Source organism: Opisthocomus hoazin, chromosome 17, assembly GCF_030867145.1.
Source record: "Opisthocomus hoazin isolate bOpiHoa1 chromosome 17, bOpiHoa1.hap1, whole genome shotgun sequence".
In the NCBI taxonomy this organism is placed as follows: Eukaryota; Metazoa; Chordata; class Aves; order Opisthocomiformes; family Opisthocomidae; genus Opisthocomus; species Opisthocomus hoazin.
Genome location: NC_134430.1, coordinates 5,754,166 through 5,897,573, shown reverse-complemented (window position 1 = coordinate 5,897,573; position 143,408 = coordinate 5,754,166).

The following is a 143,408-nucleotide window of genomic DNA, read 5'->3' as shown; positions in this document are numbered from 1 at the left end:
TTTGGCACTGTCGTGGAAGCACTCGGGTAATCTGTGCTGTTAGCTGAGACGGGTGGCTCTGAGCTGCGGAAAATAACTTCTTAAACAGCTTGAGCTAGTTTTAGAAGAGGACATTTCACCACTGCCTGTTGAAAACAGGCACTGGTCTGTAATGTGGAAATTGGGAATTGTTATAGAACTTCATATCAGTCCAGCCTGTACTAGATTTTTTCAGCTGCAATTCTTCCTGAGACTCAAACTATTTACCTATCCAGACTGGCTCTTCTGCCTCAAAAACTTCATGCAAGGGCAAATCTAAACCTTTGTATCTAAAATTTCAATAAAGTAAGGGAAGAACAAGAATGTACTAATCCTTGACTACTAAATTTATGAACTTGCTAGTATTAACCTTTTGTTTTATTGCCTTTATGGCCATACTATAAAATATAGCCATCGTAAAAAATCTGCGTAGTTGAACTATGCTGCCTGGAACGGTTTGACTCCTGAAGATGAAGAGCCCTTCCTCCCACTGTGAGATAGCCCAAGGGAGCTGGGGGCGATGACAGTGGTTTCTGCGTGTTCAGACATGCCTACAGCCAATACAAACGAGGCAGGTGATGACAGCCTTATATGACTCGAACTTGCTGCTGCTTGTGGTCTGTGAGGGCTTGGCTGTGCCACACAGTTGGGGTGTGCTCTCTGTGCATCGGCTGTGTGTAGATATTGTGTGATCTGTGGTCTAAAGGCTGGGAGGGGTGAGACCTCATGGGGGAGGGAGGGACGAGGTTGTGGGTTCTGTGCTACATACAGAGAGGGCTCAGGTCTGCAAAAGCTCTGTGGATTAGTTGAGGGATCCCATTAGCTGGAGTGGTATGGAGATGAGTTCACAGAATGTTTGGGGTTGGAAGGGACCTCTGTGGGTCACCCAGCCCAACCCCCTGCCCAAGCAGAGTCACCCAGAGCAGGCTGCACAGCACCGTGGCCAGGCGGGGCTGGAATATCTCCAGAGAAGGAGACTCCACAGCCTCGCTGGGCAGCCTGGGCCAGGGCTCTGTCACCCTCAGAGTGAAGAAGTTTTCTCATGTTCAGCTGGAACTTCCTCTGCTTCAGTCTGTGCCCGTTGCCCCTTGTCCTGTCGCTGGGCACCACTGGAAAGAGTCTGGCCCCGTCCTCCTGACCCCCACCCTGCAGATATTTAGAGGCATTTCTAAGGTCCCCTCTCAGCCTTCTCTTCTCCAGGCTGAACAAGCCCAGCTCCCTCAGCCTCTCCTCCTGGAGAGATGCTCCAGTCCCCTCCTCATCCTCGTAGCCCTCTGCTGGACTCTCTCCAGTAGCTCCTCATCTTTCTTGAACTGGGGAGCCCAGCACTGGACACAGTACTGCAGATAGGGCCTCATGAGGGTAGAGTAGAGGGGGAGGAGAACCTCCCTCAGCCTGCTGGCCACACTCTTCTTAAATGCATCCCAGGAGACCATTGGCCTTCTTGGCACCCAGGGCATGCTGCTGGCTCATGGTTAACCTGTCATCCAGTTAAATGTAAATGCAAGTGTCCTGGAGTTCCTCACCCTGGTGAATGGTGAATTCTGGTTTCAGGTCTCTGGTGTGTCTTGCTGTTTACAGCGAGCACTGTGATAGTGCTAAACAGCCCTGTTGCAGACAAGGCTGTCCTTGTTCCTGGAGCTGTATCTCTTAATCTGTGCAAAGCACTCCTTGAACTCATGACACCAAAACTGGCAAAATCTCAGCTTGCATAAACCAAATTCTGCTGCTTTCTGTCCCAGGCAGCTAAGCAGTGCCCTCCAGAGCTCCTGATCCTGAGACGAAATCATGGATGCTGTGTGCAACTGGGAGAAGCCCAGCGGTGATGGCAGCCTGGTTAGGAGTTTGTCTGTACACTACCATCAGTTGGCAGTGAAGCTCTGGTAACTGCCGTGGGATGCTTGAACTGAATCAGAAGCCCACTTGAGTGAAGTTGGATTTTCTTTTAAGCTAAAGAGCTGAGAGAGTTCTTTAACTGAGCCTTTTAGTATGAAAACAACCAGAAAGATGCCCTCAGTTTGTCATGCCATTTAAGAGTGTGAAGGCAGTCCCTAACTGCGAATGCCTCAGCAGTCCTGACCAAAGGAATGGCCCAGCCCAGGTTTCACACCTGTGTAAGTACCCAGCTGCACCAGCAGCTGATGGTTCAGGCAGTAAGGATGCTCCACAAATTTGCTTGTTAGAACCACTTACTGTCATATTTCTCAGCCTTTTTTTAAATGGGACGAGCTTCAGCACTAAGTGTGGTACTGTGTGTTTCTGGGCACTGTCCCTGCTAATAGCTCGATGGGGCTAATAATGGCCGCGGAGCCAGTCGCTCGTGCGAGGTGGCAGCAGCAAGTCTGAAATCATTGCAGATCGGCTCAATTTCTGTGTGTTTTGCCATATCCTTAATGCTGTTGTACATTGATGAGCTCGTTATGGAAGATGAGCTGTTGCAATACCCATCATCACAGTGTATGGTTAAGTGGGAAATAGGGTGCTTTTTTTTTGACAGCTTTTGGACATGATGGGGAATTCGTACCTTCACCGGATGTGATAAATTTGCAAGGGAAATTAAGGCAACATGGGTTTTGCGTTATTTCTTGGAGATGACAGGAGCGCTTTGCAAGTATATTCAACAACTCCAGTCATGTTGATTAGCACTGACGGCAGTGTATCTAATGGCCTCATCAGAATTGCTTGTAAACCGATTGTCCTACTGGAGTAGTTATCTAGGAGCTTAAACAGCTATGATAGCATCTATTCTGCAAGCACCTGGCCGCGTGTGAGTAAATATAGCAGCACTAAATGCTGGAGGTACTGTAAGCGGCAGGCTGCAAAATTCTGCTGGGATCCCTAAAATTTGAGCTGAGCATCTTGAGGGTAATGTCACTTAACGTGAGCCAAAGCCCACTGTTGTCAAAGGAGGGGGGGAAACATCCCCATTGACACTAATGGATTGTTTAGTTCTGGTTCATTTTGGAGAGAGGGTTGATGTTATACGTACAGGCTTGGGACATCATTGTTTTGGCTATCAGCTAGCCACAGAGACCTGATAATCCTCAGTTTGTGCTTTCAAAGCATAAACTCTCACAAAGCAAAGCTCTGGATGAGCTTTATCCAGGGAGAAGAGTGTTGCTGTTGGGGTTTTGGAGACAGGCTGCGATTTTTTTGTTGCCTTGCTGCCTCTATCACAGTTCAAGGCTGACTGGGAAGATAAGTTAGTTCCTGCGGTGACACAGTATCATCCAGTCCTTTGGATTTAAACAGGGCACCCAGATGGAAAGAGCAAAATTCAGTTTCATTATCCACAGCAAACCCTGGGAGCTTTAGAATGAGGCAAGAGGAATGTTTATTTCAATAACAAAACCCTAGGGTGTTCATCAGAAACTCAGCACACAAGGTTCATCCCTTAGAGACAGGGTATAGAGGACATAATTGGATGTGATTTAGCATCCCTGGTAGCAAAAAGCGTCTGGATACTTCTAAAACGGAAGGCCTCGCTGGTTCACACCTTGTCGGCAGCAGTACCCTGCAGAAGGCCCCTCCTCGTGCTGCAGAGCCCCTCACCTCCTCCCTCCACCTGCACCACGGCTCAGCCATGTGGGTGTGCCCTCCCCGGAGCTCTGTGCAGTTCAGAGTGCTTTGCACAACCAAATCATCTCGTAGAGGGAGTCTGCAAGCTTCAAATCATGTGTGTATTCTAATATGCTAATCTCCTCCCTCTTCCTCCAGCCTGAACTGCCTCATTTTTCCAAAGGGAATTGACTTTCTCTTGGAGTCTTTGAGGAATGTTTTCCATTTCTCTGGTAAGATCCTCCACACACATTAAACCATTTCTATTCATCAGAAACTCACCAGCTTGAAACTGATGCTGCATTTATCTCTTCTTTGAAGCCCCCACAGAGCTTGCGAAACCAGGCCTGGCTGGCTCTGTTCCCGTGTGCCTGTGTTCTCATTAAAGTAGTGGTATGAGTTAGGAAGAGGTCCCTGGACTCTTAGTCCATTTATCTCCTCCTGCTACTTCCCGAGCCATCAATATCTGTCTGGTGGATGGGCAAAACCCAGCATTGGCTGCTGTCTGGAGACCATCTTGCTGCAGCAAAGGAGCTGTGTTCCATTGCTCCCTGTCCATCATCAGCTAATGAGCGTCCTGTCTGGTTCCAGTAACTTCACATAGTGTCCTGGGTGGCTGAAATGGTGGAGCTGGTGGAGGAGCCCCAGGTTCCCTGTGTGCCTTTGCTCTCTCTGCTGATGGGCCGGGGGCAGATTCCTCCCTTCCCTCTGCTTCGGCTTCTCCCACCTGCGAGAGCAGAGGAATGGCAGGGTGTTGAGATGAGCACAGATGACCCAGAGATGAGCACAGATGACCCAGAGATGAGCACAGATGACCCAGAGATGAGCACAGATGACCCAGAGATGAGCAGTGTAGGCAAGAACTGGCTCTTCCACCAAGCTCTGTATTGGCGTATCCAAACTCACAGCGATTCCTTTGCGCTGGCTTGGGACTCTACAGTTGCTGGCCTCTTTAGACTTGGGAAAGCGTATCTAACAGGAAGCGAGTTTTTTAAAAGCTGTAGAGCCCTTCATAAGCAATTATGGAGGATGCTGGTTTCCTAATTGATATCAATACTTTGACAATTTGGGGTGGAAGGGAAGCTAGGAGTAATGAACTTTTCTATGATATGACCCTTGCCTTCTCTTAATGCTATTTTCATGCAATGTTAGCCATCGGTGTTGACTCGTACAGGAGAAGACAAAGACGGTCATGTGCAATTCTTGTATATGCAATATCGTGCTATGCCCATTTATTTTAAAACCTGCTGTAATAAGCTGTTCCCCATGAATCCAGAAGGCTTCTAGACTTGGACTTGCAAACCAGAGGAGTAATAAGATCAAAACAAGGGTCTGAAATAATTTCTGAGGGTATCAGACCTATGGACTGTTTGAGAAAGAACACTCTTGCCCAGCTGCAAGGTTGGACAAGTGAGCCCTTAATGCAGCAGCAGGGTTTTATATATACAGATAAACAGATGACAAGGAAGATGAGGAAGCACAGCCCACAGCAGTAGCTTCCTTAGCATTTAAAGCTCAATGGTGTTTGATTACTTCACACCTGCCTGCTCCTCCAAGGCTGAAAGCAGAAAAAATTATCTCCCTGATATGCAAATCCAGCAAATCTAGATGTAGTTGAGGAGAGTAAGAAATAAATCTGGAAATTCGAGTCACCAATGTCAAACCATTTCTTGACAGAGATTTGACTGATTTCCCTCGCTCCTCTCCAGCTCGCTCAGAAGAGGCTGCATGAGAGAGAATAAGGGCTTCTCATTCTTTTTGCACCATCATCTTGGAAAGAATACCTATGGCTTCTGTGGCCTGGGCTATACTGGAGTAGTCAGGCCTCTTCCAAGAAATCTGCTAAGCTTCTAACACCAAATGTTTCGAGATGAATGCCCCTTGACATTGCCATTTCCATTAGGAAAGCTCCCCAGATCCAGAGAGCTCTGCTTCAGAGTAGAAGCACCTTCTGCAGAGCCTAATAGCTCACCTTGCATTGGGTTGGGTTCAGATACCACTGAACTTGGGCCGTTCTGGTATAAGCGTTACTCACTGGCCTTTATTTTTTAAGGAGTTTCATATTCTGTGAGTGAATAGCAGAAATAAAGCTTATTCAGAAGGAGGAGTGCGGGAGGGAGAAACTTTACATGAAACTGCAGCAGTGTTGAAAAGCAAGAACTGTCTCATCCTGATGTGGCTGCACTTGCTGAAGGGCATCTCCTTGGGTTTGTGTCCTCTGCCTAAGGAGAAGCTTCTGCCCGTGGAGGAAACAGATATCAAAACAATGCTGGGAAAAAACAAAATTATCTTATTGATTTTAATTGAAGACTAAGGGTTTTAAAGTTAAGCAAGTAGGTAGCTGGCCTTTGCAGTACAGGTTTCATCCAGTTTAGAGAAATAGCAGGCACTGCTGCTCTCTGGAAATACCCATTTTGTCTGGGAGGAGCTGGTTCTTTGATGCTCCTGACCCAGGACTAACAGCCTGAGGCACCAGGTAGGGACTGTGGTTGTGCTGAAACTGATTTGGCTGAGCCCTGAGATCTGGAGGTTTTTGGGAGACAGTGGTGGAATGTATGCCACCATTAAAAATCAATAATCAGGATCTTGTCATCACCTGCTGTGGAAGTGGGATTTCTTTTTTACCCATTGAACTACCAAACCCTTTAATAGCTTTTTCAAAGTATGGGCTGGTCTTTCTAAAGCTGTATATTGTCATCCAAGTTCAGCACAGTCCTAACTTTCCTTGTATCAAAGGAGAAAGCCAGCCCAAAATGTATTAAATTGGATGGAAATCAAGAATGGCTATGAACGTCTCATAATAGCATCCAAAACACTCCGCAGCTTTCCTAGTCTTTGAAGCAGTGCGCTGTGCTGATACTGGCATTTCTCATTCCAGCTGGATTAACGAGATCGTGGAGCAGCCAAGGACTTCCTGCGAGTCAGGGGAGCAAGGCAGGTGCGTCTTCCCAAAGAAGTCAGGCCAGATGGAATGGGTGTCAGGCCAACACTTCCCGTGAAGAAAAAGTACTTGTTGTGCCAAGGACCATTGGTGCCAGATACGTGGAAGGAGTGGGACGAAAAGAGCTGTACAACTGCGTGTTGACAGAGGAACCGTTAGTGTCCGTGTTGCAAGGGCTGTGGCACACGATGAACGGCGAATGCCTCCACCTAAGGCTGGCCGGGGCAATGAGCTCTGTGCTTGTTCTGAGCACAGGGAGAGGTGCTCGTTCCACCACGATCTGCTGTTCCTGGCCCAGAATGGTGCTTGGGTGACTGGGGCCTGCCGGAGCTGGGTGATTGATCTCCGAGACCGCCCGGCTTGAGGCTGCTGCCAGACATTGAGCTGCAGCTACTGGATTCCTGTGGCCTGCACCTGCCTGGCCAATGGCTCCTGGGTGGAAGATGCGTCTTGTTGGGAGAGCAGATGGCAGAGGCAGGAGCTCAAGGCAAAGTACAACATGATAAAACCAGCATAAAGACAAGTTGAGAGGATGTTGTGCTTCCAGGGGCAAGTCTTCCAACGCTGCAGAGTTAACAGACTGAGACTTTCGCTGTGCAGGCAGGATGCCGGAAAAAGCCGCCAGCCGTCGGAACAGCGGCATCCTCGCCATCCCAGTGAGGCAGCAGGACCGAATCTTCCTCCTGCAGACCCCAGCAAATGGTAAGCTTACCTCAAACTCAGATTTTTGGAGGAAACAAGAGTATCGGTGAAATCAGACTAAATATTACTGTCAATGCTTGAAAGGGTAAGGGGAAGGTTTTTGGAAATGTCAATATTTTGTTTTGATTTTCATCACATCATCTTGATTAATTCTTCTCACCAAACTCAAAGTAAGGCAATAAAGGCTTTAGGGAGAAAAAAGTTGTATCTCGGTGGGTCTGCAGACTTTTGGTTTGCTTTTTTTTGGTTCTCTAGTTGTTTTCCATTTCAGCTATCTTAGTTCAAATGTATAAATCCTTGCAGAGTTGACTCATACCAGTAGGCTTCAGTGAAACTGTACTGCAAGGAAGGAATCGGGGGTGTGGGGGGGAAATGTTTTATCGTCCTGGCACTGACTTTGCTGAAGAGAGAAGCGTTGTGTCCCAGGCTTTGGCAGCAGTGTTGGCTCGTGCTGACCTGGAGTGTGCACAGGTACAGCCTGTGCTGCATCTGTAAAATGAGATGTAATAATTGCATTTGCAGACGTCATTTGTGAACAGGCACGTGCTTCCAAACAGCTGGAGTCGTAGAAGAGCGTGCCGTGTGAGCCCGTCCTCCCCAGCTACGCTGCTGCTGGGTGTGCTGCCTGGCTGCCTTCCCCTCTCCGTGCCCGTGCTCAGGCTGTACCACGGGCTCCAGCGCTGTGTCCGCAGTGAGACCCGGGATGGCATGGGGGGACTCGAATGTGCCTGCAGTGATGGAGATGCACGTGGGCTTTGTTGGTCCCACAAGTTGTGTAGAGCAACCGGAGGGGCTCTGTGGCGACTCCCCCTCCGCTGTACCTCTGTCTCCTGCATAGCGAGGGAAGCTGAGATTTCTCAGCTGTGTAGCAAACCTGGACTGGGGCATGGGGCTCCAGGGTCCCCATCTTCCCCGTGGTTGAGGCTTGGTGGTACCACAGCTAGGGATGGACATTGATAGCCTCTCAGTTTTGGCCAGCCGCTTGCAAAGAGCAGGATCGCTATCCCATCCCGGTACCCGAGGATTTGGGGGCCTGGGCACACAAGCATGTGCTGCCAGTGCCCTGTGACAGATGACCTGGCTTCGGCCTCTCCCTGTGAAGGTATCTGCTGGAGTCACAGGGGGTCACCAGCGTGATAAAAGAAACATACCTGGTCTAAGATTCCTCCTCAAATTTCAGATTGCTCTTGGTATTTTTATTGTGTACATAATTTCACTAGTTCTCAAACAATAGCAAAACATAATTACAGTTCATTAAGCATGGGAAATATTCTGTCTTTTGGAAAAAAAGACCACTGGTGGTGTTACTTGAAATCAAAATGTTTCCTTTTTGTGCCGTGCTGAAAGTGTGGATACTTTAGTATTTCTTATTTTAATACAATTTATTTTTGGAAATACACATTTACATTAAGAAATGTTAAAATTATGTACTTATAGAATGCTCATGTGTTCTCTGTAAGCCAATATAAACATGGTGATTGTAGCGGATTAAGTCTTAAAGAAGTATAGATTTAAGGTTTTTTTCTCTCTTCAAAGCAAGAGTATCTTGGAAATCCTTAGAACTATTTTGGGATGGGAAACCCATTTTCCGATCAGCAATACTTTCATCTGACTCTGATAAAAGCAGTACTCCTTAATAGTAAGGCAGAATGGCTAGTATTCATTAACCAGACTTCAAAACCTCATCTCTCTAGTAGATAAATGATGTATATATTTTTAAGAGTGTTAATACACTGGCTTGACTTAGCATGTTTTCCCCTTTTTCAGCCTCTGTAAAAGATAACATCCAGATGAGCATCTGGTAATTAGCCCCAAAGGGCCACATGCACAATTTTATTTCAAAGAGGGACTTTCATGCTGGAAAAAGATATTGATTTAAAAAAGAGACCTCCTGCTTCAAAATGAAGCCTCTGAGCGTGATCTGTGCATGTTTCTTCTTGCATACAGACTTCCCTTCCCCAGTTCTGCCCATCTGGGGACTGTTTGGCAAACAAAAAAAAAAAATTCAGTACAGGCTAGAATGCCCTGAATAATTTATTGTCTACAGGAAGGCAGAGAAAAAGAAGTTATTTGTTTGAACACTGAGTCTGGATCTGATAATCAAACTCATTTCTACCTGTTCCCAGTCTGATGTTCTTCTCTGTTGCATTTATGAAAGAGCGCAAATTATGCAGATCAAAAGAGCTGAGCTAACATGGAAGTAGGGAGCGGCAGGAGATTCAAAGAGCTGAACGGTATGGCATACCAAAGAGGAAAAAGGTAGAGCTGCTTAAAGGTAGAACCGCTGTCGGAGCCAGCAAGTGAGAGACTAGCTAATTGAAAATGTGTATTATGTTCGGAAACTATCTTAATTGATATGTAACTTGTGATAGCCAGTGCTAGGCAATTGTGTGGGTGTGGGGAGGAAATCCTCCAAATGCTCCTTGCGAGGTTATTGTATTAATAAGCTTCCACGTTTATTGCCTCTGTTATTTTAAGTTAATTACATGGGCGCCTAAATGTATCTCTTTTAAATCTCAATTAATGTCCTTTACAATCAATTCAAATTTAATTAATATAATGGGCTAATTAAATGTAAAGAGAATACTCACTTTGCACAAAGTGCTCCCGGTCCTTTCTCTGCAGCAGAGTGGTTGGAAAGTAAAGCTGACTCTGGTAAGACTACACCTGCCAGCTTTGGAGTTTGCCAGCTTTTCCCATTATTTAAGATGGTTCAGGAAGCCAACACGTGTAATGCGACTGAGCTGTCGACAGGCTCAAGCACGCTGCCAGGGCTCAGTCTCCAGCAGAGCGAGCCGGGGCTATAGAAGCCCATGGTGACAAATGCAAAGGCAGGGGTGGGCATATCTGTGCATATAGAGCCAGACTCATGGGAAAGGTGAAAGCAGAACCTTTGCTTACAGGTGTAGAGTCCCTTGCCCTTGCTGAAACCCCATCAGATTGGATTTGGTGCGTACAGGCAGGGTATGGCTGTACCCCGTGCCCACTGTACCCGCTGAGCCGGAGGCGAGAGCTCAGAGGGCTGCTCCGGTCCTGGGGGAACCAGCGCAACGCCCGGCTTGTTGAGACCGGAGGTGCTTCTCTCTGTGTGGTCTGGCGGAATGTAGGGTTGTAACCGTCGGGTAAGACTGACAGGCACTGCTCACGGGCTGTCGTGCAAAGCTTGACTGTTCAGTGCAGAGGACATCACTGCTGCTCCCGCTAAGGGCAGGGACTGCTCTAGGTCATGGGGCAGCGGCTTGCATTCTGAAGGCAGGAACTGCTTGGTGGAGCCCTCCGCAGTGACTCGGAGGGGCTGGTTCAGTGATGCAGAGCTGAAATCTTGGGAGCTTCAAATGTCTAAAGCGAGTTTCTCCAACGTAGGCAGCTGGATAGGTGGCTTTCTGGAAGCCACACAATGTGCAAGTGAGAACTAGGTTAGTAAAGAGTAAAAACTTCTCAGAGTACAGTTTGTACTGAAATTCAATGGGATTTCAGGGTTGCCACTTCACACTCAACTGGCTAAATACCACACAAATGCTGTGTAAAATCTCTACTCACCTGCACTTCAAGCTCTGTGATGCTGCAGGTCACTTGCTTCTATCGACCCTGGAGGAATGCTGTGCTTAGGTCTGTGGCTTGGATCTTCACTGGAGAAAGTCCCTTGTTCATCCTCCTTGACCCTTGGGAGGAGGCACTTCCCACCCCTCTGTGCTTACTAGGCCCCAGTTATCTCGTGCAATTAATACAAGAATAATCCATGTTTTGAAATTCCTTTCCTGGATTAGCCACTGGCTGGACTACTTAGCTCACATATGTACAGGGTCTCTCCAAGGACAGTATTTATTATGATAACTGTAACATGCAGATAAGAGGAGCATATGACACTGGAAATACAGAATAAATTTACATTTTCAACACTGAAGAAAGCCACATGCAGATAGCATCCATGCTCTGAGGAAAAGTAGCCTGTAAAAGGAAGGCACTCTGTAATGAAGGCTGGGGTCTCAAGCAGCAGCCTGCTAAATACGCCTGTGGGTTAGTTGACCTCAGGAACTGAGGCACTGTGTTCAAATTCGGGGTCTGGAAGCCCCACTCAACCCCAGACTTCCCCTTACTCCAGAGGAGCCGTGTCTCAACTGGTGGCAGGGGAAGACATAAAGCAGAGGGCAAATCTTCACAGAAAAAAAGGTGTTTCTTCGATTTTTGCCCTTGATTAATTCATCCCTCTTCCTTGTTTGCCGATGATCTGCAAACAAGGTTGTGAAATTCATAGTGCATTGGATTATCTGGCTTTCTTCTCTCAAGAGTTACCGGGCTGGGCCTCGGGCTGACTGCGGATAGCGGGGCTGAAGGTGGGGTTTGCAGTCGCGAGGGTCGGGGCCGCTTTAAATGAAGACTGAGTTAACGGCCACTGCGGCTTTTTCTTAAGTTGACAAAAGATTTGGTTTTGGTAAAGCTTTGGCTGCTTGAACTAAACTTGCTTTGAGGTATTTGCTTTCCTTTCCGTGAATTGTTTGGATATTTGTGGTGAAAAAGCATGAAGGAGCCAAAAAGAAAACTGTTTTTAAAAGCGAGTGAACACTTGTGAAACTTCTCCCTCTACGTATATTTGATTCTAATCATATCCAGCATTGCCTGGATAAGCAAGGAGTGGCTTGTCCTCTTGCTCAGCTAGACTTAGGATCTTTTTGGTTGTCTTTTTATGTTGAAAGGATGGGGTTTTGTAAATAAGACCGTACTTTCACTGACTTTTTAATCTTCAATATCTGGAAGTGTTGAGACGGGAAAACACTGCAGTAGTGTGGCCGTGCTAGTCTCTCTGCACTCTGGGCTGTGCTCTGCTCTATTTTTTTTTTGGAAGATGAAAGAGTGACTTCTCGCATAATGGTATCACTCCAGGAGCTGAAGCTTTCAAACCTCAGCAGCCGCATGTGAGCACTTCAAATGCCGAAGCGTTTGTGCTCCAGCTGCCAGAGCCGGCGGGAGGAACAGCCCAGCGCCAGCAATTTGGTGACCCCGGCCCTCACCACGCAGCCTGGCTCGGTTGGAGCCCCTCGCAGAAGCCCAGAAGACTTTAAAAGAAACAAGACTTCACCCATAGAGAATTGCCTTTCACTTGAAACAGAGGAAAGGAAAGCTCCTCTTCAGGAAGGGACAGAAACAGGGCAGGCAAGAAGTCTTCTCCGGCAGCCTTGTTGTCAAAGGAAAATTAAAGGAGGAGTCAGAGACAATGACTAAAGAATTAATTTTTTTTTTTGTCCTGTGAATTTAGATGAAGGAGAAGTGACAGTTTTATATTCCTTCAAGAGAAGTTTATTAAATAAAAGAAAGAGCAGAAACAAAGAGAGGAAGGGGAAGGAGGAGGGAGAGAGGGAGAAAATGAAAACTGCTTGGAGCTGTAGTACAGCCAAAGGCAAGAATTCTTCATTAAGAACTTCATTTAAAATCAGGTGCATCGAAGTAATTTTGCCACCCTCCTAAAAGTTCATTTTCTTTTTGTAGAGCACTTTTCTGAATGCATAAATCTTTAATAATCTCATTTTCCTGTGGCCGTATATGTATACAGTTGGCTCTTGGTCTAAAGAGAGTATGTTAAAGCAGTCTCACTCAAAGACCTCTTGTTCTGAGGCCTGGAAGTAAAGAAGTTTTCAGTAAAGCTGTAATGAAACCTTTATCAATTGGTGCCCTTGACTGCAGGCGAGTTTGGATTTTTCTTTGAGACTTTTTTCCCTTGAAGTGGGGAGCTTTCATTTGGAACCAAGGAGTCTGCTGAACCAGCTGAGGAGATGCTGTCACTGTGAGGTGTGCTTCCCGCTGAATCTGGAGGCACTGGCAGTGTAAAGGCAATAACTTTCTACCCAGACCACTTTTCAGTGGAAAATGTGTTTTCTCTGAAAAAAGAAAACCAGATTTCTTCTGAAAAGAGTTTTTATTTTCCGGGTTCCTTTTTTAAAAAAAGGTACTGAGTGCCTTTAAATGTGAGACCTTTTCCTAAATTATAAATTTTCAAAAATTCAGGTGAAAGAACTTTTATCCTATTAAAAAAAAAAAAAAGAAAATCAGAGAAAAGTGATTTCTCCCTGCAAACACAATTGTACCAAACACCAAAGGCAAACCAATTTTCAGGCAGAAGACTGATTGAAATTTTAGTGAAAAACTCATGTCTCTGATCAGGACCCTTCTGGTCTGAGAAGGGTTTGGTTAGGGTGGAAGCTTTGCAGCCTGGTTCATCTCCAGTCAAGGTGCAGAAGTCTCTTGGGCTCTGGAGTCTGTGCGTGGCTGTGCCGGGCTGGGAGCAGAGGGGTCCCTGTGCTGAAGGACCCTCCGTACCCCGGCAGTGTCCCTGGGCTGCGGCTGCTGGCACAGTCCCCTTTGTACCCACAGATCTTCTGCTCTTGAGGGGGAGGGGGGCCTTCCTCTCTGTGTTTCACCCCAAATTCCGTGTGAGAGATGTAAGGACCTCTTGCACTCTGGCACATCTGCCTCTTGCTGCCTTTGCCGTGGGCCGTACCCTTTGTGTCTGTCAGAGCCCAGAGCGTCTCCAAGGCAGAGCGCTCTTTAAAGGCTGCGGTCTGCGGACGTGTGGCTTGGCTCTCTTGGCTTTGGAGAGTTTGCCCTGACTTACAGGGACTTGCTTTGGTGGGCAGAGCGAGATGCCCCAAAGGCTTTGGCAGAGGTTCTTCCCAGCTCTCCTGGACAGCAGGAAGGGAGCAGCAGGCTCTGGTGTGTGCAGAGGCCAGCACCCCGGCACGTCGTCGCTCAGGGAGCAGGGGGAGAGGATGGGCTGTTAGCATGGTTTAAAACCTTTGGGTTCATCTCCTCTCCCTAGTACGTACCTTCCTCCTTCTGCAATGGTGTATTTTTGCATCATCTGCTCTTTGTGGAGCTTTTCTTGACATCCCACTGAACACAGAGGCATCTAAGGAATTAAAAAAAAAAAAATCTTCTATTTTATTGGAGGGAAAGGCAAACAAAGAAATGAAAAACGGCCCACTAGCTCTGAGAGAAATACAGCGCAGGTCAATAACGGAAAGCACTTTCATAGACCACAGCTGGATAGTGTTACTGGGTCTGATTTTTTTTTTTTAAACTCTATCTTTGTTATGTGTGCAAAGCTCATGAAAAGAGTCACTTGGATTGCAGCATTCCTGAGCTTTATGCCAACAGACTGACAAATCTGTGAGGCGTAATGGCAGCACCAGTTGTTGTGGCTACTCATAAAATAAAAGCTCTCGCCCAAAACTCAGGAGGATTTTTTTAAAATTTTGTTCTTAGCAGCTTTCTAGCTCGCTTTTCCTCCCTGCTACTTAATGTGCCTCCCAGCAACAAAACCCAGAGAGAACTGAAAAACCACTGGCAAGGTGGCCTATAATTAACCGGCTGAGTTTGTGTATCTGGAACAAAAGAGCTAATTATGTAGCAGTCAGTTATTTGAAGGAAAAAAAATCACTGCATTGAATTGCTCCACAATGATCCTGCCCTGGATGGGTGGGAAGGGCTGTGGCCTGGGATGCAGAGACTCGTGTGTTGGGGATACACTGTGGAAGTATTTGGAAGCGTTGAAGCTGTCTGTTGAGGAAGCCAGCAGCTACAGAAAGGAGCATGCTGGAACCTGCACCGAGTCTGGAGGAATTGAGGTTCCAGCTTAAGAATCTGGGAATGAAGTGCTTGGGTTTTGTTTCGCTCTGCTGCCTTGTTTCTCTTTCCGTGGCTCACAGCCATGCTGTTCTCCATGAATTAGCCAGCATGTGCCTGTGCCAAGCCACTGGAGAAGTCAACAGCAAGCGTCGGCAGGGTGAGGACGGCGCAAGATCTGACGCGCAGCCAGATGCAATGGCATCTGCTGTAGGGGAATGCCTGGAACAGCCCATTCAGATGGACGAGTTGGACCACGATGACCTCCAGCTACCTTCTGGGCATCACTGGGTGCCCTGAGGTGCCCTGGGCGTGAGTTTTCATGTCAGCCTAGAGGCCAAAGTCAGCTGGGACTTAATGGTTGTGGAAAGTGTACTGGGATGCTGGGAGGAGGGCAAAGCCCAGCCTGCGCAGTCCTGCTTTGCTCCCCTCCCAGACCAGAGGCCCAGCTTTACTTTGCTTGGCAGTGCATGTGAAGGCCTGTAAACACTCTGCCCTGTTTCCATGTAATAGATGCTTCGAACGGTGTCTGTCTTTGCTATTTAAAGCAATGTCACTACTCGCCAGGGCTGTAGTATGCAGGAAAGGCCCATTGCTACCTAGAAATAAAGTTAGACAACTCCATGCTGTATTTTCTGACCTTTTGAGGAGAACTCTATGGTCAGCATTGCCCTTTCCTAAGATCAGGTGCTAAACAAAGGTCAGCTAAGAGCAGGACGACTCGTGTAAGGTAGTCACGCTCGGGTTTCGGAAAGCGTCTGGGATCCCAGAGGCTGTTTGCTGCAATGTGTGGAAATCCATGAGTGAGAAACTGAAGAGGGACGTGGCTGGAGGAGAGGCATTTGGTGCTTGCTGTTCCCATCAGTCCTGGTGTCAGTTGGAACTGGGGCTGGGGCGTTAGGTAGGAACGGTTCCTGGGGACCTGGGAGAAGGTTGCTTTCCCGTAGGCTTGATGTCACGTCCCTGAGCCTCGTGCACACGCGTGCGATCCCTCTGGGCACTGGGAAAGCGGGGGAGGGGGTGTCTGTGACCCATGGGGTGTCCTCCCCCACAGCCGGGTCCCAGGAACCTCCCCCGGTCCTTTCTGCGTCACGCCTTGACGCCCTTCTGAGTGACGCATGTCTTTAAAAATATACAGGCTTGTTTACAAGATTACTTCTCGCATTTTCATGTCCACTTTTCATTGCGGGAGGGGAGAAGGGAGTTGTAATGCACATTTGGAACATCATGTTTTGAGAAAGTGTGTTAGTTTTCTTAAACTATTTATTTAAAACAATCTTTTTCTCCATAAAAAATGGAGAAGGTTTTTCTAACACTTTAAAATGAAGCATTTTGAGTTCATCTTGTTCTCAAAATTCCTTCCTTTTTCCCCCTTTTTAATAATTCTTTAAAAATGAGAAAACAAAGTATTTTCTTCGGCCAATGCTGCCTTTACTTTTGCTACAGCTCTGAGGTGGGGTGGGGAGAGGCGATTAGTCCAAAATGATCTTTTAATTCATAAAGGCTTGAATGTGTGTTACCGTGCGCTGACTTAACAGCTGTAAGCGATGGCAAATCTAATGCATTCCTGGTAAATTGTTCCAATGCTTGCTTACTCGTGCTGGAAAAAAAAGAAAAGTTTTTTTCTATCTTGATTTTTACCTTTTACTTCTTTCCTGAAGGCTGCAGCCTACCATTCTGCGAAGTGTATTGGATTCTGAATAGATTTACTAAGTATAAAACCAGGCTCTGGGAGAATGTACTATAATATTCTCCAGCTTGGGAATTGGAAGATTTGTATTCAATAAAACATACCTGCTGCTTGTGTGTGACACACAGCGAGACGTGGGCCGGGGCTGACAAGGCGAGATAAGCAGCCGCTGCCATGTTCACGCGCACTCGGGGGCTGCGGGTGGTCAGGGCAGAATATTTTAAGAAATTGCCCGGTCCCGACAAGAAGCGTTGGCAGAGCAGCTCGGCGCATTGCGGTTTCTTAAACTAATGCAATTACATCTCTGGCAAGCACCAGGCTCTTCCACCAGCTCTGCTTTTGGCCCCGGGTGCTGTCCAAGCTGGTTGTTTCTTGTGGCGATTCTTCTCTGCCTTTTGGGCTTGCCCTAATCAGATCTGCTCGCAATGAAAGAGCGAGCCGCGGGGTGGGAAGGGGTGAATCGGCATCGCTTGAAGGACGGCTGAGAGACGGGTGGCATAAATATAAAAGAGAGATAAGTCTCCCTGTCAGCTCCTGTTGAAACCTTCCTGGGAGATAAAAACATCTTGGAGGGAGTGGAAAAAAAAAATGAGGTACTGCTTGCTCCTGGCTTCACTGCCCTGCCAGCCATCCTGCAAAAACGTGAGCTTCGTGTCACGGGGAGCTGCAGTTAATTTATGCAGGTTCCTCCTTAATGAGGCTGAGGGGTGACCGGCCTCTTTGGAAGATGATAGGTAGCTTTTGTGAAATGAATACTCTCTCCGAGGGCTTCTTAGTGCTTCCCGGCAGTCTGACGGTAGCGTTCTGATCCTGGCAGCGGAAGGTTTCCGCTCCCTGTGCGTCCGAGATGCTCGGACTGCAGCCCAGCGCCCGGGTATCTCTCGCCCTCTCACCCCCTCCAGGCCACGTGCTCGCCGCGTCCTGGGCTCGTCCTTTCTCCTTCCGCATCTTGGAACAGCTCTGCAAAGCAGCCTCCCTCACACCTCCAGAGAAATAATGGTCTTCAGAGTGAATTAGTAAAAAAAAACAACCCATCACCACAAAAAGAAAGAAAACAACACCCTTTTTTATGAAACCCAGAATGTTTATTTCGGTGTAAAAGGAAGTACGCTGTTTCAATTTTGACTCTTTTGGAACATTTTAGGTGGTGTTAGGTCTGTTTCTAAAAGACAACATGTTTTCTTGCAATAAGGTTGAAGCAGCATATTTTAACTGATCAGAAATTCATCTGCTACCAGAGGTTTTCCTGCCTGGATTTTTCCTGATGTTCGATCCCATATGTGAATAATCATGATTCCCCTGAAACTTCCATAATTTTCTACTTCCCAAAAATAATTATTCTGGTTTTGTTCCTATTTAACGTGCTTTTAGTAAGAGACCTATTTTGCAATGTTTGCTTTCTCTAGCAGTTCATACAGAGATACAGCGTGAAAAATGTAGATGTGCTAATGTTTCCCTTCCAATTACTCCCCTACAGACCTGAAAGCATTCCCTGAAATTCTCTCTTTGTGGAAGACAGTCCTTCTGGCACTGGTATGAATTTGCAAAAAAAACCTGATTTGTCCACACAGGCCAAATTCTGCTGTTGCAAGAGTGAATGAGAGATGAAGACATAAATAGCTGCAGGAATTTAAAAACGAGTTTGAGCCCTACAGAATCAAGTTTTTCTATTTGATTGACTGATTAATGAGCTGTTACCACCAGCCTGGGCATGTGATGCCATTGCCAGCCTGTCCAGTAACTGCTGGGCTCTAATCAATGTGAAAGGAAATGTTTATACAACTCTGCGAAGCTGAAATGCCAAGATGAACATGCTACAGGGCTGTTTGAGCTACCTCTGCTTGTACCTCTTGTTCACAGGTGCCCGCGGCACCATCGCAGGGAGGCTTTCCAGCCTGTTCCCAGGGCTGGAGGTCTTGCAGAGTATTGTAGAGTGGGTCCCTGGGGTCGAGTTTTTCTCTTATAGGTACTGGTAGGACACCAGCTGTAACCCTGCTGGGTCAGATCCTGAGCTGGGGGAAGGCAGGGGAGGGTTGGTTTAAAAAACAAGAAGAGGCTGCTGTCGTCGCCTGCTGCCTCGGCAGCTGGGATTTGAAGCCTGCTGAGGCTGGTTCGAGGGAGCTTCATCTCACCCCCAGTCCAGGCCTGTGATCTTTGGACCAGGCGGCTTCAATGCAGTTAGAGAGCTGCCCTGCTGAGACCTTCCCACTCCTGACTTGAGTGGCTTGTTTTCTTTATGAAAAGCCACAATCCAAATGCGTTCCAAAGGGTGTCTAGTGCTGTGCAAACACCAAAAGACCCTGCCTACCCCAGAGAGAGCGCTTGCGAAGTAGGGGTTCCGGCAGACAGAAACGCAGCGGCTCGGGTAAGTCTCACGGCAGGTTTGCAGTGGGGGAGAGTCAGACCCGTGCCCTGGTGCCACTGCCCAGGACCAGACATGGTATTTAGTAAGAAGCAGCTTGCAGACAAGAGTGTTCCAGATCTGTCCAGTTATCCAACATGCAAAAGATTTCTTGATATGATATGAGCAAGGATACCTTAGCCAGAAATCCCACGTACTGTTATCTTGGTAAGAACCAGCTTGCACGTGGAAAATTCAGACTTGGAGCTTTTTCAGCAGCTGAACTTCTGAAGAAGCCAGTTGGCTGCTCAGTACTGAGCAACTGCACATATTTATCAGCTGAAAACCATACGCTGCTGGATTAATGATTAAACCTTGCTGATTTATCCTTCCCAATGCGAACGGGCAGGCGACAGCTCCGTCTCCACACGTAGTTCTGCTGACTGTCCAAACTGGCCTTCAGGCTTCGAACCGAATCAACTCCAAAACAGCGTGGCCTTTGAGAACCTACAGCGGTGCAGAGTTATGCTGGCTGCAGTTGTGTGAGAGTGTTCCAGTGCCTCCCACTTTTGATATGCGAAGAAGCTGGTAGTGTTGGAAGTAAACATATGCTTCATTTAAAGAAGTAACCAAGTGCTTTTATGTTTAATTCCTGACCAAGTTTATGTAAAATTAATTGCATCACATGTTCTGTGTATCTTTTAATTGCAAAAGCAATTAACTTTAAAATGTTCTGCTTTGTAGTTCTCCTAATGGATGGCATAGTTTTAGTTGGCTTTACAAAATCCATCTTTTGTTGAAACTGGGCAGGCAGCCATACTCAGTTATCTTCTGGAAGTGAGTTCCCTTCAGCTGAGCCAGTTGCAAGCAGCTGATGCATTGAAGTTATTTCACAGGCATGGTTTTTTGGGTGTGCATCTGTAAAGAGACTGTACAGCCCGTCAGGAGGAACTGCTGGCTTCCTCGGGAGGAGCGTGGCTGGCTGTTTGAGGTTGCTGATATTTGAAGCTGGGAAGGCTCATTCCTATGGGCTGAACTTCCATCATTGCTGTTGTGATTGCCATGATCGCAACATCCAGAGCCGTCTCCAGCTTTCTGAGGCCAAGGATGGTCCGTGGGGATGGTAGCTGGGATGAAGAGTGGCTGGGGAGACCCTGGCGTGCAGGACGCGCTCCTGCCTGGGAGACTGGGAGCTGCTGGTCATGCTGGGATGCCACTCCTCCAGCAGGAAAGCTGCAAACCCAGACCCTTCCTTTGGCATTAGCAGAGCTGTGGCTCCTAGGGGCCATGGCACAAGGAAAACGGAAAGGAGAGCCGTGATTGCTTTTCCTGCCCTGGCTCGCTGCCTTTGCCAACAGCCTATACCCAGAGCCAGCCTGGCCAGCCCCTGGGCCTCGTAAAGGACACTTGTGCCCCTCTAGACCATGGGCAGCAAAGGGCAGAGTCCTACAGCCACATCCTGCCCTGTTCCAGGGCTGGAAAGACAGCTGGCCAAAAGACCCTGCAGCAGAGATTTGCCAGCACTCAGTCTTCCTCTGGCTAGGAGAGACCACGGGGAGAAGCAGCGTACTTGGAAGAGCCATCAGGGCACGCTGTCAGACAGCTGACGTGGCGTCATGATTATCTGCCGTGAGCTGAGCTGGTTTGATTTTGTAGCTATGAGGAAAAACATTAACAATCAACATAAAACTGAAGGTTTTGCTTTTAAAAAAAACTTCTGAAACATTTTGCAATTTGCGCTGCCGTTGTCTTCAAATAGAGCTTATTATTTTTATTGTTAGTTGAAGATTTTCACACTGTTTTCTTCTGTCATATATGTCAGGGGTTTGACTTTTGTTTTTATAATTAATACCAGCAATAGAAAATTGAAGTTCTGCAGCTCAGTCGTAGCTTGGCAAATGTGTCACTGCTGCAGAAATTTGTTTTGTTTCCTGAGTTTCTATCCCTTCGCCAAAGTTTGGGGATATTTTGGCATTTGAGATAGTGTGTTTGTTGGGGAAGGTTATTTAAGGAAAAGAAAGGAAAGAAGAAAGGGGAAAAACCCAATCTCATTGTATTATTACTGAGGCAGGTAAAACCAAAAGGAGTAAAACTCCCCAGAATATGCCATAGTGTGTATACTTTAACAAAAAAAAAATGTTAAAAATAATTTTATTTAAAAAAACCCATATTTCAACCTTACTGTAGTTGTCCATCCACATAAGATCCTGTTTATCTTCTGAGGGAGGCAGCTCTGGTCCCTCCTTTCTCCTGGGCTGCACACAGGGCACCTGTGGGATCTGCCCCCTCCTCCTTGGCACCTCTGTTCGGGCGCCCGCAGGAACCAGGCTGCCCTTAAGACCGACGTCCCCTGCCCGCTCTGATGGGTGGGGACTGATGGCTGCACTCACACATGCCTGCACACACAGAATCATCACACGAGCCTTGTTTGATTAGAAAGCCAAGATAAAAATAACAGGTGTATGAATAAACATATCTTTCCGCCTGTTTTCTGATTACACCCCAGCAAACCAGCACAGACACCCCTGCTCTCAGCTTGAGCCTGGTTGTCTCGCACTCCTCCTAATACAGGAATAACCACAGTGCTTTTAGAGAAGCCAGTCCTGACAGATACTGCAAGTTCAAAATCAATCAGGACTCCAGCACAGAAGATGAATCTGTCTTCCCAAAAAAGAAGACCCATCCAATTCGGAACTGTGGCCGTCGTTTCCGAAGGGTGCAGGTGCAGGCGGCAGCCAGCTCCATTCCCACGTGGGAGCCTAAGGCAGGGCAGAAGCCCGTTCCTGCTCCAGGGGAGCTTGGCTGCACCCCTGGGAGTCCCCAGCCTTGGCTGGACTCCCCAGCCCAGCTTCCAGCCCTGGCAAAGGGGAGGCCAAGCTGTTCCTTTCAGCAGGGGACTGCGGCCGAGAAGCTCCCTTGGGCTCTCTGCAGAGCCATGGCACAGGCAGCAGATGGTTACCTCAGTGTCACCCCTCTGTTGTTCCCATCCTCGTGGCTAATGACCTGGAAATGTTCGGTCCTTGGCTTTCCCTGGGGACAGACTGCACTCTTGAAAATGTCAATAGAAAATGCTGTGAATCTTTCTTCCCTCAAAATGGACAGGATACAGAAATGTGAGTCCTCAAAGAAGCGTTGCAATTGCATCATCTTGGTAGAGCTCCCTGGACATATCTCTTAGGCACAAATGGCCTCAAGTTGCATCAGGGGAGGTTTAGATTGGACATTACGAAAAACTTCTTCGCTGAAAGAGTGGTCAGACACTGGAACAGGCTGCCCAGGTAGGTGGTGGAGTCCCCATCCCTGGAGGGGTTCAAAAAACATGTAGATATGGCACTTTGGGACATGGCTTAGTAGGCATGGAGGTGTTGGGTTGATGGTTGGACTTGATGTCTTTTCTAACCTTAATGATTCTGTGATTCTATGAAAGATCCCAGCCCTGCTTTGCCCAAGACTCTTGACTTTGAGAGCCGCTGCCTCTGATAATTGCCTGTGCAGAAATACCGGGGCAGTTGCCAGCACCGGGCCTTGCTGAGACCCCGGGCCCCTTGGCTGCGCGCTGTGGATGCCGCAGAGGAGCAGGCGGCACGCGTGGCTTGCTGCCAGGCTGTCCCTGTGTCAGCTCCGCTCACCCACGCGTGGCTGCCCAGGCTGAGGTTTCTCCCCCCTTCTTGCTCCAGCCATTTAGTTGGTTCTGCCGAAACGGTTTGGTGTAGCTGACATTGCTGTCGGTGTGAGCGGTCGGTGAATGACTCTGCCCTGGCTTCATGGCTAGACAAATGCAGAGACCACGGGCCCTTTCATGTCCATCCACATACCCCCACAAGGATCCTTCTCCCCTATTTTCTCTTTACTTCTTTTTTTGGGATATAAATTTATTCCAGGAGAACATTTCTGCTCAGCTCCACTTCATTCATGTCTCCCACCAGCATATTACTCAGCCTCAGCTGGGCAATTCATTTGTTTTTATTAATTAAGTATTTTTGTAATGTGGCATGAGCCCTTTTTAATCTGTGCCCGACCGCTGAGCTGAAGTAAAGTGCTTCATGGAAGAACAGATCACCTGTTAGTGAGGGCTAATCCATGGGTCATTAGTTTGGGCTGAATAAATAGACATTAAAGTACAAGCCGAACCCTACCCCCCTGCATACTAACCTCCTCCGTTGGCCGTGCTCTGCTCTCTCAGCCCAGATTTACTCAGTACTGAGCAGGTGTCTACAAATGTCGATGGCTGCTCGGTTCTCAAGCCAGCTCTGGGAGCTGCTGGGACCGCAGGCTGGCAAAAGCCAGAGGCAATGGCTGGGAGCCAGCCCTGCCATTTATTTAATAAAACAAATGGAAAGGAATGGAAGAAGATGGCAGAAATAGTTGGCTTGGGTATCTGAGTTCGCCAGCCAGCAAATGGACTTTGCTAATAAAATCCGGTTCGTATAGCTCATTAGGACTCCTGGTGTTAGCTCCATCTGTTAACCCATGGGTTCTGCAGGTTTATCTCGCATATCCTGGCTGGAGAGGGGTAACAGTGAGAACTAAGCAGAGAAGAACTGGACAGAATTACTAGTAGTTTGAATCTGTAAGTTTTAAAACGAGATAAAGAAATCTCATTTACAACACCCATTCAAAAGCATTGTTAAGCTGTGGGACTGGGTAGGACACAACATTTAAGGAATCTCAACACTTCCCAAAGGAGGACTGATGGCCCAAGGAGGCCTCAGCTGTATTCCCGGTCTGCAACTGCCCTTCTGCACCCCGTGGCTTGGTCACTGCACCTCCCTTCACGTGTCCGTCTGTGCTGGAAACCTTGGGAGGCAAGAAGTGTCTCTCTCCATGAGTTTGTAGGGCACCCAGTATGATGGGATTTAGTTTGGTTCCTGGGTGCTGCAGGAGCATGGACAAAAAGAAATAAATCACTTTAAAAAGCATTTGGTGGGATAACATGTATCTGCAGTTCCGAAAAACACAAATAAATGCCATAGGCTTGTAGATCAAGGTGCCTAAAGGAAAGCTGGAAAAGCCTTGTCCCAGGAGCTCACTCTGAGTCACCATCATGGGTATTGATCCCCTTCTGACCCTGCTGCTAATGCCTCTCTCCAGAAGACTTTCCCCAGGGACCTTGGAAGAGATGTCTCACGGGTCTGGCTCCTGCTTGCAGTCCCTGTGGAGTTCATCTATGGCTTTGGTTGTGCTTTGGTCCAGCGTGGCCCCTTCCTCAGTGCTGGCTGTCGCTCTCGTAGTAGCTGAGACTGCCCTGAAAACAAAGATTTCTCTCTGCTGCCCACACTCTTTTTGAAGACCGAATGTCAGTGGTGTCTCAGACCCAGCTGAGACTGTGGCTGTCCCGTAGCGGGTGCCGCGCTGTGGGTGGGAACAGTCCTCATCCTGAGGAGCAGTCATCTCGACAGGGCAGGTCACGAAAGCAGGTTAGAGCAGTCCCTGGTATTTTCAACTTCAGCAAACAACCAGAGATCAAAATATCTTGGTGAGCTGGAAAAGTACAAATATTTCCCTGTCTGCAGTTTGGCATTTTGAAAGAAACTTGATTTTCTGTTTTTAGTTTCCAATGTGGAAAGCAGACAGATTTGGTGAAAAATTCCTTTTCATGAAGAGAAAATTAAATTTTGAAAGGTGTTTTGTTGGAACATTTTCAGCCTCAGTGAAAGGCAGGAATTGTCAGTCAGCTCATCCTGTAGGGGACGAGACATAGACAGGGAAGGACCAGGAGAGGAGTAAACAGTGAGAAGAAGGGATGTACAAAGGACTTGTTAGAGAATTGATGGCTGAGAAGAGCATGACAAAAACTCAAGCCTCCTGGTGTTTTACTTTGTCCCATTGCCTATGAAATTAAGAGCCAGTAAATTTAAAACTCATAAAAAAGCTGTTTGTCATGTCTGTGTGGAGCTGGCCCGGGTGATTTGTCACCACCTGGAGTCAGGCTTTGCAGCTGGCTTGGTAAAGGGCTGGGTAACTTCACGACTGGCATTGACGTAACGTGTAGGTTATCAGAACGCTGCCGCGGGTTGCTAAGAGCTGTGACGTGGCCAGGAGAAAGGCTCCATCTGTCCACGTCGTGCTCCTGCGCTCCGCTCCGAGCAGCTCCGGGGCCTCAGGTGGGGCGAGGCTCGGCTCTGGTCCAGCGCAGCCGTCGGGAGGTGAGCTGGTCGCGGCGGGAGGTCACCAGTGTTCCGGCTCCTTCGGACAGGAGCGCAGCAGAAGCTTTGATTATCTTATAGAAGGGTTGTCTGGACGCGCCGTGGCAGCAGAGGTGTGACACCAGCCGGGATGTATTGCCAGCCTGATGCAGTGTGGTGCAGTCTCTCTTTTTTTCTCTAATAGGAATTGATTTGGATTCCCGGGTAGCTCAGCCAATTGCAGGAGGGCTGAGGGTAGAGCTGGCTGAGGGCTCTCCATCAAAACATGTTACATTTGAGAAGGTGTTAGCAAGAAAAAAATACCTGATTTTATTTTTGTTCAGGTTGCTCAACATTTACTGAAAGGATGAGATCTACTTTTTATGTAACCCTCAGCTAAAACAAGCCCAGCCTGGCAAACAAACAGCCTCTGCAACAGTCAAGTGTCCTGAAAACAAACAGTCCTATTTCACAAAAAAGAAAACAGTCAGGGTTTTTTTCTTTAGGTTGATGCTATTAAAAAAAAAAAATATTATCATGTCGTCTCTTCCAATTTCAAAAGTCTTTTAAAAAGCCCGGCTTTAATCTCTGTACAGTTCTCCTTTCATGGAAGCCACCATCTAGGCAACTCTGAACTTTGCCTTTGAAGACTCAGAAGATGCCGGCGCTGTCACCCCGCGGCGGGGAGCCGGGGACAGCAGTGGGCTCCAGCGCGTTCCCCAGCGGCCCGGCGACTAAAGCTGGGTAGAGTTTCTTGAAGTTGAAGAGATTTTTTTTTTTTCCCTTAAGTCTTTTTCTAACAGGTTGAGGCACTGTTTTCGTTTGTTGTAGGTAAAATGCAAGGACATTTGTAAACAGAACAGAGAGTTCTTTGAACTTAGAGAAAGTAAACAGTTTTCCCTGTGAAAAGTCACACTAAACCGTTTATACTCTGCCACATTTTCTTTCTCACTGCAACTTGGTGGAACAGCAACGGAGACCTCTTGCTCTCCCTGAATCTACATTTTGGTCGTTGAATCAGTTTTGTAGCTGTTCACTGCAAAAATTCGAAAACAGGACTGTACTGGAGAGATCTGTTGCTCGTGTACGAGGGCCTCTGTACCAGTGTGTGCGAGGACACAGAGTGGAGATGCTGCAAATACGGATTTATTTTCCAGACTGTTGCTGGAGATCTCCAGGACTGCAGAGGAAGCTGGTGGCATCCTGAGCCAGGCACTAGAAATTATATCAAGGAGTTGGGAATGGGCAGAGCTGGTTTCCCGAGGAAATCAGTCGAATTGCACTGTAATCACCTTTAGTGTTCAACTAATTGATAATCAGATTGAATTAGCCAGCTGATCCCGATAGGCTGCTTTGCCTATGTTTCTCCCGTAACATAAAGCCCAAATTTTCTGTTTTGGAGGACACCTTTGTGGGGTGTCCAGTTTAGCATAGATTTGTCTACCCATAGTGTTCAAACATAGCTCTCAACGGCAAAGAAAGTTCACATCCGTCCTCTTGACTGTCACCTGGCTTGTCTGAATTATCTTTATGGGCTTGGTTTGGTCTGGGGATTTGGGTTGTTTTTTTTTTTCTGTAGGGTGCATGTCCTGGTTTGTATATTAAGAATTGTTTTGGCAACATTTTTCTTACTTCCAAGTTGTTAAAACAGTTTGCTTTCTTTAAAGAGTTGTGGGGAGGAAACTTGACAGCTAGCTATTTTGTCATAAATGTCACTAATTAACTAATTTCCCTCTCCTGTTTTACACTCTTTGCTTATTTTAAAAATCAAGTATTTGTGGGTCTGAGGCTGGTTTCAATTAAGCTGGTGCAAAATCAGGAGTTGCCTCCATTAATGCCAGCGGTAATATAAAGTTTGAGATTGAAACCCGAACCTACATGGCATTTATAATACTATCAGTGGGGCGCTGTTCAGCTTTGTTTCTCCTCTGTGTTGAACTGAAAGCCATGAAGACGACTTGCCTTAAATAATTTGTAAAGGCATTTTTAAGAGAATGCAGAAGAAAAAGCAAGCAGCCTTACTGAGTCCCTTTATTTGAAATTCAAGAATGTCAGCAGCCAACGAACCTTGCTTTATAACTTAAAGATAGAAGTGCTAAGAAGAGAATTACTTTGAATATTTTAAGTACAGCTGACCAGCTTCTTATTTATATATACAAGCTATTTTTTTTATGGCCCTGGCAATATGAGGGTGTTTTAAAGGAAAAGTAAATTTTTTTGATATTCACTGTGAGGCTTTCTTGAGCCCCTGGAGTGGCACACAGTTGTATTTTCAGTTTCAGGCAGTCAAAATTCACAAGCCAGGCCTTGCCCAAAAAATTAACAAGAGACTAAAAATCATGGGTTTTGTAAACAAATATTTAGATTTCTTCATTTTTGCGTGGAGTCATGAGGATGCTTCCAAGTCAGCTTTCCAGTTTCTTTTCCTTGCAATCTAAAGATCCAGAAACCTAGTTATGGTTTATTTATTTCTCTGTGAAAATAGAAGATTTCAGATTGTGTGGCTTCCAGAAATGGAACATAAATATCCGCCATTAGCTACGGGTTTCATGGTAAGAGACGTATTAGTTTGACATTATAGCTACATAAGCATAAATGATTTTCACACTTCCTACCTTGTTAATCATGTTCTCTTTCAAGGTAGGCTGTCTCCATAAAAACACACTTTGCAAGTCTCCGTCTTCTCCCAGAGAAGCAAAACGAGCAGCCCCAAGCTTGAGCTTTTAAGAGGCCGCTCCAAATTACCGTACTCAGCAATGTTTTGTAAAAGCGGATGATGAGTTGGTGGAGAGATGGGGCGAGACAGACAATCGATGCCTCCTCTGCTCAAACATGGTTACGCGTTCCATCTCCGCTTAAAGCAAATGTCATTCGGAATGCTCTGGCTGGTGCAGCAGCGGCTGAGGTAGACGTGTCCAGGGCAGTGTGGCAGAGACCAGGCTGCCCAGCCAGGTAACGAGGAGGCCATTTCGCCGACTGCTGCCACCAGTGAGCCTGAGGAACAGGTACCACACAGGAAGCAGAGCTGCAAAAGGGGCCACAGTTGGTCATGCACAGAGAGAGTTTTTCTGAAAGGGGACCCTGCCTCCAAGATGGATCCGGTGCTGAGATGTTCCAGCTGAAGGGAACTGCGTCTGTTGTCTCGTTTCCCTTCTCTGAACAAGGGAAAACCCTGAGCAGACTGCAGAGAAGCTGTGCTGGACATGGAGGAGTTTTCAGAGCTGTTCACACTTCGTGGTTTCTCCCTAGTCTTTGTGTCTTTTACAAGAAAAGTCGTCCAGATATGAAAGGCTTTTTCAGATCTGGTGGTCTGACCTAGAGAAGAGTGAGCAGGAGATTCAAGTTGTGGCTGACTCAGTTTGGAATCAGGCGCCAGTTTAGCAGTTGAAAGACCCCATTCATCACATGGTTCAGGTCCGGAGCAGTCACGCAGCCCTGGAGAAGGCGCTTGGGTCCACAGCTGTTGAAAAATATGAACGATGAGAGCTGAAGGGGTTTTCCCGGGATGTGCTAAAGGCTGCTCCCAGCCAGCATGGATGCGGATGCTCATTCAGGTTGGGGACGAGCAGGCAGCTGGAGTTGGTGCTTATTACACCGCTCTTTACACATAGCTGGTTGTAAAACTGCAGCATCTAGTCTGATGACGAAGTCTGCTCTGGCAGCGCTTCTTCTTGCTCAGTGCTTGGAGATTGATGAAATTAAACTTAATTGAAAAAAAAACAAACCCATGTCTGGTATCATGTAAAAATATATCAAACTCATGTACAGACTGGAGGCAGATGCACTAAAAGGAACAGACACTGGAGGCTGGAGGCAGAGGAGGTGAAAGTTCCGCAAAAAGTGGTATATAGAAAGTGGATTGTTTCCCACACACACACCCCGACTCCCAACGAGATTAAAAAGAGAACAGGATGCGAATTGAAGTAGGAGACTGACTGTACTGAGAACATTGTGATGGTGGGGGCAGGTGGAGAGCACACCAAAGAGCAGCAAACACAGTGAGTGTGAGTACAACCACAGCCTGTGCTGGGAAGGACGGGTAGGACACTGCCCATGGGGACATGACCAACCAGAATCTCCTGAAGAGAGGTCTGGTCAAATAGGAGAGATGGCATTTCACTGGGTTTGTAAAGACTGAATAAAATGTGAGGAATAAGGAGAAAAGGAGGGGTAGTAATATATGGGCATGTGTTCAGGAATGGTTTTTTTCAACATCTAGTTCTTGTGATTGCAGAGAAGAGCTTGGTAATATGACCCAAAATGCTGAAGACAGTGCATATTCTTGTCTTGTGGTTTGGGAATTCAGAGCTTTGAAAGACTCAATTTAACAAATTACTGGAGGACTGAAGGAACTTTTTTTCCCACAGAAGAGGGCACTTGAAACTATGTCATAAGCTGAACACTGCTTTGGGGGATAGTTTGCTGTTACGCTACTTTTGAATATGATATTCTTTTGCAGGTAATTTTGGACTTCTAGAGATTACAGTCCCAGTAACACAATAGGAAATGAATGGTTTATTCATTATACAGGTCTGTGTAATTCTAGACCCGGGGATACAGTCTCCCTGGAATACATTACAGCTCTTCACAGCGCAGGGAGAGAGCTGTAGGCTTGCTGATATCCCTATTGCATCCGCTCTGTGAGACCCCGCTCTTTGTGGCAGCTGATTCAAATATAATGAATCTCAGGAGATTCCGATCGAACTTTGGCAAGGGTAATATGTAGGATTACTCTGAAGGCTTCCTTGGAAATTCATTCTTTGACAGAAAATAAGGATCAAGGTCAAATCTGGAATGAAAGTGTCTGCCTTCCACTCTAGGTGGAACATTTGATGTTGGGCGTGCATGACGTTGCAATAAGTGTGCCTCATGTTCCTTTTCGTTAAAGACCAGTATTCCTAGTTGGATCTCCTGGGGTGCACGGATGCCCCAGGATGATACCTCTGGCCAGGAAGCTCAACCTCTAGAAAGAAATGAATGTGTAAATCGCGGCAGGTCCAAACTAAAAGATTTAGTGTGACAAAGCTTTTGGGTCTTGTGATGTCTGTATCCATGTACCAAGTCTCAGGACACTACTGTCTGAGTTTTCTCTGGGTTGCGGATGGGGCCTGAAATTCTTCCAAGAGCTGATGATATTTCAGGATACTACTTAAGATAATTCAGCACATTCTGTTAGACAGGAGCCAGAAGTGGAAAGGAAAAAGTGCTTGTAGTGTTAAGTCATATCCAAGCCAAAGGCTGACGGAGGAGGACTTTGCATCATACAAGCATATCATAAATATACAGTAGGCAAATATTCCCTGGCTGTAGGGACTCTGGCTGCTCTCAACATGTTCATCCAGTGATTGTCCATGATTTTCATTTTTGCATCTTTGAGATAAGATGTAGTTCACATGCTTTAAATGCTCTATTTCCAGTATCATCACTCCCACTTGACAGAATTATTGACCTAGGTTAATATTATAGCTTCTGAGACAAAGAGCAAAGCAATGAAATTATAGCAAATTATGAATGTTGGATGAATCATGAAAATTCATCCCTGCCCTAATAAAACATGAGGGGGAAACACAATTAAGTTTAATAACTGTAGCATGTGAGAATCAAAGTTATGAAGGACTATTTATCATGGAGAACCCAACAGTAAATAGAAAGTGAAATAATATCCATGCTTCGTAAGAATGGGGTACTTTATCTGTTTGTTATTAAATCACCCATCCTCAACCTTGTTTGTTGCTTACCCATGATTTTTATGGATGATGACCCATAACCTGCCATTCAAGATGCTGCCAAATTATTTCAACCCTTGCGAATACAGGGAGTTATATTTGAAATCACTGGGTTAAATCCCTCACTGAAGACATCATCCCTGAAACCTTACTCTGTGTTTACTTTCTCATTATATACTTGGATAGCTTCATGCTTAACAGGTAATTTGAATGCTGGATTTGATCCGGAACATCCATACTGCAAGCTTAACCAAGAGTGCTCACAGCAGTGAGGATTTGGGTACAGAATCTCAATTATCCTTTTCAGCATCCAAGACTTTGGAAGGATTCCACACAGCATGTTGCATCTGCAGATGATGACCACTGGGATTCCTCTGATGAGATGGAGGTGCCTCTGCTGCTCACTGGTCCCCTCCTTATAGTCAGTGGAGAATATAGGCACCTTGTAATGCAAGTCACCCGGAGGGATGAGTTGAGCCTTCCACAGAACTGTGTGTGTCTACTGCTTAATGGAGAAGAAGGTGTCGCTTGCTGGGGTATGGGTGTTGACCTCGTAGATGTCTACTGTTAAATGGTGTTAATCCCATCTTTTGTGCTTTTTGCTTCAGGCCCTTTGGGCAATAGTTGTGTGAATATTTGATTAGAGCAACCTTCCCCATGGTATTCAGTGGTTGTGTTGGTGCCTTTGACAAATGGTGTGAGTTACTTCATGTGGATTTGAATTATGCAAGAAACTCTATCCATGTCCTGCTGATAAGTGGTTAGAAAGGTCCAGATGTGACTGAAAGCTACTTTACAGTCCTTTGGTACTGAGGTCCTTTCTGCTGAACTCAGGACTCCAGCAGTGATCAAACAGCAACAGTTTGAAGGATTGGGCACTTCAGCACAGACTGCTGGCTTTGCCTGTGCCGTAGCTCCAGTAAATTCAATCGGGAAGTCTCAAATTTTGTTATCCTTGCAGATCAGGACTTGTTACAGCTGCAGAAGAGCTGAGGGGCTGCAGATATTATCAAGGATTTCCCAACAGCCTAAATTAGGGCTGGAACCAGGGAAAAAATTCTCCTTGTGGGATGAATGAAAAGAGCCTGGATGTGGAAGTGAACCGCTTCTGCACAGTGCTGAGCTGCCATCCTGTGCCAGAGCCATGGAGCAGCTCCCCATGTTGTGAGATTCACACGGATAACCTTAATAATAAGCCAAGCAGAGAAGACTGCGTAGCACAGTAACTGGGTTCTCTCTCAAACAGCCATCCTCAGTGATTTTAAACTTTGGATGAAACTGTGAGATCTGTCAGTAGTCCTCTGAATCTGAATTTTCCTCTCCATTTGGTACCTGCAGCTCCCTTTAGTAAAGAAAAAGCAGTTAAAAACATCCAGAGCCGTGACTTGAGAAGTCGTGTTCCCTCAACAGGGGCTGCTATTGATCTGATCAGAGTAGCCAGCCACGACCTCTTTGGAGAGAAGCCTCTGGCTGCAGCGAGCTGTGTTGCAGTTAAACTTCCAACTGTGCATGAATGGTGAGTGGGATCTGCCCCACTTCTTTCATGCTCTCTTTTTACAGCTGTAGCTATTTCCAGAAGTTGCATGGACACACGATGGCAAAAGCCCAACCGTGCTGAAGTCAGGGATGTCGCAGAAGTCAGGATTTCATCAGTGCTGCTTGGTTCAGCTGAACTCCTGGAGAGTCCCTGGAATAATTCAGGCTATTTCGGAAACCTGTGCCTTTACACACTCCCTGTAAACCCTGTGCATGTCAGGTAAAGAAAAAAATCCCGTCTCTCTCTGCTGTGTCAGTGCCATGTTCCTTGTAAATTGACCAGTTGGTGTTCGTGCTCCATTTGCTGGGGACTCCGTGCCCACCTGCCACTGTCCCAGGCCACCAGCCACGCTGGTACCAGGCAACTCTGTGCCGTGCTCGTCCATGCCAGGTTGTCCTTCTTGCTGTGCCCAGACATTGTGCCGCCGCTCCTGCACCAACACAGAGCAAAGAGAGATGCAAACCAGTCCTGCCCTAAGGCAGAGAGAAGCAGTGGCATGCCAGAGGAAGACAGAGGCTCTTTGAAACCAGGGGATGCTCTGTATTCACATTATTCCATATGCTTTCAGATCACCACAGATGCCTTTGTACCAGGGTAGCAATTTAAAACAGCCCTAAGTGGTATTGCAGCATGACAGGTCCCAGCAACCACTGAATATGGAGGAGCAAATGTTCCTTCATCCTTGAGCAGAGGATGGAATCTGCCCCTGAATAAAGTTTGCCTTGAACTCTGCTTCCCCTGTTTGATACTTCATCTGGGGTTTTGGTTGTTGGGTTGTTTGACTTGTTTTTCCCCCTTCACGCGCTAAATGTTTAATGAGTGCTGTAAGCATTCAGGCATCATGAAGTTTCACAAGTTCTCATGTTCAATGCATTTAAAACCCAAACTAAATGAAAAAAAAAAAATTACTGCCAGAAGGCAAATCCATTTTACTCCGTCATAAATGGCCAGCGTGACATGCAAAACAAAGGGACTTGATGAGTGGAGCAGTTGAGAAAATAACAGCAGGGAGATGTTATCTGTGGGAGTCACAGATGGAAGAAATAATTTACTTGTATTCTGATTAACAACAACACGAACAAAAGCTGCACACGCAGTTTTTGTTGCGCCTGCCCTCGCATCCCTTAATACAGTAACTCCTGATAGTATCTCAGTGCTTAGTCAGCAGTTCCTGGAAATTACGCCTTGGCCCCCTCAACAGCGAGGACTTCAGACCTGACTGTAACCAAGAGTGGAAGAGCCGCAAACCTTTACATCTTCCAGCTTCTGGATGGTGGCAGATTTATCTGAGTGAAGTTACCTGCTGTATACGTGGGTAAAATGTGTAGATGGCTGAATGTCCCTGCTGAACAAGAAAGTCCTAGCATAGATTTGGCTTGCACAAGCCTGTCTGTCTCCCAGTAGAAAATATCTCCCGAAAAAGATCAAGGATTCGATATAACACAGTGTGTTGGGAGCAGCCAGAGCACTCGCTCTTGCACTGATTTTTTCTGGGGCTGATCGTCTTGTCAGGGTCAGAAGTGATAAAGCTGTGTGGGCAGACCTTTGTTTTATTTATTTTAATTCTCCCTTGCTGTCTCATAGAGAGCAGTAGCTCTGCTCCACGTGTTTTCGCAGCTATCTCCAGGACTGAAGTGGCCTCTTGTCCTTCCAGGATTATACACTGACCTTCATTTCTCCCTGCGCCGGGTCTCGCCTGTGTATGGCTTCACCTCTTCCTGCCTGGGGACTGCTTTTCTCCTGGAAAGACCCCAATGTCCTTGGTTTACACAAGTCTTTGAGTGGCTTTGCAGCATCACATGATGGAAAAAGCCATCTGGGGACAGAGGAAACCCTCCTCTCAAACAACTGATCGCAATGGCCTGAACACCATAGTGAATATTATCCTTTACTCCGAGCAGGTTTTATTGCTTGCTGGTCATGTTCACGTGGACTCAAACTGATTGCCAAACATGCAGCTGTCATGATTGGGGTAAATATCCTACATCACTTTTTCTCAGCAAATGGAGCTTTGTCCTCAGGCTGGAGATCTCTGCTCTTTGAGATACTTTTGTGTAGCTCTGCATCCCTCATTTGATGGATATCTCTGGATATTACTTCTGCTTGCCTTTGTAGCAATTTCTTTCATGCTTCTTTGCAAATAAAGACCGTATATTTATATCCTAATAGCCTTGCTTGACTTGGGAGACTATTAAGAAGTGACATCCTCTTTCATTTTTGATCTCTTGCTCCTGTCAGAGAAGAAACAAGTGAGCTGGGAGGAAGTCCTTGAGCTTCATGGTGCTAGTCAGCAGTAATGATTTCTCCAAGTTATCTGCGATAGCTGTGCATCTCTTAGGAGGACAGGTTAAGAGCGTGTCTGACATGACAGTGAAATGAGTTGTGCACTGCTGCAAAGACTTGCTTTGCACAAATTCAAACATTTTACACCTGAGCCAGTTCCGCATGCCCAAGATCAGCAGTAACGATTATCTTTTTCCACTAATTTTTGACTTTTGATGAGGTTTCTATCTCCTCATTCCCTGTGATGAATCAACGACCCATTGTCTCCTTCCTTTCTTATGTCCATGCATTGGGGACGTTGATGAGCAGCGAAGCATAGACATTCAGGAAGGAGGGGACAGAATACCTCTGCTGATAGCAACGGGGGCTAAAAGCTGGCAGAGGATCCTTCTCTGCCATTGTTAATATTGTTGCAAGCTAATTCCCCTGCCGACAGTCTGCTGGCTGTCAGAAGGATTGAAAACTTTGGATCCTAAATTTGCCGTGTCAAACATTCCGTGGAATATACAGAGATCTGAAGGATTTGTGTAGCTGGGCGAGCTGGCTCGCGGACCTTCAGCTACTGGGGTCTGCTGGGAGATGCGTGATGTGACCCCTGCACGTTCCCTCTTTTGGCAGCTGTGTCTGACGTCCGGAAAACAGCGGGGCTGCTTGTTTCATAGATTTGTTTCAAGCCATATTGTACAAAGCCCTCTAAGTTCAAACCTCTTTCCACTAAATCTGACAATGTTTTCACCCTCCCTTTTGTCTATGATTGCGCTCAGTGGAGCTTTCTCTCTCCTTTTTTGCATTCATACAGTTTGGAACCAGAGACATATAGGAAAGGACTCAGGGAAAACTATTCAAACAGCAATATTTCAGAAATTCCAGATATCCAAAATTGTTTGTAAAGCCATTACCCAGAACATCACAGCTAACTGTCCATTTTGACACAGACTGTCCTATTGTGTGTTGGATTTTCAGTATCAGTCCCTTTACTGCTTACTAAAAGGAAAATAATACAAAGATCAATGAATGAAATACAAAGTATAACAGCCATGAAAGAACTTAAAGATAGATAATAAAACAGAAACGTATGAAATACCTTAAATGTACACTGTATCCAAGCAATGCTTGTAGTTATGCCAGGTTCCGTGGGATCACCTCTCTTCGATCGCAATGAAGAGACTAATAATTTGTTGTTTCTAGTGGTAAGCCTGCTCAGTACAATTTTTATTGAATATGCACTTACCTGGGTTGAGAGGGGACTGTCAGAACTGCGGTGCTTTGAGAAAGTTCTTTGCAAACTTAGGACAAATAAATAAAGACTTGCACAGAAGCAGCAGAGCTCTGACGGCGGAGAAGAATAACCAAGGCACGCGGGATTGTCTCCCAGATAACACAGTCTCCTCCAGAGCAGAATCTATAAAATGACACTGACAGCTTCGGCGTCAGAGTTTTGATCACAGAAATCGCTCCTCTCCCAGCTCTGGTGCTTCTCCAAGGGAAGCAGAAAGCCAGGAGCAATTGCGGAGAAGCAGGCAACCTTTCCAAACACGTTGCTACCTTACAAGGTCCTGAAGGAAGAGTACATCCCGGCCGTCAAACTGAATCAAGGGCAGAATCAAGAAAAATCAGCCTACTGGCTCTGTTCCCTTAAAACCCACGTTGGTTTTATTGTCCCTTGGGGTTCAGATGAACATAAAATGTTCCTCTTCACACCTTGTTAAGGTTCTAGCTGTTGTTCCAAACTTCAGGATGCCTGTACCTTTGCCCAAGTCCCACTTCCACAGATAAATAACCACCAAGCTGTGGTGAGCCCTTCCACATCATCTGCTTCCATGTGCTGAGAATCATGACCCTGACTACAGCCGGCTTTGGTTAACCTGCGCACGGTTACTGGGCAGGCAACGTGAGGCTCAGCATGAGCTGATCGTCCTCTGTTCCGTCAGGTTCTCAGGGCGATGCAGAAATTTTGCTGAATTTTGGGATGCAGCAGCCTTACAACACACCTTACCAAAGCAAGTAAATCCAAATTTTACATGAGTATGTCTGTATTAACTTTAGTCAGGACCAAGGGACTGTAGATTTATTGTAGGCAGTGCGTTCCTCAGGGCAAAGTGGAGGTGACTGCAGTGCGCAATGACAAGAATGAAGATGGTGAACCTCAGACACTGTTCACAGAGGTAATTTTAAACAAATTTTTCACAAGGGATAGGGTAGAAAGATCCTCAGGCACCTTTTTACTTTGTGTAATCTCAGGAGACAAGGCACAACCCTCTTCTGAGTACATTGCATTAAACCATGGACCAGTGCCTACAAAGCCGCATTGGGATTTCTTTTATGTCTTTTTTCCTCCCTTTCTCAAATTAGAGTTATCTAGAGAAGCTGTAACCTTAAGCAAAACTTAAGCATTTAAGTGCTTCATCAGACAGAAGGATGGTGTCCCAGAGGATGCCACAAGGAGAGAATCGTATTAAAGCAAATACTCTGTCCCTACAAGAGTGCTTGCTCTGTAGTAAATTCCTCTCCTAAGCACACTACAGCGAGCTCGTGGTTGTTTCCTAATTATACAGCAGAAACTTTCCCTACCACATCTTCCAAAATACGCTCTTATCTTTTGTTTGTGATACACTCGCAGCTTTTTAATCAAATGCTTGTCATTGTCTTTCCTTTTTTTTTTTTTTTTTTAGTCTTTAGGATGCATTTAGGTTCCCTCCAACTTCTCTTATAGCTCCAGGAACTGGAAATTTAATTTCTTGGACATGTTAACGCCTGAGTATAATCACAGGACTCTGAAAGCTGATGCTTTAAAGGCTGTCACCAGCTATTACAAAGCTGGGAAAACCGGGTTGGGTTTTTGTTGTTGATTACCCACAGCTTCCCTGCTTGTTAGTCCTGCCATCTCTTCCTAGACGACTCCTTAAAACCGGCTGGTTGGGAGGCACATCGCTTACGGCGCCTTGACCCATCCAAAGGCAGGCAGTGTGAAGGCTGTGGGTCCCCCACCGGGAATGTGTTCCAGCAGGCTCAGCCTCGGGGAGGGCGTCAGAATGGTTCCCACCTCCTAGAATTTGGCTAGAGGAAGTCATGGGAAATATTATTTAGGGCTTTATTTTTACCCTTGTTTGGATCAAGGCTGAGCCAAATTCTAGAAGCAATGTGAAAATTAGGCAGTCTTTGTTCTAGTCCATGCATTCAGTATAATGGCAACTTTTTCTGTTAACTCTTAAAATCTCTCCTAACGTTTCAGAACAGCTTATATATTTTTCAATCATTTTTCCAATTTTTCGTTATTGTTTTGTCCCTTCTATAAAGAAAGATGAAAATTAAAACACATAAAAACTTCAATTTCTGCAGTATGGATCTATTGGTGGATAAAATCCTGCTACAAATCATTAATTCAAGATGCAATTTGAGATGCTGTTGTGAAGATGCCACGGTGGCATTGAAGCACAGACGATTCATGGGATTTTCAGTCTAATGCAGATAACTAGGTACCAGCTATCCAGCCGGCCGGCCTGCTCTGGGTGTATCACAGGGCAGCTGAAGACTCTGACTTTCCAGAAGGGTATCTATTTGTGAAGGGTAGATGAGACAAAATCCTGCTCAAAGGAATCTCCCAGGGCCCTTTGTCCCTCCAGCTAAATTCCCTCGTCTTCTTCCCCATCTGTAACCTGAACAGAAAGCTGCTGTTAGCACCTGGTTGCCCTTTTTGTGAGAATGCTTTGAAATCTCTGGCAGGATTGTTCTAAGGATGAGCTTGTGTAGAAATTTATCCTCTGGGTGGTATGGCTTAATAAAAACCAGAAAACTTGTGTTTAACTTGTTTTTTTTTTTCCCCTTACACACACATTTTTCTCGATACCAGTGCTGTGCTGAAGTTCTTCAGTCTCTGTCTTCATCTCCCTGAACCTTTTCCCAGTATCATTTCTTTTCCTGGTCTGATCTGTATATGGAGGCTCTACAGGGAGAGGTAATGGCTCTTTTGAGACAGAAAAGAGGAATTTTATAATGATGGGTGCTGTGATTGGCAGGGTGTGTTTCAGTGTTTTGCAATACTAACTATAATCTCTTATTTGATTTCATCCTCCTCCTTCACAAAACAGAAAATCATAGAAACCACTTAGCTTTAACTGCAGAAGAACAGCCAGACATCTCTCCAATCAAGAAACACACGCAAGACCTGCGCCGGATGGCTTTCTTAACAGGAGGCTACACGAGATTTTAAAATGTGGGCTTTGTTGTGTTAATTATGCTGTTTGTCTGAAATGGTGCATAAAAATGTACTTCTGTAAGTGCGTGTGTGTATATCTCGCCATGATGGTCGTATTTAGAGAAAATGAATTAAGGAGAAAACACTCGAAAGACCTGTGCTGCTACACAAACACGATAATGAATGTTGTCAGCCGTAGCTGTAGATGAATCCCACTCTGCAGATCTCACAGTCGCTAATTTGCAAAGGGCCAGAGCAAACCTTCCGGACAGGGCGGTTGCACGTCCGGGCGCCGGTTCAGGGTCCGCTGGCTGGGCCTGGCTTGGACGGGGCCGTCTGCGGGTCCCAACGCCCGTCTCCAGGCAGGCAGAGCTGGAAGCGGGGGCTTTGCAGGGCGATACTGGCAGCTGCTTTCGGAGCAAAGGCAGCGGGCTGGGGGAGCCCTCTTGGATGTAAAACTGGTGGCACAGCTGGCAGCAGCAGCTTCTGCCCGCTGCTGCAGCGGGGCAGGTTTCACCCAAGTATAATGCGTTATTTTACCCACATTGTCTGAACATGAGTGGTCCTGGATAAAACCATGAATCCTGGAGTGCTAAGGCCTGTGTGAATGCATTGCCTGCAGGAGCTTGGACTTTGGTTAGCAAAGGGGAGGCAAGGCTGGATCGCGCAGTGGGGCAGTGGCGGGGCTGGCTTTTGGACTTGTCTTCCTTTGCCCTCGGTGCCTCCTTCGCTGGGGGTGACATCGCCACTCTTACCTGGCACATTAAACCTCTCTGAAAGAGCCCCAAGCTAACGAGCAACAGCTTAGGGGGATGTGAGCTTCTGTAGCTGAAATTCGTTCTGGCTGAAGTCGGTGCTGTTCTGGATTTCTCTCTAAAACCTGTAAACTAAACTCTCTGCTCTTGCCAGCTCAGTGCCTCACCAGCATCACAGGAAGACCTTCGCTTCGTGACGCAGGCACCGACAGAAGTGCACAGAATTCATTTTTGAACAATTCAGTTCAATATAACACAGTTGCAGTAATTGTTACAAAATTCAGTTACAATGCAAGCAGGATTTCAGTGGCTGGGTCTCATGTGAGCGACGGGATAAAAGTCACGCGGTGAGGATGAGAGTGGGAGAACTTAAAGAACATCACTACTGATAAAATAAGGAATTGGTTTGCATTTCCACCTTCCATTCTCTAAAAAAAAAATACTCCAATTGAACAGACACACTCCCCTGAATCTTGCAACAATGTAGGAAAGAAGCAAATATAAGGAGTTTAATATCATGGCTCTGTTCCCTGCTATGAGCGTTGTTTGTGCTGCAGTTATTGGAAGACCAGGCTTTCTCTGTCTGTAGTCAGAGAAAAATACTTTCTTCAGCAGCTGACTTCGACTATTTGAGTAAATCATATGTGGATCTGATATTGCTAGCCAAGATTTGTAGACTTCTGTGGTTTTGGGCAATTACATAGAAGTAAAAAAAAACAAAACTGCTTTTCTGGTGATTCTTATTCGATTGAACCACCAACCGTTTGAGGTCCATCCATCACAGCAGCATGCTCCATTCAGATAATCAGGCAATGCAAGAAGAAACCATTTGAGCTATAAATCTGAAAATGTGGGCTAGGTAATATGATCTGCAGGTAAATTAAAGTTGCTTTGAATAGCTGAGCTGTACATAATAATAAATGGTGGATAAGAACAGGTGAACAATAAGAAATATGCAGCCAAAGCTCTGTCTGGAAACTGTAGTGGAAGGAGCTTTCTCCCTCGCTCCTGAGATAAGCAGCAGATTAAAGCAGGGCAACTTCAGCTGTTGCCAATAATCAGGTGGGTGCTGTGGCTGGAGCAGAGGATGGAAGTGCCCCCACCCAGGGGCTTTGACTTGGAAAAGAGGAGGTGGGCCCTTACTAGGGCTTTGTTCTGGAGTGAGGTTTTGAAAAACTGTGTGCTGTGGTACCCCTCTTTTAAGGAAGCTGGGAGAAGCTGGGAGTTTTAAGTGGGCTGTGTGACCTGCTGATATACTACAGAGAAAGGAGCTAAAACCTGCTTCCAGAGACCTAAGGTAAGGGCAGAGCTGCTGGCCCATCACTCTGGGCTTGGGTGATTTGTCCTTTGGCTTCATGTTTTGAGAAAGCTTCTAGATGCTTTGTGGAGCTGGGACAAAGTCCCTTGTGGGGCTGAAGTTCTCTTAGGAAGGGCAGTTGCTCTAACAGCAGAAGAACCTTGGTTAGAGGTGTCAGGAGGGGACAATTGCTGTAGAACTACTTCAAGCTGCAATTGCTGAAGAGTTGAAAATAGCTGCAGCAGATGGTGCGGGTGCGGATATAAATACTGAGTCTGGCAGGCGGTTTCAGAGCTAAAACACGTTCTGGTCACCCAGCTAAAAATGGTCTTGTGGGAATAAGATGGCTGCAGGAAGCATCAGCTCCTTGGGGAACAGCAAAAGGAGCCCTGCAGCCATGCAGGGGTGCTTGGGTGGATGCGGTTGTGTGGGCTGCTTGTCCCTTCATGATCTTCCCTCAGAATATGATTTCTGCTTAGCTTGTCTGGGGGCGAAAAAGGTGTATATGGTGGAGAGCCAAGGTGCAGAAGTCCCCAGCTCTCGTGGGGTTTTGAAATTTAGGGCCATCTGCCCTCAGAGCAGCCCTGGCATTTCTCACAATAGCTGTACAGCTCTTTTGGGGTTCTAGGGGTACAAATGTGGTGGAGACTCCTGTTTTACTGGTGATGTGAAGTGCAAAGCTGTCCCCCTGAAATAATCCTGTAAATGCTGAACTCCTGGGGATCCTTGCATCAGAGGAGCCCTGCTGCCAGCCGGGGCTAAGCCTGAAGCGAACATAGACAAAATGCATCAGCACAAAGCCCTGTTCTCTGAGTATGTTTTACCTTGTTTTTGTTTGGGGGTATTAGCACATAGGAAGCCTTTTTTTTTTTTTTTTTTTTACAGATCAGCTGATGCATGGTAACTTGTTAAGCTACAATAACTCTGTTTCATATCTGAGTCTTTGTATTACTTGAATGTTTTTTTGAGACCTACAGCAGGTCATGGGGAAGCAATAATAGCATTCACACGGTGCAGTGCACACTCTGCAAGTGTGAAGTTCAGATTCGGCAGCTGTAACCCTAATCTTGTAATAAAAGGCACCTGGACATCAAGCAGTCCTCTGGCTTCAAATTGCAGTGCTGCAATAAAGATGCCAATTTAGCCCAGTGAAACAGTTTTGCTTATCACAATGCTTATAGTATTCCCTGCAGCTACTTACAGAAAACAGTAAGTCAATGGGTAACATTATTGTGTGCAGATAACTGGCAATTCAACAAAAGAGGTCCCCTCTATGGAGAACTTGAACACTTTTGTGGGATTTGGGGTCTTTTTATCCTATGGAATTGTCCCTGAGAACAGCATCTGTCACCATCCTCTATGTAGGAGGAAGAACACAATAGCCTGACATGTACAATGCAGTGCCACCGGCTCCATTTCCCTACTTCTTTTGGGATAAGGTAGAGGTAAGACCGTTATTTCTACCTGCTGGTTTCCTAGCTAGAGGGAAGAGTATCAGATGTAGCAGTAATTTCAGGTGTAGTGTCTGTGGTAGGCTTAAATTCCTCTGGTTATCCATTGGATTTGTACTCCATTTCTCTGGACAATGCTGATGGGCAAGTCTAATGTCAGACAGCAAGTCCAGATTCCCTGGAAGAGGATTGCGCTCGTAGGGGAACTGCTTTCAGAATTTCTGGGTTGGGGTAAAATGATGGAGCGTCTCAGTTGCTGCGCAAATGCAAAGTATTCTGGAGGTGAACTGCTGTGACAACTAACTAATGGTCTGCGTGAAGACACAGCAGAGCTTCCAGCTCAGAGGCTGAAAATGAGGAGGAAGAAACTTTCCTGCCAGTAAGAGAATGGGTAGCAAGGAAAAGGTCTGGCCTAGGGGGGCTTTAAGTGCTGCTTTGGGATGAGCTGCCAGTCCAGCCCAGCCTGTGCACACCCAGCACGCGGCAGAGGCAAGCCTGCCCTGCTGCCCGGGCGCGGTGCTCAGCATCCTCCCTGCCGAGTTTCAGCTCTGCCTCCCCAGCTCGGTCCGAGAGGATGCCTCTTCCAGACACCTCCACGCGATGCTGCTGAATGGGTCAGAGTGCACGCTGACACAACGACTTTTTCTCCTAAAGGTTAGAAAACAGGGCCTGAAATCTGGCATTATTGTCCTTCTGTGGTCCAGTTGGAAAGGTCACTGGAAAGCAACCAGTTCCTTTGCTAGGTCAGGACTGATCCTGTACAGTAGCTTTGAAAAGGTGGCACTCCTCCTGATCCCTGCTCCCACCCCTGTGTGCTGCTGGATTCTCCACCATCCTTACGGCTCTTCAGACAGCCTGTGGAGCTCAGGAGTGCGAGGCTGCATGGCTCTCACACCAGTCCTCTCTCTGGTATCAGGCAGTTTAGGGGTTTCTAAGACCTAATTGCCAAGGCTACATTTAATTTGGTCATTGCAAATGATAAAATTAACCATAAAAACATTTTCAAAGAAAGAGAAACTTGTCCTTGCTTGATTTCCCGCGGAGACTTTGGCAGTGTCTGCCCTGTCCCTGCTGCGGAGACCGGCCGGGTCAGCCCTGCGCCTCTGCTCAGCACCGGGTTGCCCTGCAGCTTGCTGGGACGTGTTGGTGCCTTGAAGGGCCTGCCTTGAAGTGTGGTGTTTGAAGACAAACGTGTGGCAGAGAAAGCCTAAAATTTAATTTGCCTAGAACCAGCTAGCTGTTGAGAAGGATTCAGAGAAGGAAGATGGTGGGCAAGTGGCAGGGCCTGGGGAGGGAGAAGTGAAGCTTTCTCCAGCTCGGGCTCTGAGGAGGTAGGGATTCTCGTAGCATGGGAACTTTCTCGTGAGAGGTGTCTTGGGGCCGCCTGCACCGCCTCAGCAGCTTGCTTTCCCTTGCGGCAGCAAACTGGGAATCTTGCTGTCTGGGCTCTCCAGCTGCTGCTGAACCGCCCCTGGGAGAGCAAAGGGAGGGATACTGATCCTACTGGGAAACCCCCTCCATAAGCAAAGGCTAAGGCATTGCAGACTTTTCAGTTATTTTACATCCTTGTGACGCTGTGCAGGTTGCAATTCGATGAAGGTAGTGCTAAGACCCTGCTTGGAAGGAGTTGCATGCTGAGTTTGATGGGCTCTCCCAGACTGGCAGTGGAAAGGAGAGGTAAAAGTCACACAGAGCAGTGGCATCCCCAGTTCAGGCCATCCTGACTCTGTGCAAACTGGGCAGGCTGGGGAGCACGGAGGTGTGTTTTCATTGCAGAATCAAAGCTGTGAGAGCCTGGTTAGGTGGGGAATAGCCGCTCTTCCAGCAACCCATGCCTTTTTCATTAAAGCAAAGGTAATAAGGAAAATTAGCAGCCTGAAGTGGCTTTTCGTTGTTGGGTGGTTTTTTATTAATTGAGGATTTCTTAAGAAATCAAGTGTCAGAAAGCCTTTAAGGAGATTGAGTTTCAAGTGCCACTTCAGATGGCGAAGTGATGGGTAAGCAGTTGATGTGGCTCTCTTCTCAATACACAAGAAACCTTATTCGTGGTAACAGGATTTGTGGAGATAGATTCTCAGAGTGTACCCACTGGTGTTCCAGCTGTGTGGACACTGGTGTGACACTTTGAACACAGGTGAATTTGTAAAGCCTGTGACTGGGTATGGCTTAAGTCTATCTTTCTTTGGAAGTCATGAAGGGCACCAGAGGTGGCTGTGGGTTCCTCTTCACCCCATACCGTTCAGCTATCATCAACTGACAAGTTATAGGCAATAGGATTTAATTTTTATCTCTCCAGATGGGTGTTAACTGCCACGTATGTAGTGGGGAGGAGGACATGGAGCAGTCCGCTTGTCCCGTTTGTGTGCGCCTTTGCAGAGGCTGCCTGGAACGCTGCTTGCTGGTGCTCCAGATCTGCCCCCAGAGAACAAGACTGATTGTTGGGCTCAGCCTATTTCGTTAAAGCAGGGATTCCAGTAATTTCAGCATCTTGAAATTCAGCCTCAAGGATGTCTTACTGGCAGCTGGGTTGGATCCTCAGATGACAAGGGAGCGAGTATGGTCTAAGTACCTTGAACTATGTAGAGGCAGGCAGGCCAATTACCATTTTCTGTGGAAGGAATACTTTTCCTGTCTTGAGTCTCAGCACCCATTTTTCAAAGAGTAGGGCTAAAATTCAATGAACTCGGTGGCTAGCTCTGGATTCTTTTCTAGTGCTGATCACGCCCTTCCCTAATGGCTGTATTCTGGGCATGGTGGGTGACTGCAGGCGGTGCGCTTCCAGCTTTAAATGCAAGGTTCCCCAGCTTTCTTGTACTCCACTGATGAATGTGTTAAACTTCCTTGGAGAAGAGAAGTCTCCATCAACAACTGTCCTCTTTTGGAGAACTGTAAGGACAAACTGACTCTGTAGAGCTGCTGCAGGGCCGGCTGTCTTGTGCAGTTCATGCTTTGCCTCTCTGGCTGCCATCTGAACTGCAGTGATAAGGGGAGGGTGTCATGACTGCAGGGATTTTTCTGTACTGAATCATCAATCCCTTCGGTGGCCATCATCATGCTGCATGACTGCTCCATTTAAGCTGCACTCGCTTGTCTAGCATTTGTCCCTCTGGACCTAGCATTTTACACTTGTCTGCATTAAATTGCATTTACTGGCTGAGTCACCTAAAAGATGCAAATCCTCTGGAATCCGGGTGTATTGTGCTTGCTTTCAGAGAGAGGAGTCGGAGAGTGTGATATAAACATATTCTTTTTTTCTCAGCTTTTATGAATCTCTTCTGATCTAAGCTATGAAAAAACATCCAAAGCTGTCTTTTTTTTCTTTTTTTTTTTTTACATTTACGTGAATGTGAACAAACCCACAGTGTCTTCTGGGGCATAGATCCCACTCAGGACCCCAGCGATAAATCCTGTCTGGGCTCCAGTCTTTGCTAGGGATTTTCTTTTGCTGCTATCACAGTACCCAAGAGGGAAACCTGTTGCACTAGTCTGTAAATATTCATTGTAAGCAATTCTTTAGCCTCAGGAGGCTGTAATCTAACTAAATGTGGAAGGATTAGAACTTGATTTGCAGGTGGAAATCTGGGACTAAGCAAGCCAGCAGCTTGCCTGGGGTTTTGTGGCAGCTTTGCAGGATTGTTAGTTTAATACTCGGGTAGCTCTGGATTGCTGGCATGGGTTGCAAAATAGCTTGAAGATCCCGTAGTTCACCTGGAGACTGATTTGTGTCATCCATCAGTTCCCAGTCGCTGGGCTGTGTCCATGTGTTGGGCTAGTTCTAACTCCAGAGGCAGAAGCAAAGTTGGGAACCAGGGATTCGGAGTGGCTCCACTGCTGCCTTCAAATGGTTGCGAGCCTTACAGTGTAAGGATTTTGGGTTACTGATGTTGGATTACATGGTTGCCACACACTCTAATGCCTGAACCCTAGCCTGTCTGAGGACAAGGGAGAACTCTGAAGAGGCACTGCTGGTGAGAAACAGCTGTAGCATCTCTCCTTACAGTAGGGTATTTAGGAGAAGAAATAAAGGGCTCCTCTGGTGAAAGCAGTTCAGTATAGACTCGGTTTTGTAGGAGCTGTCATGTAGCTGTTTGAGGAAGGAAGCCATCAGCCCGCTATTTCCTAGTGTGGCATAAGGATACTCAAGGATTTCTGGTGTCTGCTTTGTGACCCGTGCCACTGAGAATATTTAGAAAAGATCTGAAAGGGTGGGGAAGAAGACAGTGACAAATATTCATTCATTATACAGTGTTTTTTATGCACAAAGCTGAGGGTAAACCATAAAGAACAGCAGGAGGGCTTTGCGAGAATGAATGGCAGGACAGATAAATGGAAGTGGAACTCAGTAAGTGTGGAGTTGATGCATTTGTAGAAAAAGAATCCCAAGTTTGCATATAATGATGGGTTCTGAGCTGACTGCTACCCTTCCCAAGTGAGATTTGGGGATTGATGTATGTAACATCAACTTGGTGTCCAGGAGTATTTAAAAAAGGCTATCAAATGTTAGACATTAGAAAATTAATAGAGACAGTACATCTTTATGTCACTGTCTAAATCTAGGGTTTGCTCACACCTTGATCTTTGCAGTTCTTCTTCCCACATCTGTAGATGGGAATATTAGGAAGAGAAGGACAAGAAGGGGTGATTATGATCTGTCTTGGTTTAGTTCCATAGGAACCATCTAGGCTTGGATTCAGCTTGGAAAGAGGGTTTTGGGAATAAGGGTGTTCTACAGAGGTCTGTGGGTGGAGGTCTGCAGAGCCAAATATGGCCTTGAGGTGTTGGACAGCAGCAAGAAGCTATCATTGCAGGGGGGTTGGACTAAATGGCCTTGAAAGGCTCCTTCCATCCCAAACTCTTCCATGATTCTAAGAACTAGCCCAAGAACTGGGAGCTGCCAAATGAAGTTAGTAGGAGCCAAGTTCAGAACAGACAAGAAGCAAGAGCTGTGGAGGCGCTTGTCAAAAAGGCATTGTGTGTGCAGCGACGTCCAGGCTGGAGGAGAACTGGGCGAGCATTTGGAGGGTGATCCATTTAGGATCCCCTTAGCCCAAGGTTTATGCCTTGGTCCTTCGGGAAGGACTGCAGTATGGATGATGTGTGAATGTGGTTTTAGCAGGGCTGGGATCTGCCCTAACGCCGGGCACCCTGTGCACCGTTGTTTCTCTTCGTGCTGTAGGGACCATTGGTGCATGGCTACGTTAGCAAGTCTGTTAAATAACATTTTCCAGAACCAACTCCCCCCGCCTCCGGCTGCAGAGATGTTCTTTCTGTCTCATGAGGATTGCATAAAGCAGCTCTGCACTCTGACAATAATTCGCAATTCTTAATCACTCCTAGTAATTACAACTTTCTCTGTTTTATGCCTCCTCAACTCTAGCTGAGGACAGGAGCTGTTTCATATTTAAATAGTATTATAGCTGGATCGCTCTCCTGGGGAGCTGTTGGTCTTGAAGGCTGAGGTTTAATTCTCTGCACCACTAATTAGATCAGGAAAACAACTAGGAAGATGTAAGCAGAAAGTTTGTAGGGGCGTGTTAACAAACACCTCTCCTCTTGCTTTAAGAGCAGCGTAGTGGGCCTCCTGTGATTCAGAAGCATTCATTGCTTACGGAGATAAAGAGGAGGAAGAGAAAGAATTGGGTTTTTCTCATTAGATGTTGCTTTTACAGTAACTCAGCAAGAGAAGGAAGTGGAAAGTGGGAGTCCAAAGATTACACTTGATTTAAAAGCAGAGAAGTTCCTTGGCTGGGAGAGACCTGACAGAGCTGGCAGGGGAGGAGGTCGTGACTGCAGTTTTGTCAAGCTTTTACTTTGAAATTGCTCTCGGTGATAACAGGAGATTTCAGCTTGCCCCACGTAGACTGATTAAATGTCATGACAGTTTGTTTAAATGTGTTTAGGCACCGGGATTGACGGCTCCTTGGAGCAGTCAAGCAGAAAACCCCCACGGGATGTGTAACTCTGCTAGTTGTAAGCGGTGTACAGGACCTAGCTTGAGAGGTAACTATGACACAGCCGTTCAGTTGTAGAGACCAAATGTACTCAAATTCAATGCTTTATAGTAATGAAGCAGCCAAAAAATCCATGAAGGCAACGCTGTTGATGTGGGTTTCCTTTTTGAAGTGGAGAAAGCTTGTTAACAGGGAATGAGGAGGAGGGGCAGAGGGTAAAAGGCTCGCGGGAGGCTTGGAGGCCGTTTAAAGACATTGTGTGAGCAGTTCAGAGTAAATGTTTTACTGCCTATCAAAACCGTAGCTAAAATACTCTGAAGAGAACAGCAGTGTGGTTAAACAGTGGAGAAATAGATGTGTTTACAAGGGGAGGGAAAGCCATGCCACTTAAAGAAACTGAAGGCTCTTAAAGAACTTAACCGTTGTTGGATAATATCAAAGGGTTAAAAGCTTGGAAAGAGATAGAAAATTATTCACGAGGTAGTTAAAATGCAGACTGAGAAGAATTATAGAAGATGTCCCAAGGCTAAATGATTGGAGAGAAAATATCAAATATTTACGGAGTTGCTTTTTTCCCCTCCCTTATTTGTATCACTTTTACATGTGAGGATTTATTAAACGGAGCAAGCCCCATCAGTAAGGGGAAAAAGGATTATTTTAGTGGAAGACAGGTGATGATAATGGTATAAAACTTCTTGTAACCTGGGAAGAAGCAAAACTTGGTGAGAAGCAGGCTGTGGAGGCTTTTTACAGTACCTGGGAGTAGTGTGATCTGATTTAATCTGCCTGCTGTGCTCCTCGTGATGGTGCTTTCTGTGTATAGTCGTTAGCCTCTTCATCTTGCGAAGTTCCTTCAAACCTGCCAGAAAGCCTTTGCTCGCTGAGGTGTGACTGTCTCTGTTCCCTGCCGCCTTACTGGCGGTTGCTTCATTTGCGCGAAGATAATTAGAAATAACACGTCACTGTTTGTCTACTGGAATTCTTGCTTTATGCCCATTTGATACCTGAATTCCAGCCTGCTTTAAGCCATTGTGGAGAAGCTGAAGTGAGCTGATGTGTCTGGTGCTGGGCTTGCCATGGGTCAGAGGGAGCAGAGCAGAGAGGAGAGCTGATGGCCGTTAGCTCGTGTCTCACAGGAGAGCAAGCATCTGAACTTTCTTCAGGAAACTGTAGCCAAAACCACTTGTGATCCCTGTTACAACTCCTCTCCCACAGTTTGCCCAGACTCTTGTCTCGTCTTGGGAGATGTTACAGCAGGAATGGCTTTTTTTCAGTACGTCCAAGCTACAATCTGAGAACATGAATCAGAAGCTGGTTTGGTTTTACACTGTTCAGTTCGATGTGGTCCTGAGGTGCAGATGCTGGGTGTGTGTTCTCAAACTGGCTCCCTGGAAAGACCCGTTCCTGTGCCATGGAGACAAAGTCTCCAGCCCCAAGGAGCAGAGCTGCAGTCTCTAGCACTTGTTTCAAAGCTGTTTCTATTCTAAACCACTGAATATGGAAAATAACCTGCTTCTCCATGACAATCGGGGAAAACAGACTTCCCGCTGAGGCTGTCTTAATGGCTTTCCTTGTTCTGATGGTGCTACAGTGGAGACCTCCAGCTCTGGTCCTCTGAATATCCACCCTTTGGTTTCTGTTCCCAGAAAGCACAGAAAGCAGCCGGGTTGCATTCCAGCCTGCATGGCCACAGGCATCTCTAGAGGGAAGTTTATCTGGCCTTTGCCATCTCAAGATCTCTCCTTCTCTGGAGCTCCGTATTCCTCACAATCAGCTGCCTTGAATGTGAGCTAGTTCAGACTTGCACACAAAGGTTCGCATTCATCTGCCCTAGCTTGGACATCTGAAAGCTACTTAAATCTGCTCTCAGTCAACATAAACGAAACCCAATTCAGCCAGATGAAATTCAAAGAAATTCTTTTTACGGGGGATTTACCAAGCTCTTCTCTTTCAAGAGAAAAGAAGAACTTCAGGCTTAGAACTTCAGGCTTAGTAACTTTCAGTTACTAAGGGACTGCACGTTGCTGTAGAGAAGCCTGACTGCAGATGTAGTTTTGCATGAGTCAGTAGCAGAGTTTGTATTTTTCTGAAAAAATATTTTGTACGTTATGACCTTTACTCTCAATGGAAGGCAAAATATAGATCACCTCTTTAATGCAGAGCAATTTGAAACATTTGTCTTTTCAAACTGGGACAAATAGTAAATTGGGGTTTGGGACACTTAGGGATCCATTTGCTGTGCGTCACAGCAGGGCAAAACCTGCTGGAGGCTCCGAAATACCGACCTGCATTGAAAAGTTGAATGTCAGCCTTAATTTTTACCACTCTGCGCACAGAAGGCACTTTTAACCCCCTGTACTTCGAACTTGCAAGGCAAGCAGATTGCATATCTCTTTATTTCATTTGGTAATTTGTAAAGATTATTTCTGCCCTCTCTTTTTTTTTTTTTTTTTACTTTTTCCTCTCAAGGGTGTAAAGTTTTATTCTGTGCTGCAAACGGGTTTCAGGCCAGGATGAAAAGAGGACAATTTTGATAGAAGTGCACAAGCCAGAAAACAAAGGAGAAATTTAAAGCATTAAACAGTGAAAGCAAAGAGGGCAATTTTATTAAATAAACTCCTAGATGAGTTATGTAAAAGCTCTGAGAACGCTGTTAATTATGGGTGGAAAAAGGCCACAGTTTTTATCCTTAAAAATGTCTGTTTAATGTAGTGGACACCTTTATAGGAAACCCTCTTTTCCTGTAAGCTTTCACTGCAAGAAACGGTGTTCCCGTCAGGGCGGTGGTCCCATAATATCTGCAGTTATTCCTGTCTAGCGAAGGGGACTGTTCAGGATCACAGAATCCCAGCATGGTCGGGGTTGGCAGGGCCATCTGTGGGTCCCCCAGCCCAACCCCCTGCCCAAGCAGGGTCACCCAGAGCAGGCTGCACAGCACCGCGTCCAGGCGGGGCTGGAATATCTCCAGAGAAGGAGACTCCACAGCCTCCCTGGGCAGCCTGGACCAGGGCTCTGTCACCCTCAGAGGGAAGAAGTTCTTCCTCATCCGGTTTTTGTTTTATTTTACTGTTCTGTTTCCACAGCAGGGGAAAATGTGCTGATAAAGTGGATGGCCAAGGTTGCAGGTGTCAGCCTAGAGTCTGAATTTGGGTGGCTTTTCTTCCACCCAGTCCCCTGTGCGGTGTTTGGCCGAGGCAGCTGGTCTGTTTTGGCCGCAGTCCCCATTCTTTGGGTGCCCCATGTTCCCAAGGCGTCCATGGACTCGAGGAAGCCTGAATTCCTGTGCAGGCACCTGGTGCTTTCGGAGGATTCAGCTTTCCTTGCATTGGAAGCTGTACCTGTATTCCTGGTCTGCCCAGTCTAATTTCACATGGAAATAAAACGAGCTTGTCTTTTGTCCGCAACTTGAGTCGTCCTTGACTGTCCTTGAGTGAGCCTGTTGGGCCCTTCTGAGAAAGGGATTATATTCCTCACATGAAGCATATTATGCTGCTTCATGTTTTCTGTGCTCTCTTTACAAACGACAGCCTGGAGTTTTGAACCTTATTATTAACTATAAAACCCAATGATTAAATGCAGCGAGGTTTATTATTATTTAATCAGGACACTTGCTCCATGCTGTCAGTGAGAGGAGACGTTGCAGGAACCAATACAGAGCTAGAGCGAAGCTCAACAGTGACAATTCTCCTCTTCCTGCTTGTAACTTTACTTTTCCAGTAAGTTGCAGATCTTACATCTTCTATGAGAGAATGATGGTGGGAAAAGGATACAAACAGTTTAGCAACTTGTTTCAGTTATCCGTCTGCTGAAGAAGTTTCTTCTCCATGGCAGGATTGATAACGATGCCTGGACTCTTGATTCTCTCTGCGAAGGTATTAATCTCATTCTCCAGTCCTCCTTGCTAGGGATGAAATCAAGGGTGGAGCTCAAGAGTTCGATGGTGGTAAATAAGCTCCTAAGCTCCAGTCTCCTTACCAAGTAGGTATCCAGTTACAGTTGTCTAAGAATAAAAATGGTCCCGTGCTGCCTTGGTCCTTTTCCTGACAGCCATGTCTGCGTTACAGAAGAGAATAATTTGCATTCAGTTCTCTGCCACTCTTCTTGACTAAGATAAAAACTGGGCCGAAATAATGTCCTCTGAGCCATTTTAATCTTGGAGAGGCAAGGAGCCCGGAGTGGGATCAATGCAGTCACTGCCAGGCTGCACCAGGCAGTGGGAGCTGCAGCTCCCAGTCCAGACCTCCAGCAATTACTGGGTCCTCCTCTTACACAGAGCACTGTCAAAGGCATTTGTCATCTATCTCCGTGTAGGAGAGCGGTGAGTCCATGCCTCTAACTCAGCACAGGATCAGTTCTGGATATTAAAGCAATGGCATTGCCCCAAATAGGTATGAATATTTTTTTTAATAAGTAGTGATTTAATTTCCAACTTGGCCTTTACTAGCACAAGGAGCGACCCTTCATCACAGTGTTCTGAGTAATGGGGTTGCTCTTGTTGGATATGACTCAGTTGGGAGAAGCACCTTTATCTTTTGACCCTACTGAAATAATCATGGGGAGAAAATGAATGGTTCCCCTGTACGTTGAAGCCCACCTGTTCTTTGCTAAATTGGAGGACCTGTAACCCTTGAATCTTTGTTAAAAGGCATAGTCATTTACAAGTGCTAGAAGTGAGTCCTGATGCCAAAGATAGCTTTGTAGAAGCGATGGTGATGTATGGAGGTCAAGTCCAAAGCTAACAACAGAGAGGAGGAGGCTGCAGGGTCAGGGGGCTTTGGCTGGTGCACAAGGGGACCAGTTTATTATTAATGCTGCTCCTGCTGTTTTCTGTGAAAGGGCTGAGGACCTTCAGCCGCGTTGATCTTGAACAGTTGGTGTTTCTCAACTACCCTGGTCTCAAGGGATCAAACTTCCCAGCTCTCCTCTCTAGGTAGGTTAGAGGGGGTGGCTGGAGCTACAAAACACTTACTGGTAGTGAGTTTTTGCCCTGCCCAGTCTGGCTCCTTGGCTTTAGCAGTGACACGTTGTGTCTCTCTCTCTCCCACCCAACCTTTCAGCTGTCCTTCTTTCCTCTGGCAGCAAGATCCCAAAAAGCTCTATCGCAATAGACAGCTGAGAAGAGGGACCCTACATATTCTCCAGGTAAGAAAAGGGTGTATGTAAGCTCACTCCCACACCTGAAGCTCTGCATGGATTCCCCCTATATTCCCACTACCGGGACAAATCAGAATTGTCGTTCACACTTCAACACCGATAGCCAACCAACCCCAAGAAAATGCCTGTAACGAACCAGCCTTTTCGCTGTGCCCCCCATACGTTCACCTTCCTGACCCTGCGGAGACCTGCAGGCGGCTGGGTTTTCTGAGGAGGGTCTTGCTCCCCCTTCCCTGCTGCGGCTGCTTTCTGAACTCTCACATTAGAAAGACTATTAGATTTTGTCACTGTTTTATGAAAATGTCAGAGACTTGAACACTTACAGTGAGACTTTGCGCTGTTATTGCTGAAGTGTTTAAAATGTTCTGAGGTGCTTTTAGGTGCCAAAAAAAATGAGTTGACAAAATAATAAATCCAGATCTAGATTACACTTCTAATGAATGTAAGAGATCTGTCTGAAATTCCCTTTTCCTCTCCCTTCACCCCTGTGATGTCTATATGTCCTTGCTGCTTTGTTCCTTACTAAAACTTTAATTTAGAAGATCTGAATCTCTTCTCGTGGCAAACAAGGAGAGTTAATTTTTGGAGCTTTCTACAACTTGTCCTTTAAGTGAGCTATGGTGCAAAAGTCCAATAAAAACTTAGAAGTTTTAATTTATAGTAAAGCTCCTGCACACCACTCTGGGAACGTAAAGCAGTCCTGACATGATCATTAATTACCTGCGTAGTTACTGTAAAATAGCCTTATCCTAAGAGAGAGCGCTAGAGCCAAAGTCCTTTTTACTTGTTGGGGTGGGGAGCTGTGTAGACCAGCTTTAAGCTGGAATACATTTCTCCCAACCCAGTCTCTAATCTCCTCATGGCTTTAACATCTGGACTCCTTTGCTTAAATATTTCACGCTTGAGAATATGTGATATGATGCAGAGCGGTCACATCCGAGTTATAACAAAAGAAACCCGTGTAAAGCACTGGAGTGTCGTTAGGAACTTGGGAACGGGCGATCGCTGCCGTGCAGCTCCACAGGCGCTTCACTGACTGCCATTGAAGGGCTCGGAACTAAATCTTCGAAATTCAGGAGAACATAGAGCTTTTTTTATTTTTATTTTACAGTCTGATTAATGACTCTAGGAACACATTTTTAAGCTTGATCTCCAGAAGGAAGAATATTAGAAATATTGATTTATTGTGGCTTGAATTGGACTGCTGAGCTGCTCGAGCCAATCTTGCTGTCAGCGTGGTCACTCGGTCCATGAGGCTTAGCGCTTCTCCTGTGAGTTGTTTCCCTGGAGCACTTTGGGAAAAATATCAGTTCTTTGCAATGTTTGAGGATTTTAAAAACAACATAAGGAAAATCCCATTCGCACATATGGGAACTGTCAGTCGCAGTGTGCCTGTGAAATCCAGCTGCAGGCACAAGGACACCAGCTCTGATTTCTGGGGAGAGAAAAAAAAAAAAATCTTCCTTTGCTTGCAAGAAAGACAGAAAAAGCTGTCTAGGGCCTAAATCACTGTCACTTGTTAAATCTGCTCAGGGCTGTGTCCTCAGCTGGTGCCACTTAGTCCTGTGCACCCAGATTAAGTTGCAGTAATTCAAGAGGAGGATCTTTAATCAAGCAGAAAATCATGATCATAAAATCCTGTTCCTATATGTACCAGTTTTATCCTAGGCTCATCTGCACATGTGGTGGTCTCCTAGAAAGTCTGAGTCCCTAAAATAATAAAAAACCACCTTCCATTAGCTCTTTTAATGAGCTTTAAACAATGTTGTAAGAATTTCTTCACTGATCAGCATCTTTTCTTCTCAGAAGTAGATTAAGTTGGGGACCTCAGGAAGGTGCTTGGTCCCTCTCCGGCCCTACCAGCTCTGTTGGGAGCCCAGACCATGAAAATCTGCTGCCTCTACAGCAGGTTTTGTGCCCTCCTGTCCCTTGTCTTCAGAAAATTTTCCAGCATCTGAGCTGATTTTCTTCCTGCAGTCTGAACACATGCCTAGTATTTCTACCCTGGGCATCGGAAACAGTTATTACCTTGTTCATATTAATACCTCTAAGTTGGTGCTTTTGTAATGTCGGAAAAACTCCCAGTGTTTTCTCAGATGAGGAGAGCAGAAGCAGCTTCTGGTTAAGCCCCAGCTCAGGACCCGGGTGTGGAAATTAGCAGCAGTTCAGGACCAAAACACCTCTAGTTCTTGGTGGGAGGTGAAAGGCAATGGTCTCTTCCAGGCGTGAGTCTCTGTAGCTGCTCCTTTCTCTTCTCAGGAGCACTTTGGTGGTAATTAATCAAATATGTTGTTCCTCTCTGCCTCCGAGCAGTGTCTTTCCTCCACACACTTCCTCTTTCCTTCAGTCCTTCATCATATTCAGCCTGGAGTGAACACCTCACAGAATACATCATCGGAGCCTGCTAGGGTACTGGGGCGAAGTCCTTCCCTCCGTACCAGAATAAATCCCGTAAAACCAGTGGAGGTGAACTGGGGAGCTAACCAGCAACAGCCTTGGGTGCCCTACTGTGTGGGGACCTGGAAGTCCCACCATGGCAGGGGATGATGCCGGAGCCAGCTCCGACGTCTGGTGAAGCCAGGAAGGAGGAAGACTGGAGACTCCAAGTTTGGGAGGTCTCGTGCTCTTCTTGCCCAGTTGCACCATCGCTGGGGATCTCCCTGTCTGCATTAGGCGGGTGGAGGAACGCCCTGCAGATGAACAGGGATGGGACACCATGGCTGGCTGATCGGATCGGTGTCCTGCTGCTGAAATCGGTCATCCTTACCCTTGCTTAAAAGCCTGGCTGAGCTATGGGCCACCAGCACAGGGCCTCAAGTGTTTCTCCTACCGTAAATAAAAGTAGCACCCGTAGCCCAGGAAGCTTTTTAGAGGATAAAATAAAGAATGGCTAAAGCAATTACAGCAAAACGCAAATTAAAGTATTAGCGCTTGAAGGGCTCTGTATTTTTTTTCTCCCTCTTCCCTTTGAATTATTTTTCATTTCATTCTTAATTTCCTTACATCAGATTACGGCCCGGTCATCTGCCAGCGAGTGGCAATCGCGCCTGGGCACCTGGCCTTGCTGCTGCCGCGTGGCGGAGGGGAGGGGGAGAGCTGTATTTCACCCGCTTATCAGCGCCTGCTTTCATTTTCCCAGCACATCGCTGTTAATCTGGACGTAGGCAGGGGATTGCAAAAATATAAAACAAAATTAAAGCCTAAAAAGCTAGCCACGTGTGATAATGAATGAGATACTGCTGACCCGTAGGCTTTCTCTCTCTTCTGGATAATTACGGAGGAATAACTGTATAAATCTTAGCTGGATTTCCTGCTCCCTTTTCTCTTGGAAATGGATGGCTCTGTTGTGTTGCTGTTCCCCAGGCTGGAAGACTGTTTTAATTTAAATGCAACTTTACGATGCTTTGCTGCTGTAGCAAATAGAATAAGAAAAAAAAAAACAAAACAAAACAAAAAAACCACACCAAAAAACTGCTCCACACAACAAAGAAAGAGAAGAGAGCGAAGCTTTTCATTAACTTGGTCGTTCATCATGCTAGCTGGTAACTGCTCTTCTTGTGTCGGAAATGCAATTTGTTACCCTGCCTAAATGCACTTCCCAGCAAGCTCTTGGCAACAGGATTCTGTGATTCTGTAACGGGTCTGGCATTCCCCTCTTCCTTGGCTTTCTCCGCGCAGGGGAGAGCTCCCCAGGTTGTCTTTTTCCGTTGGTTGACAGTTTTGGGGGCAGCAAGTTGGCCGACGCTGTCACGTTGTGGCTGAGGGCATCCCCATACAGGGGTGACTTCGGTGCTCTTGTGTTCTTCACCCCAGTTTGAGAGGGTGCAGCCAGCTCCCACCAGCCGAGCGGGCAGGGACAGGGCTTGCACTGAGGCTGGTGCAAGCAGGGCGTTTCTCCGTGGTGGGGTTAAAAGAAATGGAATTTGCTAATTGTCTTTGATCTTTTAATACCAATTTTAAGCCAGTTAGGATCCAGCACTTGCCTTGTGCTGGTGCCTATCACCCAATGTTTCGTCACTGTGTTTTTATAAAAACATATGTAAGTATTTATAAATATATGTAGTATATTTTAATACATTATATATACTTTCATCCTCTGTTTTAGCCCAGCTTTGTGAGTGATTGCAGCCACTCCTGCCCTCAAGCTATCTCCCATAAACCTGTTAAAGAAAAACCTCTGGAATTCTTGCAGTCTTCCTTATTAAGGCTAAAAATTACTGCTACTGGTCTGCAGCCCTTTCCCTCCCCTCGGCACCCTCCGTGCTTCCCGGAGAGACCTTTTCACCTGGCCCCGGGAGGGGAAGGCAAACACGGCAGTCGGGTGCAGGCTGCACCTGGGGGTGAAGCAGCACCTCTCCGTGCAGCGCCCGCGGGGTGCTGCCGCAGGCAGGGCTGAGCCACTGACTCCTCATCAGCGACTTCGGGGCCGCTTGACTGCAAACGGCTGGATTTCAGCGAGGCTCAGGACAGCCAGCCCAACGCGCGACTGAGAAGGCTTTGGCAGCTGGGAAACGCAGAAGTGAATTGCAGCTGGGATGCTGGGGCGAGAGAGAGTAACCCCACATTCCCAGGGAACGTGGGGTTTTGGCGAGCATGGAATGAGGTTTGTTTGCGGGCTGGGTGCAGACCAGAGCCTGCTCAGATGGCAAGGACGGCGAAGGGTGATGCTTTCAGCTGTATCTACCTGAGGCTTTTCTCTTCGCAGCAGGGTTTGCCTGCGTGACGCTGTTCAGATGCAGCTGCCTGCAGGCGTTGGCACCCAAGGCCGTCCAGCTCAAGGCAAGCCGTTACATATGGCCCGAGTTACCTGCTTCGGGATCAGGTTCGATTGCGATAAATCCCAGTGTAGGCACTCTTCAGAGCGGTCTAATTCAGTGTATCTTCAGATTCAGCATCAATTAAACTAAATCAAATTAGTGCTGTTCTAATTCTGAATAAGAAAGTGCCTATGCGCGGCCTTAATGCAGTTTGAGTAACCACTTTAAATTCACACCTTTAATTCATTTAAATTTTTAAGGTGCTTAAAAGCTTGTCTGCTCCTCGTTTGTGAATGCTTGCCTTGTCTGGGATGCTTTGCCTGATGGAAAAAAGATTGGATACAGGTTGGATAAAGGTTGCCTGTTTTTTCTGGTGCTGTCGAGTTTTATTTTAAATTGCTTTAGGGTATTTTCTTGATTTTTGGAGTTTAAAGTTTCTCATTAAAGCAAAATGAAGTGTTAGCATTTCTGGTCTAAGCAACTGCAGAGGAAAACTTTGTCTATGTACATATACATATGAATGTGCTGTGAGATCTGTAGAAGCAGAAGATCGCAGGTTTGTTGAAGTGTTGGATTCCCAGCTTATTTCTTGATGGTGAGGAGCATAACCATGTTTTTTGAACACACAGAGGCCCCTAAACAGTGCTTTTTTACCTCTCTTGTAAAGATGAAACTTCTGATATTTCCATGCATGAAAAGGGCTAAGAAAGTCTTTTTTTTAAAACTCTTCCCAGGCTTTTGTTTTCTGCAGAACTTCCCATCTAATCAACATGGCCAGATTCTGCTTAATTAACAACGCTGAACCGAGAAGCCGGGACCATCCCGGGCTGGGTGGTAATGCTTTGTAGATGACTGAGGGGAACTTCTGCTGCTGGGAGGCATTACAGCTCCCACTCCTAAGCACAACAGCGGCTGTAATTTCTCGTTTCCTAACAATATTCTGCCTGCAGCTGAAGTTCTGGCTGTGGAGCATCCAAACCCTGTTCATTGTGTTTAGAAGATAACTGTTTGCCAGCAGGTGGAATGGAAGTCTGTGGGTTTGAATAAGGAAGAACTACTTAGATAATCCATTAGCAAGCTGCTGGTCTGCAGTTTCTTGATAATAAGATAAACAGCAAGCATGGAACACCTTTCCCACAGTAACTGCAAATGCTCCCATGTGTTCTTCCCTCTTAAGCTGTGTTTGCTTGTTGCTGATGGAGAAGAACATCCTGTTAGTAAGGAAGACCTTCAGAAGCCATGGAGGGCAGGAATACCTGGGGCTGAGGACCTAAAGGAGCTGCACCTGGGCTCCTGTTTTGGAGGGAGAAAAAAGAAAAGGTAGAAATTGCCGAGTCCAGGCGTAGGAACCCTTTGCTGGCTTGCTGCTAAAGCTCTCAGGCAAGAAAACTCTTCTGTATTTTCTGATCCAGCAATCTGGTTAGATGCAAAGCCTTCTCCAGAGCTGAAAGCCTTTCCTCTTCTTTCTGTTCTTACAGGCAAATCTGTCAGATCCAGTCAATTGTTTCTTTTCTTCCACTATTCTTTTTCTGGAGGTGTTAGTCTATTTAATAACTAAATTGTCTTATTTACTATAGAATTGTCTTATTTACTGCAGACACAAGGACACTTCCTCTAAAGCCAAATGCTACACGTGAAGGGAAGGAAGACCAAAGTCTGGCTAGTGAAAAAACTCTTGCTTTACCTCTCCTTAAAGCCTTCTATTTCTTTTTAGCCCCCTGACTCGCTGCCTCCTCCCCCAAAACACAGTGCTGCTTCTGGAGGGAGTCTCTTGGCCAGGCCCATAATCTCTCCTTCAAGCAACCAGCTTGAACTGAGCAAAGGAGCGTCTCTAGAAAACAGTTCTTCTTCTTCCTTGACCTAGACTCCAAGTGCCTGCAACAAAGTTGAACAGACTCCTGAAGGCAGTGAAATATTCCTTTTCCAGCTTTCTCTCACCCATCTTCTGTCCCTGGTGTGGGTCAGTGTTGCCACCTTGCTCAGTTTGGATCCGGTTCTGCTTTTGTTTGAAGCCGTGCCTACAGCTGTAGAGCTGTGGATGCCCTGTGAGGGTACAGCCTGCTACCTCCTCCAGGACAAGGGACTTCCTAACCTGCCGTGGCCTGAGGAGGAGTAGAGGCTGTAGAGGCTCCACAGTAAACCAGACACCCCCCCACTTCTGGGGGTCCCACAGGCTAGCTGGTGCACACAGCCAGAGACCTTGCATGTGGTGTCAGATAAAATTGCCCTTGAGTTTAGAGAGCTGGAGAAAAATACAGATTTTTACTAAAAGTCATAAGCTTTTGTATGCTACTATCTGACTGTTTCCTCATGGTTATTCAGCAATTTAGGAGATTCTGTGATTTTGTGGGGCCACCCAGCTCTAGGGCAGCCTTTACTTCCCAGTCCATGGCATCTCAGCAGTGCCTCCAGTTCTGGTAGCTTCACCCGTAGGAGATGTTTCCCAACTGCTCTGTCAAATTGCCCTTTTTCTCTCCCCTCTCCACCTGACTGTAATTTAGTTTTAAAATGGATACTAACTCCTGATTTCTTTGATTTTGGGGATATTGTGGCTTCATATCATTCTGGCAGTGGGATTCTTCCTGCCCAAGATCGTCCTTCGTGTCAGCAGTGGTCTGCTAGGGCAGAGTCGTTAAAAAGTTAATGCTGCATTTTCTGTGATCTGTAGCTTGATTTAGGCAAAGGTTTTAGCAGGATCCCTGCCAGGCTGTGACTGACATGCTGCTCCAGAGAAGCTGGAGTGATGCATGGGTTTCCTCAGAGCAGAGTGCCATCAGCTTGTCCCATCCTTGGCTGCGCATCTGAAATGGCACGAAGCTGCCAGGGAACAGATTTTCCTTGTCCTCTCCAGCAACAAGTGGAGCCACAAAAAGCTCGTGGAGTTTGGAGCTGGGAAGAAGTGTCTGAGACAAATGGCAGTTTCCAAGCATTATGAGCCTGGCATCGCTTTGTTAGAGGAGTTACCAGGAAGGGCAGAGCCTGAGCTATAAGTTGTGACCAAAGATGCGACCTGGGGTGGACCAGCATCGGCTTTAGAAGGATAATTCAGAAAGGTGTGGGGAGAAATCCACCTGCTGCCAGATTTTCTGTGGAAGATTTTCCATCTCTCCCTACCAGATTGATCATAATCAGAGCCTGGTGATGAGGAAGGCAGATGAGACCTAAAAGAAATAATTATTTCAAAAAATCTGGGAAGCACTGCCCTTTGAGAATCTGTCATACAACTGAAAGCTACGTGATGCCACAGAACAAGGTCCTTGAATTTCTGCTTCCCTGAGACAAACATACAAAGGCTGGAGCAGATTTTGCCCCTGCTGCGTAGAGGGAAAGAAGGTTTCTCTGTTTCGTCTCTCAGCCATCCGTGAGCCTCCTTAGGTTAGATACAATCCAATCCTCACTTTAAAGGCAGCTTTGGAAAACTTTCCCACAGATGCTAACAGCTAAGATTGCTTCAAATCCACTATGTCCCACTTCATTTCACATAATTAGGAACTGTGACTTCCTTGACCTGACTCTTTGTGTCTTGAAATGAGATTTTTCAAAGCAGCAACCCACCAAGGAGAAATTGAAAGCAAACTGATTATCCATGTGGGATGGCTCTGACCCCCTGGTATTAAAGGATTGACCAGTTTCTTGCTAAATTCACTTAATCTTCCTTTTTCCCCCCTCTCACTTTTTTTAAATAAAAGGTCTTATGCTTAAGGAGAAATACAAATCTACTTCTGTATTCAGCACCCACCTTGCCTTTGCCTATTGTAATCGCTTTTGCATCCTGTGATCCTGAACCGGGTCTGAACCAAGAGGAAAGGGCAGAGCTGGGTATCAACTGCAGGTGCAAAAATGTTGGCCTGGAGTCAGACCGAAGAGTCTCCCACACACTGCAGCGAAAACAGCAGCAAAGTTATGGCGAGGAGAAAATTGCACAGAGTTCTCAACTGGGGGGAATCCGGTCTGTGTGCAAACCCATCCTTTCTGGCAACTACAGAGAACTGCAGCAGCCTGAGCTTCTCGGTGGCAATGGAGCAAAACCTTGTGGCTCAGGTACAGACGCATGACGTAAGAAACACGTGGCAACCTTAGGCAAATTGATTTTTCTGCTCTGCCTTCATGCCAGCAGTGTGAGCCTTGGACATTTGACCCTTTTCTCATGCTCCGCCACGGCTTCACTACCTGTATCTCCAGCCTTGGCGAGGCAGTGACCTCCCCGGGGGTACTGGGGGAGATGAGCCTGGGTTCGGGCACCACAGCTGAAGATGTGCCTTTTGGGAGCACTTTTAGGAGAAATGGGGAGCACCCTCGGGGGACGGGCTCTGGCTCAGTGCTGGGAGTGGGGAACCCTGGTCCTCCATGTTCTCCGAGCCCCAGCTCTCCGAGCCCTCAAATTGGGAGCCAGTGTGTATATGGGGACTTGGACACCTTCCTGAAATCTGCTTTCTACATTTATTTCATGCAGGCACAGAAAAGAAATGTATCAAGCAAATTACCTAAAATTAGCAGCAGCAGCAGTTTAAGTTGCATATAAAATTAATCTGATTGGATTTTAGAGAGGCTTATAATAAACAAGGCTGGGGCTGTTTACAAACGTCACTGCAATATGATTATATTTTTCAGCATGAGTTAAGAGCTGCAAGAGTGGCTGGTCCAGTGGCAGCTTTATTATATTCAGCTAGTCCTAATGAATAGGGAGCAGATTGTAAAATATTGTATATTTTTATTGTTATTCATGCAGGTGAGAGTTTTGCAGCAAGGAGGTCACTGGCTTTATTGCTCTAGGTTCTCGGGGAAGAGAAAAGTGCTTTGCCGAGATTCAGAAATGAGCTGCTGTCAAGGAAAAGGAGGAGAGAGAGGTCTGGTCCAGCCTGAGAGTTGTAGTTTCATAGCAGAGGAGGTGCCAGGGGGATGAATTTGACCTTCAGGTCACCTTGGACCAATTTCGTACCCTGGAGAACTGCATGGGCCTCCCAGCTGAACTGTGCTGGTGATGTTGGCCTTGCCCCCACCGCGCAGAGCGCACAGCAGCTCGTTAGGCACGGTGTAAAGCTCTGGGCTGTGAGCTTGAGCCCCTCAGCTGCCCATACAAACACTGATATTTCCACCAGGTCTGTCAGCTGGGACAAGACCAGTTCTTCCCAGTGGGGACATGGCCCTGGGGCGAACCGCACCAGTTTGGCCCTTCAGATTGCAACCGCGATTGGAGGTGGGGAGGATTTGGTCACAAGCTGTTGGTGACTACACCACGATGGGCAGGATGAGACTGGGGACAAATTCTGTGCTGTGGTACTCCCCATCTGGGAAGGCGTATATGGGGGTGTGTGTGCACGTTGGAGGGAGTCTCTGCAGGTGAATTTCCAGGAGAGAAATTGCGCCAGGAGAGAGAAATTTCAGTGTTGGCTGTTCTTTGCTAGCTGTGCAGAGTCTGGAGAGATGTTTATTCCAGTTTGACCTGTAATGAGAGAGCCTGGGGAGGGTAAAGCCATGAGCAAGCAAATGTTCAGGTATTTCTTACAACCTTCTGACAGTTACTGAAAGAGTAGCAAAGACAAATACACAGGGATTACAGGTAAAATGCAAGCTGCAAATATACACAGACATTAAATTGTGCTTGTCTAAGTTTTATTTTTGTTTTAATGAGTGTTAATAATGAAGTGGTAGAAGATCACAAAGGTTTTCTTCCTCAGGTGTTAAAATAGGAAGCAATTAAGGCTGTTAAAAGTTGCCATGGAGGCAGAATAAAGATGGTTTGGGGAGATGAGTTGTTTTTTCAGTCTGATATCTGGGACTGCTTCTTCCTTACTCTCGTTTGCCAGAGCTGGGACGGTTTTATATCCATTGCAACAGAACAGTGAGCAACCTGCATCTGTACGTGCAGAGCTTTGTGCTGTTCCTTGAGGCTGGGGGCACTGGTGAGGGACGTGCCGGCAGGATGGGTGTCCAGGTGACGAGTGGGACCGGAGCGGTTGCAGCTCCAGCTGGAGTGGGGTCGGAGGAGATGTCCCTCTCTGTGTGCCACCCACCCAGCGCGGTGTAGGGACAGCTCAGGCTCATGCCCACCTTGTCCCCTGCTCCGGGGATGAGGTTCACACGTGGCTCCCTGTGTACTCATCCACAGGCAGAGTAGATAAGCACAGAACTGCAACCTGGCTTTTTTCTGTTTTTTTCTTTCTTAATTTTTTTCCTCTTTCCAAACTGTTTTCAAGGCATCAGATTCAGTTGGGTGGAGTTTGTATTAATTAAAAAAGAAGCCAAGGAGCTTTTGAAGGGATAGGTCTAGGTCTTGGAGCTGGCTCAGGGGAAATGGAGTGAAGGGCTTTGAGTTACGTTTAACTCGAAGATCCAGTTTCTTGCTGCGCCGTACCTTCCCTGCCAAACTGGGATTTGAGCAAACTGGCTTCGATACTGGCTGGAAGGTTTTTGTGGGTGGCTCTCTCTGTTACCAGACATTTTGGCTTTGCAGTCAGAATCAAGGGGCAAACCAAGGCCAAGCCTTAGACCTGCGATCGATTGCTTGTCTGGCTGATGCCGGGCGAGTTTCCCAGCCCGAGCTCTCTGCTGTTCCCGGGGTTGTGTCTCTGTGCGAGCCTAAGCTGATCTGATGATGGGTGCTGTTGTCCCACCCTGCCGACACGTTGCCTTCTGGCACGAGCTTTCCATCCAAAGCAGTTTCAGCTTCCGAATTATCAGGAAACTGGCCTGAGAAAGCGGTGGATGGTGTCTGGTGGCTTGGTGGGGCTGGGAGGGCAGCCCCGACAGCCGCCTCCGGCCATGGTGGAGGGAGCAAGGCAACGTGCTTGGGTAGCAGGCTCCCACCCATCCAGCGCTTCGGATGAGATTTGTCAACAAGCTGGACTTCAGAGCTTGAACTACTCATCCTAGGCTGGACAGGCCTCTCTGGAGGGCCATTGCTCTTGCATTAGGACAAGTGTTAACAACAGGTCAGAAGAATTGCGCTCTAGCCATCCGTATTTCTCTCCATTAACTATGGGGAGAAGCACATTAACGAGCTCAGTCTTAAAAATTAAACATGAAGATGCCCCAAACCAGGCGAGGTGAATACCTGTCCAGGAGGATCCAGCATTTGTGGCTTTGCTGCTGAAAAACGGCTCTGCTTTTCATAGCTGTCACAGAAATCCCTTCCTTAGCTTACTAAATCCACCGTCTTCAGATGTATTTTGTAGTGTGCAGTTTTGCTCAGAGGCTGTGATAAGTGGGTTCCTCGGTGGAAGCCGTGTGGGATCAATTTTAGCATCCCAATGAAATCCTGAGGTCCATTCGCTTTTTCTTCTCTCAAGCTTTGCAGGGCAGGCTGGGCTGCTGTCTCCTACGCTGCAGAGAGATTTATGTCAGCAGTGACGTGAGCAAGCGGGCCAGAATGACTACAATTACTAAAAATTGGCCCAAATCGCCAGTGTCACTAGAAAAGACTTCTTAAAGGCCCTGGTTTTCAGAGGGCCAGCATATGAAATTGTCTTAGCACCAAAGCCCACCTGATTGATGCTCTGAGAAGCTCCGTGCGCTGTTTACCTGCGGCGTCAATCCACCGCTGTTGTTGGTTGTTACTAATGTGCTACGGAATTACCCGGGGCATGGACCCAAGCACCCATCCAGGTACTCCCGGTTCTCTGGTCACCTTCGTTGCTCCCTGCCGGTGCTGATCTCCCTCGGAAAATGCCCAAGCCGGGTTCAGGAGGCAGCAGAGGCTGTTCCCAAGGCAGCAGGGGTGATGGGGTGGTGGAAGACTGTGTGGCAGCGGCTGTGCTGCGCGAGCTCAGGGCAGAGAGGGAGAGAGGTCTCTGGCCTGTGTTATTTGCTACTACAGAGTAGTAGGCTAAAACACTGCTATTCTGCTTGCTGGAGGAGAGACCGAGAGGAGGAGGGCGTTAGAATGTGCATTGCAATATTCACCCCAGCATGCCAGAGCAGAGAGGAGCAAGAGAATCTGTTTTTTCCTTTTCCTAAAACCTCTCAGCTGTTTAATACAGTTGGTTCCTGTAATCTCCAAGCTTCAGCACGGAGCGAGGAGTTTCACTCTTCCCAGGGCTGCGCAGCGGTTCGGCCGCTGTTCCTTGCCGCCTGCGCTGAGGTCCGTGACGGCAGGAGCGGGTTTCGAGCTGTGCCGTTTGGTTCCCGCAGCTCCGACCGCAGACGTTTTCCTCGCCTCAGGTTGCGCCTTCCCTCTGCAATGAGCGATGTTTGGGTGGGCTTTCGGTTTGGTTTCCTTTTCCCCTCCTATTTGTACTGAATCTCCCGGTTGCGGTTGCTGCGCTGCTGTCTGAAGATGGCACTGCAGCATCTCGCAAGCTGGAGCCCCTGGCTCGGCATCTCCCACCGGCTCCTTCCAGCCCTGGTGACTCCGGGGACCGGCAGCCGAACTGACAGCAGCGGAGAGAGATGCAGGAGCTCGGGAGCGACCAAGGGGTGCTCGTACGTGAGCTGTGCAAAATTTGCCAGTGCTTCAGCGAGGAAGGGAGGAGATCATGGATAAAGCGGGAGAATTGTGAATATTTCAGCTGAGGTGCTGCTTCATCCTCCTCCTGACCCCTCGATGCTTTGCCACGGGTGCGATGCTGAAGCGCCTGACTCACGTACGAGGCCAAGTTCATCACGGGTGCAAACTGGCTCCGTTCCTCTGGCTTCGTTGCTGCTCGTGTCTGCTGGCTGAGGCTCCAGCTCCGAGCTTGCTTAAAATAAAGAAGGGATGTGTTGGTGAGAGGGGGAAAGAAAGGATATTGCTGTTAACTGAGATGATTTCAGATAAAATTAAAACACTGCAGACGCTTCTGTGGCTTGTAGCCACTGATGGTCGGTTTTGCGGATTCTGCATCGGGCGGGCGGAGGGGCATTGCTTTTCAGCTGGGGAAAAGGAGTCAGAGAAAATGCAGGCAAATATTAAACAGTATTAAAAAATAATAAAATGTATGTACATAGTGGGTGTTTAGCCAAAATCTGAGGACTGGGGAGTGGGGCTTATGCTGTAGAGCTCCTCTGCAGTTGTGCAGGGGGTGTTAGCAAGGGGAGGGCAGTGTCACAGGAGCGGCTTGCAGGATCCTGGATAAATCTGTGGCGAAATGGAAAAAGACAAGGCAAGCTGCTGCTGTTCTTTGCACACACAGCTCTGAAATACCTTCATCTCCTCCCACCTGGTCTGGTACAAATAGCTGCTCCGCAGCCTCCCGCGAGGCCGGTTCTCCAGGCAGCAGGAGGGAATGGGAGCCTGCTCGCTGGCTTCTCGCCATGCTTAAGAAACATGGGCACGTTGCTCTCCTGCTCGCGCTAGTCCACTGGCTCCCTGTTAGCTTCGGTTAGAAATCAGGCCGGGTGGACTTGCCGCAGTCTGTTCCAAGGACCTCCTGCCTCCTCCATCCCTCTCTGCATCCCTTTTTATCACCTGGCGTGTCTCGGGCTGGGAGAGCCGGTCTGCAGTGCGGTGCCAGGGGAGCAGCCCGCCACTTCCCACCCTGGCTTGGCGGAGCTCGTGCATGGAGCAGGAGTTGCCAGGGGAAAGCAGTCGGGGGGTCCTTGGGGTTCCCAGGGCTGCGTCGAAGCAGGTGGAGGGGACGTGGGAAAGGCAAGCCTGGAGGCTGGAATCCAGGCCCCAGCACTTCTGCTAGAAAGAGTTGGGTAAGCAGCAATCTGAGAAAGGCTGAAATCCACCGCAGAGGTGGGTGAATTTGACAAAGGAGGCATTGAGTTCATGTTTATTCCTTCTGCTTTTTTGCTTGTTTCCTTTTTTTATTTTTTTTTGCCTGCTGAAAGCTTTTGAATGTAGGCAGCTCACAGGGACTTCAGAGCTCCTTTGTTTCTCCAGACCTGTGGAAACCTTTCTCTGACACGTCAGGCTTTGCTGGGAACAGCGGGCTGCCTGCAGCAAACCCAGCAGCAGTGCTGGAGCGGGCGGCATCAGAGCATGCAGGCGTCTCTGCAGCCCTGGTGTGCCTCTCGCAAAGGAGCTGGATGCAGGCAAGCAAAAGGGTCTTCCCCGTGGCTGCCCACAGAATATAATGTCCAGCTGCTTCAGAGGTCCCAGAGAAGATCAGTCTGCTGCTGAATGTGATCCATCTCATCCCAGCATAAGCCAGAAACTGGGTGCAGGATCTGACTGATCAGGGTCTTGTCACTGTAGTTTTAGCGGATGTTAACAGGGGTCTTTGGTACAGAGGCCTTCCTATAACTTAAGGTAATTAGCTGGAGATAATTGTGGTCACAGCACTGCCCTGTCCCAAGGAGATGCTGAGTCCAGGGGAGAGCAATTCCCTGGAAGGATGGGGAGCAAGCAGGGAACCTGGGGTACATCCAGAGTCAACGAAACAAGGTCCTGCCTTTGGTTGAGCTGAGAGCCATGGGAGGTTCAAAACGAACTTCTGAAACTTTTATCACTGGAAGCACGTTGAAGCATTTCCAACAACTTGGCAAAGGTTTTGCGATGGAGAGAGTCGGGCGAGTCCCTGCCCCCAGCTCCCCGCAGTCTCCCATTACTCATGTGAAGAGCCTTGGTCGAGTCCCAGACTTTGTCTTAATGCATAGAGACCTGTGTGCCATGCTTGCCACGGGCCTTTCGAATGCCAGATGGGTGAGCCCCAGCTCTCGTGTCTCCCGTTGAACCCGGTGCGAGCTGCTGTTACTGGTAATCCTCCCCTTGCCATCTCCTTTCATCACTGCCTGAGACCTTTCCCATCAGTTACCCTGTGCAGCACTGAAACAGCAGGTAATCTATATGTACAGTAAATTGACTTTAGCTTTTGCCTTGAGCAGCTAAAAACGAAACAAGAAGAGAAAAGGGGGCAAACACTGATTAAAAACAAGTTATAACCTCTGTTGCAAAAGGGACAGCCTGTCATCAGAGCATCTTCTGCCGTGCTCTGCTTCTCCACTGCAGAGTAAACAATTTTGTCCTCACTTTTGAATCGAAACATCTGAACTATGTGGCCTCAGCTCTGAAAAAATTGCAGGTTCATTCTGGGGAGGAACGGGCAATTTTCCTCTGAGAGAAAATTGTTAAATGTCAGTCATCCTCATGTGGCATCTGCAGAAGCAACACGGTGTCTGAAGGTCTGAAAGTGTGTTTCGGCAGGGTGATGGGCTGCGATGGCAACGCTTAATTCAGAAGCCAGCGTGGCCCCTGGGGGAGAGGAGCTGGCTGGCCGATGTGGTAGGAGCAAGAGGACAGAGGAGTTCAAAGGGGTTTTTGCTCGCTGGGCGCAAGGGGCCGGAGCTCAGAGGTGGGGGTGTCAGCGGGGACGTCTCTGCTCAGTGGGCTGGAGTAATGGGACATCTTGTGGGTCTGTCCCAGCCTGACATCTCCCACCATTCGTATAGATGCTCTTAACTCTTCTCCAACTCCGCTTCGAGGTGAGGCAAATTTTATTTAGCAGGTAGCGGATCCCTTTACCCAAAGGAGCTGTGGGACAGAGTGTTTCCCCTCTCACATCTCTCCATCCGGCCTTCCCCGTCGGGCTGCCCATCCCCAGCGGGGCCAGCCAGCCTGTTCATTTCAGTGGAGATGCACTTGCAGTCAGACCTGCTCACTCTGAAGTGATTAGGAAGAATCATCCTGGATTTGTTTGTTTTATTCACTGTAGACCTCTGTATTTCTCTTTCTAGCCATTGATTTGAACTCCAGACGTTACGTCGTGGTGAAATCCAAATTCTTATCCAGGCTCCATCGTTCTTCTGTTTAGCCATGTCATAGCCATCCTTCTTGCAGGTTGCTAGGAATTTAGCCGTGAAGTCTTTCAGAGAGATGTCAGCCCTGGGGGGGGCGGGGGAAGTGTGGCCTCAAGTGACCGAGTTAGAGCCACAAGGAGATTTTACATTGACAAGGGGCCAAAGTCTAAATTTTACATCCTGCAAAGCACAGCTCAGCTCATTCCAAACCCTATTTAGCAGGCGCCTCCATCCCATCACAGCTGTTTGTCACCAAGAGAAAATGGGTTAGTATTTCGCTTTAGACAGAGAAGGTTAGAAATTCACCTTCAAGAAATCATTGAAGGCTTTAAATCTGAAGCCGAGAAATTGCTTCCTACTTGTGCTAAGCGAGCACCTAAATCCTGGAGGCAAGGTTTGCCAAGAACCTCAGCTAGGACAGGTCTGTGCGCCCGAGTCAGACATCCATGCTCTCCTATCAGGCAGCATAGGGAAATTGTGGCACTTGAGTCCCTAGGGCTCTAGTGTTAGGGATTCATTCGGCCTGGAAGAAAAAGGATTTGAACCTGGGTCCCACAATAGACTTAAACCAAGAAAACCGTCTTTTACTGCGAGTTCTGATTTGTTTGACGTGTGGGTACCTCCGGGGGGATTCCCAGTTGTCGCCATAAACTCAGAGAAATCAGAGAGTGTGGGTAAAGGAGGGAGGGAAGGGAATTTTTTTCTTGTTTTGCACAGTTAGGGAAACAAAGACCTCTGAAGCTTTCTTTAATGTTTTTGAGTCGGAGATCTGCGCTGGGTTTGGGGTTCTTTTTTTGAGTATACAAGCAGATGTGTTCACTTGCCCTGTAGCTTCAGGTTCAGACATGTGCTGATGGAAATGTATTTTTCAATACAAGATGACACATTATTAAGTCAGATTTAGGTATCTTGTTCTGGGATATGCTATATGCTCTTGCTGTGGGAGGTCTCATGCAAAGAAGAGGTTTTCAACCTGGACCACGACTGGTCCTGGGGGAAGGGCCAGGACGGGGCTCTTAGGGAGCCTGGATCCTCCGATGGTCGATCAAAGTCCTCCCCAGACCGCAGGAAATGCTCAGCTTGGAGCTTTCACTGAAGTGGGCATGTTCCCGCAAAAGGGGCCCGGTTTTGACAAATAGTCTCTTTCCAGCAATCATCTATTATTTTCAAAAAATTAATTAAGAAAGTATCTAATAAATGATGTCGCAGTCTCCTGAGCCATCTCGGAGCAGTGGTGGTTTGATTGCTCCCAGCCTGGAGGAGCTCTCCTTTGCCTCCTGTGTAGTGGCCGAGGCTTTCCCTGCTCGTTCCCATTTATCTTTGCCGCAGACAGGGAGGAATCATCAGTCAGTGCACAGCGCTCAGCAGTGATTGATACCAACAGGCCATTGATTGTGTTTAACAGACAGGAATTTCTGTCGCTGGCTTCCCTCCCCTTAGGTTCTCAAGTCATTTCTGCATTTTGCTCAGTCTCTAGCCCCTGTCTCCTGACCGTTAATGCCACATTCGCTCTCTCTGATCATCATCTTCTCCAGAAAGCAGGCAACATCGCTAGCTGACTGGAAAATGTATCGCCAGCTCAAGTGGGGGGGGGGGGGAAGGGAGGGACGGAAGGGTGGACCATGAGACTGTGCCCTGGCGTCTGTGGAGTCAGGAGACCTCTTCATCTGTCATGTCCACAGAAACCATAGCGTATCGCTATAGGTGGTGTTTGGTTGTACCTCTGTCTTCTGTCCTCTCTCTCCCCATCTGTCTCTATTCATAATAGCCAAGGCATGGGCATATAGGCATCATATTTTCCCACTTCTCTGATGTGATCTGCTAGAACAGAAATGTTCTAGCTGAGAAAGTTCCTGAAAAGCTCAGCACAAACATCAGAGGCAGCAGCTTGATACAGCAGCCGAAATAAAATTGCATTTTCTGGGAAGAAACATACTTCTGCAAAAGAGAGAGTGCTTGAGTTGGTGCATCCGGGAATAAGATTAGATTGTTGTCAGGAGACCTGACGTGTTTTGTTGATCACCATGAAAGCTAAGGCAGCCGAGAAAGAGTCAACAGAGGAGCAGCCTGCAACTGAAGAGCTCGGTGCACCTTATGTGTAACCACTACCAGTATGGAGATGTTCCTCCTGCTTTTCTCTGCATGGAGGGATGTCCACCTCGGAAGAAGTGGCTTGAGGGAGGGGAAGAACAGATGGACTTTATGAACAGCTTATGCCATGTTGCAGAACGCTGAGTTCCAGTGGGAGTTTCAAGTCCGAAGGAGCTGAAGTACCGTGACACGGGGCATTTGCTCTGAATGCTCAGTTCAAACCCAGAGCAGCAGAAGTCATGCAGGAGATAAAGGACTCAATTCAGAGGACTCACATGAGGAGGGTGTTTTAGCTAGACTTGAGAGAGCTGGCTTGAAAAGGATCCTCCTTTAGCCGAAGAGAATCTGAGAAACCTCACAGTACTTTTTTAGGAAATCCAATAAGAGATGCAAAAGCTGCTTCTTGCAAGGTTTGCTGATTTTGCTGTGAATATTTCACAGAGCTGCGAGAGGGTGAAACTCGCCTCTTAAATCTAATTTTTAAGGTTGAAAGCCTCTTCTCTCCTTACCACTCTTTATGAATGTGAGGGTTAAATGAGCAGTGATCCATCTTTAGTTTGGCTTTCGCCAGCTTGTAATAGACCAGTGATTTTCTGCCTTCTGGGGAAGGATGGGGTTTTTTTTCGCTTGGAGTTTAACATACAGTGGAGATTTTAGAGAAGGGGAGGGGTGATGTCAGTAGCTTTGCAAAACTGTGTTGTTGGGATGATGAGACTTCTTCCTACATCCCAGCTCGAGATCAGCTGAGACCCTGAAGATCAGTCAACATTTATTCTAGCTGGTGTCCCTCAAAAAAACCACCTCCATGAAAGGCCTGACAGCATTCCCTGGCAAACACGGCTTATGCCTGATATCTCATCTATAAACACACAAGATCAAGTAATTTTTCGTGATAAAATTAATAGATTTTCCTAACTTCCCTGGCTGCAAAGGGAAGGTCTAGCAGGTGATCCCCAGGTCATTGGCAGAGCCCTGCCTGGCTGGGTGGGCAGCTGGAGAAATAGTTCTGAGGAGTATGAATGTCCCCATTCACCCTAAGGATGAGTTAATGCTGAAATGTGGTCACCTGGAGAGCAAGGGCACTGCCACCCTCACCCTGCCGCAGGAGGGTGAGGAGAGGGCTCCAGGACAGGGTGTTCTTCTCCAGGATCAGAGAATAATCCACCCCCTCAGAGCATCGTGCTGTTTACTAGCTGTCTTAGGTTTAAATACTCTGAATAAAAATCTCAAAGGTGAATTTAGTTTTTGAGAGGATGTGACCAATGCAATCTGGAAACAAAGAAGCAACCAGCTCTGCGATGGCTCCATATGAAATGTAAAAAAGCTATTAAATATCTTCTTCAAACACGGCAGAATAGGCCAGTGAGAACGATGTGTCTCCTGACAGCTCAGATAGGAAATGGTTCCTGAGGTCAGTGAGCTGTGAAAGACTCATGTTTCCTCCCATTTAATTGCTCTGTAAAAATATGAAGCGAATAGTGCACTTTCCAAAGGTCACCCAAAAAATAGTAAAATCAACAAAATCCTTCCAGCTGGGATTCCTCCCCCACCTCCTCAGGAAAGAGGTAGACGGACGTGTCAAGGGCAGAGTCCTGCACCCTCTCCCAGGCCAGAGGAGCTGCCCTGTTGCTGATTTAAATGGCTTGAGGCTCTGGGTGTGACCCAGAGGCAGGCTCTGGAGCTGCCCGTGGGGTGTTTGGCTCTGCGTGTGAGTGACGTACCCCCAGAAGTCATCCGAAGGCTGAGAAATGACAAGGGGCATTACTGTGAAATGCGGCATCCGCTCACCTCCTGGGCAGCCTTGGGGAAGGACCGCGCAGGACTGGCTGCAAGGGCGTTGCAAGGAGTTCATCTTATCAGAGGTGGGCTGTGGACACACGGATGCGGTGACAGGGAAGGGGACAGGCAGTGCCTAGGGGGTTTTGCTCTAACCAGAGGTGAGCAGTCAAGCCATGATCTGAGCATGTGCCAAAAGCCGCCCCACAACTGAGCTGGGAATGAGCACAGGGGGACAGCGGGCAGATGAGCTCCTCCCCTGGGTGCTGTTGGCTGCACCTTCCCCAGAAGCAGCGTATTTTGGGAAGGGGACTGACTAAGCCCTCCCCAGGGCTCTGACGGCGTGTCTGGTCTCCAGCTGGCCACACATTCTGCTGTGTAAGCCGTGCCTTCCTGCACACAACGGTGCTCTTACCCAATTTCTCTTAATCTGCTGCTTACCTCAGATTTGCTGCAAGATGAACTCTCAGGCACCTCTGTTGTGCTCTTATTTCCCACTCTGGCTGATTTACAGGCGCAGGCGTATTTTTTTTTTTTTTGCTTAATGGGAATTTGGTCACCTGCTCTACTCGCTACAAATGATAGACCTTATCCCTGATCAATCATGGACTTGTAAAGGAGGAGTAGAAGGGGAGATGGAAGTGCAGGTTTGCCCTGGGTGGTCTCAGAGGACAAGAAGCCAAGGAGTAGAGCTCAGGTACTGAAAGTCTTAGTTTAGCCAAATCTCTGCTGTATTGCTTTTCCTGCTCCTTTCTGTTTGTTATTTCACTGCATCGTTGTGCCATGGAGTCAGAACCATCTGAAGTCTCCTCTGCTGTTCATATGTGCCTGATGTTGCAACAGGAATGCAGGGAAAATCCATGAGCTGTCACTTCTCAGGCATGAAGAGGAAAGGAAATTACCATTATCTGGACTTGTACCAGGAATAATGTTACAGAGTCCATGTAAAAAATCCAGGCAGGAGGTCAGGTGGATTCAGGAGGTATTTGAAAAGTCAGTGGACTGAATGTTTCCTAGGATGGGTTGCTAAATAAAATCATACATAACTTAAGGGACGCAGCCATGTAGAAGATATCCCCAGTCGAAGCACTGAGAATCATTTTCTCTCTTACAAGATTGATTTCATTCATCTGTTTCTTAGTCAATTAACACAAAACTCCACTATTAATATTAACCAATACAAGCCTTGAAGGTCCTGTACTTAGTAAAGAGATGATCAGAAGAAAATGATACTGTTAATCATCTTTCAAAGGGCACCAGATGCTCGCAAACTCAGCAACTGAGAGCATATACTTGTGTTTTGGTTTTTAAATTATTGCATCCAATTTTAGAACAATTTGTAGTGTAATTAGAACTGGTTAATTAAAGCGCGACTTGCTTTCAACATCAAACTGCACTTGTACTCTGGATCTGGAGGCCGGGTGCTGGCTGGGTGGGCTGGTGCCCAGCGGCTGGCTTGCAGGGGCAGTCGGCGTCCTCGGGAGCCAGGACCAAACGGAGTGCCCCGCAAAGCCCCCGCTCAAACCTGCTGCGCTGTGGAAAGAGCCAGTCACATTTTTTTGATGGCTTCTAAATATTCCATGTAATTTCTGTGGAAAAAGTGCTCAGGTCCTCTGAGGTTTTTCCCTCTTCACACAGCAAGTACACACACGCATAAAAGCTTTCCTCGCCTTATTTGTAATGGCGGCACTGTTCTCTGTTCTAGCAATAACCCTGATGGGCGAAGGTTCAGACCTTCACTGGTAATTCGAGAAGGATCTGCTGTAATGTTCCTTTTTATGTGATTTTAATGTGAATGAGGTTTTATTTTCGGTGCTTGTTTACTTACTGCAATAACACATGTCTGTTCTGCGGCTCCATGTGAATGTTGTCGGTCTGGTGTGGCTAACGACCCAATTCAAGCCCTCGTGGCTAATTTGGGCTGCATGGTAAAGACATACCAGAGTCATACAGCTGGTCTGGCTAGATCCTTGATTCACAGCCGCTTCCCCTCAAAATGTGGTTAAATGGGATAACCAGTGTCAAGGATAAAGCAAACTCTGGGACTGCAGCAACTTGATGTAATGTCTCTAATTGGAAAGCTTGTCAGGTGTCTCATTAGGCATGCAAGCATTGAGGTTAGCAGCAATGCAATTCTATTAATCCACATCTTTATACAAGCAGCAAAGTGTGGCAACTTTTTTTGGTTATTTATCAAAGAATTTATTTCTCTCTGGGAAGCCTTTCTTATGCTCTTACTGAAAACTGACATGCCTAGTCCAAAACGAGCTCTGGCTTGACTGTGAGCTTAGTGCTGCACTTTCACCGTTGACAACAGACTATAACAATATTCCAGCATCAGTGTTTCCTTAAATTTGAGTCTTCACTTCTCACCACCTCCCCTTCCCTCACCAAATAAAATCTGTAACTTTAGTAACCAGTTGCTCACAGGAGAGAGTGAATATTGAGGATGTTTTTCCGCTCATCGTTTGCTTAGCAATTAGGAGTGATGAATAAAGTCAGCAAAGTCACATCTTGTCTCCATGCATCTCCCTTGACTCTGTAAACTGCTTGAATCAGTCGTCTGTTAGCAAATTGTTGGGACATTTACCAGTGTAGCAGATGTAGCTGGGACGTAGCGGGAAGAGTCATCAGCAGGTGCATCCCATCTTCTCATTCCTGAATGTTCAACTTCATAATGTGCGAGGACGCTCGGGCTCCGGCGCAGGTGTGCGCTCTCTGCATGCCCTCGGAATACGTCGCAAAGTGGCTGGGACATTTCTGGATGCAGGTTCCAGCCCAGCTAACCCTTGCTAACCCATGTGAACTACATCTGACTTACAGGGACCCATACGGGCACATGCCCAAAAGAGAAATAGAGTCAGTACCATTTGTGTTTTGAGGATCTCCTGTTGGTAACTGTGCGCCTGGGCTCCCTGTACAATGCATACGGGAAATCAGGTATTGGAGAAACCCCACAGACAGAAGGAATGCCAACTTTTGCATCTGTGGGGAAGATCTCAGGATGTTTGGGTGTTGTTTTGGTTTTGTGGTTGTGCACATACCCAACGCCATCAATTTGACATCTGGAAAACCTTACTGATGGAGGTTAAACCGCTGTGATAATTTAGGCAAGACTGGGGAAGAGTTTAGAGAATTTAAGATGTGATTTAGCATCTTGTGTGGCAAGGATTCACTTCGACTGACAGGAGATACCAGCAGTGTGAATATCTACAGTTAAGCTAGCCACCATGGCGTCCCGGGACCCCTTTACAGACAGTGGAAAGAAATGGGCACATAGAGAAGGGACTGACCTCATCGTTTTCAGACATAGATGCTTGAACGAGGTGATGAGTGGCCTCAGTTCCACTGTCTGCATTTACTCTGGGATGTACCTACGCAGAGAGGAACAGCAATGGTTAGATCAGATAGAACTACTGAAATTTCTGTAAATTCTGCCCAGCTACAGGAAACAGTTCACCATGTGGTCATTCATCAAATGAAGGTTTAGGCATTTAATTGAGGGACACCTCCAGGGATCAGGTCAGCCTGCCAATCCCCTGATCTCAGTCACCCTCTGGAAATACCTGTCTGTATCCGTTGGCGACAAAGGGAACGGCAGGCAACTGCACTCCAAGCGGAATCTCAAATAGATTCCAGGGAGTAAATCCAGACACCTGTGTTTTTGTCTCACTATCTAGCCAGGAATGTTTTGCTTCTCCATCATTTTGTCCACCTTGTGGCTTGGATACATGATATACACATAGACTGGATATAAGGAAGACATTTTTTAAAATGAGGGTGGTGGAACATGGACATAGGTTGCCCAGAGAGGTAGTGGAGATTCCATTCCTGGAAATATTCAAAGCCAGGTTGGACTGGGCTCTGAGCAACCTGGTTGAAAATGTCCCTGCTCACTGCAGGGGGATTGGGCTAAATGGCCTTTAAAGGTCCCTTCCAACCCAAAGCATTCTATGATTCTATGATCAAGAACACCTACTAGGTGCTCTCACGTTGACAGTGACATTCCTTAGACTGTAAAGGGAGAGGGAAATTGATCTTCTCGAGCTTCAGCTGTTAGTTATCTAATCTAACCTCCCCATCTGAGCTTCGCTGTCTGGCAGTAGCGTGATGCGGGTGGCCCTCGGGTCAGAGATCGGTGTCTGATGGAGGCAGGACCAGGTGCCCTCTGGAAGCATCCCTCTGCCTGTGCTGACAAAGGAGAGCCAGGTTTGCCCACGGAGAGCAGATGTCTGACTTCCGAGCAAGCACTCCGAGTACAGTAAAGCCGCCCTCTACCTCTTAGATTGCTGATGATCTTTTTGTTGTACGTTGGTGTCTTGCCTGGCACAGCAGGATTTTAGTACATGAGTAGAACTCCTGTATCTTAACATAATATAAATGATAGCAATAACGTGATAATTACACTAAACTCCAGAAATGGTATGTAACGCAGCGGGTGTGCAGATCCTGGCTGTATCCCTGGTGTTCATTAGTCATGCAATTAAACCTTCCCCCCCCCCCCTCTTTTTTCTTTGAGATTGCACAAGGTTAATTTTAAATTAGCCAACAAGATGATCGAAAATGAGTATACAAGTTAGTCCCGAAGCAAAACGTCCAGCTGTTTCCTTCAGCCCGTGCTGTAAATGAGCCCACTTGTTCTCAGAGAAATGCCACCAGTACAACCTTAACTCATCAAGTTGCAAATGTCAGTGCTGTAACAACTTGAATTTAACATGGGGAGATGTTGAACAGCAGGTTACTGCAAGTTCAGCTCAAAAAGAAACCCTTCATTGCTATTAACAATTTTACTGTTCCGTGAAAAAAGAACGGGATCAAATAGTCATTATCTGAATTGGGCAGCAAATGCAAGACTAGAGACTAGGCAGTTTTTAGTAGGTCAGCTATCTATTTAAAGTAATTTGAATTATCTAAGGATAATTGAAATCCAGTGTTCATCCATTACTTTCACTTTTGGGTCTTAAATTATTATATCCATAGCTCTGCCTCACATTTATTTGGTGACCTGTGAGACCTCCAGCTTTCCTGTCTGTAATAGGTCACAGTATTATTTTCCATCAGATTACAACATATGTAGTCACAGGTTCTTCAAACGCAATTGGCTTGGCTGTGTGACAGCTGGAAGGAAAGCTACTGCCTCAGTCTTCTCTGGAGCTATTTATATTCAGCTCTGCAACTTCACACTCATTCTTCTATTGGTGTTGCTCTGCTTACCAAGAAAAAAAAAGCAGTCCTCTTTTGTACGGGAGTATTGTTTTTTTCTTTTCCAACGTGAGAAACCAACACCAGTGGCTTTCTGAAAAAATGCGCAGTGTTGCAATGTATGTGTTATTAGTCCCTTGGAAACAAGGTAGGCAAGATCTTACACTGTCCACAAGTTTTACCAGAAGGTTGTTTTTTTTCTAATGAGAGATCTGAAAGCAGTTAGCATTTGGTTTAGCCCACAACAGGCAATTTATGCAATAAACTGCATTCAACTTTTATTGGCATCTGTTAAAAGTGAGCGATTGAGGAAGAAAAGGAAAATCAGGTCATACCAGAATGAACCGCAGCTGTACAGTCGACACTTTTCCCTGCAAAGCTAGCCGTGATGTAGGCTGCGGAGCATTTTACTTTGGTCCCATGAACAGCGTTCACAAACACCTGCATCAGTGGCCTAGAGCAGGGGTTTCTCTTTGCATTACTCAGTTAATCTTTTTTTGGGGGGGCGGGGGTGTAGATTGTACATTCAAGGTGTAGCTTTGGGACTGGTGTATCTTTAGAGAGTCTTAAGTGCGTGCTAAGGTGGAAGATCTCTGATGCCACTGCAGCTAGATTTTTGGGACTGCAGCCAGGAGCTGCAGGTTGAGAGTACACAGATGCCTAAGCTGAGCTGCTGCGTGCACGTGGCTCAGCTCCTCTTAGTCGTGATGAGAGTAGAGCTGTGTTAGCTCAGTGCCATGAACCGGACTAAGAAGTGTTGGGGACATAGAATCAGAAAGGTTGGAAAAGACCTCTAAGATCATCAAGTCCAACTGTCAACCCAGCACCTCCACGTCTGCTAAATCATGTCCTGAAGTGCCATATCTACATGGTTTTTGAACACGTCCAGGGATGGGGACTCCACCACTTCCCTGGGCAGTCTGGTCCACTCTTTCAGTAAAGAAATTTTTCCCAATATCCAATCTAAACCTCCCCTGATGCAACTAGAGGCTGTTTCCTCTCATCCTATCGCTGGTTACTTGGCAGAAGAGACCAACACCCCCCTCACTCCACCCTCCTTTCAGGTAGTTGTAGAGAGCGAGAAGGTCTCCCCTCAGCCTCCTCTCCTCCAGCCTGAACAGCCCCAGCTCCCTCAGGTGCTGCCCATCAGACTTGTTCTCCAGACCCCTCCCCAGCCTCGCTGCCCTTCTCTGGACACGCTCCAGCCCCTCCATGTCCTTCTTGGAGTGAGGGGCCCAGAACTGAGCACAGCACTCGAGGTGTGGCCTCACCAGTGCCCAGCACAGGGGAGTGGGTCCTCAGGCCTTGAGTTTGGTAGTCTACACACCACTTCCTTTGATAGCATCCTTTCCATCACTGTGCAGGAGAGCACCAGGAGATGGATGATTTTAGTGAGAACTGCCGCGCAGAGGTGGACAGGAGACTGCCCACAGTGCTGGCTGGTTAAGGCTGACCTCAGGGTCAGCCATGTGTATTCATGGAGAAAAACCTTACAGGCTCGTAGCAGAGCTAACTAAACGTTCAACTCCATCAGATGAGCGCTGCTGCTGCTGGAAGCATTGCTGCTGATCTGAGCTGTGTTTTTTACCAGCTGGAGACTCTCGGGGTGAGGTGCAGTGGGCCCCAGCTGATGGAGCCCACCTCCAGGGAGGGACAGATGATGAAAACGTCGGTTGCTCCCTTGCCACGCAGGGCTGTTAGTGACGTTGATGGTCTGTGATGTGTGGTGACGCTGGCGTGAAGACCCTTGGAGCGAGTATGCGCCTTAGATTCCATTTGTCTCACACAGCTCGTGGAGAGGGAGGGGAAACAGTTTTAAAAATGAATCGAGAGATTTATTTCTCTTTTCTTCATTTCATTGCAAGTGCTTGTGCTATCAAGGGAATCTGTCATGTGGGTCATCCCTCTCCTTGTCAGCCCCGCCGCAGCGTAACTGGGGAGGGGGAGAAGCAAGTGCGTCTGTATCAGCTGAACTATCGCTGTCTGAGGGTTTGTCTTACGGGTTGTAGCTCTCTTCTGGGTTTTTCTGGTTTTGTTTTGTTTTTTTCCTGGAAGGGAAAATAGATAAAATATTTTATCTGAATTTATGCTGATGGAGATACTATTTTTTGGGCAAGATATATCACTGACTCCTGTAATTCCACAGAGGCCTGGCACAGCAGCAAGTCACGAAACAAGCAAGTCAATACAATATGATTTTGTTAGCTACTGAACTTTAGAAGGCTGTGGTATTCAGAAAGCTGGAGAACAGTCAGTTCCTCACAAGTTTCTCTTGAGATGATTGGTAATATCTGATCATTTTGTCTACAGCACCAGGGGTGTTTCCTCAGCAGCCTGAGGAGATACGAACCATTATTACTTTTTCTTGCTTTAGGGATAAAAGACATGGAGATTACATATATCTATAGTCGGTGTTTGGCCTAAGCTTGAGCCCATCCTCAGCTCAAAATATGTCTGGCAACCACAGGACATGGATGGAGGGACGCCTGCGCTCAGACAGGAGCTATCACTAGATGTCTGTCTCTCTGGTGTGGGCAGAAGTCTGTGAGCTGGGTGTCCAGATCCCCCTTAGAGTCAGAGAATAGGAATGGGATAAAACTAAGGAAAGAAACCATGGTGAGAAAGCACTTTTTATGGAAAATTTGAGATCTCCTAGACCTTCGTCTTCTCTCTTCGTAAGGTCTTTCTCCCTTAGTAAATTCATCTTGTGTTTAGAGCTCAAGACATTTTACAGAGGAGGAATTATTTCCGTGTTGTTGAAGGGGTAAATTGGGCCACAAAGGAGTAGTAACTGTCCTGAGGTGACAGTACTGGTCAGTGTCAGCCTGGAGACTGGCACTTCTGTCTTTCTCCTTGGGACTTAGATCTCACAGAGCACTTGGGCCACTTCTTGTCTTGCAAGGATTTGTCAGATTGCACCAACATTCTGATCTCTGGCTCCTTTCTCAAATGCTGACCCTATGGGCTCAGTCTTGCCTCTTGAGCGGAGACCTTGTTGATCTATACAACTGCTTGAAAGGAGGTTGTAGCGAGGTGCATGTCAGTCTCTTCTCACAATTAGCAAGTGATAGGACAAGAGGAAACAGCTACAAGTTGCACCAGGGGAGGTTTAGATTGGATATTAGGAAAAATTTCTTCATCAAAAGGGTAGTCAAGCATTGGAACAGGCTTCCCAGGGAAGCTGTTGAGGCATTATCCCTGGGGGTGTTGAAAAGACGTGTAGATGTGGCGCTTAGGGACATGGTTTAGTGGTGGACTTGGCAGTGTTAGGTTTACGGTTGGACTCAATGATCTTAAAGGTCTTTTCCAACCTAAATTCTTCTATGGTTCTATGCCTGATGCTGTTGGGGCAAAGGGAGAACGTCCAGCCTTGATGAGGAAAATGCCTGGCATTTGGCTGAATTGGGCTGTTGGTTGCAGGATCAGGAATGAACCCAGACAGGGACACACTAGGGTTAACTCTGTTGCTCACTGGAGTTAGCAAAGACTTCTCACCCGTGCTTTCTTAACTGACTTTAATGTAATCCATGTCAAGAGGTTTGGCCAAGATTGTCTGAGCTTCATCATTTCTGAACACTTACCAGGTCCTTCAGGAGCACTTTGTGCAGGAGTAAAATTCGGGGGTCATTAAGTTTCCCATTAGATCTCAAGGAGACAGGCTATCACTGGGGCAAATGAGACATAGCACACGGTTTCTGATTTTTTTTTTTTTTTTTTTTTAAATCTAAGATTTATTAAGGACTCCAAAACTCCAGACAAAGTTTCTTTTCCTGCTGTTGCACAAGAAATCAAAAGGTTAATCCTTGAGGGGTTTCAGGCTGTTGTGTTGATTGCTCCAGCTTTTGTGAATCCTTTTGTTTATGGAAAAATTGCAAAATCATGCAGAAGTGGTCAGTGTTGCAAAATGTCTGTATCTCTCTCTACTCTCTCATGTACTTTATCCATCTTCCATGGTTTTTCTCTGCCTGACCTTCTGCATTTTCTATTTTTGTACAAAACAGAAGTGAAAAACAGAGTAAAAAAGGTTTGAAGTTAAGTGTTGTAACTCCTGAGTGATTCTCTGTATGGGATTTGGACACCTCTCCCTGCCCTCTGGCTTGCAGGCTATGTGACACTATTGATACGCCAGTATCATGGGATCACCGTGGTGACCTGCGAAGTGGAGATGCAAACCGCACGAGCTACAGGTCTCATAAGCTGGGCAGGCAAAGCTCGAGTCAAACTTTTCGCTTCACTGTGACAAACCAAAATGAAGCACATCATAATAGACTTTCATTCCAGAATAAAGGGAAAAGCTAGTTTGATTTGGGGGATTTTTTGCTATTGATCTGGGGTGATAAAAAGAAGAGGATATTGTGGGGTTTCATGTCACTATGGTGATAACATCCGCATTTCACTACCAGCTTATCTACAGAGATACTTCTTCAGCATGGGCTTGGCTGAAGTATTTCTGTATTTTTTTCTGTACTTTATCGTGGAGCTCACTGTGCCCAGGTCTCATCCAGTGAGTCCTGACCAGCTTTTGAAAGGCAGATTACCTCCAGAACTCGAGCAATCTGTTGAATTTAGAAGGCAATTATTTTGATATGTAAATGAAACGATGGGAGGAAAAAGGTATCAGTTTTGAAATGCAATCAAGGCCAAAGATAAAAAAGGTTTCTCATCTACTTTCCAATAATTGTTTTCTAAATTATGCCCTTGGCACAGGACTTGTGGCTGTTTCCTTAGCTAACTGCAAGACAAGCCACATGTACCATCACCCCCAGGCTGGGAGGAAGGTCATGTAATTCGCTTCTGCAATGGCAAAAAAATGGTGGTAAAATCTCTATTGAGTGCACTTAATGGCTCGGCAGATTATTAATGAGATATGGAGCTTTTCAAATCTAATTCCCTCGGTTTAAATCCAAGCCCTGTCAGCAGCTGGAGAAAGACCTAAGGAAAATTAGTTTATGTTCTCAGCCCAGCTCCTGGAAGATGAAAAGCTGCACAACCGTTGGCACTAATTAGTGCTTGTGTTGGCCCTCTACTCCAAAATACCAGAGCCAAAACGGGCCAGGGAGAAGTGAGCTGAAGCTGTGGTGGGTGGGATCTGTGTCTCCAGGAGGGAATGGAGGACCAACCACACTCTGCACCACGCTCCCAACCTGCTCCTCAGAGAGTCCCATCTTGGAGAGCCCATCTGGAGCTCTGTAGGTCGGTCCCAGTCAGGGCAGCTGCTGCCCAGGCACAGAGCACAAGGAGATCTGAAACGTTATGGTTTCAGTGGACTGAGAAAGGGCAGAGAAAGAAGCCCAGACACAAGAGGGAAAGAGACATCTGACCCTCTTCTCCTGTCCTGCTTGCCTAAGTTCTGCTCCTGCCCAACCTTGCGCTTGCCTCTGCTTCCACTCTTCACCTCTCACCAGCTGTAAACCTGCCTGGAAATTATTGCAAAGTGCATTTTTCCCTTGTATTTGTGAATACTGATTTTACTATTTGAGGTACCCTGGATCTTGCTCTGGGATGTATTTCCCAGCAGTGACTCCATCTTAGCGTAAAAACCAATTAGGATAATAAATAAAGTTCAATATTGTACATGGAGTTTCTTTTGTCAGTGGCACTTAATCACTCAGTTTGGGCTGAGGCCAGCCTCCAGATCCCATCTGGAAAGCTGGAAGGAGAGCAGGATGACGTCTGCAGCTCTGCAGTCGCTCGAGCAGCCCAGCCATGTTTCAGCCATGCCTAGCTACCCTGTCCTGCGTGCTCCCACCGTGCCCCGCTGCGTCGCGTGTTCCCAGGGGTCTGTCACACCAGCTCTGCCTTTACTGTGAAAGGAGATGAAGACAGACCTCGGTGCGCATCCTGAGCCAGAGCTTTCTGCTCTCCGAAAACCCCTGGCAAGGGGAGAGGTATCAAACTGATCTCAATCACGCTAGGACAGGCTGGAGTGTGTTAGGCATCCATCTAATTGGCAGCGCTCAGCCTGTGCTGATATTACTTTTCTTTGGAGTCTTTTATCTTTAAATAGTAATCATTATCTGTAAAACAAACAAATAAATAAATAAATAACTTTGCTAAAAGCTACTACACCGTGTTTAAGAGTGGGCAGTCCAGCTACTTAGAGACCTCAGCCTCTGCATTAATGCAAGTGAATGTCCAAGCTCTTCTTTCTCCATTAGTCTTCTTTAATCCACTGAGGGCTTGTAGGATTTCCAATTAGTGATCATTCAATAATTTCTTCATTTCCAAAGCAGCAGAAGTCTCAGTCTGACTGGCAGTGCAAGCTGTGGCACTGGCTCACTGAACAGAGCTTAGATTCCAGATTATGGGAGAAGAGGGAACAATTGTTAGGTCAAGGGAAATACCGTGCTGGCAAAGGTGTGTAAATGTCGTTCAGCTTGCAAAAGTTAAACCAAGGTTCTAGGAAGTCTTGGGATTTGTTTCGAAATCGGGATGCTCAACAACATTTGCAGGTTCTTTTTACTTGACCTTTATTTTCTGAAGCTTTATGCAGCCGGCACTTCATCCTACTTAGCGGAAGCCTTCCAGAAGTGAAGTATCTAGCCTAAGCGCTTTATAGACTCTAGGGAGAAACAAGCACAGCCTGATCCACCCACCAGAGAAATGTGTCCTGTCTTAGAGGGGAATGAAGGATGAGAGGATGGGAGTCCTGCTGACCGCGTTAGACTAGCTGCCTAAATTTAAAATTAATCCTACACTGACATTATTTTTTTATTAGTATTAGTTTAGTCTGACTAGGTCTGATGCTGGAGTGAAATTTCCCTCAGAGCAGTTTTCAAGCCAAGCATCAATATTAGACAACATGTTCCTTTAGAATAAGCTGTCAATTTATACATAGGGCTGCAGCAGTAGGAGAGAATGTGATTCAACAGCGAAAGATCTGCTCCGGTATTTCTCACTTCCAGTTTCATTCTGTTCAAGTCTGTCCTGGATATCTATGCTTTTTAGGACTGTGTTGTTAAAAGACAGTAACAAAGGCCAAAAAGGCTCTTGGAGTGGGTAGGACAGGAGAATAAGGGTCTTGCAGGGGTTTCTCACTTTTGCCTCAATCCTGACCTCCTGGACTCATCTGTAAATAAAAGTGTATCATCTCTTCTGTCAGTGCAGTCTGCTCCTCTGGGGTTTTGTCACAGGTCTGTAGAGTATTAAAAAATAAATAAGTACAAGCATAATATTTGTATTTTGGGAAGCACCCTGGGAAATCTGAGGGGCTCAGCCCTGGCTGTGAATGCAGGGCAGCTGAAGCATGGGGCCAGCTCCTGGGCCCGAGACCTGGAATGGGGCTGTAAACCCTGACGATGTGGTGGGGAGGCTGAGCTGCGAGGTGCAGTTTTGATTTGGCAGGTTTAAAAGCTGATGGGATTCGAGAGTTAGATCCAAGACAGCGTACAGCTATCCAGCCATGAAGAATGGAGCAAGGCTCAGTTAGTACCGTAATAACATCTGCAAGAAAAAGAAAAGCCCTATAAGGAAAGATTTTCTTTTCTTTGCATCGGGATGGAAAGGAAATAGATTTTCTTGCTGTTGTCGCACACAGCCAGGTTGTCTGTGCTCCCGCCAAGCCTCGGTCCCCTCTTTCTCCAGTGCTTTGTCATGTCTGTTTAGGCTGAAGGATCTTCCGGGCAGAGACAGTCTCATAGAGGGGTTCAGAAGAGAGCGGTGGTGCCCTGATCTTGCTGGGGGCACGCAGATGGCACGGCAATTGAACCCAGCAGGTCTTTATGTTGAAAAGAGGACAGTATAGCCAAGAGGTGTTCATGCCCGCGTTTAGCAGCTCAGCTGGAAAACCGAGGGTTTCCTCTCCTGCCAGGCGCTGCGGGAATGGGTTTCTTACAGCCGGGACCTTGCAAGAGCATCTGGCAGCTGGCACTCTGCTTCGGAGCGCAGAGCGGTGGCCACGGCACGAAGCAGGGAAAAAAGCATCGTTTGCGGTTGGCTTCTGCTTCTCCGCTCCCCCACAGTCCCTGCTTCTGGAGACTCCGGTGAGATCTAGGTGTTGCTGGGGTTTGCACTGGCTCCCCAGCCATTTTCTCCTGGGAATGGCTCTTTGCTTCCCTCTGAGCTGTGTCCCGGCAGCCAGCTAGGAAATAAACATTTCATTTGGAGTGATTAATAGTAAAAACTACAAATAATGCCTATGGGAAGTTTACAGGGAACATTTTCTGTAATTAAAAATAACGCCTGGGCGACCACCTGTGGGTTATGTTACAAAAAAGTACTATTGTCCCTCTCTGCATGTTCAAATCAAGATTATAAAGGGAAAGTATTAGTAGTGGATGGATGGGCTGGCCAGGGAGGTGGTTTAGTTGCTGTTTCATTCCGCAGTAGCAATTACCTGCACCTGCTTTCACCAGGTGCTCACTTGGGTACCTTTGGGCAAAGGGAGTGCTGGGGAAAATTCCTAGGAAACAGGAAAAAATGAAGGGGTTTGGGCAAACGAGAAGATAAAGCTGGTTCTTGGGCATCAAGTGGTCTTCTTGGCACTTGCGATGTGCTTCTGCGTTCTGCAGAATATCAGGTCTGATCCTTACCATCTGGACCAATAATCAAGGCTTCATTAGAAACCCAGATTTGTTGTAAATTAGAACATGTAATTAGAAAATGTGTCTGCTAATTGAGTCCCTTTGATGTAAGCTTCAAGATGTGACGCTGATCCCACACAGAGGGTTCTTAATGCCTTTTATTTATATACATTTCCCCCATTTATTGTTATTTGCAGCTCAAATGCTTTGCTGATCAGAAATATTCAGAAATTCATCTTGCAAAGAGCAGTGTCACTTCGGCTATTTATAAATACGACGCTGGCACAAAATGCCATTCAGCAAATTCCTTTTTTTAGGTTGCTTCTTCCCCCCCTCCCCCATTTTTTTCCCTTTCCTTTATATTTCCAACTACAAAACAAGAAGTTTCTATTTTAGCTTGTGCAGAAGCGTTCAGAGCACGCTGGGGGTTGCCGATTCAGTAGGTGGCACTCCTCCCTCTCCGTCGGCTCGCCGCCGATGGCAGCCCTGGCGTGATAAAGAAGGATTTTGCCTTCCGAAAGGTGCTACCTCTCACGAGCGGTGCGAAACGCGCTTCTTCCAACTCGTGTGCTCGCCCAGCATCCTAGAGCACCCTCTGTAAAAAAACCCCCAACCAAACCCAAGGTGTAAAACTCCATGCCACGGCACTTTCCGACTAGAATAATCTCAGTTTAGCTCTCTGCAGTCTTCCCTGTGGTTTTAATTAGTGGCGGTGGCCTTTATGGGCGCAGGGAAGCGCCACGTGCTCTTGGTTGGTGCTCAGCGGGTGCCGCTGCGCTCGGTCGTTGCACGGGGGCAGCTGCGAGGACTATTTCTGTTTCTATGAAATGTTTTTGAGTTTCTTGAGAAAGGGAGCGCTGCAGACATGCAAAATCTTATTGCCCTTATATAAGCTGAAGGAATTAATTAAATAAGTGCATAAAAATAACCTCTCAGAAAAACAGAACAGCTAGCATATAACTTAATTTCCTGCCACTCTCTAAGATCTGCTAGAGCACAAAGCCGGGTCTGTCTGATGCTTTTCACCTTGTGAGAAAATATCTTCAGATAAAGAAGAAAAAAATTTAACCCTTAAGACTCTGGCCTCTTTCCGTATTAGGGTGACAGCTTCGTTCTCTAAATTTTTAAATGCCTGTAAAACGTAAAGGAATGTGGATGAAAGCACAGCACGGGGAGCCCCAGCCCCGGAGGGTGCTGTGCCTGGTGCTGTACAGTGAGAGGCCAGTTCTGCGCTCCTGCCCAGCACTGCTTTACCAGTCCTGATTTTTCACGATTTAGCAACAAGTTTCATGGGACCAACAGTGACTTCTCCATAGCCGCTACTGATCTGGAACACGAAAGGAGCGGAGCAGACGAAGAAGCAGCCGCAATAAACGTGAAGACATGGGACCATGCTCCAGCCCAGCATCCCTTACGCTGCTTCAGGGGAGTGACTAAATCAATGAGAGGAATCAGACCCAAAGGATTTTTGCCAAGGGAAGCTGGATCAACAGGATGGATTCACCACCAGACTGCCTGCTCCGTGCAGTCTTAGCTCACTAGCAAAGGCCTTGGTACCAGGCAGGAGCAATTAGAGCAGACCAACGTGATTATCCCAACTTGCCAGTGGTCTCCACTGCAGAAAATAAGGTTCAAAGAGCTCTCCCTTGTCTCTACGCAAAAGCCAGTTGCTTTCCCAGGTCTTGGACAGTGCTTGGAGATGCTGAACATCTCCAGCAGTGTATCGTGTTGGCCCCAGCTTGGAGGCAGCACGGCTGAAATAGTGATGCTGCTCCGCAGATGCCTCAGGAACAGAAAACACCCCTCTTGTCCTGCTCGCTGGGGAACTCATTCAGAACCCAGCTCAGCCACCTACACTGCAGGAACGGCCGAGGATTCAGTTCGTAATGAGGCAAATGCTTGTGGCCGCAAACCCCGCTGTGACAACAGGCTGTATGCGGTAATCAGGAAAAATGCATATTGCCGGAGACACAAGAGTGTGGCAGATGAGTTCAGTGTTCCTAATAAAAAAATCTAATTCCCCTAATCTGTATCAAACACTAAAAGCTACATGCTACCAATTATTTTCCTCTAGTTTTAATTTACAACAATCAGTTATAATGGATGAAATTAATTCTTAGTTTAATTTTGTTGGCTGTGTGCTTAGAATCCCATTTTTTTCCATCTCCCCTTTTCCTGGTGCTGGAAATTAGCTGCATCTAGCTTCAGTGGTGCTAGTTAAAATGGAACATTGGTCCTAATTGTTTACTAACCATCACAACCTTTGGTGTAATTCACTATTTGCTGTGGTTTCAGTGTGGGTTTTAGTCTCATTAGCTTTGCTTACCCTTTCAAATCCAAACTTTTGAAATTAAAATGATAAACATTGCCATCTGTATCTTCCATCAATACATCTCCGTGTTCATCACTTACCCCGGTCTCTCTTGCTTTTAGAGAAGCCTATGGGGTTATCCTAATTTACGCGGGTTTATCTGCATCTGAAGACTCTAGAACTGGCCAGAAATCCTGGCGACAAAGTGCAGAGGTTGCTTAAGCTTCGCCTCACTGCGGGTGGGGCTGGGCACGGTGAGGACCGTGCTGCAGTGCCGGCGCGCAGAGCAGCAGCCGGGAGCCTGCGCGGTCACAGGGCATTCTGCACAGCGGGAAGAGAGCTCGAAGGCTGTTCGGAAGAACGGCGTTATCATGAGTGGCAAAATTATCCGCCGGGTTATAAGCTCTTGTGCTATGCAAATGGTTGACAGCCTCTCCTCCTTAACTACGCTCTGCAATGTCCTGCGGCAGCGGTGGAGGCGAGCAGCTGCCGAAACGCAGCGTAAGCCTCCCAGCATCAAGAGGAAGGCCTTTTCCCTGCTGAGGGGAGCTGGGAAGGAGAGTGTTCCATCGTGCTATGCATTATGCAGCGGAATTGTCCCAAAAGACCAAAGGTTTTGCGTTCCCCTTTTGCTTGCAGGAGCGTGGTTCATATTCAAGCCATAGCAACCTTGCAAGAAAATAAACCTGCAGAGCTGGCTCGGAGGAACTCCGACGGATCAGGTTCGCTTAGCACTTGTTGACGTGAAAATGTTTTCCAGATTTATCCTGATTTCCCTAGAATTTTGTCGGTGTGGAGAACGGGAGCAAAGTTCAGACAAAGTCAGAATGCTGGTATTTTTAAGCACAACATCTCACTTTCTCCTTTCTACATCGCTTTTCATTCTGAATGATTATTTTTGCCTGGCAAGTGATAATGTATTACATCATCAAAAAGTCAGCTGTAAAGCTTGACGCAGTGCAACCAGTATGTCAGCATTTTGGGTTGTGTTTTCTCTCTGACACCGAATAAAACCAGTGTGAAAACTGAGACCTCTGGGCAAACGAATCGCCGTGCCTCTGCTCGGCTTTGACAACAAAGAAACTTGGGAAGAGCTTTTAGCACACTCGCCTGTTTTCATCGCTCTATCTGATCTACATGACGTGCTCAGGGCAGCGGGGACCGGGAATACTTGTACTCTTAAATGCTCACAGAGTTAAACCGATCAAATACACGCCGCTTTTATTGGCTGTAAGTGACTGAGCTTATTTTGCTTTGGTGAAGACGTGGAGATTGTTATCGAGCTCAAATCACTGCTGCAGACTGGACGCGGCTGCTGTGCCCCCCGCGCGCCCTGCACCGAGGCTGATCTACGGCATCGCCCAAGCTTTGGCGTCTGAGAGGTCAGTCCTGCCCGCCAAGTGATGCCACGGACAGCGGGAATAGATGGGACCTTTGATTTCTTACTTCCCAGAATAAAATGCCAGACACCAGGCGGTTTGAAGGGTAGCATCACTGTGCACTCAGCACTGGAGCCAGAGTTTCAAACCTCCCCTTCTCTCTCTCCTCCTCTTTTTCCCCCCTCTTCCTAACCACGATTTTAGTCTGTAGTATGGAAAAACCTTTGAAATCACCCTGTCGCTGTGCTGAGCCTTATTTGCAGATGAATGGTTAATAGGTGCAATGCAGACGTAATTACAGAGTTATAAGAGCTTTATTTATGCTCTTCACATTAAAGTGGTATCATGCTATTAAATCTTCTTACCATTAGCCACTCAGTGTGGAGAGAGAGAGAGCACGTGTGAGGCAATCACAGGAAAATTTTCTCATTAGTCACTTAAGACCAGCGAAAGACACGAAGAGAGGCGTGTTTGTCAGTCTGGGCTGCTCCTGAGGCAGCAGAGGTGTTACAGGCTGTGACGTTGTTCCTCTCGAGAAGTTTGCACACATTATCCCGGTCAGCAGAGCGTGGAGGTCACCGTGTTCCTTCCCCTCCTTTCTTGCCCTGCTCCTGGCTTTGGGCACTTCCCCGCGACACCTCCGCTCGGAGGCCAGTCCCCGCTGGCCGAGGGAAAGGCAGTTCCAGTGGGCAATTGGCCTGCTCGGGGTAATGGGGGTAATTTTTCAGCTGGAACTTTTGTAAGGGGACAAAAGTGCAGATCTGGGGATAGCGGAACGTTTCTGTTTTCGCTGGTGGTGGTTTTGCCCGTGTTGTGCATGATGCAAGCGAGACGAGATGCTGCTTGGCAAGGATTTCCGAGCAACAGGGGTCACTTCTGAATGTTGAGATAATCCATGAGTTTGAAATTCCATCATGTTAAATCATATCTAAGCTGCGTATGGGTGAGCAGGACCTATGTGGGGTGAGAAAGACCTGTTTGTTTATTCACTGCTACACATCAGTGAAATATTTTATTGAACTCAAAGCAGAAGCCTTTTGAGTTTTCTATTTGCCAAGAAGTTCTCAAACCCCTTTTTTGATGTAATTTTCCTCCCCTTTTTTTAGAACTGTCAGCAAAACACAAGGAGTGTCAGCCCTGTGACTCCACGTTCACCAGGGCTATGTGGGGGGTTGGCTTTCTGTTGAAGGACTCTTCAAATGTTCATCCGAAATTAATAGCAGAATATATTTTTATTGTGTGATGTGGAACAATAAACCCAGATGTTCAGTGTGCATCAGAGAGCTTGCTGCAGTGATATAAATCTTTGAATTCGTTTAGTTTTTCTCTTTTGTTGGATGTGTAAGGACAGGGTTTGTGCATGTTTTATTCAACTCAGTTTTTACTTGGGAAACCAAAATGAAGCTGTCTTGATCCCAAATGCAGATGTTTTAGCTGGATGAGAATGCCCGCAAACCCACGAATCCGAAATCTGGGTCAGACCTCGGCGGTGCTCCGGTTTGGGCTCTGCTCCAGGTGGTTTAGGTTTCTCGTTACCTGTCTCCTGCGGGTATGACACCTATCAAAGCTTCACCTTCCTCCCCAAAAAGTAAGCCCAAAGGGGACTGCGGCTGCTGAGGCTGCTTGCCAGCTTTCGCTCTTGCGCTGTTTGCCGACAGCCGTTTCGCGGTGCGTTCGGGTTCCTTCCGCAGTGAGCCGGCGGCTCGGGAGCTCCATGGCGGTGAGGGCTGCTCTCCTGGGCAGGCGTGAGAGCCCTCCGAGCCCTGCGCCGAGACGCGCTGGTGCCAGCACGAACTGCGGCTTCCGGCCACTGGGATCCGTGTCCGGAGCAGGAGTAGCTGGCAGAGTTGTCTTGTGTGCAGTACAAGTCGTAACGTGAGCAAAGCAGACGTTGGCGTAACCGCTCCCTGGTTTCGTTTTCCCGTCCCCGCCGTCCGCTCGGTGTCGCGTGGGCAGCGGACGGTGGTGTACGCGCGTGCACCTCCCAACCGCGCGCGCGGTGGCTGGGTGGTCCCTGGCGTGGCACAGTGCATCTGCAGGGCGCAGATCGTGCTGCAGAGCAGCAGCCCCACCTTTGCTCTGGAGGTGGGGAAACTGAGGCACGGTCTACTGGCCTTTCCTCACAGGCGGGAAGAAACCCCAGACCTGAACTCGGGTGCGTTCTACTGGGTCTCCCTTTCCCTTGCAGAGCCATAAGAGAGTCCAAGTTTCTAAGAGGCCACAGAGGAGCCGTTGCAGCCCCTGGGCTGTTACACGCTGTTGAGGAGGTTCTCCTCCCCCTCTACTCTGCCCTGATGAGGCCCCATCTGCAGTGCTGCGTCCAGTTCTGGGCTCCCCCGTTCAAGAAAGGTGAGGAGCTACTGGAGAGAGTCCAGCGGAGGGCTACGAGGATGAGGAGGGGACTGGAACATCTCTGCTACGAAGAGAGGCCGAGGGAGCTGGGCTTGTTCAGCCTGAAGAAGAGAAGGCTGAGAGGGGACCTTAGAAATGCCTCTGAATATCTGCAGGGTGGGGTTCAGGAGGACGGGGCCAGACTCTTTGCAGTGGTGCCCAGCGACAGGACAAGGGGCAACGGGCACAAACTGAAGCAGAGGAAGCTCCAGCTGAACCCGAGGAAGAACTTCTTCCCTCTGAGGGTGACGGAGCCCTGGCCCAGGCTGCCCAGGGAGGCTGTGGAGTCTCCTTCTCTGGAGATATTCCAGCCCCGGCTGGCCGCGGTGCTGTGCAGCCTGCTCTGGGTGACCCTGCTTGGGCAGGGGGTTGGGCTGGGTGACCCACAGAGGGCCCTTCCAACCCCTGCCATGATGGGATGCTGTGAGCTCGGCCCTCTGCATCTCCCAGCCAGGGCTTTTGATTGTCACCCCCTTCCCTCCCCATCTCTGCAAGAGGGCAGAGGGAGGGGCAGGAACAGCAGGGCTGGGACAAGCTGCACACAAATGCTGGGTCAAGAACCGTTCAGGAGAGGGAAAAAAGGAAGAAGAAAAGGCTCGTCGTGCGCTTCCAGTAAACACAATGTCTGACACAGAATTAATGGGGGGATTATGCGGAATCAGCATATACATTTCTCAAAGTGCCTTTCCTCGACAGACGGACACTAATCGCACTTCCAGAGATCAAAGCCTTTAATCAACGTTTAAGCATCTTAAGTTTGTTCCACTTTATTAAAGGAGAATAATGACACTGTGTTTTACATTACGTTAAGGAGGAGGAAGATGCCCCAGAAAAGCTCCTGCCTCCTCTCTCCGCTGAAGTCCTGTCCTTTGCAGCTGAGCACAGAGTTTCCTCCTGTCCCAGGGGGACGTGGGCTCAGTGGCAGCTTACGGAGTGCGGCTGGAAAAGGCAGGCTTGATCCCCATCGCCCAGCAGCAGAGCAGACGCGTCTCTTGGCATGTGCTGGAGGCAGAGCCCGACGCGGTGGGCACATCCACAGCAGCTGTGCAGGTTCGGGGAGGTGACTGGGAGTTCTGCGGTGATTTGATGGAGTGAAACTTTTTTTTCCACTTCAAAACACAGAACACCTGATGGAAATCTTTAGCAGACTTATCCCTCTTCTGCGAAGTAGCTTGCGCTTGCTGGCTCTGCTCGGGAAGACTTAGATGTGTCCCCTTGGAAAGTGCTAAAATGAAACTTTTACATTTTCCAGTTTGAAGCAGTCTTGCTTAGAATACACCATTATTTTTATGATCACTTCTGAAAATGCTCAAGCTGGAAGTAAAACTTTCCCTTGGGTCTGCAATTACTTTTTTTTCGCTCCAGTTTTCCAAAGAAAAAGTTAAAAAAAAGGTTAAACTGAATCTTTTATTTCCTATTTTAAATTATGCAGCATTACCAAAGAGCCTTGAAACCAATTATTCAGACAGGTCTTTGCTTTCTCCCATGCAGAAGGAAAAATCCTGCCCTTGCAGTGGCAGAACGGCGTCGAGAAGGGGAGGGAAGCTTTGCAAACCTGGTCTCTGCCCAGCACTCCAGAAGACAGGGGACAAAATGAACCCTCCTGCGTCACACTTACTGCCGTCTCCTCCGCATCCAGCACCAATCCAGCACCATCCAGCACCTCTCATGGTGCGGTGTCAGAGCAGGAAGGTCTGATCCAGCCCTCACTCACCCTCCTTGCTAATTAGGTCTTGCTTTAATAAGTTTACATCAAATAACCAGTGCAAGGGAGATGTAACACCAGGCGCCAGTTCTGCCATGGTTGCCATTTGCTGGCTGTCTCCCAGCCTCTTTTTCTCCGTGCTTGCCCACTCCTTACCGTTTTTTTTGTGCGGAGCAACACGCTGGGTACCTGCGGTGGGAGCCTCCTGGCCAGCTTTGTGTGTGCTGCTGCGTGGCTGGCTCTGCCCCGCTGCCCGACCAGTCTGGCCTGGGAGCCACCAGTGCCGTCCAGCTCGGTCACGTTTCTGTTCTTGCGGGAGATGCGGTGCTGTCGTGATGGATGCCTGTTTTCTATTGCTAGGAGAAAAGGGGTTTATGGCAGATGGTTACAGCTCCCCACCCCGATCAATAAATATCCAGCGACAGAGAAATGAGCAAGCAGGATGGCAGGAGTCAGCATCAGTTCAGGCTTCCAAAACTGCTTTTCAGAGCACTGTTAGCAGCTGCTCTCCTCCTCGGCACTGCTGCAACGCCCAGCTCGCTGGCAGAGCAGGCGCATCCCACGGAGGTGAGAGCAGGGAGCCCACGGCTCTGCCCTTCAAGTCCTGGTTCTGCCCGTGAGTCTCTGTGTGACTTGGGTATGTAATCTGTCAGCTGTCAGGAAGGTTCTTCCATCCTTGCCTACTCCAGGTCCATCTCAACAGCTCACCTGTGTCTGAAAAGACCCACTTGTTTCCTTGCTGGTTTAGGTGCAAGAATCTGCCAGGATGGTGTCCACTCAGGTAAGTGTTCACCACTCTCCCCAGTTCTCTATCACTGGAGAGGCTTCTGGCTGCACTTTTAACTCCTGACCTGAGCATCTCCACCTTGCCGTCCAGATGGCTTTAGAGGAAGGGATTGGGTAGTTACTGTCAAAACTCAGGGTTTGTTAGTTAGCAAGGCAAACTTTTTTATTAAGCAAATTGGTTTCCAGGGCCTGCAGAAGTTTGCAACTTTGCTGAATGTCGGGTATCCACAATCATACACCGAGAGGAAGGTGGTAGCCGAGATACACATCTGTAGTTTCATCTTGCAATGAGAACTTTTTCAATGTCTAAATCTGCTTTTCTTCAGTCAGTACAACCTCTGTCTAGACACACCGGTACGATTACCTCTTCCTAAACAGCCAGTCCAGCGTTTGAGCGGTGACAAGCTCACAGATTCACTCTGCTCTTGCATCCCTTCCCATCCAAAGTCCTATTTGCGCTGGGTGCTATTGGGTCCTTCTGAGATTTGTTTTTCATAAATGATTGTTATCACTATCTTTCCTGCAATACCGAACAGCCTGATCTATGCATGTCACATGTCATTAGGTTTAAAGTCATTTAACAGAGACATTAGTCTGCAGCTGGATGGAACTGTCTGGTATGTGCCACTCGATTTCAGCCTTCATGGTCTGACACTCACTTCAGGCTTTGAGATCTTAATGTGATTATCTGTGCCTCAGTTTACCTGTCTTACCTACTAATTTCATTTAAAAATGGAAGAAAAGTACTTTTCTTCTAATCTTTGCTGTTTCAAGTAGCAAGGCACTGTTGGCAGCTGTTTGAGCTGTGGAGACTTTCAGAAGTGCACCAGGAAGCGCACACACATCAGCCTCCAAGCGTGGAGACGCGTGGCTCTGCTGCCGGGGAGACCTGCTCTGGTGGAGACTGCTCCTGGGAGTCTGGAGAAGCCTTGGCTTCACCTTCTCCCCAGGCACAGTGCCCTTGCTGCAGAGAGCTATCGGAAGGGTTAGTTCATTAACACTTGTAGAAGGCACCTGAAGTGGAAAATCGTTTCTGAGCGTGCCGTTTGGGCAGTGGAGAAGAGCTGTCATGCCAGGGCACTGCTTCCCATGAAACTGTCACCTCCATTTGGAGCTCGTCTTTCGCCACGTCTGAGCGTGGGCATGGATCTGACTCCCGCCCTGAGCTACCCGACATCGTCTGGGCTGCCTCTGGAGTTGCAGGCAGATATTTGTCTGCCTAAAGTGGCAGAGTGAGAGTCCAGCAGGAGATTGGTCCGTGAAAGGAATGAGATAAATAATTGATTACAACAAACTCTCTGTACAAAACAGCCTCGGAGCACGCTGCTTGGGGCTGAACAGCGGGGTACCATCCGCAGGCAGAGGATGCAAACTCCCCTCCTCTCCGTGCTACCTATCTTAGCCATGTGGGCTGGTAGAAAAAGAAGGGAAAACACGGTTTTCTCTCCCTGTTATGACAATCCCACTCTTGAGCTCTGTGGCATTCATCACACAGGGCTCAGGGCAAAACGAGCCACGCATTCCATTTTTTCCGCTCAATGGAAACCCCTTTGTCTGGTTTTTGTCTCCCTCTGGGTGAAACGATCGATGGGCTCAGACCCGGTCCCAAACGGAGACGGCCGCACTGCTCCGACATCCCTGCAGATCCCAGACCTCGCCAGCACAACCCGTTCAGCAGCTTCTGCCGCGCTTTGGGCAGCATCTGCGGGGACCGGACTCCCCGCCACGTCGAGCAGAGAGCGCAGGGCCGGGGCAGCGCTCTGACAGCCGCTGCCGCCGTTCGTGTCTCACCTTGGCAAGCGGCTGCACGCCCGTTAGAGCCAATTGCTGGGAAGTGACGGGGTTGGTACGCGCTGCCACGCCAGCTCATCATCGCTTGTGTCGCACTGTGACCTTGGCAGGTGTCGAGTGGCTGGCAGCACTAAAAATCACGGCTACCGCTGTCTGTTAGGCTGCCAAACCGTGGGGCACCCATGCAGACACGGGGCGTGCCGGCGAGGTGAGGGTCTCCGAAGCCTCCGCTCTCCTCCTGGCAAGGCAACGTCTCTGTTTCCTTGTACAGCGACTTGGTTGTCTTTGAGTGAAGGCCTTTTTCAGGATTAAAATCCTCCACTTCCAGGGGAGGACAGGAGAAACCCGTGGTGACGGGATTTCAGAACATGTGGTGTAAGGGGAGATACAGAGGAGAGAGGGGCTGGCGGGCGGCCGGGCAGCAGGCTGGGGTGGCAGGCGGTCCGGAGGGCCAGGGCAGCCTCGGCGAGATGGGAGGGTCCAGGCACCTCGGCGGTGGTGTCGGCGGAAGGCTCCGCGGGCTCCTGTGGCTCGGATGCTTTTTCACACTGACTTTTTGCATTCTGTTCGTGTTTCTTTCTATTTCTACACCTGGATCATGGCCAGAATGAAAACCAAGAAGGGGAGATAGAAAACTTAGTGCTTTTCAATTAAACAAGAAGCACTGTGCCATTGTAAGCGATCTTATTTAGACATTAAATCAAAATCAAATGCTTGCACTATCATTGCTACTTACAGTCTGATAATTAATGATGGCTTTCCCCAGCGAAAACTCTTCTGTGTTCTGTCAGCAGCACTGTACATCTTTGATCGAAAGCTTTTTAAGTAGTTTCAGAAGCTGGATCTGTAAAATAAAAATAACAGCGTAGTGGTAATTCTCTGCCCAAGAAATAAATAATAAAGACTTGTAGCATTTAAGTGTTGGATGTCAGCTAATCAGCAGTTTCAGCATCATTGCGTGGTGGTGAGCTGAGAAATGGGAGAACGGAGGGTTTTCTCTGCAGTTTTGTGGAAACTCTTTTACATCCCTCTGACAGCGTGAGCTCTTTTAAAGCAGATGTAAATTATTTTTGCCTTGTTTTCAAGACCTTTTCCATAACCTAAGTGGTGGAAAGGGATCTTAGTGCTAGTGAAAATCAAGCTCAGTGCCTCTAATGGAAACAGAAACCATCCCAATCACGTTTGCCCTTCCTCCTGCTAGGGGTTGGAAGAGGATAAAAGCAGAAAGGCGAAACTGCGTGTGTTAAATGGTGTGCGTGAGGCTTTGCTAGGCAGAGGTCCCCAGGGTCGTATCCCATCAGGGGCTCCCCGCAGCCAGAAGACAACCTGGACACCTCTGGGAGGAGAAGCTGACTGCAGGTGTAAGGGCTGCAGGAAGGTCAGAAGCCTCAAATGGGGATGTCCTGGCAGGTCTCACCTCGCCATCAATTCCTCACCTTTCTTACAGAGTTTGGGCTGGCCACCATTCACAGATAAGCCTTCTTTTCCTGCCTTTCCCCCCCCCCACTCTTCAGGAGCACCCCGGAGAGCTGTCTCCTGTCTCACCCTCCATTGGGAGGCAGAGTGAAGTCCCACAGAATCACAGAATCACAGAATAGTAGGGGTTGGAAGGGACCTCTGTGGGTCATCTAGTCCAACCCTCCTGCTGAAGCAGGGTCACCTACAGCAGGCTGCACAGGACCTTGTCCAGGCGGGTCTTGAATATCTCCAGAGAAGGAGACTCCACAACCTCCCTGGGCAGCCTGTTCCAGTGCTCCGTCACCCTCAGAGGGAAGAAGTTCTTCCTCATGTTCAGACGGAACTTCCTGTGCCTCAGTTTGTGCCCATTGCCCCTTGTCCTGTCGCTGGGCACCACTGAAAAGAGCTTGGTCCCATCCTCCTGACACCCACCCTTCAGATATTTATAAGCATTTATTAGGTCCCCTCGCAGCCTTCTCTTCTTCAGGCTGAACAAGCCCAGCTCCCTCAGCCTCTCCTTGTAGGGGAGATGTTCCAGTCCCCTCCTCATCCTCGTAGCCCTCCGCTGGACTCTCTCCAGTAGCTCTTCATCTTTCTTGAACTGGGGAGCCCAGCACTGGACACAGTACTCCAGATGGGACCTCACCAGGGCAGTGTAGAGGGGAAGGAGGACCTCCCTCATCCTGCTGGCCACACTCTTCTTGATGCACCCCAGGATTCCATTGGCTTTCTTGGCAGTCAGGGCACACTGCTGGCTCATGGTTAACCTGTCGTCCACCAGGACGCCCAGGTCCCTCTCCGCAGAGCTGCTCTCCAGCAGGTCCACCCCAAGCCTGTACTGGTGCTCTTGAGCACCATGTGCTCCCCTCTCTGTTCTCAGGCCCATGGCAGTGGGTGCAAGGACAGCGTCCCTCACCCTTCCTTCTCCCAACCCGTCTGCTGGAAGGAGTCTTCTTTTCTCCCACCAACATGCTCAGCAGAGTAGACAGCTGCCAAGTGCAATAATTAGGCCTCACCTCACTCCGCCTAGCGCTGCCAGCTGCTGGTACAATTAAGCTGCATTATTACTTTCTAAATTGAGAAACACTTCGCCTCCTCGCTTTGGTCCCCTCCTCCTTCCTCCCTCTCCCCCACGCACGCCGTGCGGTTCACCATGGTGCAGCTTCAGCACTTCCCAGCCCGGGTGGGATGCGCGGTGCCGGGAAGGGTTTTGAGCTCAGCGCAGGACCTGCCCCTCCGTCTGGGCGAGAAGGAAAATGTCTTTGTGCCCTGCACTGGAGAGAGGAGGGAGGAGATGGAGCAGTGAGTAACCACCGAGTCTCTTGCGACCTATGTCTCCTGTTATCACCTTTGGGAGGATCAGCGCTGACCGGACTAAAACTCCTCCCGTGCATCCTCCTCTGCCTCTCTCGATCTCCGCCCTGCTCCCAGCTACAGGGACATTGTCCCCATCAACACCTGGGCAGGAGGGTAGGGTCTGGTCAGTCTGCTGGCACAGCTCCTCGCGTGTTCATTCGCTCTCCCCAGTAAGCCAGCACAGGCCAGAGTAGCACTGGGCAGTAGATCTTTGTGATTTTTGGTTCATCTGGACTGAGAGTTGAAGCGTGAGCTCCCGTGGCAGATTGGTGTGCAGATAACGAGAGCAGCAGCATCTTCAAAGAGGTGGTGGAAGCTGAGGGGTCACGCTGAGCCCCAGCAGTGGGAGGAGTGCATGGACATTAAACCCTAGTGAGTAACCAGGGCTAGAAGCAGAAAACCCCCCATGGTCTGTGCCTTCCTTTGGCTGCCGGCACGCAGACGGCAGAAGGCTGCTCGGTTGGTGACAGTTGCCCGTTTCAGGTAGTGGCCAGAAGCAGACCCGTCACGCAGCGAGGATGGTTTCCTTTGGTCGGAACAAGAGACACACACCTCCCCTGCCGTGGAGGACAGGCCACAGTGGGTGGACTCCCGCACCTCGGAAAGAAATCCTGTGGCCTGCCCTGTGGAGAGGTGCAGGGCTCCGGGAGCAGGCTTACTGGAAATAGTTATGGAGACCAGTTCCTCGTTTGGCAGTCATTACATCTCACACTAGAAAAACACTGAATGACATGAAGCTGTAGGAAGCAGCTCATGAAGGACCTACTCATCCTTCTCGCTGGGGTTAGATTTGTTGTTAGTTTCCTTTTTTGATTCAAAGTAGGCTGGAATAATTGGAAATCATTAAAAAAACGTGTTGGAGCAATCTGAACGGGATCGTGGCGTGAACAGTTTGTTTCCTCAGACTGCGTGAGAGGACTAGCGGGGGGTCTAAAGCTCTGGACTTTCTGGAAGTGACAGCTTGGGTGCTACTCACTTCTCATCCTCAGTGTGTGATTTACACGCTCAGTGAACCTGGTGTCTGGAGTGTATGGATGCTTTACAGTGGGGGTTGTGGGGTGCCATGAAGGGACAATAGGTCTGAATTTGTCATGTGAAAGGATTGTAATCACGGTAATTAACAGTATTTGTACATTTTAGTCTGGCTGGCAAAAAGATTTTACATGGTGTATCTTCCACAGAGTGATTTCTATTACTTTGAGCAGATAAAAACTGACATAGGTTCAGAATGACTTGGAAAATCAATAAGCAATAAAACTTAGCATGAAAACAAATAAATTATCCCAATCAGAAAAAACACTGAGAGACTGTCAGACTGGTTAGACGGATGAAGTCAAATGTCACTCCAAGAGATGAGCAGCTGCTAAGGCAGAGATGCCAGGCTCCTTTTCCAAATATTCTCTCAACCTCTTTCTCTCTTTAGGATTGGGCTTGCTTCCATCTGCCAAACTCACTCGGAATCAAGCAGAAAAAGATGGACAGCCTATAAAATACCTCATCTTCCTGGACGGTGTTTTGCTTTGTATTACTCTTCCATAGTGAATTTAAGGTTGACGTTGGACTTGATGATCTTAGAGGTCTTTTCCAACATTAATGATTCTGCGATTCTGTTACCAGTGGCTAAAAGGGCCCTCTGGGAGCTGGACCCGCTGTGGTCCTCTGCTTCCATCTCTGCCAGCAGTGGCTCAGCAAAGGGAGCGGTGGGATGCAGGGCTGTCGCCCTGGCCTGATTCGAGTCAGAGTGTTGACGGGGAGACTGAATGTCACCCCAGCGCAGGCTGCAGGGAGCGGGGAGGGGGCTGAACGCAGCGGAGGGGTGCGGGAAGCTCTGTGCCTGGCGGGTGTCTCCCAGCCAGAGAGCAGTCGCTCTCGGCACGGCCAGACACCGGGCGTGTGCCTGGAAGGAGTCACCCTGCCTGCGCTGGGAACGGGACACCAGCTCGTACTGGCAATTAGCTAATTAAAATGCACTAGAACAATTGCAATTGAGTGTTTGGCTGTAACCTTCAACTCTGGCTTAATTAGTACATAAACCTTCCTTTGCGCCCTGTGTGAAGTACTGAGTTTAATGTGCTTGGACTTCTCTATTGAACCTGCCGTGGAGGGTACCAACAGCTCACAGAAGGACAGGATTACAGGATGGCAGGGGCTGGCAGGGCCCTCTGTGGGTCACCCAGCCCAACCCCCTGCCCAAGCAGGGTCACCCAGAGCAGGCGGCACAGCATCGCGTCCAGGCGGGGCTGGAACATCTCCAGAGAAGGAGACTCCACAGCCTCCCTGGGCAGCCTGGGCCAGGGCTCCGTCACCCTCAGAGGGAAGAAGTTCTTCCTCGGGTTCAGCTGGAGCTTCCTGTGCCTCAGTTTGTGCCCATTGCCCCTTGTCCTGTCGCTGGGCACCACTGCAAAGAGTCTGGCCCCATCCTCCTGACCCCCACCCTGCAGATATTTAGAGGCATTTCTAAGGTCCCCTCTCAGCCTTCTCTTCTCCAGGCTGAACAAGCCCAGCTCCCTCAGCCTCTCCTCGTAGGAGAGATGCTCCAGTCCCCTCCTCATCCTCGTAGCCCTCCGCTGGACTCTCTCCAGTAGCTCCTCACCTTTCTTGAACGGGGGAGCCCAGCACTGGACACAGCACTGCAGATGGGGCCTCACCAGGGCAGAGCAGAGGGGGAGGAGACCCTCCCTTGCCCTGCTGCCCACACTCCTCTTGATGCACCCCAGGTACCTCCCCTGACATGGCTGGACCGTGTTCGTCCATTTACTTGTCATAGGGCACAGTATAGGTATATGTTGGAGAGGAATGATTGAAGTCCATATGGACTGAGCTGGGAGAGCTACGAGGCCTAGATGCTGGCAGGTGTTGTTATTAGACAGGGAAACAGTCACAACCAGTTTCCAGCAGCAGAAGAAATAAATTTTTATTGCTCATAATTATATGTTTTGAGCTAAAGTAATCACTGGATTAGATCTAGTGTTTTGTTCAACAGAATTGCACCATGCTACGCTTGCTCTGCGCTTGACCCTCTGGCTTGATGTGAGCTAAATCTGCGGATGTTAATTATGGTGGGAGGAAAGAGTAATCCAGTGGTTGAAGTCCAGCGGGGGGCTCCGGAGCAGAGCTGGCTGGGCTGTTGTGCTTGGTGGCGATTGCAAAAGATTTGGGGGTTGACTTCATGAGAATGGTGTTTTCTCCAGCTTTTTAACAAGAAGAAACTGAATAAGAAATCATCCCAGCTTGAACAAAGCATTTGCTTCATCTGGGGGAGATTGTGAAGGCTTTGTTGTTCACTTGTCCGGAAAGATGTCAAGCAATAAAATTCCATTTCAACGTCACGATCCTTTAAGAAGGGAATATGAAGCGGGGAAGGGGACCAGCAAGCTGCAGTGAATGAACTCGGCCCAAGCTCGTGACATATTCCAGGTTGGCCAGAATCTGAGTTTTTTCGACACAAACCAGCTAAGCTCAGCTGTCCTTGGAGGAGGCAACCTCGGAGTCCTTGCCTGTCGCAGGCTGCTTGATGGGCCTTGGCTGAGCCACTTTGCCCTTTAGACCTCCAAGAAGGGCGATTTCAAGAGAAGTTCCAGGGAGAAAAGTAAAAATCTGTGTTTTTCACAAATGGTTAATCCATATCATGTTTGTGTCTAGTCTAAAGGTTGTATTTAGATCAGTTCTTTTTGATTTTGACCTTTTCATCCTTAATTGTTTTCTCTCTTTGTAAGTGAAGTTGAATTCTGGATTGGAAAATCAGCCTAAACAGAAAACCAGAGCTTTAATTAGGAAAATGTCGAAACAGGAGTTTTCCGACTTCAGAACTTTTTGAACACTTAAAATTACAGCTGGGTGAAAATGGACTTTTTCCTTTGAGAAGTTCTGGTTCCAGCACACCAGCGTTTCTCATGAAAAGATGAGGGAATTTCCTGGCCAGTCTATGAATATTTCTGGTACCTGCAGCAGCTTTTTAAAAACCTTTCACATACTTTCACTTTCACCCTCCCACACACACTGCTGAGAAATAAATCCTTTGGAAATGGAAATCAGGCTTGAAGTAAACAGATTAGTAATGGTTATTTGGTAACACTTTATTAATTAAATGTCCTAAATACATTTAAACCTAGGCATTTAATTTAGATTTATAAGGATAATTTCGATTTATAAGAATCGGTATCATACATTAAGTACAGTAAATGCCAATTGATTTTTATAGACAATATTTACTGAGGTGTAACCACACTGCAAAATTTAATTATCTTCATACTTAGTTAAAAGGACAGTACAAAGGTTTCAGAACGAGAACCTCGCATAAAGGCTGGCAAGGAAGGGAGCTGCTCCTGCTAATCTCACCTTAGAAAGCCAGCCTTTGCCCTGCCCCGTGTCTTCTGGAGTTATTTCCATAAATGCCAAGTAAAAAACTCCACAGGCACTTTTCAGGGGGAAAATCTTTCACTTCGTTGTTGGCTGGCTGGTGGCCGCGGCTGGGCGGAGGGGCAGCGCGTGGGCAGTTGCCCCAGGACCGGGAGGTTGGATGTTGAAGCTGGAGCTAGTCCCCTTCAGCATCCTTTTCGGCAGAGAGAAGTGTAACGCATCCCAGCAGATATTTCCTGCCAGTACGGTGCATCGTCCGGCTCCATTCCCACCGCCCAGGAGGAGAACTTCGTGCCTTGTAGCATCTCTCGATGTAAAAGGGCCGTGGAAAACAATGTCAGGGAAGCCAGTGGAGTCAGTGGTTATGAGCAGAAGAGGACATTTTTGACTTCTGCCATGGAGAAGCACTGATTTGTCGTTCTGGGGCTGTTTGTGGGAAAGGAGCTACATCAACAGATGTCTATATTGGGAGAAAAATTTAAATATTTTCAAGTTGTCATATGTGGTTTCCAAAACAGAGAGCATTAATCCTTTTGTTCCAAGGGACTTTTTACTTTGCCATTGTGTTCTTTGTATGAAGATACTTTTGCCATCTGAGCAGCTTTCATTTTTGTGTTAGCCTGTGTAGGAGCTCGTTCATAAATCAGGTCAGATATCTCTTCCCCTTCTTGGTCAGAAGAAACCCAGAAGTTAGTGCCCGTGTGGATAGTGGCCAGACCTGGTCAGAGGGACCACAGCAGCCAGTGCTCCTGGGAGAGGAAAGCAGGGAGCACAGTTCCCCACGCCCTGTGGAGAAAACCCCGTGCAGAACCAACATTTGCTGCAAGGTAGAATGTGGCCTGAATAACCAAATCTGGGGCTTCCAGTCCTTTGGTGGTGGGAACCTGCAGCAAAATCATTTCCACTGCTGTCTTCCAGGATGGAAACATTACCAAGGCAGGGGTCTCTTGCTGTTTCATTTTGCAAAGATTTGTACAAACATTTGATTCATTGGCAGTTTAGGAAGGTTCATGTTCCGTAAGCTGCGCTTTGGGATTTGAGCAAGAATGAGCCCAGAATCTCAAGCAGAGGCCAATGAGTCTCACCTGTGTTCGCGTCAGCCCCATAAATCAGCCCAGACACTCAAAGAAGTTCGTGAACCTTCGGGAAACTTTAAGCAAACCTGGGCTGAATCTCCAGGCTAGATGCATGGTTCTCCTAGGAAATAATTCACAACGTGCCGCACAGAGGGCAAGATAATGATTTCTAAAGTGAAAAATAACATAAAGCATAGATGTTATACGGGATAAACACATTTTTAATGCAGTTATGCTGACGACTTTGCTGTTGTAATCTTGGAATGTAAATTTGCCTGCTCTGACCGCTCTGACTTTCCCCACATTTTTCTCTCTCTCAAACACGACAAGTACCAAAAGCCTACAATTCGCATCAAAATTAACAGTAACCCCTAGTGCTTTAAAACCTCTGCAAAATCCAGCCCGTGCTGTATATTCTGTATTGTGTCTCTTTAAGATGCGATATTGCACATTTTCCAGATGAAAAGTGATCCACTGCTGTACGGGGTCATTTCACAGCCAAATTGCTCAGCGGTCGTAAGGAAGAACGGCTCAGCTGCGAGCCCGCGTGCCGGGCAGAGGCTGAGCATATGGCAGGGAGGGCGTCGGAGTGGAAAGGTATTGTGCATGGGGAATCCAGCGAGCAAGTGAGATGGTCCTTCTGAATCCATAATTGAAATAATTACTTGGAATATGGATATGGAGTTTGTGGAGGAGGAGCTTCTCTGTGTGTCTGCTCATGAGTTTGTGTGGATACATGAATACGAGGAGAGGCTGAGGGAGCTGGGCTTGTTCAGCCTGAAGAAGAGAAGGCTGCGAGGGGACCTAATAAATGCTTATAAATATCTGAAGGGTGGGTGTCAGGAGGATGGGGCCAAGCTCTTTTCAGTGGTGCCCAGTGACAGGACAAGGGGCAATGGGCACAAACTGAGGCACAGGAAGTTCCGTCTGAACCTGAGTAAGAACTTCTTCCCTCTGAGGGTGACGGAGCCCTGGCCCAGGCTGCCCAGGGAGGCTGTGGAGTCTCCTTCTCTGGAGATATTCAAGACCCACCTGGACAAGGTCCTGTGCAGCCTGCTGTAGGTGACCCTGCTTCGGCAGGAGGGTTGGACTAGATGACCCACAGAGGTCCCTTCCAACCCCTACTATTCTGTGATTCTGTGATTCTGTGATTGGAGCTGACTCACTGGTTGCAGTTCAGGACCAGTTGAACTCAGTGATGATGCTTTTAAGGAGGCCAGGCTTTTATTCCTAAAAATGTCAGGGTTTGTATGTAATACTGGAGAAGGAGCGATAATTAAGGTGGATGTTAGGAAGGAGCAAGGCTAGTTGCCCACATCACCATCACCCACCATCACCAGAACAAGGCTCACAAACTGCTCTGGCGCCTTTGCAAATTCCTGGGAGAGCGGGGATGCAAGCGAGAATCGTAGTCTAAAATACCCCCTCCTACATGTGCTCTGACGTGAAGCTGAAAACTTTTTCTGAAGTCTTTGGAAATACAGAGGAACCGATCTGTCCCGAAGGCTTCTTTACCATCTGCGTCTGCCATTCTGGTGCAATTCTGAACTAAAGTGGCTTCATGTGGGCTTCTTCGACTTCACTTCCCAGGGTGTCCCAAAAATTCACACCTTGGCCCAGGACGTGCAGGCAGAGGAGTGGGAGGGTTAGAGCTTGGTGGTTTGCACACGAGCAACGAGCACTGGTCCGATGTCTGGACCAGCCTCGTGCTGACAGCAATTGACTGCCTGCCTTCTCCTTGGGGTATAAACACACAAAAATGGGAACTGGACAGGGCAGCAGCCCCAGAAGTGAGGTTTTTCTTTTTGTTGGCCTTGCAGAGAATGACCAGACAGAGAAATAAAGAGAGAGAGATAAATCTCCTCGCGCACACAAATATTGTGATGAAAATGAAGACGGTTCTGTTGTGTGAATGTTTTGAGGAGCACAGAGCACTGGGAACATGTTCCAAATGTCAAATGGATTATACTCCGGCGCCCTTATTGTTTCACATAATTCTCATCTAATGTCACCCCTGGCAACAATAATACAAGTCCCAATATTCGCTTTGATGTCGCCTCACTGAATATTTTTAAGCAATGAGGAAATTGCCAGGGGGAGTGAGAGGAGGGGCGCGCGGGGCGGGGGTTGCTGTTGCGCCCAACGCAGGGGTGACAGAACAGATCCCCGAGTTGAATCCGTCAGAAAGATTGAGTTTGCAATTTCAGGGCCCCCGTGCTGCGGAAGCCTGGGTAGGCTCGCCTCTGCGTTTTAATCAGAAGGTTTGTCTCCATTGGAATACAATTAGGGAGCCCTGAGCTTGAAGCAAACAGATTGGAGGAGCGCAGGGGAAGCAAATGCAGTAGCATGAAGGGGGACAAATCATCTTCATTTTGCCAGGCTGAGCAGGGCTGTCACGTTACAAGGTCAGGCCAAAGCAGGCTGATCTTGTGGGAAGGCAGGATAAAATGACTAGAAAGGTGGAAAGTGCAAAGAGGCACCATGGGCTTGTCCTCTGTTATTTTATTACTCTTTTGACCCCAAGGGTTTTCATAAAGTTGATTAACAGATCTAGCAGCCAGCCCCCGAGGCCCTAATACAACCGTTACTCCATCCTCCTTCCAGGCACGCTCCGGCTGCTGCCCGCAAAGGCGTTTGCAGAGCTTCTCTGCGGCACCGTCACCGAGAGCTGGTCTGTGCCCACCTGCACCCAGCAGACCAAGGCTGGCACGGTGCGAGGAGGGAGCCGGGCAGAGCACAGCTCAGCTCCTCCGCTCAGCACCCAGGGATCTGCCGAGCAGCTTCTCTCCTTGCCTGCCTCAAGGCAGCGACCGCTCTCCCCGTCTGCCTCCCTCCACCCCAGGCCGGGTTCGTGGAAAGCTTTCCCAGATTATCCCAGTGCCTCCTCTCCCGTGCTCACACCTCTGTGCTGGAAGAGGAGGAGCCCGTCCTGTATCCACCTCCTAGAAGCTCTCTTTCTGTGAGAGGCTTCTCTTTGCACGTGGCATGGGAGAGGGGACAATATTTGGCTGAAGTGCTTTGGGTGGCTGCTGACAAACACAGTAAAACTTGGGTTGAGGTTTCCTGGGAGTTATAAATAAAGCATTTCTCCTCCTGCAGGACCTCATCTGGGAGGCACTTGGGTGTCCAGGCACTAGAGATGGGACCAGGACAGTTGTACCCTTTTCTACCCAAAACTGGACAGAAAGTGGCTCAATCCTGAGCCACTCAGCACAGGGTCAGCAAGTCCTCTCAAGGGGCAGAACAACTTTGAAGAAGTAAGAGTAAATGGGAATTAGGAGCATTCAGGCTTTACTCAGTGCGGGCTCTACTCTTCAGAGCATGAACAAAATCTCATTAAAGTCAGTCACAAATTTTATGTCCTGTTGACCTGAAAGGAGGTTGGCTCTGACAAAAATCTTTGTGCAGGAAGAATGGAAAACATTTCAAAGCAATTAAATCAGAGAGAGATGCTTTGCCTTTCACTGTATTCTCTGAGGAGTCTCCTGGAGTAGATGCTGCCGTCTGTTTCAGATTGGTGCTGTCATGCCAGACGCCCAGACCTGGGAATGGACAATTTTAGGTCCATAATATTTATAATCTCAGTGTGTGGCCTCTCTTCTGTGTCCTGCTGTTGCAACTGATTGCACAGTGTTTGTCTTATTCCAAGAGCCATCATATGTGACATGGACATAATGTTTCACTTTTTACTTCTCCCTTAAATTACAGGAGTTTCACTGAGCTCTGTGGTTTGTGTGGTCGGGATTACAGGCATCAATCACAGCTTGCCTTTTTCCCTCCCGTCTCTGATGCCACAAGGTTTCTTTCCTTCACTGCTCTTCGTCCTACACAGACCTGGTGTGAATTAAAGAGGCTGTTGCTTGTGGAGGAACTGGAAGGACAAAGCAACATAAAATGGTCAGAGGTCTGGGGTCAAAAGGGGGTGCAAAACAGCAAAGTATTGTCAGCCTGAATGCGTATAATCTGAATATCGTTTTATGGTTGTCTTCTCATGTTTCGCTGGAGCGGCCATAGGATGGGGATTCAGGAGATGGGGTCAGTACCTGATGGGCTCCTGCCCTGCTGTGAACTCCAGCACGTCGTAACCCCGCTGACGTCGTTATTCCCTCCCTTTGGTGACAATTCTTGAGTGAAGTTTCCCCCTGATCATAGATGGTTGGAAGTCCATGTTTTGTGCAGGATCTCTCTGTAGCGAAAGGAGATGCAGACAGAACCTGCATTACTATTTCAGGCTTGGATACCACATCGCTAACACGTAGTGAGATAAATCCCACCCAGTGTTCCCTCTTCAGCCAGGGAAAAGAGAAAGATGCCCTGCAGAAGCCAGCTTGGGTCCTCAAATTGTCTAACACTGTCTGAAGGTACCGTATCTTGCTGTTGACTACAGAGGCCGACTGGACTGCTTTGCCTCTTAATTTAGATGGTTCAGTGAAGTCCCAAAGTTGCACCTTGAAGGGGGGTATATGGGTCATACCCTGCAAAAGGGCCTTTGGTTGGAGTTGGGATCCCCAAACAGTACCACAACACTGATTTTCATCATCATAAACATCTGCCAGGTCAAACTGATGGAGAATTAGGATATAAGAAATCTAGCATTTTCTTTAGAGGGTAATTTCTCCCTTATTCTCCCTGCTGAAACACAGCTGCTAGATATGGCCCCAAATCTTCAGCCCACCATAGCTGATAAGATTGCTAACTATGCTGGGATCTCTCGTGGAAAATTGCCCCCTTTCTGGTGAGCAGCACAAGGTGATTTGGCTTTGAGTAATCCAGTGCCAGTACCCAAAGCGATGTCCTTTCTGTGCCCTTGCTCCTACCATACCGCCAACATGCAATAACGACCCGCCACCTGCAACTTGTTTTGATACTGCTGATGAGATTTCTCATTCTCCTTGCCACTGCCTGAGGGTATGCACCAATTTCTTAATAGGTATATAAATATTATCCTCGTTAATCCCCCAGAGAAGAACGGTATCAACAAAACTTATTACCATTTCCTGTGTGGCTGACTGAGTAATGTGAACCAGATGATGTTTATATTTAAAAAAATGAAAATGCCAATAAAAAAGTAATTTAAAAAAATTCACCTCTTGGTATTTTCCTATTGCAAATGGAGAAACAACAGAGATGTGTTACGTGTGCATGTTAAACCTCAGCCAAGACAAATGGTCTTTATTACAGCAGTCACAGAAGTTACAACTGTGATGGCCCCATTTCAAAATGGTGCTCCTAATTTTAAGTGCATACCTAAATTTTAAGTATTTCTGTGTCATGAGCTTTATAAGTCAAGAGCTTGTGAACACTGCTGGTGGGAGCACAGGTCAGAGCTAGCAGGTCTCAGTTGTACCCTTCACAGTGCTGAGCTGGAGTGAAAGGTCTGTTGCTGGGAAAAGCTGGTACAACTCTTTTCTGTTCAGTAAGACCACGCTTATTTACACAGATTTACAGAGTTCTGGAACTCTGTCATCCATAACAACAGCACAAAGTTAAAATAAGCGGGGGGGGAGGTGGGGAACCCCACTAAAATCACACTTAAACCCCTCCAAATAGGACAAAAGTACAGCAGTGCTGCGTAGCAGCGGGAATGGCCGTCTGCCTGTTGGCCGTTGGACACCGAGGGAATCCACAGCAAACATCGTCAGTGGAGAATTTTCATCCCCTGTAAAGAGACAAATTTATCTGATGCTGATTAGAGAATGTATATCTGACCAGATGTTAAGCTCAGAAAACTCTTTCCAGTTTCCTTCTTTCAGACCTCCATTGCTTCCCAAAGTTTTCATCTTTCAGGCTAGAGTTATTGCTGATTGATCCCTTTCATTAGATGATTTCTTGGGTTTTTGTTTGTTTTGTCTCTTTGAATACTGTAAGCAAAATCCTTTTTGCCATTTTTTTTGTCACAATTAGAAAAGAAAGAATCATCAAGTACTACAAACTGAATGGCTAAATTATCAATGAAGGGTGCCCATCATCTTCCAAAAATGAGAAAAATCAGACCACTTTTCTAACATGATGAAAATAGAGCTCTCCATTGCCAATGTCTGTGTTGCATCTATCAGACCTCAGCCTTAACTGTAATTGTGAACTGGCTGTCGTCCGATTACAATTCTGTTGCAATTCTCCCAAGAGCTGAGGTTTTTTCTTCAAGCTCCACTCTAGCCATTTGTGTGATCAGCCAGGACTCAGCTCGCTTTAGAAAAACAATCAGTCGTCTTGTCTTTATGGCTGTGAAAAGAGTAATGTTGAAAACACCGCTTCTTAAAGAGGCATAGATGGCAAGATGCTGGTACGGATCTCTCTCTCTCCAGTATATCTATTTATGCCTGTCCACCTAGCTGGCTGATTGTCGATCTGTCTTTCTAAAAATAACAGATGTGCTTAAAAAGTAATGTAGAAAGGGTGACAATCATTCAGCAGAAGGCCTTGCATCCCATAAACCTTATTCGAGCCTTTCTGTGAGGACCAGAAAGGGTTTAGGTTTAGTACTGGATCTGTTGAAGAGGGTGATTTTCTCCCAGTAAAAGCCCTGTGGCAACTGAAGGGCTCAGCCAAGGGAACTTAGGGCACAGCATGTTTGGCACCATCCTGTTAGGACTAAAATTCACCAGGTCAGGCTCTATCTATACGAGTCTGGGCTGTGGGCTGTGCTTACACACCTCCATCCAGCCCTTGCAGAAGGACATAATAGTCTTCCTCCCCTCATTCTCCCCAGGCAGCTCCACCACCCAATGCAACACAGCAGGGTTAGAAAAGTTTCTTTCAGTCATTGGAATAACAAAAACTTCTCTGGCAGGCACACATCTCCAGCGTGCCATGAATGAAACAATTAAAAATGATAAAAGGTCTATCTTGGTTCCGAACACTCCGGTTGAGTGAAGAGATAAGCTCCCCTTTCATTCAAAGTCATTAACGGCTCAGCAATTTCAATGCCGTCTCCCATCGAAATGTATGAATTTTTAATCCTTTAATTGCGTGTTATCCTAAACACCACGTGTACTTTCTTCTTATTTATCCGCTGGCTTTTGTTGTTACAGGTAAATGCTTTTTTGAACTCTCTTTTATGGGGGAAAACCGGCATTGTTATCTCTCTCCCTGCAGGCAGACAAAGGGGGCTGCCGGCCTCTGCCGTCAGTGGTGCCGGAGGGCGGTCTCCGGTGACTTCACTCGCGGGAAGCCACCGTTGGAGGAGACGGGCTGCGATCCTGGGATTGGCGTGGAGGCCGGTGAGAAAAGCAGAGTTTTTTTTCTTCCCAGGCTCTGAAATGGCTTTCATGATAACAGAAAAATTAATTACTAGGAAGACTGCTGAAAGAAATATTCTGCCGATGTGATAACTGTGTTCATTGGAGACATCTGTTTGGTTTTATTTCTGAAGAAACTCCTGTGTTTTGCTCTTGGAGCTGTGAATGGCTGGTAATACAGCTATTGTTGCAATAAATATGCATTCATTTCCGACCTCAGGAACATTTATGGAGCTTTGTCTACCCCGAGTTGAATTTTATGAGACTGAACACAATGGTGCACGCCAAGATTGAGATCAAATGTTTTCAAAGACTGGGGAGATGGGAGCCAGGGATTAACTCTAGATCGCAGGCTTCATAATTACAATAGGACTCATTTAACGGAAATAATCAGCAGAACAAACCATTCCTAAAACATCTGACATTTGCTGGGAGGAAGAATGGGCTGATTTTTTCTTGTCATGAAGGATCTATCAGTCGCCCATGGTGACACACATCATATTTATTTTTGAACTGTTTTCAGTAACTTTCCTGTTGCAGATATATTTGTTTCTTGCCCATGGACTAGGACTGAATTGCCTGAAATTCCAGCCCAGTCGCAGATTTTGTCTGAGACGCCGTTGCTCTGCCTTTTGCATTTTTACCTGTACTTCTACAAATTTGGTATTAAAAGCTGCTAAATGAGAACCCTGATGGCCTGCACTCACGTTACACTTTGCCGCAAATTGATGACATAAATTTCAGGCCAATGAATAATGTGGGCAATGGACTTGAAGGCTAGAAGGTATCACAGGAATTATTTAGATGATTTCCTCCATAGCTCAGGTCACACATGGAGTAATTCCTAAGCTGGAGGACATTAGTCTTGCCTATGCAAGTCGTACTGGTTCAAAAGGTCAACTGTTTGCAAAATTCACGTGTCACTCTTGTGTCCTATGGACGGAGGGAGGATATATTTGGATCTTGCAAGAATACTTCCGTGAACTGAGTGCATGTGTCATAAATCTGAGAATCTGCCTCCATGCTTGAGCCTGTTCCTTTCTCTGAGCCAGGCTTCTGAGGTTTTGAGAAGTGTCCGAAATGTCCATAGAAGATAGAGGGCCGAGGGGATGGTGGCTGTTGATTTGCTTGCAAAATGGGAATGCGTACGGCTGCTCTCTCCACACGTTTTACTGGAATTGTGATGGATATTGTGAACACGCGTGCCGCAACGCCCTCAGCGTTGTCACCTGTTTCTTTTCTTTGATCCTAGTACAATTTAAAGGTACCAAAAAGCTCAGAACTGTGCATTGTGCTCAAATTTTGCAGATTTAGCCAATCTATTGAGAGTTTGGATAAGGGTTGGAGTAGAGTCTTGCACTGATCTGAAAGCAAACATGATTATGAGGGCAGTTATGCTTCTGGCTAAATGCTCTAATTACTGAAAAAAGCATCAAACCCCCTGTTACTATGTTCTGTGTCAGGATTTGCTGTAACTAAGGTCTGAATTCACAAACATTTACAGGTTTTCATTGCTTTTTTGGCCAAGAACAGGGATTAGTAGCTGAAGTTCAAGGCCATGCTTGAGTTTTTTTCCCAGCCTTAGTTGATCATGCATAAAAAGGCAGAACGTATAAAACTTCTGCAAGGCTCTAGCCCAGCCTTTGGAAGACAGTTTTATTTGGAACTGGATCGTTTGCCTTTCTTACTGTAGCATCCTTCCATGGAGTATCTGGAGAGGAGCTGTGGCAAGATAAGAGCCCTGAGTGTGAAGCTTGTGCGGATCCCCACGAGCCACATCACATGGACCAGAAGCTCTCCAGAACAGGAGGGGCCTGGATCTAAAGGATCCAAGAAGACAAGAGAAAAAGAAATGTCTTGTGTGATTTCATCATTTAATGTCTCAAACACAACAGCAAGGGGCAAGCAGAAACATCCAGTGGTTATTGCCAGGTCTGGGCCTACCAGGTGCATTTTGCTACCCTGCCTTTAGTTCAGTCTGACGCCTGCAGACCCAGTAATACAGGGCCAAGCCAAATCAGGTGCTGAGATCTCCTTGCTAATACCGAGGGTAGGCTGCAAACCTCTTAGGGATTCAAAATGTTAAATGCAATAAAGAAAATGTTTCCTTAAGCAAGCTATTCACTAGTCAAGACCAGAGGTATACTTGGCGCTGGCTAACATCTAGCGTGACATGGCTGAGCAGGTACACGGATATTAATGTCTTTATATTAGGATGCACAGTAAATATGATTCCAGCAATATCACAGGGACCAATTGGCTATTAAGCTAAAGGCTAAATTTGTTTTTTTTATGTTGTAATAAATCTTACTTTTCTATAAAGCCTAAGCAAATATTAAATCAAATCCCTTTCTTCTCTCCCCCCTCTTTAGTTATTGATTGGGGGTATTATATATCAGCTAACATGAGGAGAGCATGCCATAACTTTGATTGATCGTCCGTATATTTCTGGCACTAATTCTGTGACAAGTGCATGCTTTGCTGCCCACCCTTGTCTGTGCTTTATGTCAGTGGCCTTCTTCCCTGGCCGACTCAGAGATTAAAAGATGGGAACAGCATGATGTGTGGGGTCTTTCTAGGTGACTTTCTGCTCAGGGAGCTGGGTGTCCTGCTGCATGGGACAGACAAATACTCACCCCTCTCCCAAAATAATATTCCTCTACGCAAAAAAAAATGCTTGTGAAAACAGAAGGAAGGCAAGGAGGTAGAGGGTAGAGCAAGACTGAGAGAGACAGAGAGAGGAATAAATATAAAAAAGAAAAGCTGCTAGGTCAGAGTAGAAAAGGTGGAAGTCTTCAAACAAGATACAGCGAGCCCATTTCTGGGGTCAAAGAAGTCTGTGCAAATGCAGGTTGCAGCAAAATGCTTGGTACGAGTATCAGTGGTTCGGGATCAGCATCACCTACTAATTTATACGGCCCTTTTCCCCATTTCTGCTGCGGGGAGGACCCAAAAATCTCTCTGCAAGTGGGTTTCAGGTCTTTGTTGAGGTCAGGGAGACTGGTAGGGAAAATCACTTCTCTCATGTGGCTATTTTTGCCATATCAAATAACAGAAGGAAATGCTATTATGAATATAACATAATCCAGACTCATTCCTTAGCAGATTTCCCTTCGGTGGGATAAATCTGTCCCTGTCGGATTTCAAGAGCTGTCCACTGCTGGTTCCTAATGAATCAAACCAGCTCTGGATAACAATAATTTCCACAAATCTGCTTATCTGGGCTAAATGTTTATCCCTTTAGCTACAAGCCTCTTGATCCAAAATCATTCTTATAAAACATGAGCAGGGAGTGTCTGCAACAAGCATGTAATTGAAAGGCACTTCTTTGCTCAGTTGTTAAAACGTTCGGCAGAAAACCAGGCACAGGAATTGAAATGGCTGTTAGCTACAGATTCCCCTGTTTGATTCACTTCTACAAAATAGCACATGGGAGGCTTTAAAATTACTCCTTGTAAAAAAAAAAACGAAAAACCTGAAGCTACTGGATGAAAGCCATTTGGTGAGTGTGGGACACAAGGAATTTTCGCAGTGTGATAATACGCCTGCTGGTGCGATGAACATATACTTTGAATTCAAACCCAGGAATAAATCATCAGAGACGGGCAGAACATGGGAGGAAACAGAAACTCTAAAATAAAAGCTGTAGAAACAGTACAGGGAAGCAAAAATACTTGAGCTAGATCGCTGTCTGATCTAAGAGCAAAGAAAAAAAAGGCTGACTCTGGTCTGTAATTAATCTGTTGGGGCTGGCTTGAACAGCCCTTGCTTAAATTGCAATGTATGGAGTAAAAGGATTGATCAGACTGATGCAAGGTGATCAGACTCACGTTACGGTATTTGGCCCGCAAAATCATAGACATCGACTTCCAAGTAAATGCCGTGAAGGAAAATACAAGGGGACATTCGAAGTGGTACCTGTTCGCTGGCTATGTGAGGAAACCGTTGCGGTGATACTAGAAGATTGTCATAGATTGTTTTGGCAAAATGTCTGTGCTGTCTGTTCATTTAGAGAAACTGAGAAACAACGCATTGTGTGAGCTCCGGAGGGTCCCCTGCAGATCCTCAGTCTGATACCGCTTTTTGTAATCCAGGACAAAAATAGCGCAGTTTTCCCTGAGGCCCACCAGAGAAGGATGGGGTCTGGAGGAACCAGCTTAGGGCATCAGCAGGAAGAGCTTCAAGGGTTCTCCAAGTGGGGTGGGGATTCCAAAGTCACCCATCAGACCGGGGACACAACAGCTAAATAAAAGCATTTCACTGCAAAAATGGGGCTCTTGGAGCGCTCAGAAACGCCCTAGGCCAGCGCTGCTGCCCTTGCGTGACTGCAGGCGGGACCTGCAACAAGCCGTTGGCCATTCAAGCCTGGCCATTCTGAGCCTGCTGGTCACTGAGAACACGATGGGACGCGGAGTGGCAGATGGCCCATTATTTACCATTATTTCAGGTAGACAGGACCAGTGTTACTTACAGCTCCAAAATCTCCCAGTAAAACCTTGGCTTTCATTCATATGTGTCACTTGGCAATTTGTCTACATTCAATATTGCTTCAGTAGCATTCATATAAACAAATTAAGGGAGGAGAAAGCAACAAATGCAGCTTAAGACTAATTCCCCTCCACCCACTGAATCACTGAGGGCCTTTAAGAGTGTTCAAAGCCAAATTACATTTCGGTGCACAGGATTTAATTTGCATCTGCCAACTTCAGAAGGGGGATTTAGCGGGATAGGGCATTTGCATTCTGTAAAAGGAGTTGATGTCTAATTAAACTAATATCATGTTAGAGTTTCCACAGTGATAACTGGGAAGACAAAACTTGCAGGTCTCGGCAGGAGGCAGGAGCAGGCTCGGTGTGCAGGAGAGGGACCCTCCTTTTCAAACGCCCGATGCAGGCGGGCGTGCTGCCACGCGTTGGGAGGGGTTGCCTGTTGTACGGAGAGAAATGCTTCCCTGGTGCTCACAGACCCAAGGTCTCCGCGCCATGGAGGTACCGCTTGCACTCAGAAGATACACCCAGCTTGCTCTGCTCCGAGGCCCTGGGAAACTCCAGCACGGTGTGGGCACGCTCAGCTCCCATCGCAGTGGCTCACGGAGCCAAGTGCCTCCCGGGATCGGGGCTCTTTCCTGCAAAAACTAAAAAATCTCCTCTGCAGTTCTGCCTGCTCTAACTTTTCTTTGTATGGGAAGTAAAAACGACTTTTTGTTTTCACTGTTCAACCTTGGTTAGGACACAGCTTGCTATATGTCCACAATTTTAGTCACGTCAGTTGAGCGAGAGTGATGTGATGGCTTGCAATTAAGTCAAATAAGTCGGAAAGTGCTTGTGTTTCTCTGCATACCAGCATTCCCAGGCCCACCCACGGGATGATGCTGAGTGGTCCTGACAGTCAGATTCCATTGAGCAATTACAGAAAAAAATGTATCAAACAGCTAAGGAAAGATCCGTTAAAAAATTTTCTTTGGTTATGCTGAATCAATTTTTTTTTTTTTTTCTAATTTCTGCTCAATGCAAAGAGGACATTCTTTCAGGGTAGCTCAGGCTACAGGAGACAGAAGTATTTCTTACCTACCATCAAACATTCAGGAATATCAGTAAACTGTGGCAATTATTTTCACAGATCGATAGATTTTAAGGCCAGATAGGAACACAATTACAACCATCAAGTCTGATCTCCTGCTGTACAGCATCGGAGAGCAATTCCTTTCCGAGCCCAACAACATGGGCTTAAACCAGAATGTATCTTCTAGCAAGACATCCCATCTTGACTTAAAGACACCAGATGACAGAGAACGAACATCATCCCTCAGTAAGCCCTGTAATGATAAATTACCCACCTTGTTAAAACATGGCTATTTATTTCCTCCTTTAATTCTTCTAAAATTCATCTTTGAGCCACTGAAATCGGTCTGGTGGGTTCGTGAGCTCCAGAATCAGATACGTGTCTGATGGAGGCCATTCTCCACGCAGTAGACGGTGCAGTACATGGTGCAGTACTCCTCCTCCAGCTTATCTTGGACGGTGATCAAATCACAGTTTACTCTTAGTAGCAACGTGCAAGTCCCTTCTGAAGGCAGGACTTCATTGAGGATGACGCGTTGCATGGCCACGGGGCGGGTGTCTTTGGTGTGAAATACAGGGGCTGGGGCAGCATCTGAAGTCTTTGGTCAGACAGCGAGTGTCCGTCTGTCCAGGCAGCCGGGAAGGGAGGAGACACACGGTGCTTTTTGTGTGCCAGCTACCCGCCCATGTCTGGTTTTCCCCCAAACCGCAGCCAACAGCAAGCTGAGTAGAGCCGCCCGATCAGGCACGGAGGGAAATCCCAGTCTCATTAAGAGCAAGGAGTTTTGTTTTTATCTCTGATGGGACTGACATTTCATTTGGAAACTTTAGAGATGAGAATATTCATAGTCTTGTTATGCATGCCATACACAAAATCTCCTGTTTCTGATGAAAAGCCCAGCTCCAGATCCCTTTTACATAGTTAATTTTAATATCATTTTTTATTTATTTCACAGTGGAGTGCATCTGGCTTACAATACTTACCCAAGTAAATATCCCATTTCACCTCTCTCCCAGGAAACAGATGTACATAGATCAAACCAAGAAAGACGCCTGTTTATTTTTCCCCCTGTGACTCAAGCCTGTGCATATGCCACAGTCTGTGGCATTTTCCACTCCTCAAAGAAAGCAAAATCACACATGACATTAAAGCTTGGTTTTCTAGAAGTTAGTGTTTTTAAGATGAAAGCACCCGAGCAAAATATCCTTTGGACAGAAATAAAACAAGTAACTTTTCAGGCTAATGAGAGATTTGTGGTCAAGTTTTGATCTCCAGTACAGTGATACGCATCTGGGCTAATTCCCTACAGAAGATAAAAGCCCCTGCTCTATCTGGTGGGTAAAACAAATTCTCTCGTATTAAGCCAGTTTTTTAAAACTCCCTTAGTAGTCAAAGCCCCCAGAACTCTTGGGATTTGCATTTTCTGAGCTTCTTAAGATCGCGGTCAGGTGGTGTGTCCCGGAGCTTGGAGGTGCCCCCTCCCCAGGTGCACTCACCTTCCGTGGGGCCTCTCGGGAGAGGCGTCCCCAGGTCCCAGCCCACAGCCTCCACGTCCCTGTGGGGATGGAGAGTTTCCCCGTCAAATCTGCTCTAAGGGGGGGAAAAAAAGAGCAGGACAAGCAGTGCTTTTTCCCTTTCTTGAAGAAGACGGACCCTGCTCCCCGGGGAGCTAAAGGCAAAGCTGGCCCTGGCTCCCACCTTGGCCTTGCAACACAGACCAAGCGACAAGTGTCGCCTGGCACAGAGGCACAGGCAGCACAAATTCCTTCTCTTGCTTTTTTCCTCCCCGAAATAACGTATGCGAGCCAGCAAAAGGGGTGGGAAAACCATATTGTTCCAGTGCCACAGGGCAGCCAGCCTTGTAATGGCGGTTTCTTGCTAAATAAATAAATAAAAAGGAATTGTAATTGTGGCTCAGCGAGCCTTCACAACTACCCGAGTATGCAAACTTCCTCATGAGGAAGGGGAAAAAAAAGGAACAAAAAAAAAAAAAGGCAACTCGTTAACATGCTTTGCATGCTAAGGCTCCTGGTGTTCCAGCAGGCTGCTGTGGGAGATTATAAAGCCAGCTTGATTTCACAGCAGGGTGCGAGGGGACGAGGAAGGGGGGGAAAAACTACCTGTGCAATTCCAATTAACATAAATTAGCAGGGTCTGCACTTCAGGAATAAACAAACAAACACGGTGTCGGTGGGAACAAAAGGTAGCACAGGATAAGATCGCTTTTTGTTCACCGTTGAAACTGGTGGAAATGCTGGTGGTGTCCGTGGTGCCCAGCGACAGGACAAGGGGCAATGGGCACAAACTGAAGCCGAGGAAGCTCCAGCTGAACCCGAGGAAGAACTTCTTCCCTCTGAGGGTGACGGAGCCCTGGCCCAGGCTGCCCAGGGAGGCTGTGGAGTCTCCTTCTCTGGAGATATTCCAGCCCCGCCTGGACGCGGTGCTGTGCAGCCTGCTCTGGGTGACCCTGCTTCGGGAGGGGGTTGGGCTGGGTGACCCACAGAGGGCCCTGCCAGCCCCTGCCAGGCTGGGATTCTGGGATTCTGTGGTGAGGAGAGGGGATGCGGAACCCTGGCAGAGAAATGCCTGCAAGGGTTCAGTGGTTCATAGGACGTGTGGGAGCATCGAGTGATGTGTCTGAGCTCCCTGGGTCTGCCCCAGAGCGTGAAGAGAGTCGGCAGAGGTTGGATTCCTCACACATGGATCACACCTGGATCGTGGGAAGGGGCCTGGTGCCACGGGGAGGTGACATCTCACCAGTCCCCTGCCAGATGCCAGATGAATCTAAGGCTTGGGGTCTGATTTCAAGGGCTCTTCAAGCACCTGTAACTCCAGCTGAAGGGTGGAAAACGAACTGGGCACATTAGACATCCTGGATATGACACCAGACATCTGTTTGCATCTGTAGGTGCCTCAGCACCTCGACAAACCTTGTCATTCGCGGAGACGGTAGCACTGCCCTTCTTCCCAGCAGGGCTACGCACAGAGACTCACAAGAGGCTGCAGAGCGTGTGGGCAGCGCAGTCCTGGGGCTGGATACGTGCGCTGGAGAGATGGGGTTCCACTGCCGCTACGTGCCGGCACGGCGGAGGAGACTGAGCGTGAGCCAGTGCTGGGGTTGTCGTGGGCGGATGCAAACGGCCGCCCAGATTTTTGAAAGGGAAGGGAAGCAAAGCAGGAGCTGGGCAGGAGGAGGCTCGTTTTGTGCACTGTGCCTTGCCTAAAGCTGGAGCATCTGTTGGGGTCTAAGTGGCAGAGCCGTGGAGCGTTTGTGAACATAGGCATTTCTAGTCTGGCAGTCTAAAGATGAGCAGAAGAGGTTCGTATTGAACTCCTAAAAAGCCATAAAATTTGTGGTCAGATGCCTTGCACCAGCCTTCACTCCAAAGGAACAAAATCCCACAGATCTCATTTTCCACTGTGTCTTATTCCCATGCAGTTCTGACCCCAGCTCCAGTTTTACTCCACGAAAATCTGCGGTTTTCAGTAGCTTTATAGGCAGAGCCCGAAAAATCGGGAGGAACTCGTGTAGTGCGCTGTTTTTCAGCCCCTGGTTCATCTCTTCAGATGGAGACCTCAACAGCACTTTATTGATTTACAACCAGCAGGATCAGGTCTCCTTTTCATGCGTAAAATATCAAAATTACTGCTTTCGCTACTGCTTGTGTTATCTCCAATTAGCTGCACTGACATGATTTGTTCTCCCGTAGTCTTTGTTGCATAACTAATCACAGCCAATAAATATAAACACAAAAAATAATTAGCTTAAATCAGCTAGCCGTACACGCCAAGCACATCCTTTCAATAACAGAGAGGACACGCAAATTTCCTGAGATTATTACATTTTGTTTTTATTTCCATTTAGGTGGGGTTTTTTTTGCTTTGGGTAAAGGTAGGGAGTGGAGGTACATCTGCGAGGGCTGTAGCTATAGTAACGTACACCCAAATAAGCGATATTGGCTCTCTAGGTAATTCAGTGTTTAATTCCATGTCAGTTCTGTTTATCGCTTCATTCCAGAAGATCCTAACATTTTGACAGTCCCAGAGCATATGTCTGAGAATTAATGAAATATTGAAAGAAATCTCCAATAAGGGGATTCACTTGCAAGGGAGGAAGACAAGCAGAGACCCTGGTGGTGCTTCTTATTCTTAATAGCACTGAAGATGCCGCCCCAAGGACCAGATTGCTGGCACTAACCTAATCGTGGTAATTGATGGGGTCGTAATATTGTTTCTGTGAGATGCTCGAAAACGGAACTGAGATGGCCTGGCTCAAGAGGATTGGGGAGGAAAGGAATGGCAGCTTTTGTCAGGTTCCCAAACGGAGCCAGGCTCGTGGCTCGGGAGCGACGTGGGGCGGAGGGGATGGGAGTGATGTGGGGCGGAGGGGATGGGAGCGACGTGGGGCAGAGGGGATGCTGCCCCAGGGCCTGCCTAGCGGCTCACCAAGCCTGGCAGTGGCCAGAGACGGAATGCTGGGTATCGGAGGCAGAAGAGGTATCCGAGTCCTGAGGCCAGCTCTCCGGGATGATCCACATGCCCTCACCTTCGGTTTGGCAGACCAGTGCACAAGTTCTGGACTGTCACGGCTTGTCCGAATCTGGAGGCACAAGATTTTTCTTTTTTTCAGCTCCACAGTTGTCCTTCTGGGCAATTCCTGTCACCACCATCTGATGGAGAAGTGTGTTTATTACCTGAAAGTTTCTTGGCTGCTGCGCTCACCTACGAGAGCACAAGGCTGTCCAGCCACAAATCCGATGTGAAGCGCTGCCAGCACGCACAATGCAGGCATTCTGAGCTTTGATTTCAAAAGAAACTGGACCTTCCCAGCCTTGGTAAAGAAAAGCCCGAAGATGTGAGCAGCTGTACACCGGGCTGAGTACCTGAGACAAAAGATAAAGAGAGCCCTGTGTTTATGATCTCTGCAACTCTCCTGGTATTTCAGCAGCTCTGATGACTTGGAAGGTAGACACAAACTTTTGGAATGTGTGGCATTAGCGATGCTGCCTGTGAGGTGTTGTCTCTATGAGAGCTATCCTTTTACATTGAATTTTTAAATTTGCTGGGTTTGTGGTTATTGCATCTTACATCACCGTCTTTTATTTCATTTTCTTTATTTCCCTGGGGCTGAGCCTTGCTAGCGAAGTGTCCACCTGCAGGAGAACACAGCGGGGCCGGGTGCAGGGACTGTCTCTGCTGGGGAGCTTTCTGCCAGACACGGAAAGATTATTGGACCCCAAATCTTGAAAACCGTACTTAATTCATACTAGCTTCCATAAATCTGGGTGCTTCTCTGGACTGTCCAGACTCCCTGACTCTAAAAAATAGCAATCTAAGAGGAAAGAGCCTTCCTCACAAGAACCTCCACACTTGGTGTGCTCCTCCTGATCAAAACTGAGAGGTGAAAGAAAGTGTAATGAGCCTGGGCCGTGAGCTCGTCAACAGGGATTGATCCGAGCCTCTGTCAGATTGGATTCAGCTGCTGACGAGTTCAGGGCTAAACTGGCAGTGGGTGAGGTGGACTGGGCAGTACAAGGAGGGGGATGCTGGGGTTGGCAGGGCTGCTACCAGCTCTTTTCTGCATGATATTCCCAATTAGACTTCAGAGGAGTTACAGCACTATCCAGCAGTTAATGGGAGTTCTTTCGGTGGATTCCAGGTATGTGCTTTGCGCTGGTCTGGTTGTGGGAAAGGGTTTTTCTACTCGGAGCAGCAGATGAGAGGTTCCCTGGACCTGCAGCGTGTTGCTGTGTTCGGGCAGATTCATGCGAAGTTGTGGCTTTGCGGGAAGTTCTGGGCGCTGGTGATTACGTTGTGCTTAAAATGGGGAGTTTTCTTGTGCAGAATAGAAACATGGTGCCAATACGCCAATTTATACATCATTTTCCATGGGAAGGCAAATTGTTTCATTTCTGTGGTCTCGTTTCGTTTCAGTGGTGTCCTAAATCTGTTGTTTCAAGACAGTAAATCTGTGAGCTTTTTCTGTGTTACCGTTATGCTTCGTTTCTTATGATCAATTTTATTATATCATAATTCACATTGTCTCATACTTCAGATTTCATACTGCAATGGCTAGGATCATCTGAACAACACTTTTATCTCATCAGAATGATACGTTTTGAAATTATTGAACTGGGATGATGTAGCTGTGTTGAAACAAGCCACCATGCAGCATCTGATATAGAAAAGGTTCAGAATTCCTGCTTCACTGTTTGGGTTTTTTTCATTATTCAGATTTTTTTTTTCTGAACCAGAATCACGTTCCATGGCAAGTGGCAGCACTTTCAAACTAGTTGCAATCTTATCCCATGGTTTCTCACAGTGTCCCTGGGACTTTTGCAGGGAAGAAGTTCCCTTTCCGTATCAGTAAGACTTGTGAATGGATCCTTGGAATCTCGCAGCATATTCCGCTTTCCCCAGGTACCAGCCTGGTCACACGTGGGTGTCTGATCATGCCCTTTCCAAAGTGAAGCACTCTGCAGGTTTTGACAGCGCTCTTTATTCTTCCTTTTGCTGTAGCACCTTCACTTTCCATAATTTTACCATCTGCCACGAAGAAATTTGGTAAACCGTCCTTAGACATACGAATTGCTCAGGGGGACTGTTGATCAGAAAGCTGGGATGTTGAAGGATCCACTCCTGGATCCTTCCAAAATCACATCCTTTGGGCAGTGTTGCGCACAGACAAAGAGCCCGGCCCATTCCTGGGCTGGACCCTGCGTCTGTGTTAGCACTGGGCCGATGCTTGCGTGTGTAACCAGAGTCGTGCTGTCAAATTCCCAGTCCTTCAGATTATGGGCAGACTTAAAAATGTGAAGTTGTCAGAGGTTTTTAGATTTTTTTTTTTAATATTAGCAACTTGTATGCAAATACATGCAAATAGATGTAAATAGGCAGACACTTCCTGCAACCCAGGTTATTAAAGGAGCTGCTGCTCATAAGAGGATTTTCATAATAAGGCTAAGGATCCCACAACATCTATTAAAACACAGTTACTGTAAATTATACTAAATACGGTGGTATTATCCTTGACAGAGCTTTGCAAAGGAAAGGAGTGGGGAGTGAAGCTGTTTCTCCCATATCATCTCCCGTCTCTTCTCCATTCCTTGCAGTAGCTGGTAGGGCAGAGCTGTGCGGAGAAGAAAGCAGCTTCTGTGGCTGAGATGTCCCCTGGGACAGGCCCAGCCTGAGGTGAGGAAACAGGAAAGGAGGAAAAAAAAAAAGCCACTGGCTGGCTTCCCCAGAAACACTCGGAGGAGCCCATGCCCTACTGGGAGGTCTGGTGGCCTCTTGGGCAGCAGCCCCAGTGGAGTGGCCTCAGTGGTGCCCAAGCAGCCGTGACCCTTGCAGCACTATGGCAGTCTCACATGCTCTTTTTTTAGCCCATTCCCTCCTGCCTTTGGCCGTGAGCAGGAGCTCACACCACCAGCCCCAAGGCATGCTCCACCACCACCAGCTTCTCTCTTCTTCCCATCTCCCTCTGTCCTCTTCCTTCCCACGCTCCTCCAAGTGTAAGTCTGGAGGACTCCCCTCACGTTAACAGGCTGGTCGCACTTAAGCAAGGCAGCAGATCCCTTTATGAACCTTAATTCAGCCCAGAAAACCTTCCCTTGCCCAGACTGTGCCCCCTCGTTGCTCTGCACTGGGACTGAGGAGACCTATTGGCTCCAGCCCAGGCCCTCCCAGCATCCACTGGAGTGAGCAGGTGGGGAACCAAGGTCATCTTGTCTGCTGTTTGTGTAATTATTCGCCCAGAATAGGATTACGTTGCCCTGGCAGGGCTCCAGGCTGACTTTCCCCACTGCTTGTCCTGGGAGCACTGGATCCCTCTCTGCTCCCGTCCGTGCGTCGATGAACGGCTGCGTGCGAGCCCCTCCACCCACTGGCTGACGTTACGCGGAGCAAAGTCTGCAAAACAACAGCTTTAAAGCAAAGCACGACTTGCTCATCCCTGCACTGTGCGGGGTTTAACCCCTCCATCCGAGCTCAGATGGCTTCAGTTTGTTCCACCTCCCTGAGCCACCAGGAACAGCTTGTGTTTCACGCAGCCTTTGCTTTCTCTCCCTCGAATCGCGTCTTCCCGGTCTGCCAGATCTCTCGTGCGTACCGTGGGCAGTTTCTGTCTCCAGCCAGCCCGCTACCCCCAGTTGCCTTTTGGACTGGGGGCTACGCGCTGCGTGGGGGAGAAATAATCCCTTGATGTGAGGAAGGGGTAGGACACATGCTCCAGGTGGAACTGGCCCTAAATCCTCTCTTCCTCGCCAGTCCAGCCGTTGCTCGCTGTGCTCCTTTGGAGCTTTGTACCGGAGGCTGTTTTATCTGCGTCTGCTTTACCTTTCTTGCTAATTTTTTGGGAAATGTTTTGCAGCTTCTTTGGATTTAACTCTGGCCAGTCTGGCAGGAACTGTTCTGAGACCCAAGTAGGAAAGCAGATCATCTGGGATAGAAGTGAAGCTGTGTCCCCGCTTCGCCATGGCTGCAAATAGCTGTGAGCAAACTGGGGTATGCCGAGCATTCCTGGCATCTTTCAGAGATAGCAGAACTGGGGAATTCACCACCCCAGGCTGCTTCAGTGGCCAAGGGGAAGAAAGAGATGTCTCCGGAGGGTTATTCAGAGCGCGTGCTTCGATGCCTTCCTCTGAACTGCCCTCAGGAGAAGGAGCTGAGCTGGTAAGGTAGATGCCTCCAGCTGGCTGAAGGCCTGTGCAGATGCTGTCCTGCTCAGCAAACAGCAATAGGAAACTGCTGTAAGGAGTCTTGTGCGTGTGGTCATAGCTCTCGTGTCAAACCTAGAGCTCCAAAACCCTCTGTCTTCCCACAGCAATGCGGGGAGACCACATGCGTTGCATCCTAGCTGCCCCTGGGCTGGCAGAGGTCTAGGGCTCAAACAAAGTCTCTTTAGAGAGGGAGGGAGAAAGGGAGGCTTTTTTCTGAACTGACATGCCTGTTAAATTACTTCTTTCCTAAACAAGAGCTTACATCTGGGGATTTGGGTGAGGATAGAGACATGAGGTGACAGAATAGATGAATCCATGAGGAGGAGATGGGAAGGAGAGGCAGGGCTTGAAGAGACATTTAGTTCACTGGCTTTTATTACTGGGAGGCTTTGTAATGAGGAACGTGGAGCGAAGCAGTCCTGTTCAGCTCGTGGCCCGCCAGGCAGGAGCTGGAGCACACCCCATGTGTGCCTCATTGGCCAAGCCCTGGGCACAGCCCTCATCCAGACCCAGAGGGGCTGGCGGGGCCCAGCGCTGCACCCTGCGTCTTGCAGCCCAGTTTGGGTGGCAGATGGGATCTTGTCTGGCCTTCAGCTGTGCTCTGCCTTCCTCACACCTTTACAAGACACATTGGCTCCTGATGGGATGAAGACGTTAGCCTGGGTCTCCCCGCTGCTCTCCGCGGGAGGCACAGCAGAACCATATGTTGAGATACCAGGTTAGTGCTGCGGGAGCGTCCGGGAGCTCGCACGTCTCTTACCGGGCGAGGTGTCTGACAGCACGGCAAGATGTTACGGAGATACCAAACTGCCAGAGGAACTTATTGCAGAATTGTGGACACGCAGCCGGAGCAGCGGGAGCTCTGCTAACCCGTTTAGTTTGCGATGGAGCTGGGGCTCGGAGAGAAGGAGCCTCTTGCTGTTTGCAGGCAAGATCCCAGGCATTTCCAGCCCTTGGGTCCTGAGGACCAGCCCAGCCCAGCACTGACAAGCTGTCACCAGGTCATTGCCCAGGGGGGCCGAGGGTCTCAGGCTGAAGGCTCTGCCCTAAGCTGCCTGCGCAGCCGCAGAGCAAAGCTACCCAGTACCTGCTTTGCTGTAGCAGATGTTTTCTCCTCCAAAACTACCTGGTCAGTTATGCAAATGGGGACTAATCCCTGCAATGCCCTACTGAGGCACTGTGAGATGGTTTTAAGAGACAGCGTGGTCCAGTTGCATTGGAGTCAGGGGTCCTGCCTGTGCCGCGGAGCTATGGTGGCACCGGGCTTACCTGGCAGGTCCTGTCTGCTGCTGGTGTCAGCAGGCTGCTGGCACGGCCACGTGGCTCATGGTTAATTCATGCCCATGAGCTCCACCGGCAAGAAGGGCTCTTCTGTCCTTCAATGCAGTAGCGCAACAGATGAGAGAGTGACAGGGAGGTTTCCAGGACCCCACACACTCCAGGAGCAAAGTCAGAAGAATCTGCATGCTGGCTTTGTGCTTGCGAGGGAAGTCATCTCCTCTAGAGCAACTTGACAGGTCGTGTTCCAGCGTGCTTGGCAGTAAGGTGACCTCACACCTCGGCTTGCTCCTGAGGCACAATAGGAAGAGCCACTTGTCTTGCACCTTTCCCCTGTAGCTTAAGAACCAGCTGGTAGTGAAAGGGAGCTTTAATAGACTGTTGAAAGAGATCTGTAAATTGAAAGAGCATCTGCTTAGGAAATTGTTGGATGACAGTCAGACCCAGAAGCAGCCCTACGGCCGCGAGGCTGGGTTTAGAGGGTGAACCAGAACCTGTGATTACAGGACAGCTGCCAAGGAGATTTACTTATCTGAAACCCTTCTGCACAGGGTCAGGAAAGAAATAGAAGAGGTTTTTCTCCCTCCTCTCAAAATACAATTGTTTTTCACAGAGAAAATTGAGCATTGAACCAGGATAAGTCAAAATGTGGAAATACTTCCACTTAGAAATGCCGTGTCAGTGTCCCAGGGGCACTGTCAGTATCACAGCCACCCTCCTAGACTCCTGAGACTACCCACCATTGTCCATCCTGGGCGTTCTGGCATATTCTTGAGGACTTAGTGGAGTTCGTGTCGTTTAGCTTTAGCTGTCTGAAAGTTAGGTTAGAGTGGGTCACTTCAGTCTCTGCCCAGAGCTGAAGGAAATGGAGGGGCAGCTCTGCAGGCCCGTTCACGCTATGCATGCAGGACATCTGCCTGAGGATGGAAGAAGTCATCCTTTGGAGATGCTTTTGTCTGATGGCCAGTGTTTAGCTAGGTGACCCTGGAAAGGTAAATCCAGGTAGATTCAACCGGGGCAGATAAATCTGGCTGGGGTATTATACCCGTGGAGTGGGAGAAAGGGATGGAATATCCACATTCCCATAAGGTGCTGCTGTGGTAATCGGAAGCAAACCTGTGTGTTTTAATGCCTCTGTCTAGGTCAGCACTCCAGATGGATCCCATGCCCTTACGTAGAAGTCCCTTGAGCCATCTCGTAGACTACATGTTCACCAGGAAAGGTGTAGTAGTAAATTTAAAACTGTGTCAATTCATGTATTCGTTGATTACAAGCAGTAGGTGAATGCGATACAGCTGATATTAGAAGCGGCTACATTCTGTTTATAAATGTTTGCCCTTGAGTCTTCTGCTAGTGAGAGAGTCATAAGCCTCCGTTCCTTTTGAAACACTGTAGGATTCAAAGACACACACTGGCTTAACATGATTACCCCAACTTCCCTTCCTTTCCTTTAATCACTAGACCTCACTCCCAGGGGCTATGTGCAATTCGCAGTTGGAGTTTATGCTTGAACAAAGAAATTTGATTTATTTTTTTTTTCCTTTTAGTTTCCTCTTAAATCCTGACAGGTTTAAAAAGAAAAAACCCAAAGCAAAAAAACCTTAAAACCCCCTGATGCTTTCATGAGAAGCTGAAATTTCCCATGGAAAAGGAGGTACTTCTAGCAAGCTGAACAGAATTATTTTATGAAAGCTGAAGGGAAATAAATCTTGGACCTGTTTTTGTGATTATTGTTAATTCATTGTTGTTGCCATCATTGTGTAAGATGATGCTCCACTGCAGCAGGCACTGCACAAAGACAGAACATCCGTGAAAGTAAAACCATTTAACGCAGTGTACTGCATTCAGCAGCAAAATTAGAAAAACCTTTCCTTGTTTATTCAAGCTCTTGAGTGCACAACAAAATTTCTATGTCTGGTGAAAAAAGTTCAAAATTAAAAAAAAAAAAATTGGAGAAGACATCAGGAGAAAAATGGCTTTCCTGTTTGATGAAACTTGCCGATTGAGCGTGCTTTTTTGAAGGTAGCTATTTCTGAAAGCATTTACTGAAAAATCCCGAGCTTGGTGTTAATAACTGACACAAACCGAGGTCCTGAGGCTGGTTTTGCCGCCCTGCTCTCCTCCATCCCCAAAGCACTGGTTTGGCTCTGGCTGAGTTTCAGGTGCAGCTGGGTGACATTTCCAACAAGTTAAAATGTTGTTTTCAAAACAAGGCCCATTTTTCAAGCCACATTCCTTGTTTATTCCAGCAGGTCAAGATTTGGATTTAATTCAGCTTTGATTACACTGCTGATTTAAGGTGTGGGGAGGAAATTTCAGTTTTATTCCACCCAGAAGCATCAAGTGAACCATCTGGCCTAGCTAAAGTACCTGTCCTAGGAGGAGATGAATTGCTCTCGGGGCTCCTGATTCTCCTCGCTGCCTGTACGGATAGCTTCGCTCAACTTGAGTTTGGATAACCAAATTAGGAGCAATAAATCTCTCCTTTTAGTGATGCGAACTCAACCCTCTGGCTGAGGAGGCTTCTGCTCCACTCAACCTCACTGCCAGGTTGGTGGGTGCCCTCGGGCAAATTCATCTCCTCTTCCCACCTCTTTTCCCTGCTGCTGCTCGTCTGTCTGGTTAGAGCTTCCCTGGGCTCCGGGGCTGGGGGCGTGTTGGGTCGCTTTGTGCAGCAGCCATAGTTATAGCAAAAAGCGGGGGTTGGAAATAAAAAACCTGACAACTTGCTAGCTGAAATGGTTTTGTCCCCACCACTCACCGGCAGTTATTGCTCAGGGGTGCAAGGATATGGGCTGCAGTAGGACAGGGCTGGATAATCCACGCACAAATTCAGCTTTACCTCCAGGATATCCATACGACTCCCCAGGGCACCCTGAAGTGTTGCTGTTGGTACCTACGGTGAAATATTTATCCTGGCTTCTTTTCTTATAAAGGGTGTGACGGATTACCCAGGGCAGTGCAGAGAAGGGATTCACATATTTGAAGCATTACTCACAAGGTTGTTCGCAAGTCGTAGGGGAGGCTGGTGTGGTTTCACCAGGAGAATGGGGCCCTCCGGAGCAGAGGACCGCAGACACCGAGCAGACTCGGGGTGGGGTGCAGCATCGCTGCAGCCGTTGCAGACCTGGTCCTGGAGTCTTGCTGGAGCATTGAGGTTAAGTTCTCAGTTCCAACAGGGAAAAATATTTTTAATTGCCAGGTCGGATGAAGCTGCTTGGCCTTTGATGGCTTCTCTGAAAGATGGATTTCAGTGACTCCAGCAGCAAAAAACATACCTAAATACAAATGATACATTTCGGTTTGTAATTGTGCATTAATTAAGGTGGCCAAGCAATGCCCACATTTTGTCAGCAACTAGAAAATATAACAAGCCTCTCAGGTAATGAGTTTCACTCACATGTACGGCAGCTCTCTGAAATAATGAGCTTTGGAAACAATCTGTAGGTGCTGAGTAGATATTGATGTTATGAACTCAGTGACCCTGTTCCAGGCAGGTCGTGTTTTTCACACAGCATCTTCCCTTCGGGTGCAAGCTTCCTCTCATCAGGGTAGTAATTCAAACGCTGCAGTACACCGACACGGACAGAGGCATCCTGCTTTGCTGTTGTGCTGTACAGCCAGGACCAGAACCTTCTCCCCGAGCCTTCAGCGTTGTGGGTGTTTTTCAGGCTAAATTACAGTCCAGTTCTTAACCCCTCCCTCCCTCCCTGTGAGTTTTCACTGCTCAGATTAAACTCAATCATTGAGCAAAGCCAGAATCTAGAGAGGCCTCTGCTGCACTGTGAGGTGGGAGCATCCTTCTGCACTTCTTTGGGTCACTTGGAAAATGGTGCTTCAGATCAAAGGGAATCCAGCTCTCTGTGGCTTCTTTTCCCTCAAACTCAGCCAGCTTAGTGCATGCCTGTTACGGGGGGACTTTTCCTTTGTGTGTTGATCCTTCAGTATCCTCAGCGCTTAAGGCTACGTTACGCTGAAGGCTTTTTCCTGCCCATTTGGCTTAGCAGCATGCAGTCCAGGGGAAAGGCTGGAAAAGTCTCTTTTGCCCGTTTCCCACCACACTTCAACAAAAGCAACTCTTAGGAGCCACCATAAGAAACCTTTAGGAGATAATAACGTCCACTGGAATCATCAAGAGTGATTTGATATTTCCCCCCATGAGGACATTCAAATCAAGATGCTTTAGAGTCAGACGCATCACCTGCCTCACAGCTCAAATAAAGTCAGCTGCAGAGTTCAGTAACCTGTGGTATCTGTGCCTGATTCACTTTGATTTACTGCAAGTAGCTACTGGCAGGAACACAGACTTTGCCATCTTTCCTGGAGTGCACTGATGCAGCTGTGCGTGTGCAACAGAAAAAAGAGCATTTAAGCTTCGGTTTGCTTGACCTTGGGAGGATGGATGGCTCTTTGATCATCTGTGAGCCAGGTTTCGCCCACAGTGTCCTCGCTTCTTCCATCAGACAGAGGAAGCATTTGAATGCGCTCGGTGTGGATCAATGAGCACAGCAAAAAGTCGGGAAGGGAGAGCGAGCCCTCCCCGGGATGGTGCTGAGCCTTGGCAGGCAAGAGGGGGAGATGGAAAATGTCACTCGCAGCAGCCGGCAGCAGGGCTCGAACCCAGAATTCCTGTAATGGGATTACACGAGGCAGGAGCAGATGGACCCTCCTGGAAAACAAAACCGTCCAACCAAGGCTGAGCCCGAGCGTGCTCCCACGGAGAGGAGATGCGAGCAGGAGAGAGAGCAAGGGCTCTAATCTAATATATGGAGGCAGCTGGAGCAAATTCAGGGCTCCTGACCCAGGGCCCAGCAGTGAGCAAACAATATTTTTAGAGGGGCCTCTCTAACTTGTTCCCACCGTGTGTGTGTGTACCAGAGATAAGAGGGAGTGAGACTGGGATCCGTTTATTTAACTATGTAAACAACTCGGCTGACAGCTAAAATTACAAGCTGGTAGCGAATGCCTTGCCGTACGTGTTGATCCACCATGTCCCCATCCCTGTCTGCTTTCCTACTGTGCACATAACAAACTTCAATAAAGCCAGAGCTAGAGTCCAGCCAGCCTGTGTTACAAAGGCTTACCTTCACTACAGAGACAGGACTGGATTACAAACACTCTCAAAAGATAACATATATTTTAATTATATTTTATTTTTCCTTTCCTGCACCGCTCTAATCCACAGAGGCACCCTCAGCTTGGATAAGCTCCCTGTTGCTGTCTCTCTGTAAAAGTGTCTCTCTCTCTCTCTTTTACTCTCCTGGTAGGCAAAATAAACCTTTTCCAGCACCATTGCAGAGGATTCTGTTGATATAGAGACTTAGGGACTGTATTCCCAGGTGGTGTAGGCAGAAATAACTCTGCTGGCTTCAGTGAGGTAGAGTCAGCGTTGACCAGTTGAAGACCCAGTTTGCAGGGGTTTCTGCCTGTGCAAAGCCAGTCGAATGGGACAGCACTGCTCCCCCCGTGTATCCAAGGGCCAGTGCTACCCTGGCCACCTCGCTTGGCACCAGGGTCAACAATTATTGCAGGGAAATGTCTGGGATTTTACCTAATGGGAGACAGATGGACAAAATTACAGCTGAAAATGCAACATTGCATTTTCATTTCCACTGTTTTTCATTTGTTTTAGTTAGATTTTTCAGTTTTTGGTGGTCTTTCTGAACCTTGGTATTCTGTGAAAAGCTGCTTAAGGCTTAGTCCACGTGTTGTCCCGGAGGAGTAACTGATGTGTGTGTGTATGTGTATATATATACATAAAGTAACAAAGGATTGCTTAACCTCCCTCTAAAGCCCATCAATGATGGAAATTTCACTTTCCCCAGACTGCCTGGTCCAGTGTCTTGCTGTCTCTGCTGTTAACAAGTTGTTCCATCATGAATTTCAACCGACTTCTGTTTTGTCAAAGACGGACAAAGAGATTAGATTGTTTCCTCCTTCTACAGAAGCAGATTTAGATGAAACAAATCAAATTCAACTAATTCTGAATTCACACTTTTTGCAGGGGAGGGGTACGCTCTTCCGCACTTGGATTCTTTTGGAAAAAAGAGATTATGTTTTTCACCAAAACAATGAACATTTTTGTCATAGTAAGCATTTCCAAAAGGAAAATAAGGCATTTTCTGACAATGTCTCTGTCCTCATTCATCAGAGTTGCCAATCCAAAAGCTCTCTAACAGCAAAACGCTGGTGGGAGAACAAAAGGCGAGGCCTGTTTTACACAACACGGAGCACAGATTCCAGTCCACAAGCAATGGGACTTTTGTCTGAATAAAGGTGGAAAGTGAGTGCCAGGCTGGTGGCACTGCCTGTGGTCTGGGCTGGGAGACAGCCGTCGCAGAAGCCCATTCTCCTCCTCCTGTGAACGTAACAAAATAGGTCAGGTCTCCATCAGCCAGAAGTTCATCACCGAACAATGGAAGCAGCAAGTTGAAAGAGGGAATTTAATGAGGAAAGAAGGCGGCTAGAAAGAATTCAGATAAGCGAAGAGCGACGGGAGCAGCTGGTGTGTTACAGCTGTTTGAGAAAAAGTGTTTTCTATCTCAAAAAACCTCAAAATACATGGATATCTTTTGGACCGCAAATTTATTTTTTTCCCCAAAAACTTCAAATAAGCAAAAAAAAAAAACCCCACCCAACCAAAAAATCCTGCCTGCTTTTCGCACTGGACTAAAGCCAGGCAAGAGGGAGGGAGAAAATGAGAAGGATATGCAAAGAATCACAATGTTCAGTGATCAAAATTGGAGATATTTTAACCCAAGCAACAGCTTTCTGCTACAATTCTCACTTTGGTTAAATAGCTGTTCTGTGCTTAAATATACACAGAGTAGGAGAGAGAGGGACTTTAAGGCAATTTATTTTAACCAGTTCAGTATGTTTTCTCCTGCTGGTGTCTTCCATACTTCAAGAATTTGGAGAAAAATTAAAAAAAAAAATTAAAAAAAAACCTGCAAATCCAAAGAAAATGTGATCAGAAGAACTGTTTGTGTTTGTCGTTATTTGCCTTTACTGTGAATCATCAAGAAACAATCCTGACTGAAGACCACCTGCAACGTATCACGATGCAGAGAACTGACAGAGTAGGGGAAGTCCTGTGTAATCCTCTGTAATCCAGTGAAAATCATTAGTGAGTGCTTTAACTTGCCCTGCCACAGCTTGAAGTCTCCTAATCAGATCAACTCCTGAGCTTTGCTAGCCATTTTGGAAACATGATTTATCTTGGGATTAAACTATAGTCATCCTCCCTCTACCCTAATTTTTAAAAAGCACCTCCTATGAACGAATAACAAGAAGCCATTCTTACAGTTCAATTTCCCAGCCATTATTATATTAAGAAATATCATCTCAGTTCAAATGGCTTCAATTTTCTAATCCTGAATAACCTAAAGGATGAGGAGTGACCTTGCTTTATATCAAATCAAATGTGATGCCATGGCAGAGTTTAAATCCCAGACAGTTCATCAGCAACCTCCAACATCACCACATTTATTAGTGAAATGAATGTGTAAAATTGTCCAAAATTTGGCAGTGGGGTGATGAAGTGAGTGTTACACTCTTGTCAACAGAGGCATGGCAGTGGTGCAGACGTGCCTAAGCTAGACACATCAACGTGTGCCGTGTGGAGCCCATGATGAGCATCTATCTGGTGCTCCAGGGCATGGGGCACAGATCACTGGCTGCTGTCAGACCCTGCTCTGGGACTGGAAGAAATGTAAAAAGACCATTGTTGCACCGAGGTGTCACAGCTGGCCTGCCAGTGTGGGCTAACGTGACCCACCACCACCCTGAGCTGGCCCTGTCGCTCTTGACAAGGGCTCATCTCATTATTGAGATGCCCATGTGAACAAGGATGAGGATACGCTGTCTTATGAGACCCATACTCTCTCTGAGAACCAGCTCAGGCCCATAGTTACCCTCTGTGAGATGTAACACATTGAGAGACAGAGGTGTCCCACACTTGGATAGAGTTCAGTAGCTGTGAATCAAGCCAGCAGTCGATCCATGAGACCTGGACACCAAATTCCTACACGTATACAGATCACCGACAGCCCATATGCAGATCTGTGGTGAAGAGAAGGCGGCAAAATCTCCAGGGAGACGTTGAATAAAAATGAAGCGTGCCACCAAAACAGTCTTCAGGTCCACAGAAGTAGCTGGAAGGACCATCAGAAGTCAAAGGGTTTTGATGAGCACGGCCTGGAAAAATTCCTGTTTGATTATCCCTGGTGTGTATGGATTTGTATCAGCTGGGCGTCATTTCTCTGTCAAATCCAAACAGACTCCCCTTCAAGATAGCAGGAGGCACCAACATTCAGTAGCTCCATGGCAGACTGATGAGCAGAGGCCGGACACAATCCAGTCTCTCTATGTGCTGTGTTATCATTTGTATTTTGCTTGGTCTCTTCCTCCTGCTAGAAAATTTCTGCCCAGCACGTATTTGCATTGCAAATTGTTTGGTCTAAACTCTGACTCTAAGGATGCACTTGTCCAGCTGCTAATCCAACAGCAACGTCGGTATCTTATCATCCATTGTGTGTCTCTAAAGTGAGGCCCCAGTCTTGAATTTACGGCTCTGCAGAGAGGCCCTGATGTAAGCTTCTAGGCAGTAATGGCTGTATAAATCACAGCAACAATAAGCTGATTGCCAACAAGATTTTCCTGATATTCAGCCTGAATTTTCCCTTTGTTAATTTAAGCCCATAGCTCTTCAGAATGCCCCAATGATCTGCCCCAGTTAATCCTTACCCTCCTTTGGGTTTGTGGCATACAATGTAGAGTTGTCCAGAAAACACATATTCCATTCAACAGCAGTATTGCAGCTTCAAAATGCATTTTCATTGTGTGTTTGAACAGAAGGGAAACCAGCTAAACTTGGTATCGAAGAACTGAGGCAGGGAGAGTTATGGTGCAGGGTTCAGCTCTGGGCCCTAAATAAGCAGTCAAGACTTGGACTTCTGCCACCTGCTTTCTCCCAGAGCATCCGTCCGAGAGTCCTGGCCCCCGAGCCAGCCTCGCCTGTTCCCTTTGTCCAAAAGACCTGGTGATTCGAAAAGCACTTTTTTTGGTAAAAGTGCTTTTTGCAAGAAGAGCAGATTTACCAAAACTGTATTTCCCCTAACCTTTTGACCTCAAAAACTTCTCTTTCTTCTCTTTCTACCATAGAAATAAATGTTTCCCCAACAATTCCCCACAAGTGCCACCTCATTTCTTCCAAGCGCTCTTCCTGCCCTACCCCGTGATGTCGACGAAAGCTGTGCGTAGGCACTGTCTGACGTTTTCGCTTGCAGTGCATCACGTTAGGTAGAAATGGCACAGAAACAGCTAAATGCTATGACCAGCCTACCCAGGGTGATGAATTACCTGTATTTTCTAGATGCTTATTCAAAGTATGCCTGAGTTCTCAAGTGTTTGTGAGGTGTTTGCTTTCTCCTGACGCATTTCAACCATCAGGCAATGTTGTACACGTGGAATGAGAGGCAAGGGCAAGACCTGAATGTTATACTTTAGACATCACTTAGCCGGGAATTTGATTTCCTTCAATTTTCTGAATTTTTTTCCACTAGGAAGCAACAACCATATTGTAAGTGAACTGCCAATCATAGTGTCTTACTTAAAATGAAATTGTCAAAATATTGTGTCAGGAATCCTGTATAAAATGATTTCTTTGGCTGTCACTCATACTTCCCATCCTAAAGAGTCTGGTTACTATTAACAAAGATGCTCAACGTATAAATAATCTCAAAAAATAAATACAGCTAAAGTTAGGAACACCCAGAAATATTAATAGCAGCAATAATGTAACCTTTGAGATGTTTAGGAGAAAAAAAAAGATGAAATCAAGAAAACCCAAATTAAAGGATAATGTGAAAACCGGATCTTTTGAAACATATGAAATTTAATATTAACAGTTAGCAAATGCCATTAACTCTGTCCTCATATACCATCTAATTATATGTTTGTGCTGTGCAAATAATGATAATGATGCAGTGCACTTCAATTTTCGCCCATTTTTACAGTGTATGATATTATTACAAGAGCAGCAGCATTTTTGCAAGAGGAGATCTTCCATGTCTGTGCTAGCAGCTGGAGAGCTGCTCCAATACCCACAGTGCAAAACCGCAGTTGGAGCTACTTGCTTTCTCACGGGCCTCACCTCAGGTTCTCCTGAACCTCGCTCTCCAAGCATTGATCTGAGCAATAATGAAGTTGTGAGAAAGGGTTGTGTGGAAAAAGGACCAAACCCAGAGCTTTGTACAGGAACTCCAAACTGGTTTTTGTAAGGTACTACTGTGTGTACTGTAGGCTTTGATAAAACCATCATTGGCGGGTGTTATACCTTGAATTGCCTTGAGCCACTGCTAATCTCCGTGGGCTAAGGATGAAAACCCTCAGTGGAGAGAAATTCAGGCAACGCTTGGACATGTGCATCCCGCTGCGGCTGCGCTGTGTCTTTGAGGTGTGAGAGAGAAGCTTGATTTTCTAGATCCTGCTAGAAGAGCTAACGCTTCCAGCAGCTCTAGTCCCAAGCACGGTGCCCACTGCAGCTGCCAGAATGAGCCTTGCTCCCACGCAAAGCAATGCCAAAAGATGTCGTACTGCAGGGAGGGGGAAGCCTCTACCTTCCCCACGCGCCAGGCCTTCCACATTGCTACACCTACAGTGTTGTCCTGCGAAGCCGACAAGGTTTCCCCATCAGCCTCCGAGCTGACCTGCTTTCGCTCACCTTTCACCTTGGCGGCCAGCGCAATTTTGCTGCCTTCCAGCCAAAGCGGTGTAATAATCGTACAATGTGATTTAAGTAATAAAGAAATTGCTGTACATGCTGTTTGGTTTCTGGAGAGCTGGGAATAGCAAAGGCTCAAGTTGCAGACAAGTGCATTAATCTTTTCAGCTTTCCTGGAATGAAACATCAGAGGCTTTAACCTATTCTTTATTGCTATTCCAATGCCCTGGATGGTACTTTTAAAAATAAACCCCTGAAAGAAGACAGGAGGAGAAAGGGGAAGGATCTTGAAAGCTCTTCATTAACATACTGTACAATCCCCAACCTCTGAAAAAGAGAGAAAATTAAAAAAACTCTGATTATTTGGTTAAGAGACTGGCAATATTCAATATTCTTCTGGAAGCCCCGGCTCCCAGAGTCAGGGGTAAAAGTGATTTCAGCTTATTTTAGAGAAAAGATAATGTTTTGGACTTGCAGGGCTGAAGAGTGAGACCAAGCAGCAGGGCCAAGGAACCCACTGGAAAGACAAAATTGAACCTCACTATCTATTTGATTTTATGAAAACTTCTGCTTTTTAAAGCACATTAGCCTTGTGATTTAGATGCCTGCCTAAAGGTTTTTGAAATACCCAGACTGGTGTTTCTGAGAAAACTCTGCCAGGACAGAAACCTAATATACAATTTTCTCATTAATTTAGCTGTGTTTACCACTATTGCTCCCCCTGTTAGTACCAATGGAGATCATATAAAATATAGATCTAGGTACATGGAGGAAAAGGCTATACAACATAGCCAACTTTGTGAGCTTCTGTCAAGTTTATGGTCACTAGTGGGATTAAAATTTAAAACTTTGTTATAAAATCCCTGGCTTGAGCCACCAGCGCTCAAGGAGGGCTGCCAGCAGCCAAGCTAATATTAGTTCTGTGTGATCTGGTGGGTATGAGCCGGGATAAGTGGCAGTTCGGTTCCTTGGAGTGGGACAAGGTCTATTCCGGTTATTTCTGGAGAAAATAGGTGAAATTCTACTGTCCGAAAAGAAAGGCTTGATCATCTGTGGAGGTGGTGCCACGCAGAAGCTGGAAGTTCAGCAGCTCAATCTCTTCTGCTTGTGCTCACACGGTACCACCGCAAGACCAGCAATCCCTCGGGAACTGTGGCCGGGCAGGAAGCTTTTCGGAGAAGGCACTCATAGCACAGGAGGTGCAACATTTCCTTTTTTAACGGAAAATGAAAAGATGCGTGTTGGAGGGTGGTGAGAATGAATATTCCAGAGCTTGTTAAAATTCCAGTCCTCATCTTTCAAAGGCCTTGGTTACTGATTCAAACATCCATCAATCGCTCGGAATCGGGAGCTATCGTAGCTGTAATTGCAGAGATGTGTGTTACAGCAATTACAGCACCTGCTGTACCCTCATCCAGGCAGGTGGAAGAATTGATGATGAGCGTTTTTTGGTTTTCCAGCATCCAGGAGAGGTTTCACAGAGTTTTGCTTCCACCAGGTCTCAGGGATGGTGTTTTGCTATGCCGTACTGACACCTGAAAAGATCCCAAGTGGGATTATCTGCTCAAATCTGAATAAAATGCCACCTGGAATTTCCTTGTTACCAGCTCAGTCTCAGAGAAGCATCTTAAGGAACGGACAGGGAGTTTGCAGCAGAACGGGAGAGTAAAGCCAAAGTTTTTGCCTGCTTTAGTCGGAAAAGGGAGCCAAGGGAAAATCCATGAAATTTCTATTGCTAAAGAGGTCTCCAGCTCTCTGCTGGAAGTTGTTTCCCTGTGGCTGAGATGGAGCAGCTGTTTTAGTGTTTGCTTCTAATCCAAGCAAATGCAAAGTAATCTGGGGTCAGTGTCCCATCCTCGGTGGTCAGTTGAAGCCCCAGGCTGCACACTTAGAAACATAGAATCATTAAGGTTGGAAAAGACCTCTAAGATCATCAAGTCCAACCACCCACCCAACACCACCATGTCTGCTAAACCATGTCCTGAAGTGCTATATCTACGCATTTTCTGAACACCTCCAGGGATGGCGTCTCCACCACTTCCCAGGGCAGCCTGTTCCAATGCTTCACAACTCTTTCAGTAAAAAAGTTTTTCCTAATATCCAATCTAAACCTCCCCTGATGCAATTTGAGGCCATCCATTGACCTTTCCTCTCCCCGGAGGCTCACAAGCACTGCTCAGGTCCTGCTCTATCCTTGACTCATCTCAGCAATAGGAGGAGTTCAGATCTAAGCAAAATGAGGACACACAGTGTTGGAGCACTCTGATAATGTCAGAGGCCTCCACTGGGTGCTCTGCACACAACTGGAGGCAGATTTTTTGGTTTACAGGAGTCAGCTTTGCTGTCAAACACTGGGAGGTCCAGTCTGAACAAGTCATACCCCTTGGTCAGTATAGATGGTACCTTCAGAAGGCAACTTAGCCAATCCTAAATATAGCATTTGAGATACGTAGGATGAACTAGCTACCTTCTGGAACTGCCTGTTTCTCATCTGGACACTATGAAAGTTCATAGAGCAAAACCAGAGACACTTAAACTTTAGGACAGATGAGTAGTTCTTGTAGTTCTAAGTCACAAGCTTCGCAAGCCCATGGGTGCAGCTCCTACAGACTTCCTACAACAATGCACATACTTAAGTCTTTCAAAACTCGGCAGAAAAGAGTTAAATAAGTTATATCTTTGCTTTAGCTATCTCCCAGGTGAAGCTAAAGGTACCTTAGATGCTTGTTGTAATGGAGAGTGATTATGTGAAATGAAATTTGCAATGGAATTATGGTAATTGTATCTTCTGTTCCAACAGGTATTTTGAGGAAGCCTGTGTTTGAGATAATTAGTGTTATTTTGTGCAAATAGCGGCGAGGATACAGGAGGAAGCAAGGTGATTCTCCGACTGGCATGTGTTAGCTAACATTAGGAGTTTGACTGAACCTGCTGAAAAGTTCCCTTTTAGAAGGAGTGAACTGGCACATGATGGCCTCTGCCAGGCGGGGAGGGTGCATCCAGCAATTCAGGTGTTTGATTTAACCAACATCTACTGTAGTGTGCTTTTTTCTTCCAATATTCAAACCTTCTCAGTCTGACATTTTAGCTGCCTCAGGCCTTCTCCATCTCAGGCTCTTGTTCACACATTCAACTGGAACAATTAAATACAATAGGAATGGCATTTTTACTGGTATTTCTGCCCTGCCAGTGTTGAGAATAAAAGAGACAGTCTGAAAATGAAGGCAAAATAAAAGTAAAGGATTATTTTCATCTCTGAATCTCTAGTGAGGTTTGAATTGTGTTTTCAATAAGATTCCAGTCTGAACAAATCCTGCTCTCCTACTTGATGCTGCTTTTCTCTGTAATACCATTTCACACTTCAGTTCTGTAACCTTGACTTTGCGGAGGGTAAAAGTGCCCATGTGAACCGCATGGCTCAGATAAGCCAATGGAAGTAACGATGCAGCTTGTCCAGGACATTTTGTCTTCACAAAAGCAGAAATCCAGCTTCACACAGAGAACAAGTGAAGCTTAGATAGACTCAAGCTGACACATCCCTGAAAGCTGTTGAGCCATGACAGGTCAAGGCATTACTTTTCATCAGCTGAGTCGCACAGGAGCTCTGAGCCACCCCTAGAACTGCTGGTTCAAGTCATTTCATGGAGCTAACACATTTTCTTTGCCACGAGATAGCCAAAGAACATCCAAGCAGCTCGTTACTGTGTCTGTCTTGGTAGTCAGTAACCCATTAAGCCATGGTAACCCAAGGACTTTGATTCATAGTCACCAGGCCTTCTGCAGGGAAAGGGCAGGGAATTTCAGCCAATACCTTCCCCTACAAGGTGGTGAAAAAAACCAGTCCAGCAGTCACGCTTTGATTTCTGTTCGAACTTCCCGTCTGGCAACATCAAGGTTTCTACAAACAGGAAAAATGGCTCAGTCGCTA